Consider the following 112,620-nt stretch of genomic DNA (forward strand, 5'->3'; position numbering starts at 1 on the left):
GTTGAAGCAACTCAAAAAAGCTGAGCTTCACTTTTGCCAAACATGCAACAGAGATCAGGAGTCTTTGTGTCAGGTGTGAAGGTTGGAAAGGATTAGTATTCTTTTTACTCAATGAGAAGCATTCTATTCATCACATGGTAGTCTGATGTTTCTCTGACTGCTTTCTGGATCAGGGGAATGCTGAGTATCATAATACACAATGGTTAAAATTTGGTGGATACCTCTTTAATAATGAGTAGTGGCCCTCTAAAGGTAGGGCAGTTTAGTACTATGGACTATGGGTGTGGTATAACAGCAGCAGCTTGTCAGGGTATATTGTTGCTCTAGGGATGGCAGTGTTGGTCTATTGGTCAGTCCACCACTTCTCAGTAACAACTGTATGGCTTGCCATGAAATTTTGCACAGACAGTGATGGTTTTAGAGGATGAACCCAACTGACTTTGGCGAACTTCGTGATTATTTGTGATTTTAAATGAAATGTCTGAACAATTGGATGGATTGCCATAATATTTTCTACACACATTAATGTTCCCTTCTGGATGATGTGTAATCACATTTGTGATCCCTTAATGTTCAATCATGGCCTATCTTCTGGTCAAAATTTGGTTTGTGACCAAACACATGTAAAACTAACACTCTCGTCAGCCTTTGTTGTACTTTGTTTTTAGTCCTAATTAGCAAATGTTAGCATACCAACACTCTAAAGTGAGATGACGAGTATTGTAAATATTGTATGTAATTAGCATTGGCATGTTATCTTTGAAGCTGTGTGTATGTTAGGATGCTAATGTTAGCATCTAGCTCAAAGCACCATTGTGCCTTACAGTATCACTAAGCCACCAGCATGGCTTCAGACTTGCTAAATTCTGGCAAAATCAAATGGAATAGCATGATGTTCCTTCCAGTTTTTAATTTGAAATATAATATCTGTAATGTAAATTAGAAAAGAACTTGGAACTAGCCTAATTTCTTTTATCTAACCCACCCAAACAGTACAAAAGCACAATTCCCTCATGAAAAGTTTGCCTCCACATTATCCTTTCACTTATGTATTTCCAATACAAGAAATATAGAGGCCACTATATTCTTGAAGAGGAATTTTGTAATTGTAAGAGGCTGCATAACCAGACTTCTTATAGTTATACTTAATCACTTCCTGACATATTGTTGTTCGGTCTGCTGTCAAAAATTGCCATAGAGATGAATCCACATATATCTGACACAGTACTGAATATCAAAAACATCAGAAATATATCTTTTTTACAGGACATTTGTAGTATAGCTATAAGTTGTTTTTGTGTTTACCCCCGCTATGTTGACCTCCACTGACCTGCAGAGGAAACTACCTCAAACCAGCCATGTCACAGTCCAGCTCTAATTGATATGCCAATTATCGGACATTGAATCTTTGATGGGAATACTGACTGTCAGATGGAATGTTGAAGATGAAAGATGATGCCATCTTTGACATGAGCTCCATTAGCTCCCTTCTTTAACACGGTACACTCTCAAATGTCTTGCACTATTTTACCAATGCTCTGCAGCTTCTTTATACATTGTTTTAATAAAGTTTTGCCTGGAAGAATTGAAAGAAAACTGTATTGTATTAATGCAAGTTGCAGTATTGTCAGGGCTTTTGTTTTTGCTTAGGCTGATGGTTTCCACTTAAGCTGAGCTTTATTTTTGGTATTGTCATAATGCATGAATTTGTTGAGCTGAAATACTAAAGGTGATCCACAGGAACATTATCACAGGCACTGTTCCAAGAAAGGGGGCATCCCAACAAGCAACTCTGTCTGTGGGATGTCCCAGCCAACTCTGGCAGCTGACTGGTTCCCACCTGCTCTTTCCCATCCTCTGTATCATTACCACCCGCTGCCTTTACAGCCAGCACATAGAACGCTCCCCCCTCCCCAACAGATATAGCACCCAACCCTGCCGCATACTTCACTACACCTCAGACATTCTATGTCTATGCATGTATGTTCTGTAACTGTACTCATGTTGTATTCTGTTAAACTCTTTCCTCTTCTTCTGCTTTATGTGCTACCAAAGTCCTGAGATATAGGCGAGAGAAGTGTCGGCTGGTCACAGTGCCCTTGCCCTGGATTGAAACCCTGTATCCTGTTACACAGCTGTCTGCCGCCTGTTACCAAATTAGTCTGTGTGCAGGTTTCTACTATCACTCCATGTATCAATCTTTCCTTTTTCTTCATGCAGCATACAACACTCATTTTATATCAAGTACTACAAGTATATTACTGAAGTATACTGTAAATACCTGGATTTTGCATGGGAATAGATTCAATATTTTAGTAACATTTCTGGTATATATGTAAGTAATATTCACTAACCTTTATTCTCCAGAAAGACATAGTATCACCCACAAATGAGACATCAGACACTGTGGCTACCTGCTGACATTTCACCCAGAGCAATTAGATAATGCCAGTATAGAACAGTTATGCAACAGGGCAGTGATATGATGCATCTGTTCCTCACGCTTTGCAAGATGCTTAAACTCCCATAGGGCCACAGAAATATTCACCCATCACAGCTTGGACATATTTTGAATGAGGACAGGTCAATTGTATTTTTCTGATAAAATGGAAGGCGTGAAAGTTTTAAGATAGTTGTACATGTTAAAATATTTTGCGGACAGTAGAATGATTTGTTTTCAGTATGCACAGTGTCAGTACGCAATCCAGATTTTTCTGAAACCTTAGAGTGCTGAATTTGAACTGTTTCTGTCCTCTTACCCCTCTGAGTTTGTCAGAGGAAGTTAGAATTAGTTCAAGGCCTTGCGGGACACTTTTTTTTTGAAACATAAACAGCTTGACCCTTGGAAAGGAATCCATGCCAACTGCACTGACCTGTGTCAGAATAGTGTGGTGTCAAGCTGCAGCTGTGTCCAGTGGTACACTCTTGAGTATTAGGTTAAATTAAATTATGTCACATTGGTCAGGAATGGTGGAGCAATTTCAATACCTCTGCCACGAGTAATGAGACTTATCAGCAGTTCAGTCATGGAACTGTTTCAATGAAACATGGAAAAGTAACATCATGTACTTGGCAACCGAACACTGTGACGTTGCAAGCCTCTATAAATAACACCTTTGTGGCAGACTATATTTAAAGCTTCTCTCCCACATAAAATTCAACACCTGTCTGTAGAGAACATGCTGGCAGTTGCAGATCATACACACACAACATACATTTTAAGGGAAAATCCTAAAAATATGTTTTCAATGTATCAGTGTGTGTGCAAATAAAAGAATATATAAATCCCTGCATAACTGCTCCAAAGAGAACGTTTGTATGATTATTACACAGATGGTAAATTCCATAAATTGGATACTATGCAGGATCTTTTGCAGGCCTGAGACGGTGTACTTGTTGGTGGTTGGTCTTTCTCCATTGAAACTTAAACCACTAGGGTCACGTGTACATAGTATGGTCAGGGGAAGGTTATAATTATACCAGGCTTGCTGGTCCATCTGCACCCTGTCAAACAGGAGCCCCCACCCACCCAGGACCCTGATTCAATTTCATTGAGTCAGTTCTCCATCCATCTCAGACTTGACCAGATATCTCCAAGCTTTGGCTAAACCCACCACAAAAGGAGATCCCATTTATGTAACCTTGCATAATTATTACAGAAATTAATTCTGTTGTGCTTATTTGCTGCAAGGGAAGCTAAACAAATTACAAAGTTTCTTCAGCAGCATGATCACTAATTATCACAATGTGAACTTTGAATACACATTTTGAAACTTTGCATCAGACTAAAAACACCAAAACGCTTTGCTGTAAAGGAAACAGTAGGCTAAGTGAGATTAGGGATGTGGCCACCTTGTCTCTTCACCACAGTATTAACAAGTGAGTCATTCAGGTGCTGTGGCTAAACAAATAGGTATGACCCTCTCAGAGGGATTAACTGGAGCGAAATACATAAACACAATGTGCTCTAGTTAGAAAATGTTTATTTAGGTGTGACAAATATGTATCAGTGCATCTGAATGAATAAAGGGCTGGAATTCCAGAGGCTCTGAGTACAGTATGTGACCGCGGATCACTGGACATGTGATGTGACTGCAAATGACATGCTGAACTGTGCAATGTAACATGTATCCACGCCTGGCTCAGTGCCACGACCATGGGGAAAATATATATACATATAGTGTACAAGTTTCATATTTATAGGTTTGTGCTACACATGGTGTCTTTCACATTTATTATTTGATTCATTGTCTGCATGAACTCTTGAAAGTGACCTCTTAAAACTATACTCCAGCAATGTAGTTTTATACTTAAATAAAGTTGTGTGATTTAAAAAGATTTCAAAAGGGCTAATCAAAATCAAAGCAAGATATCCTGGTCTTCAGTGTCCTGTATGAGTCATGCTTCAAAAACACTGAATTCTACAGTTCTAATAATACAACTTCTTTTGGTGAACTTTGACCCATGAGTCTGTGCCATTCACGAATAGCAAGCTGTCTTGACAGTGCTGACCTTTAAGGTTGTGTTGCACCAACCTTCCTCTGTCAGATTAAATATGTGTTAAATCATTGGCCTTCTGCTTTAACCCTGCTTAAAACAGGAGACTGCTATTATTATTAGAGAGGATTCTTCTTCATCCACTAAGAGCAGAGCTAATGTCTGTATCATCCCTCCTCTGAGAGTAGATCTGTTTGTTCAACTGCTTCATTACCTGACTGGATTAACTCATGAATTATCAGGCAGCCAGAGTTCACCTCCCACACACACTGGTCAGTAAAGCCACAGTGCACTGGGGCACAAGGGTAGATGACAGGTGTCATATGATTGTGTATGAACGTCACAAGGTGGAGATGTTATCCCAGCCTACGTGTCTCTTTGTCTGAAATGGAGAGCTTCTATGTTTTTTTCAACACACATTATGATCAGTTGCCATGCATCACCTGTCTATATAGCACCACATGGTTAACAAGTGGCAGCTGTGATCATATTACTGTACTATAGTGTCTGTTACATAATGTTACAGTATGCTGCCCTGCTTTTCCAGCAAAGCTTATGGCCTTAGTCAGAGAACAAACACTTTGCATTTAAATACATTACACCCGCCACTGCTTTGTGTTCAAGAGTATATATGCATTTTGGGACTATTTTACCACAGCACAGTGTTGCCCTGCAACAGCTCTTTCCTCAGACACAGTGTCTGCTTACCGCTGTTGCCTCCCTGGCTCTCTGCCAGCTATAAACCCTGCTGGCCCTGGATCTCTCTTATGTCATCGGCAGCTGAGCTATAAATTAACCTCCATGACAGAGGAAAACATAAGTTCTATCTGCTGCTTTCAACTGATGCTCAACATCCACCTGCTTTCCTAGTGTTTAAAGAATATACAGCATTTTAGACAGTAGACAAGTGTTCACATAGGCTTATATAATTTATAGTCCTCCAAATGTGCAACATAAAAACATTATATTATATTATGAATAACCTCAATCTGGCCAAATAAAACTGCATTTTGTCTCAGTCAGGTCCAGTATGTCTAATATGTCTCAGCAGTTTTTTTGATAGTAGAGAGATTGGGAAATGAGAGAGGGTCCAACAGTGATTCAAACCAAGGATGTTGTGAGTATGTGGTAATGGTCAAGGTCCATGACTGATCAGCAGACAGTAAGAGTCAACCCTGCCAACTCTTAATGTAGTCTGCAGCCATCTTTATTTCTTACTTGTTTCAGTGCAGTAACAGTCCATGTTTTGTTTTTACAGTGAGAAGAGAGACAAAGTAATATGACCCCCTACATATACGGTACATGCACATACTCAGGAAACCATAAATATACACTGTGTAAGACAAACGCACACTGATGGAAGGTGTCTACAATCTACAATCTACATGAAGTTAACTCTATGTATTGCTTTGGTATTATTGTTTCTGAACTTTCATGCTGATAAATCTCATCAATATAATTTAACTAAAAAAGTATTAGAAGGTGAAACGTCAGCTTAGGTGTGTTTTACTTCTGTGGAAATGTACCTGTCACCATCTGCTGCAGATACATTTCATATGTACAGAAATATCTCTTTTCCAGAACTTTGTTTTTGTTTGCTTGTCTTACTATGACTCAAAACACAAATAACATCCCATCCACTTCCAGCAGAGTTCTAACAACTTCCCTCTGGTTGGAGAGGTAGATCCCCTTACATATATCAGTTTATTTGATGTCCTTTTTCTGCTAAAGTGACTAAAGTTTTTCTACGTCTTAGTCTAAGTCATCATTTTTCAGCGTTGTTGCAGTGCTGAAACCCCAAAACTTAAGGCTTAGGACCAACAGACTTAAGAACTCCTTTGTCCAACATGCCATCATGCTCTACAACTCCTCACTTGGGGGAGGAGGAGATAGGGTACAGAGGACAGAGGGAAAGGAGTGGTAGTCACTTAATGTGCCATATACAGTTCTCCATATTTATTTAACTTATTTCATTCTTATTTTATTCTATTTATATTTTGTATATTTAGCTAAGAGTTTACTGTGCATAAGAGTTTACGGTGCTATTTAAAAAAAATCCTATTAAGAGTCTACTGTTTATTGTTTTATTTTTTATCCTTCTATTCTGTCTGTATAAGCTGCTGGAAACTTAATTTCCCTGATGGAATCATCCCAAAGGGATCAATAAAGTCTAGTCTAAGTCTAAGTCTCTGAACTTTTAGAGATTGTGTTGCACACTTTCCCTTTAGGTTCCACCATTTAGCATTTACAATGACATTTAATAACTGGTTTGGAAGTGCAATACAAAACTGCTGAAATACCCTTATAATTAATCCACCAAAGATGTATTTGGACAGCTCAGAAGTATAAGTCTCTGTAGGATGATGTACAACTGAATGGAATGCCTTAAGAACTGTTAATGTCCAGAAGATTATTCTAGCATTTGCCTCTGTCACTGCTGCAACAAAAGCTTTTATGCTGAAAATGCAGAAGTCCCCAGCTCTAGAAAATGTACTGCATTTGTTCTGTCATTCAGGCCTTCAGACTTTAAATCTGCCTATATGTTTGCTGTATGAAGCTGAGTTGACTACTGTGTGCACCATTAATCCACAAGGTGGAGACATTTGTAAAGTATTTGCTGTGTATGTTGACATTGCTCTTCACTGTTGCTCTGTCACTTATACAGACATCCCATTTCCAACATGACTGTCAACTCAATGCAGATCAAATTCATAAGCAGGTGTCACCAATAAGATATCTATACTGAAAAAATATGACTAAAACAAATGCATCTGTAAGACATAAACTTTTCATACTCACTTAGGCCAGTAAAATAGCCTTCAGAAAAAGAGAGCAAATCAGGCACACATTTCCTCATGAACATTTCTGAAACTCCTTTTTGAATTGTCTCACTAATAGTTGGAATGAAATGCAAGAGTTGTGAAAAATTGTTTGTCTAAAATATGTATGTCCATAAGACAGGAGCTTTTCAGTCAGTTAGGTTAGTAAAGTAATCTCCAGTCAGTTAGACCAGTAAAATGATACAGCTGATAGAGACTGTACTGTCCATCATCTTTCCAATTCTCAATAGAAAATACTCACTGAAAAGATTTTCCACAAATACAGTATATAATAAAGTAACGGCTTCATAGACAAAGGATTCATAGAATGTATTAAACATATGGACATACTAAACATATGTATCAAAAGAAGAGAACACTGAAATATAAAAACAAATATAAGCATTTCACATGAAGTCATTATGTTTTAAGTACTGCTGTAAAAGAAAAAAGGCATAGAAAAATGATAGACTGCAATGACATTATATGACATCATAGCTGCTAAGTTTGTGGGAGTTTTCTTCTCTTGGCACACACAAGCCCTGTGGATTCAGATGTGTGTCCTCCTAGTTATACTCTAATAAATCCTGAGTTTCGTGTGCTCTGCTTGTGCCTTCATCTAAGTTAATAATGAGCTATAAACAAATTCTGGGGTCCTGTCGCTTTCATTCTGATTGATGCACTGGAGCAAATGTTCAACTGAAGAATCAGCTATTATAGTCCAACAGTCTTTCTACATGCATTGATTTAGGTTTATAGATTAAAAATAAGACACATTTCATATGAGAAATTGTTATATAGCCACATTTCCTCATCCTTTAAGTTAATGTAGTTTTATATTTGTCATTAACTTGTGAATTTCCAATAAAACATTGATTTATAGAATATATTCTACAACCAAATCACTAGTATCTTCCATGCTTAATTTGTTTGTGTAAAAAAACACCAGTTCTGTAGCTGACATTGACCTTTGACCCTTCCAGAAGAGAGGAAAAAGAAGAGCTTTGAAAAGAGTTTTAAAGAGCCGTGGTGTCATTATTAGTACTCTTAAGGATCTACTGAAGGTATTGGTCACAGTTAATCTGTCATATAAATGCAATATAAACAAAACATACAGTACTAAGGTTGATTTTTGTTGACTTTGCAAATGTCCAATGTTTTCCTGAAGACATGAGTCCTTCATTTTGATCCACATCAGAGGACCATAAGCCTAAAATCAACTCTGCCTGGTGAACATATACAGGCATCTAAGCAGTCCAAAGGTCAGACCATTAGTGTCTCTATAGTATTCCTGCTTTCCTGTAAAGGGGCAAAGGGCTTGGGAGAGGCAAGGCAAGGCAGGCTAGTCCCTGATGTCAGAGATTTATTTTGGCCCTAAACCATCAAGTGACTTACAGACAACTGACACTATTTTTTAATCAATTCTATGACCAATACAGAGACCTGAGAACTGGTGTAATATGTTGAGCTTTCCTGGCCTTTCTTTGAACTGTAGCAGCAGCATTCTGAACAAGCTGCAGCTGCCTAAATGCTTTTTGGCAAGGCCTGAGAAAAGACTATTACAGTAGTCTAACTTCTGGTAATGAAAGGTTTTTCATCTTGTTTATACATGTATCCTGTAATTCTTAATTCTCTAATCTTTAAAGGTGATAATGGGTAGACTTGATGCGACAGTTAAAATTTTGATCTGAGTTTATAATAACACCAAGATTGGTTGATTGATTTTTTTAGGTTTCAAAGAAAGAGACTTGAGATGTGCTAAAACTTTCAGCCTTCCTTCTTTAGGACCAAAGACAGTTATCTCAGATTTGTCTTTGTTTAGTTGAAGGAAATTTTGACACATCCAGTCATTGATTTGGTCAATGCACAGACACAGAGTTTAGAAATATTGTCACTTGATAAGAGAGCTATAACTGAGTTTTGTATGTATAGCTGTGATAAATGGGTTTCTTCTTTTGCATAATTAGGCCAAGTGGCAGCATACAGAGGCTCAATAAGAGAGGTCCCACAACTGAGCCCTGAGGTACCTCACATGTCATGCTAGTTTACTCAGATTTGCAGTTGCAAATGGAAATAAAATAATCTGTTATTCAAATAGGACCTGAACTAATCTAAGACAGGCGACAGTATCAAAAGCAGGACTTTTGATAGTGGACAGTTCATGCAAATTCACAGGAAAAAAACAATTAGAGCTAGCAGACAGGCTACCCCAGCTTTATTTCTCAAGGTATATTTTGCAGAATCTGAATTATCTAACTAAAAATATTATTTGTTGATGTATTCAGATATATTATAGTTTTGTCTAATAAACTTGTACTGCCTTTGTCAGTTTTGGAATTCCATAATCAGTGATTTACAAATTCCTCTTCAATTTTCTATCACTGTTACACTAAATTTAAAGACACCAACATATATTATTATTATTGTTGTTGTTGTTGTTGTTGTACATGTTATTTTTATCATGGACATCCATCCATCCGTTATCTATACCGCTATCCGTAAGGGGGGCGCTGCTGACACTGACAGAATAACAGAATAATGGTAAATGGTGAGTGACAGCACTTATAAAGCGCTTTTCTTGTCATATCGACATATTTAATTTATTATTTGTAATATTTTGTTATTATTTATATATTTCATGTTATGACATGTATCATAAAACATATAAAATCTTCTCACTGATAACTTACAGTGCTGGCCTCTCATTATTAAACTACTGTGACTTTAAGAGGCCGGGGAGCAGAGTGCACTTCCTCGCCTGCATTGCAACACCGGGGTGTGGCGGAGACTGCACAGAACTCTGTGGAGTTCCTGGATTGTTGTAGTGTGAGACTACGCAGTACCTGGAAGCACCATGTCTGCTGCTGAATGGAAGAAAAGGTGTGAGGATGAGTGGGGTCTGCAGGGCGCACCGATGCCCGACAGCCTGGACTGGAAGTCCATCTATGAAGCGAAGCCGCTCGGGAAAAATTTACTGAAGAACCCCTCCCCTCACGGTAGCACTCTGTTTTTGTAGCATGACTCATGAACTGTTTTCTTGTTAAATGTTGATCCAGACAGAGCTGTAATTTACAGTACCGATCCAGAGGAGGGTTCAGAGTTCAGTAATACAGATATACATTGGATCTGGAGTTTAATGCAGAGATGTTCAAGATTCAAGAAACTTTATTTATCCCGAGGGAAATTGCTGTGCACCAGTTGCAGTACAGAGGTGGAAAAGCAATACAGTGTGAAGAGACAGTAGGAATAAAGCTATTATAAGGAATATATAGGAATAAAGCTCATAAAATAAAGGCTAACATAAAATAAATAAACAAGTAGCTAAATGCCACAAAGATTACAGTAACGTAGGTATATACAATATGCAACAATACGAACTGTAATTTAGTAGCATAGATGGAATAAAATAAGTACAAGAACAAGAAGTAAAGTGATAAGGTGAAAGGTTAGTGTACATTTTACTCTTTCACAATAACCTAACTAGATATGGGTGTTTCCAAGTTCTGTCTTGAGTAATAAGTGTTACTCATCCTAAGTAACACTCCCTCTGCCCCGACTAATAGATGAAGTTTAAAGCAAGACTGCACAAGATGTGAAAAATCCTGATCCTCAGGAAGTTACTGTTGTCATCTCTGTTCTTGTTTTAGTTTGTATGTTCAGTATTTCTAATGATTGGCTTAATGCAGCCTTATCTGTTAAAGTAAACCACACTTCTGTGACACACACAGTGTGATGGAACATCAGCCACCTGTCTGCTTGTTATATTATCAGTATAAGAACAGTACATCCAATGGAGAATATTTCCGAGATTCAAAATGTTTACAGTAAAAAGTGACATACGATGAAGGTGACCTGATGATGATATAAGGCTTCTCAGAAACTGAAGTGATTGTTAAGGCTTTATTTATTAAATTTCTCACAAAAGCTGTAATTATACACGACCAGTCAAAAGTTTGGACACACCCTCTAATTCAGTTTTTCTTTATTTTCATTATTTTCTACATTGCAGATTAATACTGAGGACATAAACATAATATACGGAATTATGTCGTAAACAAAATAAAAAGTGTTAAACATACCAGAATATGTTTTATATTTTAGATTCTTCAAAGTAGCCACCTTTTGCTTTAATGACAGCTCAGAAAATAATAAAAATGAAGAAAAAACACTGAATGAGAAGGTGTGTCCAGATGTTTGACTGGTAGTGTACATGTATTTATTATTTTAGAAAATACTAGTTCAGTCAAATTGCAGCAAACAGTTGTTATAGAAGAAATACTGACAACTACAACTGCTATTGCTTAAGTATTGTTTCTTACCAAGGCCACTGGACTGGAACACTGTCATTTTTTCAACTATAATGATCACTGCATTTGCTTAAGAAAAAAAATGCTATTTGACAGTTGTTGATCTGTCTGTCTCAAACTGACAATGAGAGTTGCATGAGCTACTGACTAATATTTAAAGTGTGTGTTTTTTGCTCAGAGGCACACCCAGCGACCCTGTCAGAAAGATGAATTCTTTGGCTTTGAGATATTCACAGTGGGATTACGGTGGCTTCAGTAGGTGTGGCGCCTTTACAAGTCGTCCTTATGTCTTATTCCTGACACAGGACTGAGTAAGGACACCCCTCCTCCTGAACCTGACCTGCTTGAAGAGCCAGATCATGGACCTCCACGTTTTCAACCTGATGGTGAGAGACACAAGTGATCAGCAGGTTTAGCCCCAAATAAAAACAAAGAAAACAGTTGTATAGCTAATCCCTCAATTCACAGGTGACTTCACTGGCTGGACCACAAGCACAGAAATCCTCCCTTATGATACGAGTGGTATCCCAGAGGGTGTTGTGGTCTGTCATTTGCCTCAGTACAGGTGGGTGCTACTGAGGATCAAATATTTACCATACAGCTGGTTATAACAGGGATTACCAGTAAGCATATACTACCAGCTACAGAATGACAGGTTATAATTGGCACATATAAAGCCAGTACAACTTTTAAAAAGTTCACTCTGAATTCTGAGCGTGTTATAAATGTGACTCTTCTCTGTACTCTAATGTCTTCAGCTGGTTCTCCATGGAGCAGGTTGTGGACCTGAAGGCAGAGGGACTATGGGAAGAGCTGCTGGATGAATTTCAGCCTGAAATAGTCATCCAAGACTGGTGGGTTAATAAACACCCCCACACTCCTCCCACCTCTATGCCATTATAACAGACCATGTGTGATTACTTATCACAGTGGCCTTATCAGCTTGGTTGGGTCACATATAGATGACACAGTGCAAGTTTCAGTCTGTGTGTTTCTATATGTGTCATATACGTCTGTACTGTAAATGATAGTGTGCATAGACTGGTGTCACGGCATTAAGTTTGTGTTTGTAGGTATAATATCCAGAAAATAGCATTATGGTTTGGATTGTAGAAAAATGACCTGCCCTTTACTACTTTAGCTATTTTAGCTTATGCAAAGTGTTCATAGTCAGTAAAGCTGTATATAATCTAATGGGACTAGAAACACTTTTTCATGTGTAATAGAATTCCAACAAGCTGAAATGAGACAATCAGAACTTCATATAACTGTCCTCTGTGGAAACAAAGAAGTAAATATTGGCTTTTACTGGTTGTTATATATATGTGTGTATATATATATATATATAGCAGTACAACAATGCACATCACTTATAATCACTTTTTGTTAAGGCTTTATTGCACAGGCACACCTATAGATGCTATAGACTACTTATCTGTAGACAGTATCTCACATTTCTGCATGTTGGGCTGATGTGCTGATGTCCTGACTTGAAAGACTCTCAGGTCACACTAAAAAATAACTGGTATGAATCATCGGCAGCATTCAATGTGCTGCCATCTGTTCAAACTGTTCAAAGAACAGTGTTTTATAAAAATGCTGAGACACAGCACTGTGCAAAAGTTTTAGGCACTTTGATGTTTTTACTCTTATCCTTCATCAGTACCATCAGAGAGGTGTCTGATTAGTCTCAGTCCAAACACACAGTCAGCATCATAAAGAACTATCCACAGTGAAAAGAACAAGGAGTCCTGCATTAGATGGTCTGACCCCCACAGAGCCCTGATCTCAACATCACAGAGTCAGTCTGAGATGACATGAAGAGACAGAGGACACTGAGACAGCCTGAATCCACAGAGGAACTGAGGCAACTTCTCCAAGATTCTGGAAATTGTGATTTCTTGAAACATTTCTTCTCGATAAATTCAGGCCCTGTGATGGACTCCAGTCCCCCCACGACCCTTAGGGACAAGTGGTATAGATAATGGATGGATGGAAATTTTAAGTCATCTGTTTCTTTGTCAGGTATGAGGAGAGTCAGTTGCATACGTCCATCTACCAGCTGCATGTAAAGCTGCTGGGTGCAGACAAAAGCACAGTGATCTCCGAGCACACCGTCAACCCCACCGAGGACTGCAGTGTTTACTCACACACCTGGAAAGAGGTGAGTTACTGAGTCCCCTGACAAATACAGTCATCTGCTACTGTCCAGATTTTTCACTGCATGTCTCTGTGTTGGCCTATAGGTGTCGCATGTGTTCTCTAAGTATGGACCTGGGGTGAGATACGTCCACTTCCTGCACCGACTGAAGAATCAGTTCCTGATGGGATTCTACTCCACAGTGTTCACCGGCAGCTCAGTGGTCATCAGACCAGTCAAAACCAGCTCCTAGGCTGAACCCTTCTGAAAACCTGGGACGCAAGTAGTTGCTAACACACTCAATCTAATCAGCCTGATCAACATGTATTTGCTTTCACACTTATTTACAGGTTTTATTTGAATGCACTAAGGAACATAACAAAGTGTTCAGCCATTTATCTATTTCTTTTGTTTTTAATGCCTATTGTTAAGGATGCTTGAAATTAAAGTATAATTAATATCATTTTGCATTTTGCTTTAAGGGGGGGGGGGGGGTGGAATTTGGCTTTTTGTCCTAATTTTACTCTGATGTATAATAAAGCATATCATTTCCTCAATTGAGAGTTGATCATTTTTTAAGCTGTGTCTTATTTTGTGAAATAATAACATTATTCACTTCAATTCAATTCAGTTTTATTTATATAGCGCCATATCACAACAGAAGTCATCTCAAGGCACTTTTCATATAGAGCGGGTCTAGACCATACTCTTTAAAATAGAGAGAGACCCAACAACTCCCCCCATGAGCAGCACTAGGCGACAGTGGCAAAGGAATAGTGAGAGAAGAACATAGCATAACACAGGTTCCATGTAAGAAATGTAAGGTGATGCCAATAATACAGTAGTAGTAATGATAGTAGTGATAATTAAAGTATTAACTGCTAACACAGCAATACAACTAATAGCAGTATAAGTAATTTCTAATTCTAGCAGCAGGTGTTGAGTGGAGTTGTAGGAGCAGCAGGAGACTTGTCATCACAGATCAGACTCTACAGCTCCAGAGGCAGAAACACCTGCAGAAAGAGACAGAAGAGGAGAGAGAGACGGAAGAGCACAATACAAGGAGGTGGTTTTAGTGAAATTCTTCTTTATAAACTCATCTTTGACATTATACTCTTATGTGCTTTGACTCAGTGTATTTAAATGTCTCCTCAAGTAACTTTATTGATGTTTAATAAATCATTTACTTGATATTATCATTTATAATCTTCAGTTTTGGTGGCTTAATAAAAAGCAAGATACCAACAGACATTTGTTGATTACCATACTATTACTATTAGTAAGGATAAACATCAGCCAATTGGATTTTTCACCCACCAACCTAAAATATGGTCTTACTAATGGCTTAAAATGGCCACTCAATGTGTTAGAATAAATTATTCATTCACCATTAAAGCAATTATAAGTAGATCTTACAAATCATTTACTGTATAAAGGGTGTCTTATCAGAGAGTGGTACCACATTTACAAAGTATTTCACAGAAAACACTTGAGTGGGCAGATGGGAGCAAAAGGATATCTGTTACTGACTAAGATCCTCCAGGCCTCCACACAAGCCACAGTACAGTGTCAGCTCTGATGAATCCTCACTCATGTATCTCGTGGTACCAGTCTTGTAGAAGGACCCTCTGTCAAAATCTAGTTTTAAGACAATAACTGTTGGTTTATATTATGGCCATTTGTTGTAAAGTGTCTTTTCTGCTTGTCAAATAATTCACATACAGAAACCCATGGCAAGGAGGTACTGTAAATGTCTAACTATTATTTTCGTTATCAACATGTCTGACAGTTACGATGTTTAGTTAACAATCAGATGTTGAGTTAACAATCAGAAAACTGTGAAACTGAAGAATGAGAATCTGTTCCCAGTGAGTTTTTGTCAAAACAAAAAAAGCCAAATAAATGATTAATCAATTGATCAAAACTGTTGCAAATTAGTTTGCAGTTGATCAACTAATTTCAGTTTTAGATTACTGGTTGGTCTCTGGGTGCCTGCAGAAATAATGAGACTGTACAGTAGGGGTCAACGGGAGCTAATCCAGTCATGGTTTGATCATCACTTGAAGATAAGACAGTATCTTGTCTTTGACTGATGTTGAATCCTAATGTCCTAATGAGATTATTAACTTATATACAGTCTATGATATTAACGTAAAAAAGAAGTTGTCTGTAATTACTGCACAGCAATAGAAATGTAGCACAGTGACCAGACAATCCAGTCCACTGTTACCCATACTACAGCAATCAGCGTTGCAGTTGCGCACTTTACCCTGCTTGTGCTGCTTTCAAGTGCTCTCAGAGAGAATTCGGACGAGACGCACATGCATGAAATACAAAACAGACCACTCATACCTGCATCTTGTTGCTGCAACAAAAACTGGTAGTTTGAGGCTTCATCTCACATAATGCTCAATGGCTACTATCACATATTTTGTTGTTATTATTTCCGACCACAAACACTTAAATTAACGTATTTACAACTTCACAATATCTGAAGCAGAAACTTGGGAGGAGACGATAAAGGCAGCACGTCACCCCCCCCCCCTCCGACCCACCCCCACGTGAGCTCGCAGCATCACCACCTAGTTAACGGCAATGTGAGTTAACGGGAAAGTTTACTCTGTGAGTTCAGCTGTGTGTCGGGACGGGGATAGTTTTACCAGGCGTGTGTTTCCAGACTTCCAGAAGCAATGCCAGCCTTTGGTGGAGCCGTGCCATAAAGCAGAAGGTAAGAGACGAGGGGAGGGAAGCAGGGAGAAACAGGTGCGGCAGATAAACAGGCGTTTTAGGAGAGTGTTGAAGGCTACGCCCTCCTGAGCCATCTGTAGTTTTGATTGATAAAATTCTAATACTAAATAGGTATACGGTCACTAGGCTACTTTTTCATATAAACTTAATGACTGAAACAAGAGCACTATCACTCACATCAGGTTATTTCCATTTTTCGTGAAGAATTGTGGCCAGGACCCTTCAGTTGAAAAGACTCGGTGGATAATTTAAATATAAATCAGCAAAGAAATGTCTGTGGTAAGAGAAAACCTATGAGGTCAGTAAAACGAGTGAGAAATATAGCGAATAAGGGTGTGATAAAGATAAACTAATCTATAATCTAAGGAGAAGCTATTCTTCATTTTTGCATTTGGGACCCGTTGAACTTTAACTGGTTCAGGAGGCTGAAATGTAACAGAACAAACAGAAGGCGTTCTAGAATCTCCAGCATATACCTCAACAAACCTGTACAACTGGGAAAATGTCTCATGTGAATCACCTCTGGAATCTGTAAGCTTTACAACATTTGGTTAATGCTTGAAAAGCACATAGAGCCTGTTTAACAATGCTTTGCTCAGTTGTTTTGTTTGACAGCTGCATTTTCTGCCAAGTGTCCTGTGATTGAATGAAGAGATTAAAACTGGATTGCTAGTTTTAATTTGAGTATTTCTTAAGGAGAGTGTACTGGTGTGTGTTCCTGGTGGATTGATGTTATTCTGAGAGATCACACTGCTTGGTCTCCTGACATTTTCTGATAAGGGCTGAACTTCAGAGCTGACATTTAACTGACATAAAAGTGTCTCATTCATTTAGCAGATTGGCAGCAATGCATACAGTTCCACAGTCGCCCATCTCTTGTGTCCACCACAGTGCTGTCTGCCCACTGCTGTGTTAAGAGTTGGTGATGTGTGAGACAGGAGGCGTTGAATGCAGATACACCCCCACTGCAAGTCCATTATATTTGATTAAATACATGATATCACTTGTATCACTTTTCACATAAGCATCCCAAAAAACCCCACTATGCTCACTTTTTAAATTTCTGCCTTTTTTAAAGTCATGTATGCCTTTCTTATATGGCATACAGTGTACTCTGATGTTTCTCATATTTTATAAATATGTCACTTACATTTGTAGTGTTTAAGACTGGATCACAGTGAGAACAGGTCCATAACACATTAAACCAGACTGTATTTATGATAATTAAATAGAATAATAACAAAAGTAATAGACTGCAGATGTTTAAACAAATTAAGAGAGTCTTTCTTATACATTAATACGTATTTTGTCTGTTATAAGTAGATTTACATATAGGGCTGAAATGGCTAGTGATGTGATGGCAGCTATTCTGATTATTTTCTGAGTCATTTTTTGAGCTAAAATGCCAAACATTTGCTGGCACCAGCTTCTTAAATGTGAGAATTTTTCCTTTTTGAGTTTTGCACTGTTGACATTGTTGAACATGTTGTCCTGAAGCTTTTGGAAATTGTGGTGGGAATTTTTCACCTGAGCTGTCCAGGGTGTACCCGTCCTCTCGCCCAGTGTCGGCTGGGATTGGCTCCAGCCCCCTGCACCCCCTTAAGAATAAGCGGTATAGGGAATTTTCACTATTTTGTGTCATTTTATTGCAAAAAAACAGATAACTAACTAACTTATTATCAGTAGCTTTATCCTTAATGAAAATAATGGGTTGGTTGTTAGTTGGGTCAGTTGTTGTTTTCAGCATACAGTTTTGTCTTAGGACCGTCTTGTCTTTGTTGCATTTGTGCATTGGAGTTCATAAACTACATCCAGGCAGTCCACTGCAAATGCTCAATGACACTTATCCTGAAATGCAACCTCCTCAGCATGTATGTGATGCAACAAGTAAACCAACGCTGCAGCATTGTATGCAGGCACCGATATGCTCGCCAATTGCAGGTGCCACAGGACAAAGGGCTATAGTACACCTCACGTTTCTCTCACATTTCCCCTACAATCAATCAGTAAGACTGTATGGTCAATCAGACTCCCCTCTTGAAACTTTGTCATCTACTCGGTTTAGGGAAGTCAATACCTACGGATGGGTCTCCTTTACCCTGGGTGAATTAGATTACTGTACTCGTTTTGTTACTGAACATTGCTGCTTTAATGAGGGTCAAAATACTCTCCCATATACAGAGAAATGTAGTCCTGCGTCACAGCTGTCAGTCACAGTGTTGTTTCATTTTTGGACATTTTTTCTTTATACTGTATCTTGTATCTTTAGCAGTGTACATGCTGTAATGGATAGTATTTAGCAGTCTCTCTGTGAGTGTGTGTGTGTGAGTGATTGGGAGAGTTAGTGCCTGTGGGGGTCTGTTTTGTTTTCATTGACTCCCTGGTCTATTGTGTTCAGGCCTACCGGCTGCCTCTGCACATTTTGTTAACATTTTGTTGGTCCAAACTAGATTGTTGCTCTGAAGTCAAGCGGTCACGGTGAAGACTGAAAGGCGCCACTACATCTGCATCTGAAATGTTGAAAATGTTGAAAAGATGTTTGAAGGGGAAGTATTAGTTAGTGGCTTGTTGACTTTTCCATACTGTCATTTTGTGTTAATCTTTAGGTTGCTTCACCATGTGATGTCACCCAGTTAATGAACATTATAAGCAATATGTTAACTTAGACTGGGTAATGAGTAGAGGTTTTGTCCTTAATGCGTTAGTGTGTTAATGTGAAAAAACAAAAAACTCAATTTCTAAGATTAGAGATTGCACACAGGTCAAATCGTGTTTCTGCAAGTAAGAACGTAGGTAAGTACAATTTGGAGGTATTTGTACTAGGGTTGGGCAATTGGATGACTATATCAGCTCAACCTGTGCCAACTGCTAGACTGATGGTGGCTGGTTGGAAAACTTTAAAACTTTAAAAAACTGCACAGATTATTAAGTATTTCACAAAAAAGATTAGATTAAAGTCCAAAAAGAAATTATGTGTGGAAAAAGTTTTTTTTTCTTATTTCTTATCCCATCAATCATCTCACCCCCCTAGATTTATCTTATGACCTCGTGGAGGGTCCTGACCCCACAGTTAGGAACAACTGGACTAAACTGAATCACTGTATATAAAGTGGTTTAAACTACACATTGACCACCTATAACAGTAAAATTCTGCTAAAGTGTTGATGCATCATTATTAACAATTCAAAATCATAATAAATCAGTCACAGAGGACATTTTACTGCAGAACAAGTACTTCTACTTTTGATTCTTTGATTCTTTTAATGATGATACTTCTGTCACTGTACTAGATAGTAGTGCTAGTGCTTGAGAGTAACTCTTTCTGTTTTATATTGTTGTACTAGTACTTTTCCTTAAGTAAAGGATCAGAATATTTTTTGCACCACTGCATTTGATATAATCACGTCACTCCTCACAGCCAGCACGTTGTGTTTGTATATTCTAGTCTGATATTGCTGTTTCTGACAGCATCTTGAATATTGCATAACAGGTGTCCCTGTCTGGGTTCATACTGAAGTTGAGAATGCTGTTCCTTCTAAGGTGACAGGGCTGCCAGTGGCTGGGCATGGTGTCTCAGGTAATGGAAACCTCAGGAGCTGCTGTCTGTTGGCTGTCAGTCGTGTCTCTAACGACCCCTTTCTGTCCACCTCATCTCCGCCCCATGCAGCCTCTTTCTGTCCACCTGCCTCCCCCTTTACGCTGAACCTACCTGAGGCCCACACCTTCAGAAAAGGAAGTGAGTAATGTTTTTAGCAGAGGCAGAATGGCTCGAGGGGGAGAAATGAGAGATGAGAAGGGTTTAGTGATGTCAAATGGATTGTTTCCCTCAGAGTCAAACTGATTAGTGAAGAAGGGAGATGCTGAACCTTTGAGATCTCAGGGGGCCTCAGGATGTAATTCATGTTTAACCTGAACTCACCCTTGGATGTATGGAGTAGGGTTGGGTGAACACAATACAGACAATACAGTACTCTGCAAAAGGTTTAGGCACTAAGAAGAATGTGAGGATGCTTTCAAAAATATTTTCATGAATAGTTTTTATTTATCTATGAACTACATACAAAGTGCAGTAAACAGAAAATTAGCAGGTTGTGCTAAACATGTTGGAGAGCCTGCCATGGCTCTTCAGTAGATTCAGGCTGTCTCAGTATCTTCTGTCTCTTCATGTCATCTCAGACTGACTCCATGATGACCATCTTTTGCAGGATGTTCTAATTGACTCTGAAGATAGTTCTTTATGACTCTGGCTGAATGTCTGGGCTCATTGCCCTACTGCAGAATGAATATGGGACTGATCAGATGCCTCCCTAATGGTATTGATGATGGATAAGAATCTAAACATATTAAATGCCTAAAGCATTTGCACAGTACATTACCATGAGATGATATACATTTGTCAGAGATCTGAAGATTATTTTCTCAATTAGTCATTTGGTCTATTATGATACATGTGAAATGGAACCATTTAAGAAGCTGGATCCTGAGAATGTCTCCAAAAAAAAAAAAAAAAGTCATCAAAGCAGTCACTAATAATTTCAGTTCATGTAAATCTCTATCAAAGCCACAGTGTTATCATCAGAGTAGAAGCATTTGCAGTCTTCAGGAGTTATTTTCCCAATAATAAGATACTTTGTGGAATGGGATGCTTTCATTTCCTCTGATCATTTTATTCTGTGTGAGAATTTTAAATAATGGCAAGACCATAAACAGGCAATGTTCTTTCTTCCTGTCGCACACATTTTCCAGTTTTTGACATCACAGGACAGTGTGAACTCCTCATGTTTCTGCCTTTTGGAGAGTGTAGTGAATTATGTGACCAGAGGGCACAATTTTCCATGGAAAAGATATTGTATGACTACAATTACATTCACTTAGAGACTCTTTAGGATTATTGTAATAAAAGAACCAAAAATCCTGTACACTGTCAATCACATGTACTGACTGTATCAGCAATGTGTCAGACCTTCATCAGGTATAATTCTGTGTAAAACCTTTGTAGTTGTTACCTGTTAACTTCATTGCTGTTGTCTTTGAAATTTCACTTTATTGGACATAAATGGGTCAGACAACCAGAGCTGAACTGTGGTGACTGAAAGTAGATCACCATACATGAGGAGCTGAACAGCGTGGCAGCGTGCCCATCGTGCTGTAAACTAAACCTTGTGCTCAGCCAAGCTTGCACTGCTGCTGTCCAGATTGATGGTAATTTTGACCCAGTGGACACAGAGGGAACAGAGACTGTGCACGACTTGGCTTATCTTTCCCCACCGCTGCTTATACAGCACACAGACTTCTCAAAAACCAACTCATTCCTCTGGGGTACTGATTGAGCCAGTGTAGTTAATTCATACACTGAGTGACTTCACACAGTGCAGAGATATGCTGAAACTCTTTGAGAGACAGCTGCTGGTGATGAAGTCTGTCTGTAGGTCACAACTGGAAAAGTTTCAGATCTTGGTATTTAAATGTTAAGCTGTTATTTTCCAGTGGCCTTTGAAGAAATGCATAAAACTAAAACTGGAAATCATAGAAATCTTTTTAAAGTGGGCAAAGACAGAGTGCATCTGTTACAAATGTACCTCTGAATAAGTAAAATATTTTCACATCTACTTTTGTAGCCATCATTTACCTAACACTACTCAGTCTAACAACCAGTCTGGGTAGAGGAAACAATCAAAGGACACAGACAGAAGGTGTGAGGAGAATTTATAGGATTATAAAAAGTGCCAAAATGAACTTTGACTGGTCAGTTGCCCAAGAAATACAAGTATTACAGAGTTTTAGACATTAACTCTGATAATGTCTCTTCAGTGCCTGATCGTTTTTGACGATCCAATTTGTGTGTTTTACTACTTCCTTAATAAGTCGTGAAAACTGAAGCCAGGACTCTGGAGTCCTTTCTGGATCCAGTTGTTTAAGTTGTTACCGGATATGCAAACCTTCCTGACAGACTGTTGCTTCAGTCTGTCAAAATTTAAGTGCATTCTTACATTCAGTCTTGTATCCGGTGACTAACGTTACTAAACTTGTGTGCCTGTGAAATGTTTTAAACTTGTTTAAACATTTGCAGAGACCGTGCTCTGGAAAATATTATGTAATGGAAACAACTTTGTTTTGCATAATGCTTTTTCTTTAAGACCAAGATCTAGGGCAGGCATATGTAAAACTCAAAATGTTGTATTACTTCATTTGGAAAGACTGAACCAGTCATTTTAAATGTTTTGACACCAGAAAATAATTACACAAATTTAATAAGTGATTTATATTACTATTTAGTTTATCAGCAGTATAATAGAAAAAAAATCTATAGAATATTAGAAACCACACATTAGTTGAAGAAATTGTTTTTACCCTGGGATACATTCATTTAAATCAATATTTTTTTCTTTTAAACTGACAAACACCAAGTGAAGATCTGACCCAGTTCATCTCTGTGGACTCACTTAGTGTTCAGATGTGTTGACATATATACTGTATGTACATACTGTATGTTAGCACAAACCAGCAGTAAGTGAGAAAAAGTGGGAAATGTTGAATGAAACAGAGCCATGTTTGTTTTCAATGAAATCTCCACAAGATACCTTTAATGCCACATTTGTGGTTTGGCCCAGTCTTTATCTGTCTGTCTGTCTGTCTGCCTGCCCAGTGGATTATCTTACACTCTGATTCATCTGGTTCATTAACAGGCCTATAGCAGCAAGCCAAAGCCCTGTGTTACTTATTAAAGGGACGGATCCCTTTCCTTTCTTTACTTTAACTGCAAACAGAGAGACAGTCGAACAGAGACTGTCTAACTGCCTTGATTTGTGTGTAACTTGAACCAATGTCCTGTAATGGATGTATTTTATACTTTACTGCCCAAATCCGAGGCTGAATTATCTGTACGGAAGATGGTTTGGAGGTGCAATCCATGACCCAAAGGGAAAACAAATCTCTTGCATTATTCTCCTTTGTTGCAAATTCTGATTGGTCTTGCATGTATTTCCTAAGAAGTCTTTTATTCTGCACATCCAAACAGCAGTTCACTCTGAAGTGGTCTACTGGGGATTGAAATAACGGCTAAGGTTAAGGTCTGATTAGTCCTATCTGTCTCTGGAGTGGAACTAACAGAATTATTTAAAGCTGTAATAATCACTATTTTCATATTATCAGTGGATTGAATGATGAACCCTCAGAGAGTTAGGACCTGTGTTTTATTGTCTTTCAGCTCATTGTTTTGTTTTAGCCCACAACTTTACTGTTTTGGTTGACTGTCACCACTCTCATCCACCTTGTTTTCAACAGCAGCTGCTTTCAGTGGAAAAACTCTGATAAACCAACTGTACGCTACCAGTTCAGCACCAAATGGTAGACAGATAAAGTTAGTGGCTAGCTGGTCAATATAGTGGAGCATTTAGCGTCTGAAGAGCCAGATATTTCCCTCAGGAGTTAATGAAAGTAGAGCTAAAATGAGAGGGAATATTAGACTGTGGCCATAAACATGTCTCCAAATGAATGATAATGTTTCTCTATGTTTATTGGATGTATTGAGCAAATATTTGCTAACATGACCAGAGGTGTAGGCTTATGTATAGCATAATTTATAGCATTTGAAGCTAATGCATTGACGAATGACAGATTGATACGTGGGGATATATTGTCATAGATGACATCTCCTGGTAGCAGCCAGCAAGGCTGTGAATGCAAGCGAAGTCACTCATATATAAATGAAGTTTTTTGCTGCAGTAATGAAACACTGATGAGTGTGACCTTCTGCTCTTTTTAGCATGAGGTTTGCCGCATGACTGGGTGTTTAAGATTATGTCAGACACAGGTTTTGATTGGCTGGCTGTGAAACTGATACATGGTATGTTATTGGTTTACCTGTGCATACAGCTTACATCCTGGAAAGACGATCTTTGTCAATCTGCATACAGGTTAATGTTCAATGTACCTGGTCAATGCAGTTTTTTCCTTTTTGTGATGGATTGGTGATTGACGATGCGTGTGTGTGTGTTAACACAGATACCTTTCAGGTTCTCACATCTGAATGCACTGAAACTGGAACAAATTAATTAACTGACTTTATGATTCCTTTGGGAAAATTGATTGAAAGTGACAAACTATTCTTGGAAATTAAACACTGCGAGCAGTGCTTTTTGTCAAGTTTAAATAAGAGTATGTTCATCTCCTGTTAATGAATTGAATGCATTCAATGTTAGTGAATTATTCATCTCTGTCTCGTCACCTCAGTGCTCTGTCAAAAGGAGCGTCGGTCGTCTGACTGTACCCCACCATCAAGGTACAAGCAGGAAATATTAAACTGTTACAGGTGCTAACTCCCTTTTTTAGTTGCACTCCGATCAGTGTAAGATAACCTGAGGCAATCACTTATCGGTTGGTGCTGAGTGATAGTGGCCGTGTCAGAGGCAGTAAGGGGAGATGAGCTGTCACCGAGCTCGCTGTTCCTGTGCAAGAAGACCACAGACCTGTCAACACCTCTTGACCCCCTCCCACCAGGCATAAAAAAGGCTTGTAAGAGGAGAGTGTGAGATTTTTTTTTGCGCTTCATGTTGTTCACTACCCTCACCTTTTTACATTAATATGTACTTTACGGCTTTTGAAGCTTTCTAAGTTAGTGAACATCACTCTTTGAAAACAATCAAGAAGAGTTGACTTGAATCAGTGTCACTGTAGAGGAAAGCTCATTCCTCTATTTAGGTGAGGGTAGGGAGTGGCAGTAGTCTGCCAATTTATTGCCCTATTTACTCAATCTCTCAACTGGAAAGACTAAGAAGTACTCCCTTTATGTCCAGCTGATGAATCTACCAGACCTGAATGATGTTTACAGAGCTGCTTGTAGGTGACATGAAAGGAAAAGATACCCTGCTATATTTAGGTGAATGCATTAAATCAATAATGCATCCAGCTCTTCCAGCTCCTTGATTAGCTAGCACTCATATACTGTATTTCCCGCACTGGCTTTGCTGCATTCTGCAGATCATTCATCACTTACCACACAAATCTGCTTGCAAGTCAGTCTCCTGTAGCCTGGGTAGTAAAACTATGAACATGTCCTGTTTGTGTAGGTGGTATGTTGTAAGTGTATCTATGTGTATTGCATATTGTTGGCCATCATATAAGATGGCCTCTTTAAAATTGTTCTGCACACTATTGTTTTCCAAATATGAACATGGAGTTATTTTTGGTGAGCCTACCCCCCATCAGCCATTGGTGTAAGGTGGCCCTCTGTCTGAGGTCGTTGTAACCATAGCAGGCCTTGGAAAGTGAAATGTGATGCGGTGGGCCCTCTGGGCTGTGTTTCTGAATCACAACACCATAATGAGCTGGCAGAGCTCAGGCTGCATCAAAGATGCAGCACCCAAGTATCTGTTTCAACTCATGGTGCACAATAGTGCAGTGTCACCTGTGCAGGTGGAATGGAGGCGGCGAGCCCACGAGGAGTTAGAGCTGTACTCACATCCATACATCCTCAGATGAGCTCACACTGTAAACTACCTGCTACACTGTAACATGTCTGCTCCGCTGACATATCTGTGTTCTCCTTTAATCCACACATACATACATACAACACATACATCGATCACAACATGATCCTCATTTTTAAAGAATAAGATGATAATTCTCTGTAAATCTAATCATTAACACATGGTGTGTTCAGTTGACATGAACACTGTGTCTTGGCCGTGGTTAGTACTTAAGTGTTTTTCAGTTAAACACTGTATCATAGTATGAAATTATCTTAGAAAATGTTACTTTTGATAGGAAACCATGTCAGTGATGTCTTTGAAATCAGTAGAATGTGTGGTAACATTATGACTCAGTGATTAGTTATAATACCTGCAGTGGCCAATAAATAAGTTATGTTAGCACACACAAGGGTTACTCATGCAGCTTACCAGTGATGGCTGTCAAGTAGAACAGATTAATGTTAGCCTAAGGGATAATGACTGGTAAAATGAACGAAGGAGGTAATTAATGATACAACTGCTACAGATTTCTTGGTGCTCTTTGACTTTACTCTTCTCATGACGTCTCAGAAGGTTAAGGCCTAAAACTGACTTTCAACAAGCACTAACAGAGACGTTGATACAGCACTGCAGGCGGAAAGAACTGTCTGAGCCGTAAATTAGAGCTTAGTCATTCTTGCCACCAGGGTTCAGTGATTAGTGCCAGATAATGTTAACCACAGGACCTGCATGGCTTAACAACCTGGCTTTAGTTTCTCAGGGGTCCTTTTGATATGCTGTTAAGATGACTCAGTCGGGTCAGTTTACTTTTAACTTCTAATAACAAGTCTTTGTGCTGTTACCATCGCATTAGTCCCCTCAAGGCTGAGTTGTAACTCACTGTACCTGGGGATTGAGCAGTCCTCTTCATCATCGCCTGCAGCTGGTGCAGAATGCTGCAACAAAACTCTTAACTGGTACCAGAAAAGAGACAGCATTACACTGGTCCTAGCATCTCTACAGGGGCCACTTGACAAAGACAGGATCAAATTCAAGGTTGTTTTATTTGTTTTTAAAGCCAGGTTGGCACCCCTGTACATCTCAGAACTTCAGCTCTAGTCCGCGTAGATCCTCTAATCAGTTGTTTTTAACTGTTCCCCGATCGAGACGAGTGGGTAAGGGAGACCGTGCCTTGTAGTGGCAGCTCCAAACCTTTGGAATAGCTTTCTGTTTTCAATCAAACATTCCCTTTCCATTGACACTTTTAAGACAAAACTCAAGACATACATGTTTTCATTGGCCTCTGGTTGCTCTTAGTTGTCTTAGTGCTATAGTATTTTATATTTTATTTTTTCGTTGATCTTACAAGTTTCATTCTGTTTTCATTCCATTATTTGTGCCTTCACCACTGATGTCATTCTACTCGCTAAAATGTGTGCAGATTTTGGTTACAATGATAAAAAAAACAAACAACATGCATCCTGGCTGTGTGTGCAGGACATCCCTGAAACAGTATGAATGAGTGTGTACATTAGTCACCTGCTGGGTATTACTTAGGATTACCATACTTGAGGGGAAAGAGGGTTTTGGCAGGTGATAATAATGCACAGTTAAAGAACTGACAACTATACAGCAGCTTTAGTTTTAGTTTTACAGAATGAAGAGATGCTTTGAGTTGGAACTTTTTGAGCTGTTTATTTCACTTTTTCGCTCCTGTGTGCAGAGGTATTTTTCAGCCAGTGTGCTAATGTTTTAGGTGTATTTTTACCCAATAAGCTGAGGTGGTGCATTATTTAAAAATAGATCCTTTTAGGGTGGTGTCAGATCTCTCAGTTCTTGGAAAAGCCACCTTAAATGGGTCTTGTACACTTTTGAAAACATTTTTTGTAATAGTGTCTGAATCACATGATGTTCTGTAACACATTTTTGTATGTATTGCTTTTAAATGCTGTTTCATATTGCATTATGGAGCTGTTATGTTCAGTGATGAGCTAAATAACCTAAATGTTAACATCAACATGCTTGCGCTCTCAAAGTGACATTGCTAACATACTAATGTTTAACAGGTATAGTGTTTACTGTCTGTCTTAGTTTATTTTAGCGTGCTAATAATTGCTAATGAGAGCTAAATCCACAGTACAACTGAGACTGATGATAGTGTCATTAGTTTGCAGTTATTTGGACATGTATCGAACATGTTGAACTTTTGACCTGATGATGGTGCTTGATGAAAGCATCACCCTACAAGTAATCCTGAGCAGAACATTAACTGTGTACACTAAATATCAGTTCACTCAGGTCCTACTAATGTGAACTAGGGGATCATCAGAGTCAGTAAGATCAGGAAATCATGCCTTTCCATCCAATAGACATTGAGATATTTCAGTATGGACCAGAGTGGTCAACCAGCTGACAAACAATTTAAACTAATATGCTCTGCAAAGCTGTTGCACCCCGTTGTATCTCTTTATTTACAATAATGTGCCTCCCTCCATGTCTTTAGGAGAGCCTTTTGACCCAGCTGCTCCCCCAGTGACCACTGTGCTCCTCCTGTCTCGGGGATATCATGGGACCCCTCCCCGTTCACGTCTCCCCACCCCTCCTCCTCCTCTCCCTGCTCCTGCTGGTCCACCTGTGCACTTCCTTGAGGCCACAGGTTGTGGAGCGAGCATCTGGCCCTGAGCAGCCTCAGCCAATGGGCAACTCTACCGGGTCTGCGAAGCGGACGTGTTCGGGCATTGTGTTGTGTAGACCTGGTATCCTGCTGCCAGTGTGGGAACCGCTCAACCCTCCACAGGGGGAGCGGGCAGGGAGGGCTGTCATCTACTTCCTCAGTCTCATGTACATATTCCTGGGTGTGTCCATCATTGCAGACCGCTTCATGGCATCCATAGAAGTCATCACCTCTCAGGTATTATTGAACTTAATGCTGTGGTCCCATTCTACTCCTTAGATTGTTACTGACTCAAGAATCTGGAAATTCAATGCGCCATTATTTCACAGTGTTTGCTGTTCAGGAGGAGTTACAAAGTTAAGACTGACATTTTTAATCACATATCCAAGTAAACTACATCCTCCATATCCAGTCTTATTGGAGTATATTGATAATTAAATATTGGACAAAAACACCATGATCTCAAAAAGTTCTTGATAAAATAAAAATGCAAACAAACCAAGTATACAAGCACTGTAAGACCCCATATGAATATTACAGGAATGGTCCAGTGCATTCAGTAGAAAGGGTTTAAAATTCTGAAAGATTGGTCACACCCAGCACTCAGTCGTCTCTCTTCAGGTAAAAGACTCTGCAGTATTTAGACCAGACACTTCACTTTCTCAATAGCACCTGAAGCACTCAGCATCCTAAATGCTTCATTGGTTGTATAAGCAAGTACATGCACTTTAATGTAGCACTTTAAGGGCATGAGCCACGTTGCTGCACTGTAGGACAATCAATACAATAAACTGTATTTATTGTATTGATTGTCCTAGAGTGAAGTTGTCAGTCAAGGACAAATACATTAGTAAAGTTACACTGAGATAAGCCCACTGCAGTTTATAAAAAAAATGTAATTATGTAATATACATTTAAAAGTTCAGTCTTGATGTAAATTTATAAACCAGTATATTGAATCTTATCATAATGTGACATTGACATTGACTACTAGTAATGGATAATGTATGTACTTGAGTTCAGCATCACTGACATGTTCTTCAAATGTCTGTCTCTATAGGAGAAGGAGGTGACCATTACCAAACCAAATGGTGAAACTACAGTAACTACAGTGCGAATCTGGAATGAGACTGTGTCCAACCTGACACTCATGGCCCTGGGATCCTCTGCACCTGAGATCCTGCTTTCTGTTATTGAGGTACACAAGGCAGCTCAGATGCTTTTAACATGTACCATCACAGAACAATAGTTTTTGATGGTGAATGTGGTGTTCAAGCCCACGTGGTGTTTTGTGGTGTTAAACATAGCTGTACTTCTCAGAATGTCACCAAAAGCTATGACTTAGAGATGTGTGGGTTAAACTAATTAAATGAACAATTAAATAAATGAATTATCAAATAAGAGGAAACTGTGGGCTTCACAAACCTGCAAATTGTACTTGTATTTGCATGTTTATTTTAGCCTGAAACAGATAAACTCTATCTTTTTTGTCCTTTGACAGGTGTGTGGGCACAACTTTGATGCAGGGGAGCTCGGCCCAGGCACCATAGTGGGCAGTGCCGCCTTCAATATGTTTGTGATAATTGGCCTGTGTGTGTCCGTGATCCCTGATGGAGAGTCTCGAAAGATCAAACACCTGCGTGTGTTTTTTATTACGGCTTTCTGGAGTATTTTTGCCTACGTTTGGCTCTACCTCATACTGGCTGTCATCTCACCTGGGATTGTAGAGGTGTGTCTCTGATGACTGTATATGTTTAGTTGTATTCTGTAATACATCAAGTGTGTAAATCATGTTATACTCATACAACCTGTATTACCAGGTGTGGGAGGCCGTAGTGACGCTGCTTTACTTTCCGGTGTGTGTGATCTTGGCTTGGATCGCCGACCGCCGCCTGCTCTTCTACAAATACATGCACAAGCGTTACCGTGCGGACAAGCGGCATGGCATTGTGGTGGAAATGGAAGGTGACCTTGCGCCCAAAGGCATTGACTTGATCATGGATGGAAAGTTGTCCGATGGCGGTGCGCGTCCTGAAAACTCCTCCAGTGTGACCGTCTCTGTGCAGACAGGCAGTGAACTAGACCAGAACAAAGATGAGGTAAAACACACATTGCAAGACTGAAGATTGAGTGATATGAAATCATTACATTTTTTTCCTTTGATGTAAGGTTTGATGTCTATTTTCTTTTAGTAATTAGAGCCCTTTACATTAATAAATGATTGTTTTTTCATTTGGGCAGTTTTTCTTTTGAAAAGGAAAGAATACTTCTGTAGAATAAAAAAAAAAAAAAAAACATGAGGAAAAGTAGAAAGCTTCAAGCAGGGAAACATCCTCTTTCCTGTTGGGACCACTGGTGGTTCTAATGTTTTTATAACTTTGAAGGTACTTAATGGGAATTTAAGGGGGATATCAAGTTTCCTAAGGTTAGTAGGATTCAATCCCAGCAGGAATCTGAATGGCAGTAGTGCAGACAGCAGGAGTCTTAACAGCAGGACGTTTATCAGTAGGAGACTGAGCAGTAAGAGCTCCCAAAGTTTTTTCTTGATAAAGCATGCACGCATCAATCTGCAAAGTTTTGTCCCAAGAAACACCAGTACTTTTTCACTTTAAACTTTTTGTTCTCAATTCTGCTGTGAACTCCCACCAAACCCTCTGCAGAACCCTACTGCATACTCTACCACTAATGTCTTGTTTGTTGAAAAGATTTCTACACAGCATTTGATAACAAGTACATCTCTGTGTATACAGTGTGTTACTTCACAACCAGTGTCCTCTCTTGGATAGGTGGTCCGCATCCTTAAAGACCTGAAGGAGAAACATCCAGACAAAGACCTGGACCAGCTGATTGAGATGGCCAACTACTCTGCCCTGGTCCATCAGAAGAAGAGCCGCGCTTTCTACCGCGTCCAGGCGACACGCATGATGATCGGTGCCGGTAACATATTAAAGAAACATGCTGCTGAGCACTCACGCCGCTCAGGAGGCCAGGAGACTGACAAGGCCACATGCTCACACATTTGTTTCGAAAGTGCCCAGTACCAGTGCACCGAGAACTGTGGCTCTCTGAGCCTTGGGGTGATCCTTGATGGGGGCACAGGTCAGAACACTTTCTATGTGGACTACTGTACAGAAAATGGCTCTGCCAATGCTGGGGCAGACTATGAATTCACTGAGGGAACCCTGGTGTTTAAGCCAGGGGAGACCCGCAAAGAGATCAAGGTAAGCAAGTAGCTTAGCTGACACAGAGGGATTTTGTCTATGTAACAAAATTTACTGCTGTTATATTTCACTTCCTGTGGTTCTCTCTACTGTCAACTGTCAAAACATGAAAGAATGCCTAATATACACCAAATGACATTTGATATTAATGGGATAGCAGATTCAGTCATTTTGAAAGCTGTGTTGAAGCGAGTTTCAAGAATCTACATTGACACTGTTATGGTTCTCTGCATCCATGAGGAGAGTGACTGTACCATACTTTGCACTCTCCAGGTTGGTATCTTGGATGATGACATCTTTGAGGAGGATGAGCATTTCTTTGTGCGTCTTCAAAAACTGAGGTTAGAAGAAGGTGGAGATGAGGGGACAGGAACTCCACCCAAGGGTAGACTAGTGGAGCCGCTGATTGCCACCATCACTATCTTGGATGATGACCATGCTGGTATCTTCACCTTTGGTCAGCGGGTGCTGCGGGTGAGTGAGAGCACAGGCACGCTGACAGTGACAGTGGTGAGGAACTCAGGCTCCAGGGGCACTGTTGCTGTGCCATATCATACAGAGGATGGCAGTGCCAAGGCCGGAGTGGACTACGAGGAGACCAGAGGCGAGCTGGAATTCACCAATGAACAGACCAGGTGAGGCAATGACTGGCAGAAACAGTAAGAATGTAGGAGCCACAGAGTCTGATGGATGATGTGTGAAAGTCGATCTGTTCTTTTTCAGGAAGGAGACAGTGGCAGACTGTGTCTCCCCTGTTCCTTACCATACAATAAAATCCTCAAACTGGGCTTCATCATTATCAAGAGCCCTCAAGCAAATGTGTTTCTAAAAGTCAAGGCTTGAAAAGACTAAAACAACTGTGTGTTAGTCCATCTTTCATTACTTTCAGACCTTCAAAGCCTGTATTTAGTACTCAACCCCAAGCCCTTTGTTCCTACCAAAGACATAAATCTTTTAAAATGGGCCACAGATATGTATTTTCATTTTCATTTTTAGCCACAGATTTGGTGTGCTAGTGATGTTAATGTGGAATCAACTGAAACTAAAGTGCAGTCAATGTGTTATAATGATGGTAATTAAGAGACATGCAGTGTAGCTTATTTTTGTGTTGTTAATGATTTTAAAACAGCTGTCCCAGGTCTCCCTTACACACAGACATTGTCAACCATTATCAACTCTACCTACCTCCACTGCCAGCTTTAATGTGGGCCAACAATGTCCCCACCCCCCATTCCACCTTCGAACCTTTTGTACAGAACAGCTACATTCACGCAGCATTCCTTCCTTAAACAAGCTGTATTAAAGGAGCTAGAATTAGGATCAGTTTATCGTTGGTTTTGGTCCTTTTGAAGGTTGATAACAAGAGAAATATAAAATATGATGAAACTTATCCTTTAATATAGAGAAGATTTTGAAAGTAGATGAAAATCTGAATTAAACTGTAACTGCAGTGTATGTACTGTAGGCCTTCAGAACAGACATTTTTCTACACTTTCTCACCCTATGGTAAAAGCTAAATAACTGACAAAACTGAAACATGGTATGATGGTTTCTAAATCACTATAAACACATAGACAATAATCAGAAAGACTGCTGTCCTCTCTGTCAAACCAGTAGTTCTGAAACACAGCACCCAAAGTGCTTACATATATACTCTACTGTGGCTCATTAGTGCTTCTAGGAAAAGGGCACCTGAACCTCACTGAAAGATTACTACCTGGAGTGGAGGAGGTCCTTTTAGACAGTATTACCTGACGACTTGACACCCAAAGATAATCCCATCTCCGATCAGGTGTGGGAACCTCCAGTCACCCCATGTAAGCTGACAGATCCTTTTCCCATTAAATTTTCAGGTTATATAAGCTGTGTTTGCACGTGGACTAATTGTACACTTAGTGAAAGACCATGTTATGTAACATGGCCCATCAATACATGCTACACAGCAGAGTATAAGAATTTGTAAATCATAGATAATGGGGAAATGTAGGGATGGCTTGATTTATTATTTATTTTTTTCCTCTGCAATCATCATGTAGTGTTTATCTGAATTCTCAGCAGGCCATGAAAGTATTCCACAAATTTACTACACAGACGCTGATTAAGCAGAGTATCCAGGCTGTGTTACAAGTCATTTAGCACTATTTCTTTGGCAAACTGAAGAGCAAGAGCACACTATGTTTAGACCTGAATTATTTAGGTCACTTGTGATTAATTATTTAGGTCACTTCAATTTGTGATGTGATTTAGATGGTGCAGGAAATGTTTAAGATGTGGAGGTCTTGTATTTTTATCCACCTTATGGTTCATTGAATTTAATAGTACTTAATTCCTTTGTTATAGAGATAAAAATGTGTTTGTGTGTGTGTGTGTGTGTGTGTGTGTGTGTGTGTGTGTGTGTGTGTGGTGCGTGTGCATCTACTTGCACTTGCTTGCGTATCTACAGTCAGACCTTACAAGTGCGCATTGTAAATGTGGAAGAATATGAGAAGCAGGAAAACTTCTTCATTGTGCTCGAGGACCCCAAATGGCTGAAGCGAGGACTCTCTGGTGAGTGTGTAAGCATTGTAAATTTTATCATTGATATCTGAGTGACTTGTGTTTTCTTAATTCTGGCAATAAAGTAATGCAGTATGAAATGATAGTTAAAGATAGTCTTTCTCATTTACATTCACTTAAAAAGATACACAGCAAGTAGATGGCAGCAATAACCAAGATCAAGTATCAAAACAATAACAACAGCAGTACAGGCGGCTGAATGCTGGGCACCTGCGTCAGAGCCAGTAACCGAAGATTATACGCTGCCATTCACTGCTGTCTCTGTTTCACTGTAGCACAGACACTGTAGCCAATTATGAATTTAGTATCCTTTAGTTGGCTGTTCCCTGTAACCTCAATGTGTCAATAGGATGATGCAGAAATCGGATATGTGCTTCTTAGTGGAGGCCAAAAGAATCAATTACATCAGTTTGTAATCAACATTAGTTTATTTCATTAGGTAAAAGTGAAAATGGAAGCTAACAGTGTGGACATGCTCTGCGTGCCAACCTCAGTGTACAGTGTGTTTTTGCATTTTGTATTTTAGATTCCTTCAAGCCTGTCTAATGAGTCAAGTCCTGGAAGTAGTATTATTGTAGGGTATTGAATCATTGTCTGTCTGTCTTCACAGCATTGCTGCTAAACCAAGGTAAGCTTAGTGTTAAAGGTGCAATGTGCAGCATTTTTAAATTAAATTAAAAAGTTAAGGTGTGGAAACACCCATAAAAACCCCATTGCTTCTTTGAGATGAGTGGGTCTCTTTCCCATTTCCTTCCTGTTGCAAAAAGGGTTTGTCTGCTTGACATTGGCAGAAGCTTGCTACCTACTGTTTTGTGCTGTAATGTCAGCATATTATTACTTTTACTGTCTTGTGGAAGACTGCAAATCTTTATTGGTTAATTGTGCTAGTTGAGGGTTTGGGCAGTTACTGCATGTCACCCTGGATGTCACAGCATGGGAGAAAAATAATGCATGAGAGCAGGGCCAGCTGTCAGCATTGGGGGCAAAGACTTGGTCTATGCTGGGCCCAATGTGGATAGTAGGTGCCATTACCTGGGGTATGGCGGAGGGTGTAGGCTAGGCTCTCTGCAGACGTCTGGGCACCCACCAATTTAGTTATGTCTTTGCGGATTTATTTGTGTAGGGTCCACCGACTGAGAAGACATAAACGAGCCAACCAAGCGGGCCAATCACAATTGTTGTGGTTGCGGTCTGTGTTGACATGACACGTAGTTACATTTATTGGGAGGTGCACACCAGGCCACAATATAGGCTACAGTGTAGGTACAGAGTAGCTGCATATCATCAATTCAATGCATTAGTATCAACTGACCTTAAGGCTGCCTCATGGGGCAGGGCCAGTAGTAGACCGTGGCTTGCTGGCTGGGGGTAAGGCCACAGGGGACTGGGGACCACCACTAGGGGCAAGATGTGCCACCACTCATTAATTTAGTTTGATGGCAGCATCAAATCCACGGGAGACGTGTAGTTGTTCTGGGGGAAGGCCAGCACCACCACTCGGACAGAAATGGCCACCACCCCTCAGTAGTCCTTCTACCTCAGCTGGTGGCTACTGCTGCTTCTCAGTGCTGATAATCACATCATCATTTATTAGGGAGCAAAAATTACAACCAATAACATGCATACAGATTTCTTAACATCCCTGCTGCCCATGACTGGGGATTGATTCTAAAAAACAGTGCCTGGGATATTCAACTCCACCCCATCAACCTGTTTTAGCAAGAAGTACATTAAGTTATGGATTCTACACACAGCACCTTTGAACATTTTGTGCTTTGAAAGTGTGTGCAGAGTGTGGAATGTTTTTTTCATCTTTATGCTTCAGGTTTGGGCCTGTACCCTTGGCTGAGGTTAAGGACGTGTGTGTGTGTGTTGTAAATGAGACGATAAATTACAGACAGGATAATTAAATGTCTTCACTCTCCTGACAGGAAACCCCACCCCTGAGGAGGAAGAGGCCAGGAGGATCTCTGAGATGGGTAAACCCATTCTCGGGGAGCACAGCAAGCTGGAGGTCATCATAGAGGAGTCCTGTGAGTTCAAGGTATGTGAGTGACTTACAAAATTCATTAAACCACCAGTCTTTGTACTTTGTACAAATAAATCCTTGATTACAAGGAACAGACATGTACAGTTTATTTGTTAATATTATTTATATATTTTGTTAGAAGATGAGTTTTTTCATTGGTTAATAATAATAATGAGTGAACATGCAGCTTAAAGGATTACAAGTGGGTGAGAGGAGTAGTTTCTTAATTTGAGAGGTATTTTCTTTAAATTGCTTTCACAAAAAAGCACCACAGACGTTTGGGTTGTTGCAGTGTGGAAAAGTTGTATGAGTATGTGTTTTTTTTTGTTCATTATCCACCTGGTGCCCTCTCACACAACAGACTCCCAATGGAGTACTAGACCAGGTACAGTTACTGCCAGCATGTTATGTGTTTATGGGATTGACCTTTCACCTCTTATTTCCTCATTAAATTGTCATCATACCTATGTGATCACAAAAACATTCACCTCTACCTTTTTTCAATTCTCAACTTTGCTCATGTATTACATGCATTTTGATTTGAGATACACTGAGGCAATGTGTGTGTGTGTCAGTGTGTGCTGTGTGAACGTGTTAGGATCAGTTCATTCTAAATTTCATTCAAATTCTGCAGCAGAACAGTGAAGCCAGTGGTTTTGTGGGTATAAATATGTGCCATGCTCATATCTGCCATATTTGTTGTGGATATTACACTGGACCAGGCCGTGGAAAATGCTTACAATAATTCAGTTCTTCAAGTTTGAAGAACAAATTCAGTGTTTGAGGGTGAAGTGACAGAAATATGAACCCATATGGTCTGTGTACATCCATGAGAGTTACAATTACATCTGCCTATTTACTGACCTGTTTAACATGTTCTAACAGAACACTGTGGACAAACTCCTGAAGGACACAAATCTGGCTGCAGTGATTGGCACTCATTCGTGGAGAGAGCAGTTCATTGAAGCAGTGACAGTCAGTGCAGGTCAGTGATTATTATAGATTTGTTTCTTTGTGTAAGACTTCTGTGTTCTTTTTGCAGAATATTTCAGATATCAGATTAAATGATTTGATATTGGTTATCCTGTTAAGGACAGTGGCTAAGGATGACACACAGTACATCTGTTTCAGTTTGTTAACGTGGAACATACTGTAACTCAGACTGTGAACAGGATTCATTTTCACAATATGGCTAATGTTACTGACAGTGAATAGACAAAGTATTTTTTTATTTTGCTGCTAGCTGTGTTAGCCTGGCATTCAGTATGTGCATTCCAATTTAAATGAATAGTTCATCATTTCGGCATAAAAAAAATGTAAAAATGACAATTTGGGGGTTCATTGCAGTGAGAGAGAGTGGTATTGATCCTCTCATTTAACTCATTGCCAAAAAGTGAACAAGCATATTTCTAAAAACTGTTGAGCCATTATGAAAATGGTTATCCACATCAGATTAAGATTAGTAACTGAAAAACAGCATTGTTAAAATGGGACAGCCTGCCCCAGGTGTATCATCATCTTTGCATAATCCTCGACCTGTCAGTCACTTGCTAGGTTAGCCTATTAGCATAAAGACCACACCCCATTTCAAAACAAGTTCAAGATGTAGAGTGAGAAGACAGGAACTGAGAACTGAGAGTGATAGTTTAAGGAAATATAAAAGCAATGAATCTACTCAATAAAACAGCTGATTATATGACTGCACCTGCTTAAAATATTCTTGTTTCTTGTTTGCAGCTTAATTATGACACTATAAGCTGATTGCCCCAAAATATCAATGCATCATTTGTGTTGGATGGCATGCCTTTTGTTGTTTAGTTCGATTTATCCTCACCATGTCTTCTGTAAACAGGTGATGGAGATGAAGAAGAGGGACAGGAGCAGCGAACGCCGAACTGCTTCGACTATTTCATGCACATATTGTGCATTTTTTGGAAGGTTCTGTTTGCTTGTGTCCCGCCAACGGAGTATTGGAATGGCTGGGCATGCTTCATAGTGTCAATCTCTGTCATTGGTATCTTAACAGCCATTATTGGAGACCTAGCCTCCCATTTTGGCTGCACTGTAGGCCTGAGAGATGCTGTCACTGCAGTGGTCTTTGTAGCACTGGGAACTTCACTTCCTGGTGAGTGATTCTATCAGTGAGACCACAGTGCACACACAGTACACTTAATGTAAGTTTTAGCCAGGCAGATAGGCACTGAAACTCCACTAATTCTCATTTATTTTTCCAGATACCTTTGCCAGTAAAGTGGCTGCCACTCAGGATCAGTATGCTGATGCAAGTGTGGGAAATGTGACAGGAAGCAATGCCGTTAATGTGTTTCTGGGCATTGGTGTAGCCTGGTCTGTGGCTGCTGTATATTGGAAAGTCAAAGGTAAGGTCTTCCGTGTGGACCCTGGCTCGCTGGCCTTCTCCGTCACACTCTTTACCATTTTTGCCCTGTTCGCTATGGGAGTGTTGATGCTACGCCGGAGGCCGTCCATAGGCGGTGAACTGGGAGGCCCTCGGATCCCCAAAGTCCTCACATCACTGCTTTTCTTTGGACTCTGGTTTCTCTACATCCTCTTCTCCAGCTTGGAGGCCTATTGCCATATACAAGGCTTCTGAGAGAGCACAGCTTTGGAGAGTAAGGACTGCTAAATCACAAATACACACATGACCAGGTCATTGACCTGGCCAGTACTATTACAATAACCACTGAAAAGACCTGTCACCACTTGACAACTGCTGCCATGGTTCATCAAAATGTATTCACACTACAGACTTGCACATGCATCACATCCACCCCAGGACAGTTCCGGTCAGTAAAATTGATTGTGACTGAATTACTCATTTTCACATTAGTGGACTAAATAACATGCAGTGACTATTTGTGATAAAGGAGAGCAAATAGTCAGCATGCACTCTGTGAAGTCACTGGATTTTGCTTGGCACTGGTTGTGCTCGATGGATCATAATCTGGATTTCAATGTTGGTCTTGTTTCTTCTCTCACTTACAGAGGCTGGATCTATAGATTAGACACTCAAACCTAGTAAGTAAATAAGAAAAGTAATGACAGCTTCTTTTACAGGGATGAGCCAATGTTAAGTGATAATACATGACAAGCTGCTCTGATATATGAAAATCATGCTTGAACACAGTGGAGTCTGATATTTTTGTGTATCAGGACACCTCTGAGTGTATCGTCAGGTTTACATGCCCATTTGTCACAGTCAAAAAATGGCTGTGTTCAAACTGTCATCAAGTTTGTTGTTTGTAAACATGAACCTGAGCATGATTAACCCATAAGTAAGTCTGTTTGACCAGTTACAGTTAATTGGTAACATAACTGTTGCTAGGGCTACCTCCAGTTTTTGTGCAACTTATTTAGAACAATGTTGATGGGAACTATTTGAGTTGTCCTGTTGTACGATTTTGAATGGAGCCCTGCCAGCCAATCTGAAACAAATATCTTCTGTAGCCATGGTATGAAAAACTGAGCACAGTTTGGTTACACTCAACAGTTAGATGATATAGATAAGATGTTGTGAAATATCTCTAACTGCTAAATTGTGTTTCTGTGTTGAATTATGTGACTCAAGGCATGTTTAGTGTAATGTGCTGCACCTATCTCACTGTGATTATTGATAATAGTAATGATCAGAAATGCACTACATGGACCCAGTATTGAAAATGTATAATTGAAGAAGAATTACACAATGAATTTCTAATAAGCTGTGGAATGAAAAAAAATGTACCCAGTATCTGCCATTTAGTGTGACTGTTTGAAAGTGATGATTCATTCACCCCTGAAGTCTTATCTGTTTATTTATCAATGGCGTCATTTAATGTCTTTATAATTTAATATATTTGAGCTGATATGAACGAAAATATATTGTAATTTATTGTAAGTTGTCAATTATATTGAAATTTTAACCAAGTGTGTCTGCACTGGATCCATCACCCACCCTGGCTGTACTATATTACTTCTTCATTTGTGCACAAGAGGACAATATTTTTCAGAGGGAATGTGGCATCTGGGGAACACTGATTATAAATACATATAATATTATGTTTTAAATTCTGTGATCCATGTTAAACAGTATCCTTGTGTTAGATTTGCAAATGCAAAAAGCAGGCAGATAGCATCAATATTGTTAAAAGAGAAAAGAGGTACTTTTAGAGGGTTTTAACCCTAACCCTGAAAAAAAGGCAGAACTGAAAAACATGACCTTAAAACAAACATCTGAGATACAATGTGGAGGAGAACCACAACACCTGTCATGCAGGTAAGGTATAAAAGCAGTTATAATCACCACCTGAGATACCAGTCCACTTTACATGGCATTTAAGCAGGATAAGATGATGGTGGTATCCAGAACCGTGCTATAATCCAAAATAAATAGAGCTCGGAATTCCCTTGTGTCAATGGCTAAAACAAATCAGTCCTTACTTTGAGCAGAGCTGGACGTTGTGCTAAAATGGGCCATTAAATCGTGAAAAACACAAGGAAAATAGTGAATCAGTAAACTGTAAACTTGGATAAAATAATTCTTCCTTGAATGTCTGATTGGGGAATTTATGAATTTCAAAGTAACGCAAGAGGGGAAAAAAGACAATTCGGCATGCAGGTAAACATCAGACCAGCTTATGTAAATCCTTTCATGGAAATTTGGTATTAACGCAATGAGTCAAGTAAAAGTAGGGCTGTTAAGGTTAGTGCTTGTATGAGAGACACATGGGTTTGTTGTACGTTTTCAGAGTCTCTCTGTGTTTGTATTGTTCAAAATGTTCAACCAACGCTTAAACCCCACCGCCTCTCCTGGAGGACACGATAATATCAATGATCGACAGGGTAAAGTGACCAATAACACGTGTAGTGTTCATAACTCACCACTGAAAATAAAACTTTTGAGAACTCCAGTCTAGATAAATCACATTGATTGCCAAGTCGCAATTTTACGAGCTGTTTTTCAAAAAAAGACATGCCGTGATCACAATGTTTAAGGATAAGATGAATTAATCTGTAGAAAATGCATCATTAGAATGTTTGTCCTATATGCATAATAAAATGTTACTGTAGGAACAGCGGGACAGCGGGAGTCTCCAGGTTAAATAAGGTTAAATAGAGATGTCTTTACGGCTTCAAACACCTTGTTGTGGACATAGAGAGAGAAGAGAATAAGAACACAAGAGAAAAACGGAAGCGTTGCTTTTAGCTGTCAAAGCAGTATCCCATTTTTCCCCACACATCATGAATGCAGCAGTAGCCCGGCAGACAGGACAACATGGCTGCTGCTGCGGGCCGATACTACGGAGAAGGTGGCAGAGCGACGAAAAGACAGAAAACTGAGGACGGAGGAATGACAACGGTGAGGGTTCACGTCTTACCTTGGTAGTCCGTGCTTTATTGTGTTAAAATGTGCTAGCTTTTGCTTTTTCTACGAGAGAAATTCAGCTTCACAAAGTAGTGCTTTACTCACCACTAGCTAAAATGAAGAAGCTAACTAGCCAGGTTAGTTAACCAAAGCAAACCCGTTCGCGTTAACGCTAGTTTGGTCAGGTTTAGATAGAAAAACGTTAAAGCGGCGAAGGAGTTGATGTAATTGTCTAATTAAATCTCGACACGTAATTGCCTTTGTGTGTACTGATAGAAAACACATTGTAGGTAATCATAAGCTGTTCAAATGAATATACAGAATTTCTCGGTTTTTCAGGTCAGCGTTTTAACGTCCATGACAACGTTAGTTATTAACGTTAACCTTCAATGCAGTGTATTTTTAAAAGACTCTGGGACTACTGTTTGTTCATCTCTTGCGGTTTGCTGCTCCATCCCCTATTCACCAGCGGTGGAAGCATTTCATGACCCTACAAGCATCATCTTGTGTGTTTCATTTGCAGGAGAGCTATGATGACCCTCATAAACCGCTACCCTCCCCGGTGGTGCACATCAGGGGCTTGGTGGACGGTATAATGGAGGCTGACCTGGTGGAGGCCCTGCAGGAGTTTGGGGCCATCAGGTAACATCAGATCACCTGAGACCCTGTATGTTCAACGTACTCAACATCTTCACTGTGATTCTCATGCTGCCGGTTCCATGGCCCATGTTGTGATGTTGTGTGACCTTTCATATTAACCTCATAAACGTACTGACAGGCAGCACCATCCCAACCCACAGTCATCTTGTCATACTGTTCTGACTTTTATGTTGTCATTTCACTTGGCAATGCAAGAGCTCCGCACTGTTAGAAGCCAATATTCACTCTCTTGTCAGATGTTAGTTATCTCTTTTTTTTCCACCAACCACTTTTTTACTTATCTGTGCTGCTCCATGCTGGGCACGTAGCTTAAGGCTTATCTGAGCTTGTCTGTTGGAAACAACTGCCTGTTGTTTTATAAGGGGACTTTAGCAAGTACAATGAAACACAAATCCTAATCGGTGGTTTAAAAAAGGTGTAGAGCTACAAATTTGAATTCTTTTTAACTCCTTGATCTTATTGGGAATTCCTCGTTTCAGTACTAATAAGAAAAAAATCCCCTAATTCTGGTGTAAATGTATTTAGTTTAGCACTAAGTCTGTTCTAAGTAAGTTCAGCCAAATCACCAGTGAAAATGTTTTTTTTTGCTTTTATTAATGAAATATGGTGCTGTGACTTATAGGTTCTGAAATTTTCCTTTTGCAATTTTTATTGACAGTTATGTGGTTATGATGCCCAAGAAGCGCCAGGCCCTGGTGGAGTATGAGGACATGAATGGCTCCTGCAATGCTGTTACGTATGCTGCGGAGAACCAGGTTTACATTGCTGGCCACCCTGCCTTCATCAATTACTCCACCAGCCAAAAGATCTCCCGGCCAGGAGACTCAGACGACACCCGGAGCGTCAATAACGTGTTGCTGCTCACAATCATAAACCCCATCTATCCTATAACTACGGTAATGTGATTATAAAAACAAGTGTCCGTGTCACAGCGTCACATCAGTTTATGTAGAAATGTGTAAAACTGTATACATTACTGTATGATGACAAATCCAGGCAGAATATTATGAATCAGTAATTAAAAAGAAAATTGATTATTGGCCTTTGTGAATTGGTTAAGACTTTTAGAAGATAAAAATCACAATACTTGCCTGAATTAATTTTTTCACCTACCTCTAATACAGAGATGTATTAGTCTGTGTTAGCATGCTTTTAAAATGCAAATGATGTGTACTTTTTTTGTTTGTTTTTTCCATAAAATATTCTTTTCACACTTAATTTCCTTTCCATCTTGATATTACTGATTTATAGAAATGGCATCAATGTACCAATTTAAATTTGGATAACAGTTAACAAGTGTGATGACTACTACATAAATGTATCCATGTGCTTCTACAGGATGTGCTCTACACCATTTGTAACAACTGTGGTCCTGTACAGAGGATTGTCATCTTCAGAAAGAATGGTGTTCAGGCCATGGTTGAATATCCTTTTTAAGAACTACCTTTTAAATTGGCCATGTTGCTCTACATTTGGACATATAACAAACGGATTTTTAATTATACAGACCTCCCCTTAACTCATTGCTGCCACATTTGATTCGGTCCAAAGTGCTCAGAGGGCTAAAGCCTCTCTGAATGGAGCAGACATCTATTCTGGCTGTTGCACTCTAAAGATCGAGTATGCCAAGGTGAGTGTATGGCAATATCTAATCTGCCTATATACGTGTAGAATTAAAATCAAGACGTCAGTGAGTGGAGACTAGTTTTTAATTTTTTGTAATGTAATCCTGTCTACAGCCAGCGCGCCTTAATGTCTTCAAGAACGACCAAGACACGTGGGACTACACAAACCCCAACCTAAGTGGCCAAGGTAACATGCAGTCTACAGCCCTTCCTTCCCCTATATTTCTTCCTCTTTTCCTCTCATGCCACTGTACGGGATGGTTAGGGTTCTCTGCCTCCGGGGGTATTGCCTTTGATCACAGATGAATGGTTTCTTCACCACTCATGCTGCACAACTCAGTGTTCATAGGCAGTATTCCTGTGACGCCTTCACAATCTTCATGCATTTTCTCGCCACACAGCAGGCACAAAGTAAGGGCATGAGGAGCAACCTCAAGGGCAGCCAACCTCAATTACAGGCTCATGCATGCAAAAAGCCCAACGCACATGTCACTGTAGCATATGCGGGTGCACCATTCCTCACATAGGTTCACGTTCCCTATAGAGCATGCCACAGCTGCACAACCTCACATCCCCGCCTAATCTAATCCGGTAAACACTAGAACTATCACACCTGTCAGCATTTTTTCAAACATAGTGGAGATTTTATCATAGCTTAAAGTAGACATTGCACTAGCCAGCTGAGTTGACTTGAGAGACAGCTAGGCACACCTCATGTTAAAGGTCCCATGAAATGACTCCTGAGATCTGAAATGTCTCCTAGGCTTTGATGTGCAGTACACCTATTTCTGCATGAAGGCTGGACTTAACAGTGGGTGGGACTGGGTTTGTGGATAGGTGGAGCATAAACAGCAGTATGAATGCTGTCAGTAGTTGCCATTGTGACAAGGATTGAACTCCCAACTGTAGGTTTGGGTGTTTGCATTACAGTCAGCAGACAGAAGCTGCCGAGGTTGGATGGCATTCTTAGTCTGTGATAACATTGTTAATGGGTGGATGATCCTGCATATACCTCTTGTTCATGATGAGTTACTAAAAATGACAGTTAACAGTTAGGAAAAGCGTTTGGATTTGGTATAAAAATGGGTAAAATGCATTACATATTATGCATATAACCATTGATGATAGAACCAAAGATATGGGAATGAGAACATTCTGCAGTTCATGGGACCTTTAATGTAAAATTAAAGGTAAAATTATATATAGATATATGTCTGTATAATATGTATTGTTTTGAGCCTGACTAATGAACTTTGTAGAACACTGGAGTGGAATTAGGTTTAGGTTGGGATTACATCATGTGTTTTGTTGGTATAATCAGTCATAGTGTTCCTGAAAAACTCCAGGATTTTTTTTTTTTTTTTTTTTTTTAATTCTTTTGCCAGACACTGTACAGGATGTAATCGTTTGTGTTTTACACAACCAGTACGGAAACATGTACATTGCAAGTTTCATACAGGTGTTTGACATCTTGTCCTCTCGAGACATTTCATGATATTCTAGTTTGTGCTGCCTTATGAACCAGAGGTACTCCTTGTGTCCTCACTGTGCATACTCATACAGGCTTACCTCAGCCTCCAAGCAGACACATGCTGCAAAGATGCAGTGGCTTCTACAGCTACAGTATAACAGCACCCACAGCCACAACCATATAAATCAGCTCTGTGGCATACATCGGACACAGTGGGGCAACAAACACCGGAACACAACCTCAACTCAGTACTTCCTTATTCCAAGTCCATCATCACCCCTATCTCCACCACCTGACATGGGAATCCATTTTATTTTTGGTGGTGGACAGTAGCCACCATTTCAGTTTGAGGGACAGAAATACTCCAAGGCCACGCGAACAGACACCTCGCATATCCATCACAGACTGACGATAGATTGATAAGCATCTACCACCACCTCTTTACCAGTACAGCACATCTGCAGAGCCACGAGGAGTCACCACTTTTGACACAACACACTGATGATGGGGGCGGGAGTCAGGTGTGTGGTCGTTGCGGCCACGCCTCCTAGCCCTTGGGATGTGCCTGCCATAACACAACCACAGGGAGCAACAGAGGAGTTTTCAGACACACTCAGCCCGACCAGGGAACAGACGACACCACATACTGGGGCAGTAAACAAAAAAGAGGCCATTCTCTTTCTCAGATGCTAATACCGCTTGTCTCTACCGTTCTGTGCCGAACACAACATGACAACACAACGAGCTGAATATCGGCAACACACAGAACTGAACCGCCATGACAGCACATCATCACGCAGATATTCCAGATGACTTATTGTCAAGCACTAGATGCCTTTTCACTTTGCAAGTGGCTGACAACTATTACACCAAATAAGTGAGCATCACGTGAACGCCCATTTTTACATGAGAAGAAATATCCACGGGGGGGCCTATGAAGACACAAGCATCAAACACCTATCAAGCATATAAGCACAGAGGCAAACAGATTACAGATCCTTTCCCAAAGCTTTCTATTTATGGACTCTGGTGTTCTGTTTTTTCCCCTGTGCCTTCCTCCCCATTTCCCTCCTTCTCTCTGTGCTGTTCTTGTGTTGTTTCATTTACCCTTTTTTTGCACTGGCCCATAGTGATGCCTTTAACGCCTCCCGTGTGATGCAGGTTTGGCTCAGTGTGTCTGTGGACTGACAGCCCACTCTCAAAGGGTGCAAATGTCCTGCTTTGTGGTCAGAGCACGGTAAGATGGAAATGAGCCTCTGATAGCAACTTTAAAAACAAACTGGCAGCAAGTCAGAATCAAGCATGGACCTGTGGATGTACTTTTCTCTCTGGTGGTGGGGATGCAAAGAAGGAAAGAAGAAAGGAAAGACTGAAGAGGGAGAATGAGTTGAGGCTGGAGTCAGAGGTTGGCGGGTAGCATCCTTGATGAAGACTGCCCCCTACCTGCCCACTGTGTCCCATGCTCCATGTGTGGTGCTGTAAGTACTTGAAAGAAATGAATGAATAATCTGACTTTATGGTTAAAAGTTGAAAGTTATTGTGAAACTAAACCAACTTGACTGTTTTTGTCTTAAATTTGTGAGCCACCATGTTAATACTACATCATCATAGTAGTAGAGCCATAGTAACACCAGCAAACAGACATTAGTAATGTAACGGACCAGGTCTGAATTCAAGTGGCAGCTTTTTAATTCAAAATTATAATTAAAATATTCTAAGATATTTATTAATGTCTGATTATACGACCTTAAATTAAATCACCAAGCACCTTAGTATCAGGGGGAATGAGTGGGGCCTGTCAGTGGGGCAAACTTTGATATCTAACTTGATCCTGTTAGGGGATGTTTGGAAAGCTGTACATGGATTTTACTCTTGGAGCAACATAAGTATCTGTTAATATGGATTTTACAATAGTTGGTTTTAATGTTTACAGATGTGGATTTTGGTTTTGGTGCTGTTCTTAGGTTGTTGTCACACCTGGTAGTGACACATTATAGTGAAATATAGTAATGTAACCATAGAAGGTATTGTTTGCTCAGGTATAATGGAACAAAGATAAATAAGAGTTTTATTTCTGTTCACTTTGTGTTGGACAAAAAAATTGAATTTAATTGGAATCAGTTTGTATGTTTAACACAAAATCCTATGTGGAGTTGGTTGTTGAAGTGGTGCTTTTAAGTCCCCACATGGTGACTACTCCCAGTAGCCCACTCGTATTGCATATCGGTTTGTGTTTCAAGTAACACATTCAATTAACAATCTGAGATTCAGGACAAATTTAAAGCAGCCACTGACGTAGTGTGATTAATTCCACCTGTATTATAGCCTTATTTTAACTTTCACTGCAGATTATAGTCAACAATATAGTATGTATACAGTGTTCATAACCAGAATCAGATGTATATTGACAAATAACCAAATTTTAAAATAGAATATTAAATCCTGTTCTCACAGTTAATTGCTAAGAGTAGTTGTTGATCTGTTAGACTTAAAGGGTCCACACAAAAACAGATGGATGTTGATGCAGAGAATTCACTTTGGGATTTGTTGAATGGAGCTTGTGGGAAAGCTTTTTTGCTATAACAAAATAGACTCTTATGGATAATGTTAGCACTTACTTTTTGAAGTGAATTTAAGCCAGTCTACACTTCTGTTTTCATTTTTGCTTTTCATCTAGTCCAAATACTTGATGTCTTTTCACCTCCTATGTTATACTCGTGTCTTATCCTGGTTTGTATAAACTGCTTAGTTCTCATCACTTTCAATAAAACATGCCCAGACTGCAGGTGCTGCTCATAGCACTGATGCTTATGTTAATCTCTGATCTTCTATCTGAATGTTTCTGTTTCATATAATTTTCTAGCATATAAAGAAATGTATTAATACAGTGTTGCCAGATTTTTTTCTTTTTTAATGTTAATTTGGATTTGACATGTGTATATGTGTACCTGCACAGATGCTGATGGTGAAGGCAATTGGAACAGTTCACAAGGTGTGTGTGTTTATACTAGGATGGCAGATATAGGAGGTCTTTAAAAATGCTTAAAAGCTATCTTTCAAAATCATTGTAAAAAAATCTCCATTATGTCACATATTGGATTAGAAAAATAGAGCCTGCAGACTTTGTTTTAACACTTAAGATGTCAGTACCCTCTGTTGCATGTCAATCACAGCCTTGTCCCTTAGCACATAGTAGCTCATAATGTAACTGTTTGATAGGCAACTTTTATTTTACCTTTACCTTTTAGATCCCAATGCCAATCCCAACAAGCGCCAGAGGCAGCCTGCTCTTCTGGGAGACCACCCACCTGATTATGGTAAATATTCAACAGAGTGGTCTTACATTAAGAATAATGAATCACATTCCAATTCTATATCTATAACTAATTATATTATTTTATCCTGTAATGAAGGTGGCCCTCAAGGTGGGTATCATGGCTACAATGACGACAGCTACGGTCCCCCTCCTCCCCACCGTATGGGGCCAGGGATGGGTGGGCGTGGTCGGGGTAGCCAGCGCTATGGTCCTGGATACGGACCGCCACCCCCTGAGTACGGACCACACGCTGACTCCCCAGTTCTTATGGTGTATGGCCTTGAGCCCTCCAAGATTAATGCTGACAAGGTCTTCAACATCTTCTGCCTCTATGGCAATGTAGAGAGGGTGAGTAAGATGAAGCTAAACACCCTTCCATTACTCATCTCTTTGCTGTTAGACACCAAACACTGGTTGCTGCAAGCTCCTTACTGTTAATTTCAGTGGAATTTAACAAATGTATTAAACTGATAATGATTACTGAAGATGGAATGGTAACAAATTGCTCAAGTGATGAGTGTAGTTAGTATAGGATGAAAGTTGATGCTTCCAACCATTGTCCATCAACAATATCGTATGATCTGGTCTGTGTGTAGTCAGCTGGATGCCTCTCTTCTTCAGGTTAAGTTCATGAAGAGTAAGCCTGGCGCAGCAATGGTGGAAATGGGAGACTGCTACTCTGTGGACAGGGCCATCACTCACCTCAACAATAACTTCCTTTTTGGACAGAAACTTAATGTTTGGTAAGAAGAGCTGTCCAAAGCATTAGCACGGACTTAAAAAAAAAAAAAGAAAAGAAAAGAAACGACAAGCAAAGAAGATGCAGAGTGTAGAGCTAGATACACAAATGTATGACCTCTGGCTATCTTTCCTTGGCAGTGTGTCCAAGCAGCAGGCCATTGTGCCAGGACAGTGTTACCAGTTAGAGGACAACACCAGCAGCTTCAAAGATTTCCATGGATCACGCAACAACCGCTTCACCTCCCCAGAGCAGGCAGCCAAAAACCGAATCCAGCACCCCAGCAATGTCCTCCACTTCTTTAATGCACAGCCTGACATATCTGCAGAGATCTTTAACCAGGTAACGAAAGCTTCCAGGCCCTCTGTGAAAAGTAGATTTTCTAGAAACCACACTCTCAGTGAAACTGATCTCTCTTTCTAGGTCTGTGATGAACTTGGAATTAAGAGCCCCACAAGTGTGAAACTGTTCACTGGAAAGAGTGAGTAATGACTTACAGCCAGGCCAATAGTACAAACTGGTTTTGTTGAAGTGCATGTTGAATGTTATTAATGATTCTGTCCTCTTGATTTCAAAAAAGTTATTCAATGAGTGGGTAGACAGATGTGTGTAGGAATGTACTATGCACTTATGCAGAGTACAGGGATGAGGATAGTTGTTTGGGAAGGTTTACACTGGCACCATCTGTAGGCATTTGTATGTACACCTTTTCAGATATATTAGTGAGTGATCTTGAAACCCATATAGATATCTTATATAGAACATATGTAGTTCAGTGCATCAGAGCACAGTTGAGTATTATTTATCATGGTAATTTAATCAGTTCCCTTTTATGTGGCACAAAAGGTGAGCGAAGTTCATCTGGCCTGCTGGAGTGGGAATCCATCAATGATGCCATGGAAGCCCTAGCTATGATGAACCATTACCAGATGAAAAACCCTAGTAAGTGGTCATCTTGTTACATTAACATACCAAAGTGTTTTTTAAAGGTTAGCCTTGTAAGTTTTACATTATGCTGTACATTTTAAAGCCTTCATAATGTCTTTTACCTATTTTGTTTTTTTATGTATTTTTTTTTTCTTTATCTCTTACAGGTGGGCCTTACCCTTACACATTGAAGCTGTGTTTCTCAACCACACACCATGCCAACTAAATACTCTTCCCTTAAACTATTTGTAATGTTTTGTCTTTACATAGTATACCACATTTCTGTTGTTATGTCCCATTAAACATTCAGTCAGTACTGACAAAAACTAGGATGGATGTGCTTGAGAGTATGTTACTTTAACTATGGTTTTGTATGATTTATTTTAGTTTTACCATGTTTTTCAATCAGTTGTTTATTTTGTATTTCACAACATTAGATTTAAATAAGTCCCCACTACCCTGAAATAACATTAAAGTGTGGACCTCTGTTTTTGGTTTTTAAATAAAGTGAAAGTAATCATTATGTGAATATTGATTTAACCAGTGTTCATGTCTTCAGAGATGGTTTGTATTCTTTCTCTCATCATTTCTTCCCTCTTGACAGAGAAACATTAAGTCCATTCATGGAGAAAACAAAAATCCATTGGTTGTCCAGTTCTTACAAAGAGAAGCAGCTGTAGTTTTCTGGATCACAGTCACACTTATGTATTTTAATAGTCAGAGTATAGAGGATAATGACTTCCCACCACACCACAAAAACTATTTAGAAATGTCTTGAGGAACACGACAAAGACCTCAAAATGTTGACCTGGCCTCCAGTCTTCCCAGATCCCAGTCTGATCCAGCATCTGTGGGATGATCTGGAACAAGCCAGATACATGGAGGCCCCACCTCACAACCCACAGTACCCAAAGGACCTGCTACCAGTGTCCCGGTGTCAGACACCACAGCACACCCCCAGAGGTCCTGTGTTCATGCCATGTCAGGTCAGGAGGACCTACACAGTGTTAGGCAGGTCCCACAGATGCTGGATTAGACTGGGAACTCAGTTCTTGTTATTAGCCAGTGATCATTTCATTTCCATCTTTACTACGTCCACATGGATTCTAGAGACAGAGTACTTTTCTCCTCAAAGAGGTGAAAGTTTTCTTATGGATACACTCCTCAACAAATTTAAGGAACATATGATCATCACAGTATATCATCAACTCAGTTAGATCTCAGGGATATCAATCTTTTCATTTAGGAAGACCAAGTGATTGTGAATCAATTCCTCCTACTTTGGTGCAAATCTAAGTGACAAGTGCGATGGGGAAACAAAAGCAAGACAACCCCCAACACAGGAAGTGGGGTTTCCATGTTGTGGTCACAGACAATTGCTCTCTCCTTATCATTGTCTCTACTGGTAGCATGAGGTGGTACCTGCAGCCCAATCAGGTTGCACAGGTACAATTCCTCCTTGGAGGAGGATGGAGGAGACACCAGAAAGTCCGGCCGTTACATGGAGAGAGCTGGACAATGCGCAGAAGGGCATCATCCTAGCAGCAGGACTGGTATCTGCTCCCTCCATAATGTTTTGAGCAGTGTATTTAAACATCAGGCATAAGCATAGGTCAGCCACATTGCTCAGTGTACGCTGACATCAAAGCATTTACAATCAGTTTTCCCGAAGTAGTAGTCAGTAATTTGCACCAGAACATTTTCCTGCTCGAGTGAAATATCTAACACACACGTCACACGTGATATTTTGTGCGATAAGTTGTGCGGATTCCAGCGTCTTCCGTAATTAAGAGTTCAAGATCCCTCAATGTTCCTGTGTAATCACTAGTCACACAACCTGTCTCGTTTTACATCTCCTGTGTACCTGTGGTCCCTGGTTGTTCACTAGAAAACCCACAATATTAGAGAAGACGGAGTAAACTGCGAGCAAGACAAGAACTACAACTCCCATATTTCCCCAAATCCCAGTCGCGTAGGTGTTTCCGGTGTCTTATAACATTTTACTTCCTTCCACACAGACCGACACGAACAAATCGAGAAAGAAGGCGTCGCAAACTTTCAAATACTGTGCTCAATAGTCGCACTTCGAGCGTAGTGTTTGTTTAATTTTCATCGTAAAATCCGCGGAATGTGGTGGGTCCTGTCTGAGAACTGAAGAATTATTGAAAAACGTTGACCATAACGTGTAGGCCTCCGAAGAAAGTTTGGTCGAGGGCCTGTAAACAACATGTCCTCCGCCTCGCAGTCTTCCTCTAGACGGCAATGGTGCTACCTCTGCGATCTGCCCAAGATGCCCTGGGCCATGCTGTGGGAGTTCAGCGAAGCTGTGTGCCGGGGATGTGTCAACTACGACGGGGCAGACCGAATAGAGCTTCTCATTGAAACTGCCAGGCAACTGAAGAGCACGCACGGAGTTTTAGACGGCAGGTCCCCCGGTCCACAGCAGAGTAAACCCAGCTCGGCTGGGCCCATTGAAGCAGGGCGGCAGCATGGAGAGCGTATAGACAGGGGGAGGGGTGAGTATGGGGTGTCTTCTCGCCTCCCAAATGGCCTGCACAGAGCTGAAGATGTGGCCTTGTCAGAGGGCAGCCGACAGAGCCCAAATACTCGTCGGGCTATAGCTGGTGCAGTTCCTAGTCTTCATGGCACCATATCCCATGCCTTGATAGCTCAGGGGTTAGTAGCAGCTCCTCATGGGCTTTTAGCCCCATTATCAGGCTCCAGGGCTGGAGCTACACCTATTGCTGTCTCAGCTGGCCCCATAATGGGTGATGCTGGCAGAAGACAGGCTGTGTCCCTTGGTGTGGGAGCTAGCACCTCTACTCTGGTGGGTATAGATCCTGCAGTGTGGAGGAACAATGAAGTGATGAGTGAACTAAATGAGATTTCTCGTAGTAGGGTTGAAGGCTGGCCAAACCGTCCTAAAGCAGTCCGGGATGTGCTTGTAGCTCTCAGCAGCTGCGTCCCCTTTAACGTGCGCTTCAGGAAAGACCATAACCTGATGGGTCGTGTTCTGGCCTTCGATGCCAGCACAACCCCAGAGTTTGAGCTTAAGGTGTTTGTGGAGTATCCTGCTGGGTCTGGAATGATCCTCTCAGGAGTCCCAGACCTGGTCAGGCAGATGTTTCGCGACTCGGCCAAAGATGCAGGTAAAGCAGTGAACTCTGGGCTACGTTATGTGGAGTATGAGAAACGGCAAGGCACGGGAGACTGGCGTGGGCTGTCAGAGCTGTTGAATGATGGCGTGCGTATGTTTAAAGAGCCCCCAATCCCAGAAGTTCTGCCACAGCCAGATGCAGTGTTGCCCATGGCAGCCGCTGGACGCCCTGTACCAGCAAAGAGCACAACGCGGCGCCGCAAGGCTTCTCCTGGCTCTGAGAATGGAGAGAGCGAAGGGAGGCCTGATCATCCAGCAAGAGAGCCCTGGCCCCGAGGTGCTTACTCTAGGCATGGAACCTCTCCCTGGCATGGCTGCACCCCAAGAGGGCCCACCCCGTTTACACAGCCAACCCTCACCCATCTCAGCACTCATGGGAGTTGCAGACAGTCTGAGCTCCAACCAGATGGCCCGAGATAGCCCCAGCATGTCCACAGCCCACTCCTCCTCAGCCGGTCGTCCCACCAGCAGCAGCCCCTCCACTGCCTCCACCTCAGTCTCCCAGGCATCCATGGGCCAGGGCTTAAGTGCTGGAGGGCCAAGCAGCAACACCAGTGCTGGGGAGTCTTCAAGCAGCGCTCAGGGCACCCTGCTCTGCTGCACCCTCTGCAGAGAGCGCTTAGAGGACACTCACTTTGTCCAGTGTCCCTCTGTCCCGCACCACAAGTTCTGCTTCCCCTGTACCCGAGGATTCATCCGCAGCCAAGGTCAAGGAGGGGAGGTGTACTGCCCCAGTGGTGAGCGCTGTCCCCTGGCTGGGTCTACTGTGCCTTGGGCCTTCATGCAGGGAGAGATCTCAACCATCCTGGCCGGAGATGGAGATGTGACGGTAAAGAAGGAGAGTGACCCTTGACGTCTCCACCCTGTTGTAGTGAATGGTAAGACATTGAGAAAACCTTGTTAAATTCGAGGGATGCAGAGTACTAAGTACTGAGTGGGTTAGTTACAATGTCACTATTTTGTAATGGTCCCTCATCAGAATGATTTCAAAAATTTGAGTTGCAGATTGTAGATGATGCATAATGGGTGTAATGAACAGTGGGTATGTTGTTTGGACAGTGTTTTTCATTTTTCAGCTGTTTATTGTTGATTATTACATTACATATTTTATTCAGAAATCAACATTAATAATCCAAGTGATATTCTCTACCAAATATACAGCACAATATAAAAAATGACAGTTGGAGTGAAGTGGAAATTACAGTTACAGAACAGTACAAGTAGTCACTGAGATAATGTAGGTAAAAATAACAACAAATTATCATGTTTATTTTTGTACAAAATGCACTGAGCCACATAGACTCCTGCAGGCGAAATGTGCCTTTTGGTGGCACTGCACTGTTGGATAAGGGAAACTCAATCTCATTGTGGCTGTTGTGCAAAATTACAGAGGAGAATCAGCAGTGTAAATAAATATTGAAACTTTTAAAAATTGTTTTAATTATGTAAAGAAAAATTCTCATTTACCGTGCATTTTAACACACAGACTACAGTGAAATACTGCAGTAATGCCACACAAATTTACATTATTGGTAAACTGCAGGTTGGAATCTGCCATATATAAAATTGTACTTGTATTAATCGATGGACAGGAACTTTCAGTTGTTAATTAAATAATTAATTATTAATTCAAGCATTTTTCTAAGCAAAATACTAGACATTACTAAGTTCCTGCTTCTTAAATGTCAGAATTTTCAGTTTTCTGTCATTTCACAGACCAAATGATTAATTGAGATGATAACAGCAGATTAATCAGTAATCATACAGCCCTAGTTGGAATAGAAGCCAGAATTTTAAGTGAGTAGTTTGTAATGGTGTCATGACACCTCAGTAGTTTGGTGGATGCTGATTTAGAGCTCAGATTGAAGCAGGAAAATGTAACATCTGACATTAACAGCTGTTAGATTCAAGAATTGGAGTGTTGCTTGAACAAAACAGGATCTATAGGAAGAATAAAAATTGTTAGCTGCAGCCTGTAATGGATGTTGGAGACACTTCTTTAATTAAAGACCACATTGTCTACTCTTCTAAAAAGAAATAGATGCTATTTACAGTCAAATGTGACAGACTTGATATGCAGGACTATAGGAAATTCTAGGCAACTAAACTAAATGCAACAAAAATCAATAATGATTTCACTGCTCCGTTATCATTATCACTCTGCTGTTGTGATGTTCCTAAACGTATTTCTTTTTTTTCCACAGTGGATCAAACACTTTGAAAGCACTTCCCTATTATCTCAAGCAGAGGTCCTCTTTGGCTGCAGTTCATCATTTGTGCCTCTGAGAACAGAATAACTCTGAACCCCAGGAGGACAGCGACACATACACAAACATACACGCATACCCAAACACACATACTCACACACACTCACACACCCGTTAACTAAAGACACAACAAGACTCACTCACGAGAGGCGGGACACGTCTGTCTGTCAGGGCTGGGCTCACCTGTGAGGGCTGAGCTACAACATCACAACCGAATGTTGAATCCTGACCACATTTTTCCTCCTCTCCTCTGTCCAGTGCAGCAGAGGCCACCTGGCCTCGTGTCAAAGCCCAGGATTGAAAGCACATGCTTGTTTTAAGAATGACAATCTCTTTTGTCTTTCATTTGTGTTTTGTTATATATGTTGCATACTGTCCTATACAGATGGGTGACAGCGATGTTGATAGATGGTTTAACAGAATCATGCAATTCTTTAAAAAACAAATGAATGTTTAAAATGTGGCAAAACCATTGGGTCCTTAAAGCCAAGGATTGAAAAAATGTAATCCCACAATATGTCTCTTAGGTATTCTCCTTATATTGTATGTCAAAAATGTGAATTTGCTTTCAATATGGCTATGTAATTTCTATTTTTGATACAATACAAATTTATATGTATTTGTTTATAGTGATAAGAAGACCAAAGATGGCTTCATGCGCAATGTAATTTTATTGTATTGTAGCTGTGTATGCTGTATTCACAGATAACCTTGGCATCAGTCACTAATTTGTTCATCTATCACAGAAGTAAGCTTGTTTTGTCTATTTACTTTATGAATTGTATGTATGGTAAGATAATTAGCACCACAATCTTTAATGGTTAACCCACATACTCGTGATCTTAACAGGTCAATTCTACAATAAATTACAAAATAGTTATTGGTTGTAGCTGTGTTTTTTTTTTTTAAATCTACTGGTTGAAATCTTTGAATCTCAAGTATGCAGGACATTACTGAAACACTTCCATTTAAATAAACCTTTAATTGATAAATATTTTGAAAAAAAAGAACAAACCCACACCTGTTATCATACAAGCTTAAAATGTAAATGTGTCAATATGAAATGAATTATTGTCTATGCCTTAAACCACAGTTAAACCAGCTTTGTAAACACACTGCAGGTGATCGCGGAAAGTGCAGAATTAATTTGAAAATCATCACAGATCTTAATATAACACACATGACTTAGTTAAGAAAATTATAGTAACACTGTAAACACCACAAGCACCACAGTTACCTAAGTAGACCTGAAACAGACAATAAATGCTCTGTAAACACATTATTTATACATAAGATAGTGGTATAAATCCTCAGGCTCTTTACATATGGTTACATTTATCATCTTATTCACACTGCTTATACACTGCTTGAATATAAGATACCAAGATGGGCAGTGGTAAGTGATTATCTATCAACGTCTCCTGCCACATCACGATGGCTCAGATGGGGCACCCGTTATGTCCCAGGGCCTCCTTAGCTCCCTTCAGAGTCTCCTGCTTCACACACTTCCAGTAGCCAGAGAAGCCGTTCTGAGGCTGCACCTGGGGGCAGGACGGAGGTAATCATAACTAACAACACTGGAATTCATTACTTCAGATCAACATTTTTGTAGACATATTTGTAAATTTTAAAAAGGTCCAGGTGGATGAACTCACCTTCAGCCCTCGCAGTACTCTGTCTTTCATCACACCAATGAATTCCTTATGGCTCAGACAGTTGTCTCCATCCATATCAAAGAGTTTAAACACAGTGTCCAGCACATTCTCTGAGAGGTCATGGCCTGTGGCGATCCGCACAGCTCGCTTAAACTGGGCTGCAATTAGAAGAAGGGAAAATGTTATCTACTGTCTGTAGTGTTACAAGGAAACTATCTTAACAAGAAGAGAGGTGTTACCCATTCCAACAGGACGGTTGGCCTCAGTGACCATTTTCATTGAAAAGGCAAAGTCCTCCAGGTTGTTGGTGAACAGACAGAAGGCTTTGAACTCATCAAATGTGATACTCTGCAAGACAAAATAATGTCAGTTCAGTTTTCACAGCAGTTCTGTCTTATCTGACAGCAACAGAAGAGTCTTTGTACTTGGCCAGCTGGGATCTTCTTCCTCATGTTTTCCCAGTAGACTTCATTGTCTTCTTCGTTGGTGTAGTGTAGCAGCCACTCTGCAAAGTCTTCCCTTCGCATAGTGTCCATACCTTTGGAGAACTGCAGGAACTCCATCTCCTGGACTTCAGCCTGAAGGTCCTCCATGAACCTGAGGAGCAGCCATTGTTTAATAGAAATGTAAAGCTTTGAGAACCAGCAGTCCTGCTGAGGTTTGTGATGAAAAATGGTCACAACAATATCACCTAATCAACTGAGGAGAGAACATTACAAATGTATCAGACCATAAATCCATGTGTTGTTTCATGTCAAATCGAACAGAATCCAGGAAAGTGGTTCTAGCACAGTCACAGATTTTGTTCAAAGTTTGTCTCTATAATGTTTGGGTCCCAAAACTAAGGTGTGTAAAATATTTTTACATTGTAATATTTCTGTTAAGCAATGTTAGGGCATTAATATCCTGAAAAGTATTATTTCTAGCTTCACCAAACTTTGTAAGATAGAAGACAAACATATTCTCAGTTTGACTGAACCAAGTTTGTTCTACATATCTATTGATTTTCTAAAATAGATAGGCCCTAGATTTGGAAATTGGAGGGACTTTTTGCACCCATATCATATCAATTATTATTTTTTCTTCAAATACAATCTTGGATTAATTTTGTGCTGGTATTTGAGGTCTCTACCACCAGTGGTCACAAAGATATTAAGGATAAAATTAGGAATGGTAGCATTTTCATTGGACCAAAATGGTATGTGGGGTAGCTAGTAGGAACACAAAAATGTATGTAGAAATAGCCTGATAATTCTTGAAATGTGAAAAATATCCATATTCCAGTTATCCAAAATGTAGAATGATGACTGACAGCTGCAGCTGAGTGTCTGACTGTAGAGGCCATTTTCTTACCTGTGGAACTCGCGATACTGCAGCTTGTTTTCTCCTTTCTTCCCAAAGAAGTAGGCCTGTAGTGTTGTGTTCACACCTTTCCCTTCATCTGCTGGTTTCTGTAAAGACGTATCATGTGTTGTTACCATTAAAACAGAATGGCCAGACTTTACACAACAAATTAGTGATGCTGAAAAGTGACAGAACTGTCTTTTTAAGAGAATGTGAAGAATACCCACCTCTATGCTGTCCTTAGGAACTGTCATTTTACTCTTCCCAATGATTTTCTTGAGCTTTGGTGCAAAAAAATACAATTATTGTTAACAAAAAAAACCAAAAAAAAAAAAAAAAAAAAAAAAAAACACAAAAAAAAAAAAACACTGAGTGTTTCAGTGATCAAACCAAAGACATGACTTTTCATCTAACTCACACACAACAGAAAATGGAGCAAATGAGAATCCATGCACGCCTTATCTTTTGCTGAACGCTTTAGGCCTGTGCACCAAGTCACAACATGAAAATACGACACAAGGTGCATAACGTGCCAACATGCAGTCTACTAGTCTAGACCTGATCTAGACTAATCACACCAAGGTCTTGTCATCACAGAGGACAAGTCTGGTTGGAAGAAAGACAGAAACTACAAATGACCTTAAATAAATGGACTAAACCGAGGAGTTGACTCAGGCTGCAAACACATAACAGATAAAAAAACAGAGTGGAGCAGCAGTGCAGCTGTCCCTCACCTTCACATGGTTCCATGTCTCCATACTTACAACTTTGGTAGCATCAGTGCTTGAGGCAGCATTAAAGGTGGTAATATTTTGAAATTTAAGTGCACACACAGACATGTGAACAAACAGAATCACAATTCTCTCTGTATAATACATCCTCCCATGATTAAGGAGGATAAAATATGAAACCATCTCTGTTATGATCAACATTTCTTCTACTGTTTCTGCAAAAACAGTTCTGATATCTCAAAGGTCTTACCTTGAGAAATTCCTTTTTGTCCACATGCTCATTGCCGTCAACATCTAGCATTTTGAAAGCTATATGAAATCCTGTGCGTGGCTCTGCAACAGCAATGCTTTGTCAGTTATCGGAACTCTATCTGAATGCAGAAAACTTCAAATGATTTAATAAACGTGGTTAGTGGGGTAACACTTGATAAAAAAAAAAACAGCATCATCAGCTTTTGATAAATTATCTGGCTCTACTCAAATGTGCAAGACTTCAACTATAGAAAAAACAACCACACAAGATCACATGCAAATCCATTCAGCACATTATTACTGATAGTCTAGAGAACATTATAAGGTCCAGCAGCTCATGCAAGGTTCAGGAATCTACAAGCTACTTACTGGTGAGGATAGTCAGCAGGAACAGGTACTCTGTGTAGGATATCAAACCTGAAACACACAAAGATATGTCTGTTAAATGACATTTTGGAAATAAGATCACCAGCAAATGTACTGGCTGACACTGAAAAGAAATAATGTGCCAACATACAGATGTGTATCCCCCACCCCAAAAAGCATGTGAGACACATTTTGATGTCGAGTGTGACCTGTAGTCAGTCACAGCTGAATCTAGACACAGTGTGTGAACAGATCTGGATACAGATTAGGTTTGAAGCTCCTGTGTATTATACTCCTCTGATGACAGATTAATAACTTACCATCGTCTCCTAAGGACCTGAACAGATCATTACCAGACCGAGCTTTGGAGGCAGCCACCAACATTTTATTCACTTCCTGCATAGAAACAGATAGGACACAGATGACAGCATTATTAGCTCGCACTAAAAGCTGTGCTCTACATGTGCCAGTCTGAACTTGTTCTCACATTGTGAAAGGGAGATGTAAACACACCTCTGTTGTTAGAATTCTCTTCTGCAGCTTTCCTACATGAGAGGAAACAGGAAAGATTTGTTAAGGAAAAGAGATCACCATGATTATGCATTTGTGAGGCTAACAGGATTGCACTGTTTACAAACCTCACTAGATTTCCACTGATTTGAATAATTCCCTCAAGTGGCAAAGAAGCTAGCTGTAGTTATTAGCTCATGTTATCTGCTGACACGATGGCTGATCTGATCACAGATCTATAAAATAATATTTACAGTCCACTGTAATAAGTATCATTGTATAAATTTGGTTTACATTCGTAAGTGATGTTTGATGGACTCCAGCTATGGACGCCAGTTATGTTATTTTTTGCAATCCCAGTCTCTTTTAATTTAAAATGCACCTTGTTATGATCCATCTATTTTCTGCCTTTTCTTTGTTCCTCTCGTATTACTTGTTTACAATGAAAAAGGTGTGTCAGGGTGAACATTAGCAATCTGAGCCTACATGCTGACTGCATACTGTCAGTATATGGATAGCGTCAGTGCAGCTTACGGTCCACATTCTCCAGCATGACAGAGAACAGGAAGTCTCTCGGGGTCATGTAGAGCTCCTGTTCGTAGACCACAGAGGCGAACTGGTTGAAACGCATCTTTCTGGCGGACCGCTGAGGAACTGTAGCTTCCTGGAACAGCACAGGGGGACACAAACATTACTGTAAACACCTGTAGAATCTCAATGGCCATTAGTTTGGTTTAAGACAAACGGCACTGCGCACTTCATGTTGTGTCGGGTGAGTGACAGCTGGGGGCGTTATTGTTAATACAATCATCAAACGGCAAAAGGGAGTATTCACGCCCTTTTTGCGTTGTTTGTCGCTATTAACAGCATTTAGCAAACCATAGTGTTCTAGGTAAACACGTGAAACATACAGAGTTCACACTTGTCTGTCTGTTGCGACGACAGAAACTTGACGTATACTCACTTTCTGTTCCTCAGCGTGAACGGCGAACGGCAGAGTCCTGTTGTTGGCATGAAACTGATAATAACAGAAAACCCCGGTTCCTATTACAGAGCCCACAACACCAGGGCCGACAGCACGGCGCACTGCTAAACTCTTCAGAGCCCGGGAGCTCTTCAAACCGTTCCTCAACACAGCAAGCGACCTTTCCCCAGCTAGCCATTTTCAGGAAGCCTGCTCGCTAGCTGAGTAAACTGCGAGGCTTCCGTTGCAGAGCTCCACCCCCAGGTGTACGCTGAGCCACAGGTCACGTGACGTGGCCTCGGTTTCACAAGCACCGTGAGTACAGACACACCGCAGGACACCACAGTTCCCCTGCACCCGGCTTTCTCTCACTTGCGTCCGTTCCTCGACTCCCCACCACCGGGGACGTGAGGTGAGATGCAGGAAACGGACGCCACACGTCTTTTGCGTCCTTCCCCTGATCTAAAGTGAGGTCCGTTTCTGATGACGGCTGCACAGCTGGATCTGGACCAGCGGTCAGACAGATGTTGGCGCTCTGTGGACGCTTTTGGTTGTTTGGCGCTTGTATTTATTCACCCTGTCCAAGTAATAAGGAATCATTGTTATAAGTCTGTGTTTAAAATGTATATTAAACACCTGCACGTGAAACATCTCTACAGGCCGCAGCTCTTTTCATTCGTTAGCCTGTCTGCGTCATGTTAAATTAATGATTGAATAATTCAGGTTACTATATGTATAGAGAAATTTGTTTTTGGTTGTTTTATAAATCAGAGCCACAGATCCACTGTTTTTGACTTAATGCAGAATATGAAAAGCAAATAACATTTAAATCCACTTTAGTGGTGTGATGTTTTGAAGTGGTTTTAGATCAGTCTGACCAGCTGCGGTCACGAACAGATTTCTGATGAAGGGCTGTGTCTGTTTGATGGAATAAGAAGGATGGTCTGGTGTACCCTCTGTCATGGCTCCTCAGAGCAGAAGACTGGGGTCGGCCTCTAAGATGGAGGAACGAGACTATTTCAGGATCGGCCTGTATCGAGGAAGGATCAAATAAGAGACCTGGGATGTTCCCCACCCTGATATTGTTAATAAATCCATGATACATGTGAAACACTGTGGCGTAGCGCAAAAATGAGAATGGAGACTAATCTTACACTTTGGAGGAATATTGATGACCACATTCAATAATGATCCCTCCAGACAGTCTTAAACATCTGCTTTAAATGTATTTATTTATTTCAATAGAGGACAATCACCTCTTGGGATATTGAAGTCAGTATAAGCTGGGTCATTGTCCATGAATGACATAGTGGAAGGACTGTCTTTCCAAACAGGTCAGTAAAGAAAAGGAGAGGAGCTGATCAGTGCAGAGAAGTGAAAAGAACATACTTAGTGTGCTCATGCTGTGTACAGATGCAGACTCAGTGGTACAATGAAGAAAAACAAGAAGGCTTGAGCAGGCAGCATCCGCCATCTTTTTTCTGTGTCATCCCACTGTCTCATATATCACAGCAACTTCTCCCTCAGTACAGAGTGTCCAAGGACTGAGGGCTGCCAGCTGAAGGCCGGTCTCTGTGAACTCTCCTCCTCCTGCAACAGCATGAATGTCACCCAGCACCTGCAGGCTCACCTGCAGAGCAGCCACACACAGGACAAGACTACAGTTTTTGTCAAGATGGACAGTGAGGGAGGCAGCTGAAGTTCAAATTCATCTGCTTTGTCTTAATGAGCTCAGCGAGTCACTGAGTCAAGAATGTCATTTACAATTTAGACTGCCCTAAAACAAAATAAGGGGAATAAGGGGTCTTCAGTTAGTCCTCAATCCTGAACATTTCTCTGCAGTGTGACACTCACACATATAATTTCAAATGATTCATTGATTTGACAACACTTAATAATATTTATTAGTTGTCTTAGAACAGGAGCTGTTCTTATGGCTCACAATTCTCAAACTGATGCAGTTTTGTTTTTGTTTTTTTTTTACTTTCTTAAACCAGAAAGAAAGTCACCAGACCTCTGTCAGGGGAGCTGCAGTAAATTGCATGTAAGATTACTTTATATTTATAGTTGTAGAACCCCTTTGGATAATGATTTACACAGTGTTATTGCAAAAGCCAGAATACAGAGGTTTATATAAAAGCTGCATGGCAATGATTATTCAATCACTACAATTCATTGGAAGCATCATCATGTAGAGTAAACAGAAAATATTTTACATAGAATAACTCTGACTGTAACATAATAAAGTGTCCATCATTAGCTTGTGCTATAAATCTACAGAGAGGAAAAAAGACAATGGCAAAATTAAGGAATTAAGAGATTTTATCGGACAATACCATATTTCATATTTCCACAGACAGATATTGGCAGATGTTATTCAATTCAATAAACAAATCATAATTAAAATGTACATTCTTAAAACATACATCAAGTTGTGCAGAATTTGTGCAATACTGTTTACATGTATGTATGTTTTTTTTTAGATTTTTTATTATAGAACAGACCCTGCATCACCACTACTGTTTCACACTGTGCATGGGGCTGTACTTCAGTGCAAAACAAAAGTTGCATGTACCTTTTATTTTTACTCACATAAATATTTCACATGTCCACTCACATTTTATTTAAAACTGCACGCACATACGTAGCCTGGATGAGACTCAGCATTTTCATTGGTTGCTATAAGAAAGCCATAAATACAGCATAAAAATGTTAGCGTTGTACCAGTTATTGTATGTACAGAAGCAAGCAGGATGGATCTGAAGCATTTAGATAACCCCTTGACATGGACACAGTTTGGAAAATACCAGCCCTTCAGTTGATTTCCACCAATAATTCAGTCCTTCAGAAGAGTGTCAGTATAAAGGCTAGTTCAGCTCTATATCCACAGGGTGCTTAACACTTTAAGATGACACACACACACACACACAGAGAGAGAGAGAGAGAGAGAGAGAGAGAGAGAGAGAGACTCTGATGTTTCTAAAAAATACAATTTCAACATTTTAGTCTATTAGTTGAGTGTGTGTCGATGTCATACCAACATACTTTGCAGTATTATATCCTATGTATGACCCCAGAATTTGTTCCATTAGGTTGGAAGCACCAATGCGTTAGCATAGAGTAAATGGAGTTGATCATGTTCAGTCAATGCTAATCAGTGTTGCTGCTGCCTCATGATGATAATGTTGTGTCCCTTCAGCTGAAGTCTTCACCTTCAAATTCATGGCTACTGAGACAGTTGCAGTAAGAGCTGACTGAGTTTCAGGAAAGAGGGACTGAGTAGAGAACCACACTGCTCAAAGTCGAAATCAATGTGATGAACAAACTTTTGCATCAGCAAGGTTGGAGGTTTATTTAACGTCATAGCAGCAAGTTGTAATGTAAAGTAACAAAGACATACACACTTGTAAGACCATCAATGAAGGAAACAGAGTCTGCACAATATTTTTTTCTTCAGTCACGGTTTATGCTGCCTATTTAATTTTGACTGTTACTTTTATAACATAGTGGAGAAAAAAAATCCTCTGTGTTTCATAAAAGTGATGGGCTGCAAACACTTAAAACGCACATGGTGATGCGGGCTAAATATCTGCCATGAGCAATGAATCAGAACAATTACAGCTACATGAAAATACTATAGCTCCTATTTCAATGATAAAAATATGTATTGCAATGACAGGCTCACTGTCAGACGAGTGTCGAGTCAGATGAAACGTTATTCATGTTTAAATAACCGATTGCTTTCTCCTCTGAACCACTCTTTCAGCAAACTGCATAACATGGCACATGTGACAGACAAACAATGACTTACAAAATGAAAATAACATTTACATCATGACATAGCTTATCTGTTCTCATTCAGCTGATCTGACTGTCACTGAAATCCACATGTCAGTGAATTCAAACATCTGAGATACGCTTTTGGTGTTTTCATAGAAAGAAGACTGTTAAGAAGATTTTAAAACAGGTTTGACAATTTGCAATTTGACAGAATGGAAAGTGGAAAAACACTCTAACAGCCAAATCTGAAGGAGGTCTGCCTGTGTTTCACTGCACACTAGATGTGTCTTCCCTCCTTTTTCTGTGATGAAAATACAATGTCAAAATGACCACATTTCAATGACATTAAGGGAAATTTAACTGGACTTATATATGTAAAAATAACTGACATACATGATAAACAGTAAGTGGACTAATAGCAGTTCATCTCTGTGATCACAGCATACTGTACTTAAGTCACCAATAATTCAATTATCCAGAGGAGCATGTAAGTGAACTGCCCAGGTTAGTTGATTTTTTCTTGTTGGTAATACATAAATTTAGCACACCTCTCACAGACACACTGACTACCCAATCAGCTATTATTACAAGTTCTTACTGGGGCTGCGGGGCAACTCCTGAATCTGAATAAATATAGGCATATAAAAATACAACAAGCATACCTACAGTATGTCCTGCTGCTCTTCCCTGGTAAAAGGCGTTTAATACAGCAAGATACTGGTGTACTTATATACACTATGATAGTTAATAGTGACTCCTAATTTGCATATTTTTCGTTTAAATGTAATAAACATTAATATATTTGAGTGATGATTGTTTTTATTTGTGGATTAATACAAATATTTTAATTTTACCCATTTCAGTTCAGAGTATTGTTTTATTAGAGCACAGGATTTATTGGTATACATACAAAGATAGATATATACAATTCATGAGTTGAATCATGACAGTTTTACATTTAACTTGCCTTTGGTGGAGAGATTCCAATCAGTTTGAACTTGAAATGAAAGACACAGGGTACAGAGAGGTTTAACTCTCAGTGAACTGCTTCAGGGTTTTTACAATTTTGGGCACCACAGACTCAGTGGTGATTGAACATTTCACAGCTGAAATCAGTACATTCTGAGGAAAATAAATTGCAGTAATACAGTACAAACAGCAGAGGGGTCATTTTGGCTTCTTCATTTATGTTACAGATCAAAGAGTAGTCAATTCTCTGGTATACCCCCACTTCTTCTCATGCTTACTGTGGATAGAAGACAACCCTACTTTATCAAACTTACCTCTGGATTTAGAGAAGTGGCCCGTGATAGCAAAATACGTTTCCCCCCACTCACATTGAATTATTGCAATTCCAATAACTGCCCAACTTATTTCAAGAACAGAAAAATAAAGGCAAGTTTAACAGGTGCACTAACAGACTATTTCATGCAATGTTCTGATTTTTGTCATGTATACAAAGGCATTGTGTCATATAGGCTTAGTGTTACTTTGAGCATTGCCACTTTGAACCACACACCTGGTTAATGGATAAGAATTTGATGGAAAGCTCTTTTCTTGACATGGATCATTGTGGACAAATAATAAGAATAATAATAATAATAATAACTGAAAAGAAACTGTAGAAATGTGTGTTCATTGACACCAGTGAAGTCAGGTGGGTAACACCAGCATTCCATTATACTAACATGATTGAAAGCTAGCCATGTGATGGGATTAAATGTCATCATGATTAGTATACAGATGTGTCAAGTGTCTAAGGTGCACAACTGCCTGGAGGAAGCTTACATGGAAGTGACAAATCATAGAGTTGCAACTATTTCTCGTTTCCTTTTCCCTTTTTCTCTCTCTAACAAAGAGAAGAAATAAAAAAGTATATTGCTTCAAAAAAATTTTTTTTCTTTTTTAATATTGTGAAACATTTCATTCACCACTTCTTGGGTTTGTCTAGATAGACAGAGCATTACATTATCAGTCAAAGATACATACAGAAGGATGCTGTGAATCCAAGAGATTAAACGATCAATGATGGGACATGACAGTGACTAATTCCTGGGACCACTTGTTGGAGTCAGTCTGTCTGTCCGTCGGTCGGTCTGTCTGTCTGGGCCAACCTCCTATCTACCAGCAGGTGGCACGATGCAAGCACTGATGTATTGCCTGGGTGAAGGGGAGGGGCTGAGAGATTAGTCTGTCACAGTTACAGTAGTCAGTCCAAGGACCATGGCCTCAGTGTGTTCCAGCTCTGTGACTGAGGATCTGCAAACCTAACTGCACATGCTCTCCATCCGTCCCTCCCACCCACCGCCTCCTACACCTTTTGTCAATGAGTAACACTAAAAACACAAAGGGGCTCCTCATTTGCTTTTTCCAGACGTGCTGGAGCCCCCTGCCCCACCCTCAATCTTGTCGGCAATTTCTGATGTGTCTAGCTTCTCAGAGCCATCCCCTTTCTCTGACCTCTCCTTCTCAGACCTCTCTTCCCCTTCGGCGAGCTCAGACCTCTCTGACCTTGCGTCTGCGTCCCCCTCCGACTTCTCCTTCCTCTCCGAGCGGTCAGGGTCCATGGACGAGGTGCCAGGCTTGTCCCACTTGGCCATGGCCTCATGCTCAGATATACAGGTGGTGATATTTGAAGTCCAAGCCTTCAGGTCCTCCTATAGGAACCAGCAAGTGACACACAGCTTATGTAAGGAACGTTTTTCTCATGTATTAATATTCTCTTTTGCATGTTTTCTATATTGTGTTTTGGGATTTAGACCATCTTGTTTTTGTAGGAAACATGTAGCTGAGCCTACAACAGAGAGGAGCAACTGACACTGTGTAAATTCCCCTTATTTGAACAAACGTATTTCAGGTGTTAGTTCAAAGAAGTGGGAAATGTTTCCGGTTCATGGAAAACAACAACTGAATTGAATCTGACCTCGACAGACTGTTGTTCTTTTCCTTTATCACATTAGTCTTGTTTGGTTTTGGGCTCAGTGTCTTGGTTCACTTTCCCAGATCACCCACACAAGTTACTGAGTGAGAGGATGAATCTAACAAATAAATGTAGTGCAGTAAAATACAATATTTGCCTCTGAAATGTGGAACAAAAATATTAAGTAGCATAAGATGTCAATACTCATGAATTATCTGAGTTACGTGGTGCACCATATATTCAGTTTGTCACTCAATGCTTCCTGACTACCATTACCTCTCTGTGGCTCTCAGTTCCAGTTGGTTCCTACTGGAGATTTAAATTCTAAATTCTTCATTTAAAACATGGTTTTGTAATTTCCTAAAAAACAGGACTGTGAATGTGGGATTGAGGAAAGACTATATATATATATATATATATATATAATATATATATATATATATATATATATATATATATATAAACATTCCTTAATATATATATGTGGGTAGGTATACTAGGTGGTGCACAGAAGGCTTAAAGTAAAGAAGGTGGATTATTTCTTAATGTCTGCTTCTCTTAAACTCTTGCTTGTCTTAAATATAAATGTTCTTACCTCATCTTTTGCATGGAATACAAAGTTGTTTCCATCGTTTATCCTGTTGTAAGGAAAATCAACAGGGACTGTCAGTTTCTCATACACAGTCTTTTACAGCAACCTAGCTAATAAACAGTCTATAACATGGTGCTTATTTAATTTTCTGTGTTTTGATGCCTATTGAGAAATAGGTTATATGATCTAACATTACACTGAAAATTACTATTAATATATCCGTTCACAATGTCTGTCTTAACATGCAACAATGAAATGCTTACTGAAGAATGAAAACGTTTTTCTTCTTCTTGTATCCCATTGAAGGATCAAATGAGCAGTTACTAAGGTCAACGGGAGGCTCTCCATTGTATGTTGTGGTGTGGTTCCTAGCATCCTTGTAGAAGGTCAGCTTTCCCTCTTTCAGCACACAATATACATTCACCCAGGACTTACTGTAACATCAAATAAAACACATTAAGTAACAGAATAAGACTGAATACATTTCTGAAGATAACTTTAGCCAGTTGGATTGAACGTTTTTCCAAATTAATTTTCTTTTTTTCTATCGCTACAAATTTTTAGATAGACATATAATACCTAACAATAATAAAGAAATTTGCATGTGTCTTAAAGGTAAAATTATGTGACACAGAAAAGGTACAACAGCAAACCAGATTTATGAATTAATTGAATTTGATTAAACTGACTGGTCTGAACCCTACCCCATTAGTTTGTGCTGTTATGCCTGTCAAATCCCCATTTTAGCACAGTGCATATGCAAATGATAACCATGACAGATTTACCATTTGAAATGAACTTAAAGTTAGATTTGCAGAAAGTGGAAGACAAAAGCAGGTTATTTGTTCTAACATAACCCTGTTGCTTAGCTTATAGTTATCTGTCCTAGTCTTTGATTGGAGCAGATAAACACACATTAATTCCATTTATTAAACTTCCGCTTCTGTGTTTCTGGTTTTGGAAAAGCTTGTAAAAAAGACAAGACCTTCCAAACTCTTTAAATGCAGAGTACTACTCTTGTTAGAGTCCAGTGCACAGCACTTGAACATGTGGAGAAATCCAATGCTTCATTGACCTGTTGTGCCTTACACTTGCAAAGCTACAAATGACATTCCCTGCTTGGAGGAAGGCTTTAGCTAATAGTCAGTTATTTATTGTGATTTATCAGTGATAGCTGTACCTGTTGGGGCTCCTCTGCTGAGCCTCCAGATCAGAGCTAGTGGCCTTTTTGCGGTAGAGGAAGCCTTCGTTATGGGCAGTGTGTGAAGGCGGCTGGGGTGTCGTTGGGGCTCCAGTTGCTGGGGCAGAGCGAGAACGTCGTGTCTCCTCTGGTTCTTTCGGACGGGGCCTCCTCCTTGGTTTCGGACGGTCTCGGGCGCGAGGACGTCCGTCAAAACGAGTCACTGGTGCTGAGAGGCTGCTAGGAGGCCGATAAGGTTCTCCTCGTGCCTGAGAAAGCAAAAAAATTAATGTGAAACAAAGACTCCCTGAAAAAAATGAACATACAAAACACCATATTTAAGTTAACTCACATGTGCTGCCTCTCTCTCCTGGACCTGTTCTACAATCTCTGCCATGGTAGATCTCTTCTCCCTGCAGCGACAACAGACATGAGTCACCCAAACAGCAAACGCAGTCATTATGCAACCTTAAAAATCATTAGGATCACACTAGACAGTGCTGACTAGGCACAAACTGTAAAGCCAAATTTTGTAAAGATCATTTGTATTTCACTGTCACCAGCAAGACTCATTCACATACCCTGAGCGTTTGTCAGAGCCCTCCTTAACGGAGCCCTCCAGGTCACTTGAGTCCTGTCTCTGCAGTCTCTGCTTGCCGCTCCCTTCCTGTTCACTGGACGACTGCCTCTCCAGGCGCCTCCGGTAGCGCTCTTGACGGACAATCATTGGCAGCTCGTTCAGCCGGGCCTGTATCTCCTGTTCGCTGGAGGTCTGTCTACCGAGTTTGTACTCCCTCTCTCGCCTCAGATGGTCCATCTGAGGGTCAGAGCGGCTACCACGGGGATCCCTCTGGAGACGGCCATGGAGGAGCTCCAGCCCGGACTCTGGCCCCACCATGTCTGCCATCGGGATGTCCCCGAACTGTTCCCGCTGCACTCTGCTGGCTTCTAGGAGGGGGTTTATGGCCTTGTGGATGTGATTGATTCTGGGCTGCATGAAGTCAGCTTTTAGGTGCTGCCATGCATATGCCATTTTAGGGTCCATGATGCCACCACTCTGAGCTAGGTACCCAGAACTGCCCAGACTTCCACTGCTGTAATGATTTTGTGCCAGAATGCCTGAGCTACCCAACCCCCCACTACTCTGATAATTCTGTGCTAGGTATCCAGAACTCCCCATATTAGGCTGTTGTGCCAAATACCCAGAACTCCCCATATTAGGCTGTTGTGCCAAATACCCAGAACTCCCCATATTAGGCTGTTGTGCCAAATACCCAGAACTCCCCATAGGCTGCTGTGCCAAATATCCTGAACTCCCTAAATTAGGCTGTTGTCCCAAGTATCCAGGACTTCCCAAATTTTGTGTTTGGGCCAAATATCCAGAACTGCCCATACTCTGCTGAGGGAGAAAGCCAGGGCTTCCCATACCTCCACTGCTTGGCTGCTGAGCTAGGTTACCCGAACTTCCTAATCTGCCAGTGCCAAGATGGTTTTGCATACCACCCACACACCCAGTAGTCAGTCCAAAGTACCCAGAGCTTTCTGCACTGCCAGCAGTTTGATGGTTTATCCCAAGGTAAGTACAAGTGTCTGCTCCACCACTCTGGGAGGTCAACGCTGAGAAACCGGAATCATTTCCACCTCCGACTGCCTGGTGGTTCATCCCAAGGTATGAGGAGCTCACTAACTTCCCACTGCTCTGCTGTTCCAGTCCGTGGTAACCTGATCCATTTAAAACTGGGTTGTAGCTGGCTAGCGTTGAGGACAATCTCTGGGTTGCAGTGGAGGCACCCAGATCCAGACTGGTTTGTAAGGGTTTGGGTTCCATATGCGCCTGTACTGTCTGCCTCAAGAAAGATGAGGTAGCACTGGTTGAGGGAACGTTTGGAGTCAGACAAGACAATGGGAACATCCTTCGGCTGGAGAGTGGGGTTGTCTTTTTCTCCTCCTCTTTTTTCTTCTCAGCCTGAAAGAAAGTTTGAATAAATAATACCACTATATAAACCCAATTACAACCAGAAATCAAAGGCAGGATGGATCCAGTAATCCAGGATCCAGTGTTTTATTGGCTACTAAACAATGCTGCAGGAAAATCAGATGGGGTGCAGTGGGTGAGGGTACACAACATGCAGTAACTGTCATGAGACAGGTTTAAGGTCATAACAAAGCATGTGCCCATGCCTGCTTAGCAAAACACAACAAGGTCACATTTTTTCCTATAGTAGCATTAAATTGTGACTCCAACAAACTGATTAAACATTTATCTAGAGTCAAGCTTACTGCAGAAAGCTGGCGGAGGGAGCTGAAGCGTTCTTTCCAGGTTACAGCAGCTTTGCGGAAGGCCTCATGGCGAAGGATGAGCTGCTCAGCCTCATCTGTTTGGGCCTGGGCCTCTCCTCCTTCTGGCTCCTTGGAGGTGATCAGTGGCTCCTTGGCTTTCAGCCAGGCTTCCGCTTTTACCGTCTCCTGGGCAAACTGGAACTTTTCCTGCTCTGGAGGTGACAGCAGACCAACAACACCTTAACATTTACACCACATTTTAATGTATTCTCCAGTAGAAATATGTTCTGTTATGTGTTAAATCATAGCTTGGATGTTTATCTTCTCACTGAAGTCATGTTCAGACTGAATGTGTAATGTGCAAACAAGAACAATAAGATTCATACATGATTCATTATACATTAACTGCACCTAACAGGATGAAGTGGAAAAAGCGTTTGAGTCTGCTCAACATTTAACATTGTGCTGCGTTAAGTGCTGCCTCTGCTCTGATGTAGACATCTAGTGAGTTACTCACTGTGCTGTAACTTTTCCTGGTGTTTGTCCCATTTCTCAACAAGATCCTTCTGCTTAGACAGAAGGCTGTCCAGCTTCTCTTTTATCTGTGGTGACAGACAAATTGCAATCATGACCACACCAACATACTGCTTCATCTCAGTGAAGTATTGCATGAATTTTATTAATTTTCTTGTGGCATTATAGTAATTTATATGTACTGTATAGTTTGTTAGCCTGACCTCTTCGGATGCCGGGTTGCCTGCAGCTATCAGGATCTTGCCGAGATCTGCACACTGCTGTATGGTCTTGCTGCGGCCGTCTATTTTGGCTTTCAGCTCTTGGTGTTGTTTCATCATCACCTCCAAAGCTGTCAAATCCCTTAGGAAGGATTGATCAGATTATGTATATTAATATTTAGCAACAAATACCATAAGGGAACCCTAGCCTTTTCTGACATGTACTAGATTAAACAGTTAATTAATAAATAAGCCACAGACTTCCATTTTAACTTGCAGCCCTATTTTCAGTAATGGAAGCAGGGCTGCAACTAACAATCATTTTCATTACTGATCACTGTCAAATATTGTTTCAATCAGTTACTTGTTTTAGTCTATGAAATACAGGAAAATATCCATCACAATTTCCTTATGTCAAGGGTGATGCTGAAGATGTCTTGTTTTGTTTTCATCAGTCCAAAACCTAAAGATGATTCATTTTTAGATTAGATTGTTTTTCTAGTGATCAACTGATTTATTAACTGACATTTCAGCTCTAAATTGATGAAAATGTTACTTGCCACTTTACCAGTCTTATAAAGTTGTATGTTCATGCATATGTTGATATATTGACATCTCCTAAAAGATTTCAAGCCAAGCTGGAAGTGTTGAAAGCTTATTGCACAGTTAAACTGGGGAAAAAAATGAAATAATGGCAGTGATTACAGAGTATAATTTATAGCCTTCAGCTACATCATATGAAAAATTGAATAACAGATGTCATTTGAAATTAGGTCAAGGTGGCACAGCAGCTTAATTTGACCCTGCACAGTAATGAAATTCTGTCTACAGGGACTGCACAAGACCAGAGTCTTTCAGTTTAACTCAACACTGAACTCAACACAAAATGTGGCTACTAAATCTGGAACACATACTGTATATAATATTTTTTTGTTTGTTTGTTTGTTTGCACATCTCAAGACAGAGGAGTAAACAGTGCATAGTTGAGTGAAAATATGGCAGATATTTTACCTGGGGTCATCCCATCCTATCTGGCCCATGATGCCTTCCATCCACATCAGGTTTTCACGCACCACTGAGAAGAACTGCACCTTGTCGGTTACTGAGGTGACCTGGACACGACTGGCCTCACAGGAGCTCAGCAGCTCCTTCCATGCCTCCATCACTTCCTGCTCTTTGACCATGATGGCCTCAGCCTTCTCACCAGCATAGATGGTCCTCAGCTGGGCAGCATTCTCCTGCAGCTGCCTCACCTGCACCAAAACAGGATGAAGGAAGTTAGTTGATCACACTTAAATCAATCTAAATACACTCAGTGTGGAAGGATGGTCATATTTGTATAAAATAAATTGAACTAAACTGTTTTATGTTGCGTTTCAATTTCAAACAGACACACAAACAAAAATGTTTAGGTTAAAATATATCTATATAGCCTAGTGGTTGGGTTAGGGTTAGGGATACAGTTTTTTTTTGTCAAAAATAAGTTTGATGAAATATGTATCCATTCATCCTTGGACTCATGAACAGCAAGTACACTGTGTGACTGATAATTGCGGAAAGAAGTTATATCACTTGCCTGTGCGACCAGCAGTTGAAGGGCATGCTCAAAGGAGTGCATGAGTCTCTGCAGGGTGGCTGGATTGGTGATGTTGGCTTGGCATGCCCTCACCTCTGGCAGCTGCTTCATCTTCCCTGCGATCTGAGCCAAGACCTACAACACAGGACAACATCGTCATCATGAGCACTTTAAAAATAGAAGGCGCATGTCATGACCAGACAGCCTACCTGTGAAATGGTGATAAAGAATGCAGTACACTTACAGTAAACCAGAGGCTGATAATTATTTTGACTGTACCTCTTTGCAGTCAGTGAAGAACTTGTGCAGCTGGTGTGATGCTGCCAGCATCTGTCTGCGGGTCTCTATTAGCTCCAGGAGGTCAGCCCATGACTCATTCAGTCCGTCCTTCCACTCAGCAATGGTGGCTGCGTCCGAATGGCCACAGTCAATCATCTCGTTAACCATTTTGTTCACCTGCTCCATGCGCTGCTGGCCAATGTTGTTGGTTTCTGAGGCAAACTTGGTGAACCTCTCCTGAAGCACCTGAAACACAAAAACTACACAACACTACAGGGACTGGACAGAATAACATCAACTAATTAATTCTGATACAACAGCCCTGCAGTAAATTCTACCTTCTCATAATATTAAGATTTTTTTTTCAGACAATGGGTACTTCCATTATGCTAATTACATTTCCTCCCATCCTTGCTTCTCTCTCTCTCTCTCTCTCTCTCTCTCTCTATATATATATATATATAATATTGTTTTGTTGCATATAATATACAACTATACAGATACACAAATTCCTTCATCCTCACATCTTCCTTACATCTTACTCTTGTACCCCTGCTGGGAGGAGCTATGAGGTGAGCAAGAGAGTGAAGGAAGCGAAGAACATTAGCCAAGTGGCAAGCACCCACCATCAAGAGTCCTTTCTCCCACCATCATATGGTTTTTATTAAAATCGTTAAATTAAATAACTAAAAACAAACAAACAAACAAAAAAACACTATTAGTACTTAATATGTTATGCCTGAGTCAAGCCAACAAAACATAGAAAAGTCATATTTTGCATGCACACGGGTGAACAGCAATTGTTGTTGTTAATTAATTAAAAGGCCAATAAAATAAATCTTGTTGACTGTTATCTTGGCATTATGCTGAAAAACTAAATACTACTTATATATTACTATCTAGAGATCAGATCAGAAGAAAAAAACAAACAAACAAACAAAAAAAAAAAAAACCAAATTAAATACTGTAAAGTTGGTTTATTTTTAAAAGTACAGTATATCTTTAAAAAGACAAATACACATCCCAGAAATAAAACTGATATCTGGCGATTTTTAAGGTGAATTGTCTTACAGTGTAGTGGATTCTCAAGTCTACAGTTTTAAAATAATTGTTATGTGTTGATGATTACACATCATTACACATACACTACTGAAGATATCTAAATATATCTCTTTTCCCTTTTACTGTGAATGTGACAGGCCTCTAATTAAGTGTGAAAGCCAGCAACTTTTTAATAAAAATGAAATTATTTGTTTCAATTACTAAATCAAAAACATAATTTGGTTCTCATGTGAAAATATATTATTATATGATCATGGTTCTTGGTGTGTGCTCATAAATTATTCTACTTTAAAATATCTCTGTCCTGTAGTTAGAGTAGTGTAGCAGCTAAAACTGTGTTGATGGACTGACCGTGACATCCTCGAGATCTTGGCCCAGCTCGGTGGAACTGGCCACCGCCTCGCGCTCCGTGATCCACTTCTCTAACTCCTCCACCTCCTTGTTGAGCTGATAGAGCCAGTACTGTTGCTCCAGCTTGGTCTTCCTGTGTTCCACCATGTCCTTCAGTGACACATACAGCCGATCTATGTGGGACTGCTGCTTGGTGATCTGCTCACTGTTGAAAATGTTACAGCAACCAACAAGATAATTATTGACAATGCTATCCTTATATCATTTTACAGAGAAGATAGAGAATGTAGAAATAAAAAATCGTATGTAATATGTATGCTGCTTTCTGACTGCATGTGTGAGGGTGGGTCATGCTGCACCTTTCTGGGTGTCCCAGTTCTAGTAGACGTTGGCATTGCTGGGATAACATGCCAACTGTCTCTGCATATGTTTCCACTGTTTGCTCCAGAGCCAGGTGGGCCTTCAGCAGCTGCAGGGTGCTTGACTCATCCTGAAAATGATCAGGATAAAGTCAGGATGCTGGCGTCAGATGTTCACTTAGAATTTACACCATCAAACAACTGTATGAATATCTGGGCTGTCCGTACCGTGCCTTTTTCTTCACTGACGAGATGGAGCTTCTGACCTGACAGCCAGGATTCCACTTTAGCTGCCTCACTGTAGTACTGCTGAGCCTGCAGGGCAGCATCCAGCAGCACGGACCTCCTCTCTGTCTCCAGCTGTAAAACCTCCCACAGCTGGCGCACATGCCCCGCCCCTTCACGTACAAACTCCACCTCAGGGGTCCTCAGCGAAGCGATAATTCCCGCCCGGTCTAGAACCTCCTCAACACGAGCCCGCCTTCCTGTCAGCTCCCTCTGGAGTGTCTGAAAGACCGATCAGAGGTAAGTTTCCAGCCTTAGAGGTTATGTCCCATTTCAGCTGACCATGACCAAATGTCATTTTTAACACTTACCTGGTTCTTTTTTACATGCTGCTGTACACTCTGGAGATTATTCCCATAATCCTTACAGGAGGCCAAGGGAAGCCTCTCCTGAATCCACAGCTATCAAGTAACCAAAGTCAGGTCATTACATTTGTAATGTAAGGATCTAGCTACAGTATCAAACATGGAAGTCATGGGGAAGACATGTGATGCATTCATTCTTCTAAATTCTGATTCCTACAATACATGGACCATAATACCACATAACATAATATAACAAGAGGAAATATGTGAAATGGAAGCATAGGGAAAAGAGGTGTGCCACTTACTATCTCATCCTCCAGGTCTTGGGCGACTTGGTGCATCTCTTTGGAAGCCAGCAGGATGCGGCGTCTCTCCTTCAGGGGCTCAATGAGGCGGACGATGCGTGTCTCCACCATGCCTGAGTGCTCGCCGCCCTCCCTGTCACCTGCCATCATCCCTCGCTGGGGTAGGCAGACCCCCTGCAAACTCCCCAGCTCTCCCACATCCTTGTAAAAGTCCCCTATCTGAGACTCCATAGCCTGTACAGAGGGAAAAGGAAGGTCATGTTACAGGCATGGACAAACACAGCACATCAGCTTTTTCCTATTAGAACATTTCAGGGTTATGTAATGGGCATCACTTGAAGAAAAAAAAGCATATGGTGCATTTTTTAATGCCACTGAACTTTTGTGTTTAAAAATGCCACAGCAGTGGACACATGTCAGTGCTGGGAGAAATTACATAAACTACAATGAGCTGAACTACACAGTCTGTCAAAAACATTGGCGATATCGGGGCTGATTAGAGACTTTGAGTTATACAAACATTTCTCATGGGCAAAGGTGCTATGGAAGGAGAAATAATCTTGTTGGGTGGAGAAGCAGAATTGTTGTCTTTTTGTTTGTTTGATTTTTCTTGACAAAACTGAAGCCCAATAGTGAAATGTAACTAATACATTCATTCTAAATAAATTCTAATGACTCAAATACAGTTTTGATGTACTTGAACTCAACTACTATTTCCATTTTATGGTACCTCATACTTTATACACGACATTTAAGAGAGAATATTGCACTCTTTACTCCACTATACATTTATTTCACAGCTAGTTACTTTTGAGATAAAGACTGTTACTTTTAAATTATAAGATCAGTTTATAAATTATGAGGTTGTTCTAGATGAATGAGCAATGAGCATTTAATACTTTGAATGGAGCCATTCTTCATGATGAGTACTTTTATTTTGATAATTTTTGGTATTTTTTACTAAATTAAAAATGTTTATTTGAAAATTGTGAATGCATGATCCATTTTCTGGTAATGGAATATTTTATGGTTACTTCTACCTAAATAAAATACCTCATTGCTGCTACCACTGCTGAAGACCAGTGAAAAATATAGCAGTAAAAAACGCTAGCTAGATAGTTAACCTTACTTTTGATATTCACAAACGTACATTGGGTGATGCATACTAAGCTACAAAAACATGAACCTTAGACATTAAGAAACAAACATACAAAAAATTCTTATTATTCTAAACTAGGCTTGACTTTTTCACTCCATATTGCTAACCTCCAAGTGCATTTTTATTTTTCAAGGTGTGCAGTGAAATACAGGGTGGCAACCTCTTGATGCTGTGCTGAAAGACTAGAACGCAACAAAGAAAAATGGGAATAAGAGTAGAAATAACAATTAGCAAAAGAAATATAATAGATAAAATGAAAAAAAAAAAAGAAAATTAAAAATATATGTAATAACATTATTGGTCTGTGCATTTTTTTCCATTGTACACAAATGTCAAATGTACATAACTAACAGAATAAAAGTTTGTAGACACTTCAGTGCAAACATACAATTAAGCAGGGCACAGCAAAGGATGAGAATCTGCTAGACAAGGTCAAAGATATGCAGAGGTCAGATGATGACCAGTTGCTGGTCAATTTAATAATTTCTGACCTTAGAGCAGCTCTAAGTAAAGTGCCTCATATATGAAAGAACCTTCTCAGAGGAACCCCGGGGTGCCTTGAGACTTACCTGGAATTTCTGGAGCTGCTCGTTGAATGTGGGCAGATGGTGCGCCTGTTCCAGCTGCGGGGGCTGCTGCTCCAGGTGGGAGAGCTGGTTATCGAGGTCCGAGTAGCTCTTTACCGCCGGCTCGGGCTTGTTGTTTTCAAAGAGCTGGCGGGCCTTGGCCTTGGTTGTGCTCTCCAGGTCGGACCAGCACTCTCTGATCTCCTCCAGCTTCTGCTGAACGACTGAACGCAGTTCTGGCTTCTCCTGGATCAGCTCCTGACCCTCCTGGTGATGAAAAGTTATAACTATTAAAGGCCAGTTGCTAAACTGATTGTTAAACTGCTGAATAACACAGTTCAGACTGTGAATGGTAATCATGATCATCACATCAATTTAATGTAACTTACTATGTATGTGAAACCTGTCCTATTTAAAAATTACATTACATGTTGGACTGTCATTTCCTGGCTGAGTGATTTTTTGCTGCTCACTCCGTACACTCCTTTAATGTCAGCTCTTGCTTCAAGGAATGGTTCTTATGGACTGAGATGATTGTTGCCTCACTTGGGACCAGAAATCTGTGAACTGCAAAACTCCACCACTTTTACACAAATTAGATTAGATTTATGTCTAAAATGACATTTATTCATTCTAAATCCATTTCTTGTCCATGGAAATGATTTTTAGATAATTGGTAACCTTTTATCAGCTGTCTTATCAAAGGGTGATTGTGGTGGATGAAGTGATTCTAAGCCAAGAACCTGTGGATTTGGTTTTAATAGATTGTATTTGTGTCATTATTTCAGATCAGGACTGTGAGAATAACAATAGCACTCGAAAATGAGCAGCTAAGTCCAGTTTTGTCCCCAAAATAGCTCGGGACAACACAGCTCCATGCCAAGGCTCGGAGCCCCCTGCTTGCAGAGAGGCAGGTGTATGGAGCAAAGTTTGGCCTCAGGCTGACCTAAAAATCATGCATGGTAAGTCTAATAAACCCCTGTTCTGTCCTTTGCCTGTGCTCTTCTACTCTTCTTCCCTCCCCTTAATCTTGGGCTTTGTTCATGACGTGATCTGGATGAAGAGATGTGGAGAGATCAAAGCTTTTTCCTTTGTGTCAATGAAGCTCTTCCCTGAAATAGATTATTACCAGTCTCCTCCCATACCTAGACTTTGGGGAGTGGGAGGTGTTTTCCTTTTATGACAGGATTTTGGATATTTTTGCATCAGGCCTTCAAGACTTAAAAGCCCCAGATTTTTTTCACTTTTAAGATACAAACATTTCTGCTCTGATTGTTTACATTCTTCTGATGTATATGATAGTGGGTGATGTATTCATTATTTACTTGGCTTGTATTGTAATAACAACCATGCATATGATGGATTTTATTTTCTAAATCCTGCTTCTCTTCTTTATCTTTCACAGAGAACTGGACCTATATCCTATGGCTTTCATAATGCAGTGCTGCATTCCTCCTCTTGGCACAGGCTCACTGCTTAACTGCTGCTAGTGCTCACTCTCTTACATCCCTCTCTCTTGCTCCTATCTTTCCTCAGCCTCGCTCTCCTTCTCATAATGCAGAGCCAGCAGAAAGCAGGTCTCTCTCTCTCTTGTTCTCTCTCTCCTCTCTCTTGGCTTTACTGACACACAGAGTGAAGCAGAGGGAGAAGGAATCAGAGAGGGGGTGGAGAGAGGAGAAAGGCAGAGTAAAGGAAGAGGGGAAGCAAAAGGAGAAAGAATCAAAGGTTTATGGAACAGGGATGAGGCTGCGGGTGTGCTGGGCTGTGCTACAGCCTGAGCACAGTTGGATCCAAAGGGCATCTGTGAAGTGAATTTTCGAGGCAGTCATGGCTGACATAGTGTGATATTTTAATGGCTACCTCATATGATTCATGCTATCATGGCAGCATTGTCTTGCCAAATTCTGCAGGCTTTCTTGTAATGCTGATGCAGCATAATGAAATAGTGAGTGGTATTAACAGCCTTGTTTAATACTACTGGCACAAACAATAATGTATTCACACCTACTGTATTGATAAAAACACTGTGAAACTTATGTTATTATCTGCATAACACTTTTACCAATAGTGAATCCACAAAAAAGTGAAAATACCTTAACCCTGAGCAGACATCCAAATTTAAATTCGGCTAATCAAAGATTCATAATGCTGCAAAAAGATTTGTTTTTGTCTCTTCAGCCTAACCCACGATGCAACACTAACATTACCATCTATTACAGTAATATCAAACCAGTAAACCCTCAGCTTTTGCTACCAGCTGCCTCTAGTTACAATTCAGCATTTTTCTGTCTTAATATAAACAATTATCCGCTGCAATGCATTCTAAAAGCACTCATAATCGTTGATTACATTGCTGTATTTTCAAAAAAATGAGCTTTGAATTAGTATGTAAATAAATGGGTTCCACTATTAAAAGGCATATGCTAGGAAGGGTGAATGTTATTGCTATGTGAGATGATTTTAGACATCTCAGCTCACATATAATGAGAAGGCTTTGGCCTGTGCTTGTGCTTTAATTTTCTACTGTGATTTAACCATTAAAAACCATTAACTGACCAGTGAGGCATGGATGGCATGAAATGCATGTTCTTTTGAGAAGTACCATTGCCATCAGACAGAATGCATTATCCATTACAGCATTATCCATTGTTTTGATACTGTCACATGCTGTTATCAGTTTTAAAATGCATTTTTGAGGCCCAAACTCAGGCTCCTAAAAAATAACAGAATGGACATTTATCTATTGTACATGATGGGACTATGATAGGCTATGGAAACTGTTCAAACAAGATTAAAGCTTGTAGCTAAAGCTAAAGTAAAATAAGGTACATGTGATATAAAAAAACAGCAACATCCTGAAAGAGACGGTGTTGGAGAGACTTGGATGATGTATGTGTTTTTATAGAGAGAAAGAGACAGCAGGGGTATGTATACCAGCAAACCAATTAAGTAACATAGATACTAAGACAAACTAAACCACTGAAAGTTCCTATAAGATGTTAAACATTTGCAGTTAAACCAGTACAATATAATGTGTGTATTTAGTGTATTGCAAATAAATTGTAAGCTGTCTGTCTGTATTATTTCACTATATTCACTTCATTTACCAGGTTTGTAACACCATGAGACATCAAGTGAAACAGCTATTTTAGACAATATTCAACCAGGACATATTTTCATTACTTCAAATCTCACAAGCTGCAGCTACGTGGACACTGAGAGCTCATTAAAAGGTTAGGATATAGTAGTGCTTCACAATGCCAAGATAACAATATTGTCGAAGCTAGCAAACAACCTTACAAAATCCCTTAGTAGATGTGACTTAATTAATGATGCCACTATGATGGCCATGTTGAAACTGACTCAAAGCTATGACAATGCCAGGCTTTAGCAACATCTCTACTTAATGTGTTAAATGATAATACATGCAATATTCTATAGTTTTCCTATTGTAAATTCGTCTCATGACAGTAAATAACAGTAAGTTACTCTTATGTGCCATAGTTAGTGAGTTAGTTAGGGACTTCATTGTCCACATAACTAAAAATGACACAACAACAATTAATAAAGACAGACATGGAAACATAGCATCAGATGACATGAATTTAAAAAGATATTAGTACTGTCAATAAGAGATTTTAAAAAAGAAAAAAAGTAGAGAGGGGCTAGATGTATGATTTACTGTAGTGTGTATGCAAGACTTAAGTTTGATCTACTATTGTCCAAACACTATTAAAAACCCACCAAAGAGTCACACTGTGTTGAAAAATAACATCCATGAGAGGTAAACTCATCGTAAGGAATCTGGAATCCATTTACTCTTCATTTAAGATACAGGGATGGTGGGAATCTCCTCATGGATTTAGCAGTGGGTCATATTGATGAATGTGAAAGTAATGCTATACCTTAGAAGAGTGAGAGTGACATGTTCTTTCACTAATGTGAACACAGTAATTCCATATACATTACATCCTGCTAAATACTGTTCTCAGCAGAGCACCAAATGTGTTGATCCACCACTGAAAATAATCCCCAACCAATGCATAATAACTATCTACACCTGTTTGAGTAATGTTTATTAGAAACTACAGTGCCCAGATGTTTCAGGAAATTACTTAAAATATACTGTACTACATCTGCAATCTATGTTAAGGATGGACTTGGAGTTGAGTGTCACAGACTGGGTAGGGATGTTAGAAAGTGTAGGCCTTTGTCACAGTAGACATTGACTTGTCATAGCAGGAAACACATAGGTATCGCTGATAACATGAATGAGTCCCAGTAAGCCATGACAGCATGACAGTGAGCCGGCATGAATAATACCAGAATCCTGAAACTGAAGCAGCTAAATGGAATACAGCCATTATTATTCTAATGAGAGATCAACTAATGCAAAATATAGAATAATGTCAGCCAAACTGACATTAAGATGTGAAGCCATCATTCCTGGATGATCATTAACTACTCCTTTACTAAAGTCCTACCAATCACATACAAAGGAGGAGGTGATGAGCGAGAGTAAATGATTATTCTGTCTCAAGGGGCTAACAACCAAACAGAAATAGAGAATAGACAGTCATGTTGATTCCAGATGATTGTAAAATGTATTAGGGCCAGCCTCTAGTAAGACAGAGGTGAACAGCTGATGACTGATGACTTATGTCCATATTTAAACATGTATGTGGTGTAGGTGCATTAGTTTCTCACTGATCTATGTGGTCTAGCTAGATAGGCCCATGGTTTGTCTGCGTGTTTACAGAGCATTGACCCCTGAGCCCATGGTGAGCCCTGACACAAGGTCAGCAGTGAGTCCTCTCTGCTGTAACAGAGAAGCACCCACAGATCCTCCACATACACAAGGCAGCCTGGAGCTTCATGTGCTGAGTAAGTACTGAGAGAGAACAGAGGTAAGGGGCCGAGGCAGGAACCCTTCCAAAAGGACGCAGAGTTCTCTGATCACGGCAGGACGCAGCGTCATCTTTTCTCTCTGTCTCTCAGGTAACGACAGGGAGAACGGTGGGGGTAGATTAAGTAATGTTAGCAGGGCTATGAAGACACGAGGGTCTCTGTAATTGTGTGTATGGAGCTATGTACACAGGAACTTTAGGAAATTATGCCAGACAGCACAGAAGAGACAAACTCTATGGAACAGCCATCTTCTGCACTCAATGTGTCAATCCTTTCAGCTTATTTCTCTGGTATTTGGCATAAAGGTTATACAAATACGCTGATGATTCAGAAGTAAAGCAGTATCCTGTTTCAGTCCATTTTCATTTCAAGCTGAGATGTCATTCTAGGTAGAGGGCCTCTCCATTGCTCTGAGTGGAGTCACATGACATGAACTGTATTCTTTTAACTTGAAACTTGAAATATAAATATTTGCTGTTCACATCTATTAAAGGCAGCTGGTTATGGTTTTATAAGATATCTTGGTGGCATGAGTGGTATAAGATGCAAGCCAATATCTGTTATGTCAATGGTTCGATTCTAGTCCAGGACCTTTGTTGTATGTTGGACCCTCCCTCTTTCTGCATGCTTCCTGTCTGTATGTCTGCTGTAAATCATACAATAACTATCCAATAAAGGTAAACTACCAAAAAAGAATAATGGGTTACACTGCACTTTGACATGTCCAGTAGTGAAAGGATTTCAAATATACCCAGTCATGTATCCTATACAATGTATATCTTATAGTACTGTAGTCATAAAATCATTTGCTGAGCAGATGCATGTGCATGAAGTGTCCTCAGCTACAGTAAAACATGTTGCCATCATTTCACCTTTCAGCTGTCAAGCATTATAATTTTTGCTGATATCACTACTCCTCTATCTGTTATTCTTCAAAGAAAATGGGGGATGTAATATGTGAAAAAGTCAGTGTTTGAAATGGACATCTAAAAACAAAAAATGGTATCTACTTCACAATAAATACATTTTATATGTAGGCAACAATTTTCATTATTAATTAGTAATCAGCTGATTATTTCTTTGATTAATTGCTTGCTCAATAAAATGTCCGGTATAAGTAATAAATGCTCATCTCAATTTGTAGCTTTTTCTCTGACCAACAGTCCAAAATCCAAAGATATTCAGTAAGATAAGCAGTAAATCCCTGTATCTGAAAAGCTAGAACAAGAGAATGTTTGGAGTTTTGCTTTAAAAATGACTTATCCTACCAACCAACCAACCATTTTGTCTGTCATCCACTGTCTTGTAAACTGGATATTTAGAATGTATAGAACTTATAGTACATATTATAACAAATTGCCATTATTGTTTAATTTGAAATAAGTGAAAAATGAGTGTCACAAGTACTATGATGCACCCATAATGTACTTAAAACCTTAAAATCTGTTTGACAATATTAAATCCTTTACAGTTCTTTTTCCAGTTCTATTTGACATTGTAAAAGTAGCATCTTCAGGTATTTCCACCATGAATTAAAAAAGAACAAATGTAGTGCATTGTTCAACTGGCAATACTTGAACAAACATAATATGTTGCACTACTAAGTTACAAGACATCACAAATGAATATGGGTGCACAGATCCAGTGAGTAAATCTGGGAATTTAGAAATAATTGTCTATAGCTTAGAAAAAATAAATGAAACATCATCTACTATAAGCACAAACATATGTGCACACATTGATTGGTATGCAACAGTCATATCAGAAGTCATCTTTTAGCTCTTTGCATCGTGACTGAACTAGACTGTGTCTGCTGGCTCAATGGGAGGGTCTACACTACAGTATGATAAGCCTAAATTTTACACATGGACAACCAAGATGGCTCATGAGGTTTCTCCATTAGGTAACATATAGCAGTGGTGCTTGTCTTCAACAGGCATTGTAATAATTAATTACATAGCTATCTTATGAATAGTTAATAATTCTGTATGTACCACAAAAATAATCTGTATAATCTATACAGTTGCATGAATTTCTAAATGTATTCAATAAAATGAATAATTAAAAAAAAAAAAAAAAAAAGAAATTCAACAAAACCTCACAGGATATTATCAGAGATGTAAATACATTTTAGCAAGGTCAAGGATAAATGTCGCCAACACTGTTTAAAATGTGTCTCTGAGGCATATATTTTAGTCACAGCTTTTGCTATATATATAGTTTAGTATACTGGATTGATAGGAGCCACTCAATTGCTATTACTTTAAGTAAGAAAATGAAGTATCAAATAATTAAAAATCATTTGTTCTGGTGCAACCTTTAGCCAGATTTACTCACTACATGAAGAAAAATGAGTAATGATTAATAATGATTGAAATATTTATAAAAATGGAAGAATTATAGGATTCTAGCTACAAAAATGGTTTCTGCCTGACATTCTGCTAATGTTCTTATGATGCTTGGGGGCTTAATTCAAAAGAGCACTTCCTGGTTTAACCACATCACAGTGTTTTTTCTGTTCTCAAGATCTCATCAATCTGAATCAATTATTATACATCATTACACATTTACAGTGCACACCTAATGTCAGCAATTCTATTTAAATAGTTTAACAGCTTATGATGCCAAAATATCAAAGGATGTTACACTGGGCTGAACAAAACAGATAAACTGCACACTACATTATAAAAAATTACAGTTTACACAAACTTCACCCAACGTCAGCAGCAGCTTGAAATGTGACTGAGCTGAAAATCACATTTTTCTGAAAACGAGCAGCAATTTATTGTGACTTAAAGCAGCCACATGCAATGTGCCATTAGCAGAAATGGAGTCTCATTGACTAATTTACATCTCAAGAGCCCACCTGAGCTTCACTGAGGGCATGGACATTCTGTGTGTATTGGATGTAGCTCTGTCAGAGTAGCAAAGCATGATGGGAATACAGGGCAAAAAAAGAGCAAAATTGAGAATGTTTTCCTGATGTGAACTGACTTTACATCAGATGTGTGTTCCAACCAGATACCCTCTGTAAATTAAGGGAAATGAAAAAAATGTGCACCCCCTGTTTGCTATGCCTTCACTGCTGCAAAGGTTTAGGTGTCCTCTATATGATTCACTGTAACCTCCATAACTAAGCAATGAAATTCAGATGCTCTATTCTCATTGCAAAAGACCAAAGAACCATAGGGATGACACCACCTGTGAACCTGAAAACAACACAGCCACTATAACAATATAACCTTGAGAATGTAATTCAGGATGTCCCCAAGCAAAGTGATGAAATGAAAACTGGTGATGACATCTCTCCCACTTTCACCTCTCGCATTTCACTGCCACCACACCCACCATCAACACTGTTTCTTAGTCATGTGCTCTCTTTGACATGGTACGTTCCCCCAAACTCACCTTCTCTGCTATCTGTCCTCTCCATCCAACCCTCCCTCCATCATCATGCCCCAGTCCCCTCCACTCACCTGTTCTATCTTGGCCAGCCATTCTTTATTGCGGGCCAGTTCTGCCATAAAGGCCTGGTGCTTCAGCCACTTCCTGTGTAGCTTTTGAGCCTCGTCCCGCGCCGTGTCTCGGGCCATAAGCATCTTCTCTTCCACCCGCTGTCCCAATCACTCAGCTATGGGAGACAAAAATAGCCACCATCAGGAGCCCAATGCTCGAGCCAGCCCTTCTTCCCCCCTTTCCCACAGGACGTCCTGCCTGCCTCCTCTACGCAAGAGCCACCCGCTCTGCTCTGCAGGGGCCTGGGTACCTGTGCTGTCACCACCCTCCCCAACCCCCACCAGACACCCTTTTCTGGAGAAAAAAAAATCAAGATAAGCACCTCAGCAGCAGTGGTAGCAATGGAAGCACTCAAGCCCTTCCGCTGGGTCGCCCCTGGGTCCTCATGCCCTACCGCTTCATGGGTCTTGCGGTCCTGATGCTGCAGTGCCTGCTAGCCAGTCTCAGAGAAGGCAAAAACAACCAGCGAAATAGAGGAAATGCGCCAATGACAACACTGGTAAAGAATGACACACATCCAAGATTCCTTGTGGATTGTGGGTTATCTTGTCGATTACAATCCAGCCATCATTGGAGGTGTAGATGTAGCATAGCCACAGAAGAATCTTTCAGCCAGGGCAAAACCTGACCATCCACCACTCTCCAGTCCCGGTCAATCTGTAGTCCTGTCTAACGATGCTTTAGACAGGAGGAGGAGGAAGAGTTGGAGTGGGAGGAGCAGGGTGAATGGGATGCAGAGGCAGTGCAGAGGAGGCCGGATAACATAAGCTATCTGCTCTTGAAATACATCGTCCCCACCGCTGAAAAGATGCACACGCAGGCTGGTGTGAAGATAGCACACTATTTTCTCTCCTCAGTTCCCCTTCCTCGTGTCCCTGAACAGCTCAGCCGCGGTTGGTGCATGCTGCTGCAGTCCTTGCCTCTCAGCTACGCTCCTGTGTGTGTGTGTGTGTGTGTGTGTGTGTGTGTGTGCTTGTGTGCGTGTGTGAGTGTGTGTGCAATCACAATCAGCACTGCAGTGCCGGAGCAGAGAGAGAGAGAGAGAGAGAGAGTGAGAGAGAGCGAGAAGGAGGGGAGAGAGGAGGGAGACAGCAATAGGAGAGGGGGAGAGGGAGACAGGGAGAGGAAATGGAGAAAGGGGGAGCGCCAGAGCAAAAAAAGAAGGGGAGAGCAAGTCAAAAGAGGGAAAAGATGGTGAGGGTAGGGGGGTAGTGAAACAGAGAAAGGAAGAGAGAGCCTGCGTCATCCCTCAGTGTCACCAGGGACATTTCTCTGCACTAGAAATGACTGCACTCGGAGCGGGAGCAGGATTTGGGAAGGGGTGGGGGGTGTCGTTTTAAAACAGCTGAATGAGAGGGAAGGAGGACGCATGCACACATGGTCTACAGTGCAGCTGACTGATTCTGATCACTGTTCACTACCATCTTTAAGGGGACCTGCATGTGATTCTCTTACAGCAAATATGTAATTTGGGTACAAAGCATACTGACATCTTAATCTGTTCTTTGGTTAATATCTGAATTAGAGATAGACAAGACAATTTTATGTCATCAAAAAATTTGGCTCCAAGTTTGGCTCTAATTTTCAGTCTGCATTTGTGCTGCACCATCAAAAACATTTTTCATTTATACTATTTAAAAAAAAAATATTTAAATCAAATTCAATCATCATAGCATCCAGAGATGATTAAAGTTTCATGAGAAGAGGCTGAAGTGGAGCACAACCCTAAACTTACCAAGTTCTTTTGTTCAGGCTGGTTGTGTATTGTCTTTTCTTTTGGAGTTAGTTATAGTTACTATACTCTAGTTACTATAGATATTATAGTTACTCACACACACACACACATACACACACCCACACACCCACACACACACACAATAATTGTTATTGTCAATTATTTCTCAGAGTCATATTATCAATTCTATATAGTCTGGATGCAATCCATGCACAATGTATATATAGGTGAGAGTGAGAAAAGGTATAATAACGAGCCAAAGAAATGACATGTTCAAAATCGCATCTCAAAATGATGTTTAAATGCTAGAGAGTAGTCTAAACACACAAACATGTAGAAACATCCATGTAGACAAATGGATCATCATATTTGCTGCCGTGGTTTGTCCAGTATTTCCAGGTCTCCTCACATAACCCAATCAAACATGTCAGATAGCTGATGATACTAGGAGGGGCCCAAGGCTGTCTGAGTAAAACGAGACTATAAGTTTACAGCCATGCTAACAGCTCTGTGAGGTAGTACTTTACTACAAAGGTGCTTAGAGCAAAATGCTAATGTCTGCAAACTAACACATGCACAATGACAGTGCTAACATGGCAATATTTAGCAGGTTATATTTACCATGTTTACCATCTTAGTTTATGGCAGGCAAAAATATTTAGCAATAAACACAAAGTGGAACTGAGGCTGATGTGAAAGACTTTAATTTTGTATTTTGCATCTTTTTGCACCAAATTAAAATTTTGACCTGTTGATGGCGCTGGATGAAAATTTAAGAGATCAGTAAAGTTATATCAATGCATCCTGAGAAAAATTACACCAAATTCCATAGCAATCAAAAGAGCACTTCCATAGCAATCTATTCAGCAGTTGTCAGGACAGATCACTCAAAAACACTTTTGTCACCCTCACAGTGGAGCTAGATGAAAAGTAAGAAGATGACTAAAGTCAGTAAGATTCATCCTCAGAGAACAATGAGTGAAGGTACAAAGGGCCATGATCCATGCAGTCCCACAGTTGTTGAGTTCTTTCACTCTGAAGCAAAGTGGTGGACTGACTGACAATAAACAACACACTGACAATGAGTACACTGGTTTCAGAAACTTGGATAATCCCGATCCTGATTTTGAGACACCTGGATATGTTAGCTGGAGTACTCCAATAGATTATAATCTGCCATGTTCTCGTAATTGTCTTAATGTGTAATGGTAAATGATGATTACCACACTGAAATAACTGGGAAACCTGATTTCAACTATGTCAATTATAAATGATGTTGTTGCTTTTGTTTTATATTACAGTGATCAGGAGGAGTGGCTAAAACAGCACAATTTGAAATGTATTGGGAGTTCAGACAGCCAGAAGCCAAACACAAAGGTTGAGGTAACTCAGTCAGTGAAATGAATGACTGAGATCTATACACATCTGCACATAAATAACTGCACATATCATAAATCCGGATGTGGTTATGATCATGTACAGAAGGGTTCAAAGATCTGACCCACTTAACAACTTCTTCATGTATTACAACAATATAGCAGAAAGCAAATGCAGCCTACTCACACCACCTACAGGGGAGAGAGAGCATTTTTCTCCTGTCCTCACACGGTATGACAATATTTTTCAACCTTTTCTGGCCTGTCACTCAATTTTTACTTCCTCTAAATGCCACCAGTAATTGTTATAGGTGTACTCCATTTTCAAATGCACAAGTGGAGCTCCAAAAGGGTAATGGGAATGGTGATCTTTCATCTCTGTTGAAAATACTTCACAGTAATATCAGATCAATATATCACTCTTGGAATCTTTTCAAACCTGACAGCATAACAAGTGGCCCCACAAGAGGCCTTGACTTCACTGGTGAGAACCTGCACTGAGACTATGTATTTCCATCAGCTTTCCTGTTTCTGTCTCTATCACCAAACCCTAAACTGTTAATTGCAGGGGTTGGTCTGAATCTCACTGTCTGTTGTCCTCCTGTATCCCTTCCCTCATATTAAGGAAAACAAACACAACCAGGGAGCTGTTACTTTAACATCACAAGGCTGAACAAATCTTTCAAAGCATGTACATCAACTTAACTATGTCTTAGGTGAGACCCCACTGAAATGTCACTGCATAAAGATAATCTTATGACATAAGTAACAATATGCACTAGATGTGTACTTCAGTTGATTGTGGTCTAAATGCAACAGAACTGCAAGCTGTTAACTGATGGGCACGAAAATGAAATAAAGCAAAATACATCAGAAATCACAGGGTCAAGTAGACTTGTAACAGTAGTTACAAAGCTGCAAAGATGTAACAAATAATCAGTGAATGAATGAAAAGGGGCGGCATGGTGGTGCAGTGGTTAGCACTGTCGCCTCACAGTAAGAGGCGAGTGATGTCTTGCAGCTCTTGCAAAATGTTGTCTGATCAAATAACTTGTTAAAGTTAAACTAAGGTCATTCATTGGTCTAGGGGTTAGGACACAAAGTAAGGTAAGGCAACATTCCCCATTTGATACTGTCACTATCAAATACAGGCAAGTGCCAAAAAAAAAAAGAAAAACAACCACACACACACACTCTCTCTCTCTCTCTCTCTCTCTCTCTCTCTCTCTCTATTCTTATGTACATCACAAATATCTGACTGACACACTTCATGGACATGTATTAGATCTTACATTACTTGCTCATATAATATCATGAGATAGTGACTAATAAAATAAAAGCTACTAGTCTTAGTAAACTTACATGATGTTATGTTATGAAACACGCTGGGCATGCTGAAAATCTACAGGATATCCACACACTTTTATGTTGTATGATGGCCAACATCAACAAATTCAACACTACTCTGGCCTTATTTCATTGTACTGAGATCACAGTGAAGGTCTGTAGTAGAGATAGACTGTAGATGGCTTTTTCTGGGCCGATACCGATACAGATTATTAGTAGTCAAGGAGACCGATAACTGATATTTGGAGCTGATATTCATTTGCAGTAAAAGTGAAAATATTGGCATCAAAATTTTGAATAATACAAACTCCAACACTTAACTTTGTTTAGATGCCTTTAAGCTAATGTTTATTAAACAGCTTTTCAGATTTGCAACATGTTAAAGGTTTTTTTTTTTTATCTTAGACAATAGACATCTTTGTTTTAAAATTCTAACAAAAAGTGCAGGGAGCTCTCAGGGTCAGCAGCATCTCTTAGCTTGGAGCTTCTCCATCCAGCAAAACTTTTTCTCCTCTCTGACGTGTGTGAGAGCACTGTGTATGCACAGCTTTCACTGCTGATTGGCTGTTGCTGTGGCTCTGCATGTAACCAATCAGATGGTGCTGTGGGTGGGACAATCCTGGAGACAGAGTAGTGACTGTAGACAGAGAGGTGCGGCTGCATCAGAGCCAAAATAACCCAGTTTTAAATCGATCTCTTATCGGCCGTCGGATTAAAAAAAGAAAAAAGAAAAAGGCAGCTGCTAATGTGTGTCAAAATACCGAATATCAGCGCAGATAATCGGCCCGGCTGATATTATATCTATCCCTAGTCTGTAGTCTTGTGTTGCTGGTTTTGGTCACCCTGCAATCATTCCACTATAGTGCCTCCACCAGGCAAGACTTTCAGCTTTAAAATGAGCACATTTCCTGAACTATACCTCAAACAGATGCAAAACATTTCTGTACATTTCCATGCTTCCTGGAGAGACAGACACATGGTGATTTTGGTGTCCCAGTGTACTATCATCCCAGTGTGCTATCATTAGGTTGAACTTTGGTTTCCCCTATAGTAATTATGTTATTTGCCATGTACTGTGTTGTCAAAGTCATAAAGTCATGCCTAATTGGCATATATATATATATATATATATATATATATATATATATATATAGTGTGTGTGTGTGTGTTTTGCAATACAGCACAAAATGGACTGTATTGGACAGTATGTCAGTCTGCTAGTGTGCTGTTTGTCCTGTTTTTATGTCTCCACCATGTCACTGTCTGCTGTTGTGCTGACTGTTCAGTGAACCACCAGCTTTTTTCTGCAAAACAAACAAAGACAGCTATAGCTTGGCTTGTGCTTGTGGCATTTTACTGTTTCACACCTGAACTATAGTTTAGCAAAAAAGAAAAGAATTTGTGCCGTTTCTGTTCTATTTAAATGACCTTATCATTTTTTGTTGAAAATCCTGAATCAACTGGATTCATAAAACTAATCAAAGGCAGCCAAGGCTAATACTGTGACACTTCAACCATAGTACTTGTGTGCGATCTTTTGCCACTAGAGGGCAACATTTCTGCAAATGTTGTCTTTCCCTGCATCTCAGTAATAGGACAACTATAAAGGAGGCCTGTCAATAAGCGGCACTGATGTATAAGACTATTGCCTCTAAGGTGGAGGTGGAGCTTTCCTCAGTTACCTACCACACATAACTCTGTATATTCTATAATATAAAGATAGTAAAAAGACAATTATCCAGAAACCAAGAGAGACAAATTCTGTCTTGTTATAGGCAGAAGAGTGTAGTCACTCATTTGAGCAATAATATTTGACAGATTACTTAGCTGTCTTTTCTACTTTGTCAGATAATTAATCAATTGGAGGGATTTTGTTTAATCCATAGTTTGATACAACATTGTATTTAAAACAAACAAATTGTGTTAAAATTAATTTGTAACATGCAACAATTCTAATGCATTATTGCTTAGATAAAGTATTCAATATGATTTAATGAAAAGACCTACATTGTGGTGCAAATGAATTTAATGATAGGTTCCCATTTTTTCAACCCTGTCTTAAAACAACTGTGCAAACATCCAAAACCAACAGAGGTGCTAATATGAACACTGAAACAGGTTTTTCTTGGTCTAATCATTCCAGTCATTCCCCCTGTTCATACTGGCCAGTAAAGGATCCCTTCTTAACACTCATACAATAAGTTATTGGGGACAAAATACACAGTCTCATTTCAAAGTGTCATTTTAGCTTCAGAAGCACCTCTGAAGGCATTTTACACAAAACTGGGGCTGTGAATTTTGCCACATATCAATGTCCATGAAGGTGCAAAACATCATTTAATGTCCATTTTGACTGAATGATTACAGCAAGCAAAACATGTTTCAATGATCATATAGGCCCCTGACTGTGGTAAACTATTGGTGGAAGAATTTCTCTAAATAAGCTGATCTTTAGGATTACAGATAATATTTAAAATACCCCTGTGGTCTTAATTTGTTGGAATGAGGTCAAAGTCAAATCTGTCTTTTCTAACTATAAACTTGTAGCACTTTGAGCATCATTTTCCATTGAGAGAGGTTAATGGCCAGCCCAGAGGCAAGGCAAGGTTACGACCTCCACCGGACTGACCTGAAAGGCACAGCTGCAATTATCAACCATGTAATGCCAAAACTCCTAAATTTGATTATAACTTTCATTTGTTCTAAAACAAATATACTCACTGTCAAAAAGATTTTTGTTTAGATTTGTATGTAAATTAACAGACTTCTAACAACTGTCAATCAGTCTCTATCTCTAGGAGGATACATGTCACGCACATCAATTTAAAAGAGAGCTGTAAACTTATTAGACTCATTTAATCATAGTATTGGTGTGATGCTATGTTGCCACTTCTGTGGTCAGGGGGCATCACTTTAAGTGCTGTGGGTTGTGTGGGAACTAGCCTACAGACAGTTAACCTTGACCACATGTTCCAACACTCCAAATGGACCCTTTAATGATAACCCAGAGTAATGACTGACTTCTCTCTGGAAGGAATGCACTATGAACATAGAGCACTGCCTTTCTGGATTTTTTTTCTTAACTATGCACATTTTGCTGTGTGCAGAAAATTGCATACATCAATCTCAGCATTTGCATGGCACAGAATAAAATATGATCAAAGTGAAGAGCTTCATGTGTGTCCACTGCTCCATGCAATGAACACATGTCTTTCTCATGCCTTTCAATGCCTCAAGTTTCAGCACTGATGATCCTACAGTGAATGCTATCCTGTTAAAAGAGTGATTCATATCATGATTCAAGTATTTAGGGCAGGGGAGGAAGTGTACTGACATTCCTAAGTCAAGGAAACTGTTAGACATGTCATGACATCAGTACTGACAGATTTGCATGGTTTTGTTACAAGGTATAAATCACTAAGAGCAGAGGTTATAGTAATGATCTGCTTATGGCTAAATTAGAGAGTACAGGATTTTTAGTGACCCAAACATTAAGAGTGCTGTTTTTCTCTACATGGCAACCAGCATGCCTTTATGATCTGACCGAAACAAAAATGTCTCATTCATCAATTGGTTACTATTACTGTAAAGGCAGGCTTAACATTAAGTAAACCTGTAGACTTAAAAGTAAATCCCATATTTACATGCCAATAAATAGGAACTGATTAGTAACTAAATCAATCTGAATTTAAAAAACAGAATTAAAGATGTTCAAGTGTTTTTTTCCCAGGCAGAATGTATCCTGGTATGATTAACTGCTTGATGAAAGATGATGACAACATTCATAGATTTTAATCAGGATATCTTTTTCTTTATAAGCAACCATCTAATTTACTATTTGTTTTCCCACACAAGTCAACAACACTTTTCATTTCTCAGAGTGGTAAACCACTGGAAACATCTCTAATGCTGCAGAATAAACTTCAACACACCTCTATGATTAATAGCCAACACTGTGACAGATATTCTGTGAATAACACTTTCAACATCGAGCTGTGCGTGCTCAAATACCCAGGGCATTGTTTCAACCCGACAACTGAGATTTTATAGCTGCCGTGCACTCTGAAAGGGATTACAGCAGCCAACTACACGTAATTGCCAGTAATTTCAGACAGAATGATTCACAATTGTTGTGTCAGTACGTTTGCTGCTATCATGTTTTGTTTTTAACATGCTGAACAACATCTCTGATGCAGACACTCTCTCACCATGTCACCAAAACTTAAGAAGTGTGTTTCATTCAAGTATGTTTCTGCAGTACATGCTGACAGATGATTACAGCTCATACTAAGCCTGACTATAACTCACATTGATGTGACAGCTAGATTTTTTTTTTTTAAATGTTCAAATGGTTCTTCACGACTCCATGTCTCACTTTGTTTGTTCGCCACAAAGGAGAGTGTGACTCAGGGAGGCCTGATAATCTCCTTCACCGGTGGTTCTCTGATACAATTGGCCGTGACAGGCTCCATTTGGTTCTGACAGCAAAGATTGAAAATGACAGATTGACAGAAATCTGCTGAGCAGTTCACTGTCCTAGGATGAGAAAAGCAAGGGCCCGCTGGTGGAGTCCCTGTATTTCTAAAGGCCTAAAAGAGCATATTTGCACAGAGAATACATGCTAATGCCAGCTGATCATCTGTCTGTTAGTAATCTAAAGTTACAGTAAAAAAGTTGTCTATTGTTACTTTAAGTAAAAAATATATTTCCTCCAACATTGCTTTTGATGAGTTATCAGTGCACCAAGAAACAAAAGTTAATAATTCTAATTTATCAAGTAAAATTTGAGTAGCATATTATTCAGAACCAGATTCAAGAACCAGAAGTGATAGGGTGCTGCTGTGATATACTGTGAAAACAGAATTTTCATTCAATAATAAAGATTGTGATAAGTTTTTCTATAAATTCCTCTCTTGACTGAAGCAATGCAGTATTTTTGTAATAAAAGAGATTAGAGTATGACAAATAACATAACTGCCATGAAATGACCACAGATTGGCAGTGTACAGCTGATAACACTGATTTTTACAGACATTAACTATTCCTAAGGGATTGTGGTGTGACAAATAGTGGAGGGGCAGAGATAACCGCAGCCCTTTCTTTTTTTTTTGACTGGAGGCTTTTTATTGAGGTGAGAAAATTCCATGGCAGACACCAAAAACATGCATTAACATACCACTGCAAAGCCAAGGTTAGCGAACCCGGACCTTACTCACTTATTACCCCTAACTACCCCTTTGGAAATATACATCTATAATGTTTGGCACACAGACCTCTAATAACAAACGGCTAACAACCAGTCATTATGGGGGCTTGAGCAGGAGATTTACAAATCTAAGGTTCAGCGGCATTGGACAGGTTCCCCTTGCTTGAAAATGGTTATTCCATCAAGGGCATGGTGAGCTGCGTGATAAAATCTTGTGATTTATTCCCGGCGGCTGATAATTACTGGTGTCTTGTCACCTGTCAAAAATGAATGGACGGGGAGAGTCCGAGGCTGTAGTCTTCATGCTCTTTACACCACAGCAGTAAATCTGACATGTTTGTGAAGCCATAAATCACAGCTTGTGATAAAGCCTACGCACTCCTTGGAGCTAAGCAGTGTGGGCAGAACATTTCAAACTGTTTTAACTAAAAAAGTATGCAGGAGATCAGCAGGATTATTTAAAAGGTGTGGTAAATAATGTGGTTTAAGTGGTGAACCATCAATTGAATGCAAAAAAAGAAAGACAAAAATGAGTGAAATGAAAACATCACCACTGTGGAGCTTGTGAACATCAACTGCCATTGAAAACTAGCTTTTTAATTAACAAAAGCTCATAACAAATCTTGAATTTAATGGTGCTGGTAAGTTTTAAATTCAGAAAATAGGAACATTGTGTGGTAAGCAAGTTTGACTTATGAATGGCTTTGGGGTCTGGGCCTTCAAGGTTCACAAAAAGAATTTTTGTTTTCTATTTACCCAATTAAAATTGCACAGGGTTATTTAAAGTGTAATAGAGTAATCTCAGAAATAATTAAACCATGTTGATTTTGCACAAGATTTGTATGAATATATACCTTTAGTAATATCTAAACATTTGCACTAATTTTCAATGACTATATATGTGGGAATTTACAGAAAAAACTTTATAATTACTGAGAAATCCAAGTCTATGCTGATCTCTTCGACACAACAGTAAAAAAACTAGACTGAATGTTCCCACCTCAAATCAATAGCTGTGCTTTTAGAACTGAAACTCTGGGCTGTAATTGTTTTAAAGGTTGGCATCTCAGAGCCACAACACATATAATAAAAAGAAGAGGGCAGGAAGGAAGCAATGCTTTTCAACGACCCCCCAGTTCAGTGTCTGAGGCCCTACCCTTTAGTTATCTGACCCGTTGCACTTGGCTAGAAGCCTAGCTAAAGGTAAGTGCAATCACCTTTCACTGTCCACTACAATATCATGCACATAGATCTTTCATGTGAATGTATGTCTTTTGCCTGCTCCAGTGTTAAATTCCAGACCATTTTGTCTCAAGAAGTCTAAGAAGTATAAATAAAGCATGAGTTTCTGCATATTTATGCTCTCTATATAGTATGCATTTGTTAAAAAAATACATGCAACTCATCATCTCACAGGGTAATTAATAAAAACTATTTTTATTTTGAATGCATTTAAGTATTGAAAAACATCACAATTTTATAAAAATGGAACCACATCTTGACTAGCAAAAGACTATGAAAGATCGATAGCCTAGGCCAGCAGCAATTGTAGGTTCTAATTGTAAAATATTTGCCCTTGTTTTTTCCCTCTCTTTGAAGTCTAAGGCTCATTCTGCTCTTGTCCTCAGGTGCTGCCCAGGCCTGATTTATGGGAATGGGTTCCAGGGAAGCTACTCTAAATTACATGGCCCTTAAACCTGAGCACAGAGAGACAGAGAGAGAGAAAGAGACTCAAGAGACAGCTAATTGCAAGGACAAATCTAACCTAAGGTAGATAAGACGGTTCTTCTCCTCTCAGACCTGAGAAAAGGGGAAATGTCTCTAACAGATTACGCCACTTGGATAAATGTGCAATTTGTCACAAATGTCCCTGAGACTAACATTCATGCTTTTCTTTCTAATGATGGTAAACAGAAACAATGTTTATTCAGTCTGAGTGACATGATGTTCTTTGTAAAGGAAGGAATTACAATGACTACAAATGGAATAAGTGACTAGCGGTAACTTAATCTCGCTTTTTAAAACTCTGCAGATTACAGTTACTCTCCAGTAAGTAGCAAAACACCTAACTGGAGTTATAATAATATATAAGTTATATAATATGAGCATTAAGGAGTGAAAAACAGTTGAATCAAATCCATTTAAAGGTGTTAAAGGAAGTGTAAAGTTAGCTGCTTTTTCCAAACAATTAGTATGTTTTGCTTGTGTTTTTACATTGAAATGAAGTGTTGAAACTCTTCTGTAAGATCATGTCAGGGGATGTGAGGGAGAGTCAGAGTAGGAGGAGGAGGTGACAGTGCCATTTGCCTGGAGGGCACCCATAAACCTGCAGAGGGAGAGAGAGTGCACCATTCCTTACAGGTGACTGTACCATGTGACTTCAAGAGCTTTTAAAAGCAGGCCAACCTGTCTTGTTGAGGCACAAGTAATCACAAGGCACTAGAGGAGTCAGAGGAGGAGAATACCTGGGCTGTCGGCACAGCAGCAAATACCGACAGCCCCACGAAAACAAATACTCGGGGAGTGTTTGCAGTCTGCAGGCGCAGCAGACCAACTTTAGACAACACAGATTCTTTGCTACAACTACATTACAAGTACCAAGATTTTACTGAGACTCGTCAAGTCTCCACAGTAATTGACAGAATGAGCTGCAGCAGTGTTACAGGTTCAGAATTCTCTGAGGAGGAGCTGGAGCTTGGTGTGCTGGGACAAGGTGAGGACATCAGAAGTCCTAAAACATCTTTCCAAGACAGTGAGAGCTCAACCAGCAGCCCAAGTGACCCAGAGGAGGGCCAAACCAAGAAGCGCAACCGACCAGTCCGCTCAAAAGCTCGACGAATGGCTGCCAATGTCCGTGAGCGAAAACGCATCATGGACTACAACCAGGCTTTCAATGCCCTGCGTGTTGCACTGAACCACGACCTCAGTGGCAAACGGCTCTCCAAGATTGCCACGCTGCAGAGGGCCATAAACCGCATCTCTGCTCTCTCAGTATTCCTGAGCTCCAACCCTCCTAGCAAGCCCTGCACCCACCGAGAGTGCAACAGGGCATCTGCTGGGTCAGCTGCGATGGGAGCATCTCGACTTGAGCAGACCAGGGTAACAGCTCCTCGTCTGGAGCATCAGAGTTACATCCCCTGGCACACGTCCATCTCTCACCAGATGCAGCCACAACAAGGGCCTCATGTGCACAGGCTTCCCACGGAGCCGCACGTCTACATGGATAACACTGTGTCATCATGTCCCCCATCACCACACTATCCTTGTTATCCCACTGAGGGACAACTTTATGCCTCACATGGACACTGCAGCAGCCCCCACAACCATCCACCCAGTCCTCTACGATACCCTCAGGCGGGTGAGGGATTGGGGTACCAGCCAGCGATGTGGGCCTCCTGTACGCAGGGATACATGGACACTTTTGTGGAGCCTCCTCCAGCTCTGGGGCTTCCATGGCAGGTGAGCTACAAGCAGGAGCCGGAGCGCAGCTTCTCTGTGTGCTCTGACATACTGTAACAGGTACATCCACCACTGTGAGCCCTGAAGACTGCTGATAATACCAGCGGACTGTGAAATAATCTCAGGGAGAAAACTGACATGAGGTTTTTGTTTGCTTCTGCTGTTGCAATCAACTCAGTATTACAACAACACTCTCTTATTGTAGAGCAGAGTCATCTAAATGTAACAGATATAAATAAAAGTGCAATGGCAATCAAGACTGCAGAATGTTGTAAATATTGGGAAATGTATTTTGATCGTGCATTTCAAAATGTTAAATTTAAAGAATGTTCTACTGTCTGCTGTAGATAATTAACCCATACAACTGTGTTTGTCTAGTTGTTTCATTGTCATCTGTCATCTGTTTAAAAAACAATAAGTAGACTAAAACACAGATGGGACAGCCTGCATTTGCTATACTGTTATGTAACTTGTTCTCACACTTTGTTTTCTTTCAAGTCATGGAAAGTGTGTCTTAAGGAAATGTGATTAAGATTTGAACCTGAAGTTCAACATTGTTAATGTATTTATTCTCTGTACTGCATAAAAATGAATGGCTGTTTGTAAAATTGTAAAAAGTTTGTACATCATTTTCTAAAACCTAAAAATTAAATGTTAAAATGATGCCAGTCATGGCATCATTCCTTTCATGACAAACATGTTTATATGTAGTCATTTGGTTCTCAGGAATTCCATATAACGTTACACAACACATTGCTTTACAAATGTGTGTCTGAGTGTGCATGTCTACATGTTTGATTATAGCCTAAGGTCAGTGGCCTCTACCATTTCTGAGTCTGAGATGAGAGAGGTCCTTCACTCATTGGAAAAATGTCCTTACAAGTCCAATCTTGTCATTTTTCAGGGAGAAGAAAAGTCAAGGTGCTATTTACACAAAGCAAAATGAAAGCAAGGACAACACGGACAGTGTTTTTACTATGAGAGCCTAAAATCCATGAACAATGCATGTTATGCTTTTTGCACAATATGCTTTTCTAGATTTTTTACTTTCTGCACAGAAGTATATTTTGGTTTACACTAATCCTCTGTAACAACAGCAAGTGAGATCATTTCTAGTGATAGGTCAGCTGGTCTTGTGTGATCAAGAAAAGCACATTCTAACCACAAACTCTCCTCCCAGCTCAGTTCATGTTAGTCAACAACAGCTTTCCCTCCCCTGCTGAGAAGCACGTCATGGAAAACAGCTTTAATATTAGACTATAGGACGGAGCCCACCGACAGATTTATGTGGGCTCAGGAAGGAAGAGTATGCCCCGTCATCAGTGCGGTGAAATCCCCTGTCGGGCTGCACTGGCCCGCAGGTGGAATTGGGTGTGTGAGAGTTTTTTGAACATCCTGGAGGTCTCCCAACAAGGGCCTCGAGATGCTGCTGAAAAGACCTGGCCCGGGGAGAAGTACTGCAGGCTCAGTGGAGAAATAAATGGTGTGGTACAACAACAATTAGCAGGCAGGAAGGGAAGGGAATATAGACAAAGAGATGAATGGAGAGGAGGAGTGAAATAATAGGAAGAGGAGGATATGGGGGGTAAGAAAAAGGAGGAGAGAGACTACACTTTGAGCCCGTCGTTCAGTTTCTGCACAGACGTGAATCACTGGAAAACCTTGACTCACCAGCAAGAGACAAGTGTGGCTGACAGCACTCAGTGACGGCATGTCTCTTTCTCCTCCCTTTTTGGCACAAAAGCAGATCTCCTCTCACTACAGCCAGTTTATCTACTTGTCTGGGTCCTCAAGAGTGAAAGTGGGCCGATTGTAGCATGCAATTCTACTGAGACTACATTGTTTTTTTTAGTTCTTGTGGCTGGTTTATTTCATAGAGAGAAAAATCTCCACATCAAGTGCAAAAAGACTGGCCGCCTTACAAAAATGTTGTTAACAGAATGGCTGTATAGGAAAGATTTTGTAGTATTTTCCACATTGAACTTGCATTTGCTGACAAAACACAAGAAAAAGCAACCACAGAAAACATTTCAATAGAACTGTAAAACAATGATTTGATCTCAGTTTAGATCGGTGTTAAAGAAGTGATGCAGCTACACATTTGTTGTGAATACCACATAAGAAATGACTATTCACTGAGAGATAATAAATCAGTTACTCTATAAACAGATATTTAATGAGTTTATCTGGTTTCAGAATGCTTGAAATGTGAGGATTTGCTACTTGCTGATTTCTAATACAATAACGAACTGATGATCTTTCTGGTTTTGCACTGCTATTCAGTCCAACAGTCACAAGACATATTTAGATTTCACCTGGGACTGTGGGAAACTGTGATGGACACTATTAAAAAAAAAAATCATATAATCTGTAGACCAAATTGATTAATCAAGAAAATTATCATCACATTTATCAATATTAAAAATAACTGTTAGTTGCAAAAAATGTCCAAAAAAGAAAAACTGCGAACAATTTACAATCAGTTTATGACAAAGTATTTGGTGATGAGAGATTTTTCAGTGCAGACTGGATGACTGTGTCTAGTCTGTATCTAGTCTAGTGCTTTGACGATTTAACGTCTTTCTGTTCAATTGTGACTCACCTGAGGATTTACCTCACTTCTCCAACGAGCCTGTCAGTGATGCATCTTTTTTTCAGACTGGTCCGCCTCCTTGACACCCTCTGCTGCCAAGCTGATGGAAAAGAAAACAAGCAAACATGAGAGAAATGATGCCAAGACACAAGGGTGTGTTTGCGTGATATATGGGGATGAGTCAGCCTTCAGAATCAAGATGCATGTTGATGCTCTACATACTGTGCCCACCCCCTGCTCCCCAAGAAAACATACGTAAGTGCAAATACAGACACACACACACACACACACGTGCGCGCACGCACACACTAACTGTGATATGACATCATTGAAGAAGGTTAAATGAATGAAGGTGCCAGAGGACATGATGTGACAGACTTAGTTTGTTCCCATAACATGTACAAACACATAATTCCTGCATTACTTACTATGTGAAACACAGAGCTGTGACAGGAGATCAGGTCACCCACTGAGGTTTATTCTGAAAAGCTATGCCCACTTAAAAGAATATAGTTTTAATTTGAACTGGATTACAGCAGTATGCCTGTGGTAAATAAGCTCAATAATGTATTTTTTCCCCTTCTCCCCACACTGTCTATTGCTATACTGTCAACTATCAAATTAAAAAAGAACACTGTATGATCAAATGTTTCATCAGCTGAAAGTCAAAGGTTTTCTCTTTTAAACTGGATTCAACTTCAACAGATTTTTATCCTTGTTAAAAAGTCTTGCTCCACTCATTCAGGAAGTGTTATCTCTTCTTCCTTTTCTTGACAAATAGGACAAGATGCAACTTGTTTTATTGATTTGTTTGGCTCAACAGAGCAATGAGCAGTTTCACTGCAGAACACTAGATGGAGGCAGCACAACAGAGCTTTGCTGTGCCATATATTCAGCTAGTGAGAGAAGTAGGGGCCCTGTGCTCCACAGATACCCAATAAATAACAGGATTTGCAACAAGAAAAATGCTTGGATATAACCAAAAAACAAATAAAATCACAATTTATCTCATATCCTATTATAAAGATGTGGCTGTTGGACAGCAGAATTCATTGTCATAAATAGTGTACCACAACTGTAGGTACACACAGCACGAGGCTTCAGTTTTATGCAAGGTTGCAAATAAATGTCTCTCCTGGAGAGATTTAAGTGTTTTGATGTTACAATACTATCCCTGGTCATGCAACAACACTGCTGCCATGGATTGTGTTTCGTTTCAGAGATTTTAGGGGTTTGTTATCTCAGAATCCCTGTGATAGTAAACGTTGTATAATCTATTTAAATAATGAACAGTTTTTCCAATTCACAAAATGAAGAGTCTGATTTAAATTTCCTGTAAGATGATATGATATCTGATTATATAAAATCAAGAAAAAACAATGATACTGATAACACTATGTATTACCAGTGTATTAAGATTAATACAGAAAAATACATAATTCAGTCCTTGACATGGACACATTAGAATTGACTGTAAAAGACATAATTTTGTCCTTGTGCAAGGTCTGAGCAAGAGTCTGGACTATCTTAGTCACTTCCTCTGTGCTTTGAAAGGCTGCAGCGGCACCTCCCCACTACTCCTCTGCTTGTTAATAGTACAACGATTGTATATTAGAACATTGTACCATTAATCTAGAGGGTGCCAGAGACAGTTCCAATTTACAGCAGCCCTGTCTTTCCTGCCCTGTTGACAAGTACCACACTGATCATTGTCAAAATCTGACTTTCTGAAAAGTCTACATTTATATTCAGTCTAATTATGTCAAGTGGCATTATCTAATTATCATCACATCATCACTGTGGCTCAAATTCTTGAGTGAATATGAAGTTTGTTTTCAGCTGATTTTTTTGTGTTGAAAGATTAGAGTTTATTTAGCTGTAACTGCTCATTGCTCCAGCAGTGTCTTGCAGCATTCATGCAGATTCATACAGATTGCTACTCTGATGCTGAACTCCAACATCATCTAGCAGATGGACCAGGGATAGATTGAACTGGCCCTCCAACATTTCAAATGCCAACATGAAACATGCAATGGAACTGGTGAAGAGTTGGAGCCGACCAAAGGAGGAATAATCCCAATGTGGCCACAGTAGGTTCTATGTATGGGGAGTTTGCAAACACAGTTTCTCAGTTTTTTGTGTGGGTCTCCACTGGGGATCTTCCTACAGTGTAAAGATGTGCCAGTCAGTTAGATAGTTAGATAGGAGAATCTTACTTGCCTGTAGATATGAACAGGAGTGTGAGAGATTAGTGGCCTAATCTGTGACCACATTAAAAGGCTCACAGAATACACCTCTAGATCGACACAGAAATCTCACATTTGTTATATGAAGATGGACCAATTTGTACCCCAATTATAAATTACATTTGTTTAAGACGGGTTTAACTACAGCTTCAAAGAAGTTACTCTGAAATAGAGGAAGAGAACAGGATTACTACCTATTTCTATCCAGCTGTGCAGGAGATAAAATGGCAGAATAAACAAAAATCGAAAAGAGACAGAGGGCTGCATTTTTTCACACTGAGGCTGTTACTGATGAAGTGTTGGTTATTTGACTCATTACAATTTCAAGGTTCATGCAAACATACTGAATGATTAAAGTGACTTTGATGTTAACTTTTGATGTTAACATCATCCATTACTGTCCATGGTGCATTCTAATGATGTCGTGCAGACATTAAGTAAACACAAATGAAATTAAAATATGTTATCCTGTCTTAGGCAACTTGAAAATGAAAAAAAGTGAATAGGGAAAATGAACGAAACAACGAACTTGTGACCTGGCATGCCTCAGACTGTGCAGTTGAGCTTCAGCAGACTGTGGTAGGAGAGCACAAAGGTGACACTCTGACAAGATGACACATCTCCCAATCCACCGTGGATAACCTGCTTGGCTGACATTGAGGTTACCGAGATACAGGGATAAGCTGAAAATAGAGGGTGGCAGTTCTGGCTCTGGGATCAGAGGGGCTGTATTCAGCATCAAGGTGAAGAGGCCTTTGGCTTATGAATTTGAACAGTCTCAGTCCTGTGTCCTGCATCTTTGCTTTTACATTAAATTCAACCTGTCTTTATTTGCTGGTACAGTACAAGTTGTTTATCTGCTCTGAGATGGAAGAAAGCTATTCAGCCTGATATGCAGCAGGAAATAAGAAAAAGGGGCAGGGAAATTTGATGACATTTACTATTCTGGCTACTATTCCCTTCTCTCTTTCTCTCTCACACACAGAGAAAGAGACAAAGAAAAGCACAGTGTCATGTCAAGTCTATTTATTCACTGCTGGCTATGTATTTTCATACAGTATGTAAACAACTATTTTTTATTGTCATTCACTCCCTGGCTGCCTTCAGCTTGTCCATTGATTCCACTTCAGATTCAGCTCTGAGGACAGTCTGTTCCAATTAAGCCTGCATCATAAATGCAGAGAGAGAAACAAAAACACAGTCTGAAAAACATCTGGGGCATCTTTCAAAATGTCTGCATCCACACTGAAACTTCTTAGATCTCCGTGTTGAGCCCTCTCAGCAGAAGCTGTTACTGCTTACACTTTATAAGGAATGTGTTATTCATAACTGTCAGCTATAATGGACACATTGAATTGGCTGGAGTAAGAAAGAAACATTAGCAAATGAAGAAAAGAAATCTTCACCAAGTTAACTAAAACAAAAGTAGGTTTGGTTGTGCTGTTTACATTGTGTTGTCAAACAGGTGAAGATATTTTCTTCTTTGATTGTGTTCCGTCTACCTGCATGCATTTTTTTTTTTTTTTTGTGGGGGGGGGGACACACCATAAAATACAGCATCTGTGCACTATGGAGAAATGTCTGAGAAATATCTGAAGAAGACAGCGTGTGGGCCAGTGAATGGAAACCCCGCAAATTGTTTCTACTGGCTGGAAGCTGTTTTGAAAACAGGCATCAATGTGAGACAAAACACATGTGAGTTGACTTGATAGGTGAAAAAGAAATTCTCACTTATCTGACATGAAACATAAGACTCCAGTGTTGGCATTAAGCTGTGGTTTGTCCATATTGACCTGTGCACTGTTCATTAGCCTGTGATTTGTCCATATCCCTGTTGGCCTGAACTCTGTTGGCTTCAATTAGATTTAGTGCAAAGAGGCTGCTGAAGTGCTGACTGGACTTCAAAGCCTGTGGTTGTTTTTGTTTTGACATGCAGTAAATATCTTTTTCAACACTGTATTGTTCTGATATTAATGTTACATGATTGTTAATATTATGTTAGGGTTGGTTTTATTTTAAGTGTATTAAACAAGCATCAACAATTATAATTAATATTATTATTATCATCATCCTATATGGGTATGTTAACAAACAATCATCGCTTGGGTTACAGACACATGAAAACAGCCCTACTACACTAAAGAGCATGTTCAATTTTTTTTTTGCCTCACCTCAAGAATGTCAAGATGGATGTCATTTCTTCAGGTAGTCGCTGGCATCATTAGTCAAGATACAAGGGAGAATAGATGGGTAATGTCAGCTGTCAGCAACGCAGCCAGTCGTGTTTCAGGTGCCATGGATTGCAGAAACCTGCAGGAATGATTTGATTTGTCCTCTGAAACCTGTTTAAAGAACAGTTCCTTTGATGAGAGCAGTGAATATATTGAGTTGTGGTGTGTTCAGTTAATTTAATAAAATTCCCCTGTGACTACTTCTCTTCCGTCTGTGTTTTTAATGTATAGTGGTGTGCACGGTAGGATTTTACAAAGCACTTAACAATAATATAACAAACTGAGGAGAACTTCAATTTCACAAGCTGGCCTCACCCACAGACAGCTTGCACATATCTAGGTGCCCCTTTCTCACAGTCCATTGCTTATTAACTCAAAGGTCAATAAATACACTCCCATAGTGAATGGATTGTGAGATGTTGTCAGTTGCTGGCATTTTCAATGAAGTACTTTCATTTTACTCAGTCAACTAAAATGAAATCATTTGCTCTGACAGATGTGTTATATTTGTCTATTTTTTGGTTTAATTAACAGTTTAATTTATAGGGGAATTAGTGTGAAAATGTTTGCAAGAAACTTCTTACTTTTACTCATCCAATTTAAAGTTGGAGCTTATTTATTGCAAAAGGTAAGACTTTTTCCCAGTATGTCCACTTTAAGGTAAATCCATAGGCATGCTGTGTAGCCCTTAGCCTTAACAACCTAAGAAGGGTGCAAAGGCTAGATCACTTGAAGTTGGTAATTTAGTTAATAAAGTGGGTCTAAATAATTGTGAAAAGTAAATTGGTCTTTTAAAAGGTTATCTGTACTCTGACATGGGGCCACCTCTCAGGAATATAAAACGACACCTTGTTAAGTGATTGGACAGGCTCATTTCAGCAGCTATTTTCACTGCTGCACCTTAATTATTTAATTTTCCCCTCTTCTTGGATTCTACCTCTAATGGATTGATTTTTCCAGGGAAATTGGTTTATAAAACCTCTATGAGAGGAGAGGGTGGCAGGAAAGTGTCAGATGAGAGGAAAGTGAGCTGAGAAGGAGTAGAGGGATTGAAGAAAGGTGCCAGTGAAGACGTCAAGGAAGTGAGGACAGTGTCGTAAATAGGCTGAAATTCATGTTTGTGCCTTCACAGGCTTGCCAGGCAATTACAGCCTTTTGTATTCCATAGGCTCCCTCTAACCATTAGTCTGAAATCATTTCATCACAGTCACAAGAAAGAAAATTAACATTAGTGAGTGAACTTCAACATCCTGAGGTCAAATGAATATTGGACCTGAGCTGACGTCTTCTACTGCAACATAGATTTTTATACACATTTGTACAGTCTTGCTCAAATTACTGTCCTCTGGGAGGATAGCAAAGGGCTCAGTTGTAATGAGAATACCAAAGAAGTTGTGTCATTAGTCACAGATAAAGATACATTATATGCCAGACTTACTTGGCCTCTGGGACTGTATTTCTTGTCGACTGAGGTTTTCTTTTTTCCTTCTATGCAGCTGAGGCTCACAATTTAATCAATTCCCTTTTCTGAGCCTGAGAAACAGAAAGAAAAGGCAATTACTGAAGGAGAAAATATGATAAGGGATTAAAGGATTGAACCCCAACTGTCAAAAGAAGATGGATTAGTTTTGTTCGAGTAGGTAAGTCAAACAGGCTTCATATTTACTCAGTGGTTAAGGAAAATGAAACCCAAACATCATAACGTTGAGGTTTGACTTACATGTACAGAGCTGTACTCTGCAGGGAATTAATCCATGATTGTGCAAGGCAATCAGTGAATTCAATAACATAATGTAAACTTACACACAGTATGAAAGCTAATGTGAAGTCACTTGGATAACACTGAAAAACAGCTTAATAATGGATGGCATGTTTCATGAACACCACCTACTATTGGCTTTCAATGGTCTTCATGGTCTTTTGTTTATAATTATCAACAATAAGAAATTTTACTGTTCATCCTGAAAATTGCTATTTTTAACACACACACACACACACACGTTTACCTTTCATTTGCTTAATTTTGACCTGTTCTCAACCCGACTCTATTGAGTGTATTGAGTCAGACTATCATTTAAATAAATACAAGCGAACAATAGTGCAAAAAAAGAAAAAAAAATCGTATTTATCCCTAAATGTTGGCTAACTAGTTGTTATATTTTTAACATTTTTGTACACTGCACTTAAGCTAACACAGCTAGCTAGCACTAAAGGTAACAAGTGCTAATTAAAGCTGTTTTTAGGCTCCATTTGCTGTCACAAATGAATAAATGAATACGTAAAAAAAATGACCTTCCTAAAATCAAAATTGATAACTAACCAGGATTTCTCTCTAATGTCTAAGATCATCAAACAGACAACAATCAGTTCGGGATAAGATGCTTTTAAAAGTTTAGTCTCTATCAAAAATAGGCAGCACAGTACCAACACACCGCAACACAGGAAATGACCTGGGGCAGTGTGTAGTTCTGACTGATGAATTCTGTTTTCATGTTGGTGTGTAAACCAATTTGTACCAAATTCTGAAAAACGTAGCAAATTGTTGAATCAGACTTAGACAGAACCCTTTGTCCAGAACCCTCAAAAACTCCTCTATAGCCTGCTGCTGGTGTAACAGTAAATACATTCTGTCTGCTTCACACTGACATTGACTTTCTTTAACCTTCTCTTGAGAACAAGCTAGATATAGTATATAGACTTAAACATGACACGAGTGTTGATATTTATAACAGAACACAACAGCACAAACTCCATAATTATCTTAGAAAAAAATATATTTATATATAATTTAAGATCTTCTGAACAAGATGTTACCATGAGAGAATAAATTGGCATTTATGTGATCAGTACCCCGCCCTCCTTGTATACACACACACACACACACACACACACACACTCACTCAGTTTTGCACAAGCACAAATGATTTCATCAGTGAAATGACCAATTTTCACCAGAAAGGTTAAGAGGGCTTTCACACATTTAACATTATTGGGAAAAATATTGGTGTTATTATATATATATATATATATATATATAGAGGTATATATAGAGGTATATATAAGTCCTTCAAACATTCCTGAGTATTAATTGCTCTTTTTGGGTTTATTGACTTCCACTTCTATTGCATGCATAAGGAACCAGTGTACAGTATGTACTTATTTTGTAACGGTGCTACATAATTGTGTTTTTTATACTTGAATATAGTTTTATTATTATTTTCATTGTGTGTGATTATTTCTCAATAGCTTTTCTTCTCAGGTTCTAACTCTTACTCCAACTATTCTAAATGGCTTTGAGCTGGTCATCTTCTGAGACAGTTTTTCTTTGTATTTATCATGTTTTTAATTTTAACCCCTTTTCATGCAGACATTTTAAGGATTTCTTTTGCATTCAAATGTCCCAGTAAGCCATGACAGTGTGACAGAGAATCAGGATGAACAGTAGACCTTTTTCACAGCAGACATTTTCACTTGGTTTAGTGAGAATAGCACAGGTGTTACTAATAACAAAACATGACAAGTGCATTCCACTCAGGTGTCAAGTTCAAGATCCTGGTGTTGAGCATCCTGGCTCACTGAGAAGGTTTGCTAAGAGACCTGGAATGGAGTCATTTTGAATGGGATTATAAAGCCTGCAGAAGTCTACATGTCTGCTGTGAAAGAGGTCTATTCTAAGGCCCTGAAACCAAAGCAGCTAAATGAAATTCAGCCATCATCCATTTTATTCTTTATACCTGTGCTTTTCCTACTCTGACAAGTCAAATGTGTTCTGTGAAAAAGGTCTATTGTTGTGCAGGTGTTTCTGGTGTACACTTCAACTGGATGCTGATGATGATTGGCTGTCTCTGACCCAGATTATATTGTGTATTTCTCTGAGTTGCTTGTTCAATGCATCATGAAGGTCTGTTTATAGACCTCGCTCACAGTAGACATCTTGACGAGTCAAATGCATCTGCAAGTTAACATGATTAATGGCTGAATTCACCTCAGGTGTGCCAGTTTCAGGTACCTAATATTGTCTTGCTGGGACATTTAAATAGAACAGGCCCATCATTAATGTTATTAATTACACCTGTGTTTTTCATGCAATGACATTTCGAAATGTCTGCTGTGAAAATGGCCCATCGAAACAAACTAACCACCACACCACTGCTCTAACACTGTTTGCAGGGGCCTCAGGTGTTCTCTGTTGGGCTTTTTTTTTTTTTTTTTTTTTAGCTCCCATGAAATTCAAACTCTACTCTGAGATGATGTCACATAAAGTTTTGTTACTTTTTTATTATCATGTGGTGCACAGTGCATTATAATTAAAAATGCACTTTATTAACAACAAAGTAATATTTTCTCAAGTCGCTGAACAGTCAAGCTTCAACACTAATGTGCTGTATTTAACATTTCAAATGGAAAAGATTCCCTGCTCCTGACTTTACTTTTTTCACCTCTGTTGTTCTGTAATTGCCTTTGAAAGTGTACATGCTGCAGAA

The 112,620-nt window shown here is 39.9% G+C and overlaps 7 protein-coding genes across 8 annotated transcripts; 5 read left to right on the top strand and 2 right to left on the bottom strand.

Moving 5' to 3' along the window:
• The first annotated feature begins 10,066 nt into the window (after positions 1 to 10,066).
• On the top strand, positions 10,067 to 14,320 carry nccrp1 (P1, F-box associated domain containing). Its single transcript, XM_018692541.2, has 6 exons — positions 10,067 to 10,312; positions 11,929 to 12,009; positions 12,092 to 12,188; positions 12,382 to 12,477; positions 13,649 to 13,787; positions 13,870 to 14,320. Exons 1-6 carry the CDS (start codon positions 10,171 to 10,173, stop codon positions 14,014 to 14,016), a joined length of 702 nt encoding a protein of 233 aa, XP_018548057.1. The 5' UTR covers positions 10,067 to 10,170; the 3' UTR covers positions 14,017 to 14,320.
• Positions 14,321 to 16,321: 2,001 nt separating this feature from the next.
• slc8a2a (solute carrier family 8 member 2a) lies at positions 16,322 to 40,373 on the top strand. Its single transcript, XM_051078531.1, has 13 exons — positions 16,322 to 16,491; positions 28,464 to 28,871; positions 29,695 to 29,832; positions 30,136 to 30,363; positions 30,455 to 30,733; positions 31,421 to 31,855; positions 32,129 to 32,490; positions 34,299 to 34,402; positions 35,022 to 35,039; positions 36,343 to 36,455; positions 37,326 to 37,425; positions 38,293 to 38,565; positions 38,675 to 40,373. Exons 2-13 carry the CDS (start codon positions 28,527 to 28,529, stop codon positions 39,049 to 39,051), a joined length of 2,772 nt encoding a protein of 923 aa, XP_050934488.1. The 5' UTR covers positions 16,322 to 16,491; positions 28,464 to 28,526; the 3' UTR covers positions 39,052 to 40,373.
• Positions 40,374 to 41,658: 1,285 nt separating this feature from the next.
• Positions 41,659 to 51,063, top strand: hnrnpl (heterogeneous nuclear ribonucleoprotein L). 2 transcript variants are annotated; one of them, XM_018691810.2, is made up of 14 exons: positions 41,659 to 41,796; positions 42,326 to 42,444; positions 43,121 to 43,358; positions 43,801 to 43,886; positions 43,996 to 44,092; positions 44,202 to 44,274; positions 48,515 to 48,550; positions 48,807 to 48,875; positions 48,972 to 49,222; positions 49,496 to 49,617; positions 49,754 to 49,955; positions 50,037 to 50,094; positions 50,460 to 50,555; positions 50,708 to 51,063. In XM_018691810.2, the coding sequence occupies exons 1-14, from the start codon at positions 41,713 to 41,715 to the stop codon at positions 50,764 to 50,766; spliced, it is 1,590 nt and encodes a 529-aa protein (XP_018547326.1). In that variant the 5' UTR covers positions 41,659 to 41,712; the 3' UTR covers positions 50,767 to 51,063. The 2 variants fall into 2 exon arrangements, with proteins under 2 accessions (XP_018547326.1, XP_018547327.1); XM_018691811.2 differs by lacking the exon at positions 48,515 to 48,550.
• A 1,457-nt stretch (positions 51,064 to 52,520) lies between these two features.
• Positions 52,521 to 56,844, top strand: LOC108893630 (interferon regulatory factor 2-binding protein 1-like). The gene is given in 3 exon segments (XM_018691809.2): positions 52,521 to 53,985; positions 53,987 to 54,575; positions 55,902 to 56,844. Coding segments are annotated over 2 exon segments (1,782 nt in total). The 5' UTR covers positions 52,521 to 52,767; the 3' UTR covers positions 54,551 to 54,575; positions 55,902 to 56,844.
• Positions 56,845 to 56,926: 82 nt separating this feature from the next.
• On the bottom strand, positions 56,927 to 62,000 carry micu2 (mitochondrial calcium uptake 2). Its single transcript, XM_018691812.1, is given in 13 exon segments — positions 56,927 to 57,505; positions 57,620 to 57,777; positions 57,859 to 57,967; positions 58,045 to 58,216; positions 58,973 to 59,070; positions 59,191 to 59,244; positions 59,945 to 60,027; positions 60,316 to 60,363; positions 60,633 to 60,708; positions 60,826 to 60,857; positions 61,357 to 61,486; positions 61,787 to 61,960; positions 61,962 to 62,000. Coding segments are annotated over 13 exon segments (1,260 nt in total). The 5' UTR covers positions 61,986 to 62,000; the 3' UTR covers positions 56,927 to 57,403.
• Positions 62,001 to 64,090: 2,090 nt separating this feature from the next.
• On the bottom strand, positions 64,091 to 88,953 carry sptbn4a (spectrin, beta, non-erythrocytic 4a). Its single transcript, XM_018692321.2, has 20 exons — positions 88,266 to 88,953; positions 87,904 to 88,058; positions 79,523 to 79,786; positions 77,795 to 78,028; positions 77,496 to 77,585; positions 77,128 to 77,406; positions 76,900 to 77,030; positions 76,541 to 76,745; positions 75,128 to 75,373; positions 74,849 to 74,983; positions 74,284 to 74,525; positions 73,276 to 73,414; positions 73,056 to 73,140; positions 72,539 to 72,750; positions 70,840 to 72,224; positions 70,611 to 70,671; positions 70,259 to 70,527; positions 69,342 to 69,512; positions 69,082 to 69,124; positions 64,091 to 68,223 (listed from the first exon to the last, which is right to left on the bottom strand). Exons 2-20 carry the CDS (start codon positions 88,024 to 88,026, stop codon positions 67,924 to 67,926), a joined length of 4,614 nt encoding a protein of 1,537 aa, XP_018547837.1. The 5' UTR covers positions 88,027 to 88,058; positions 88,266 to 88,953; the 3' UTR covers positions 64,091 to 67,923.
• Positions 88,954 to 100,056: 11,103 nt separating this feature from the next.
• On the top strand, positions 100,057 to 101,743 carry bhlha9 (basic helix-loop-helix family, member a9). The gene has a single exon (XM_018691132.2). The coding sequence runs from the start codon at positions 100,251 to 100,253 to the stop codon at positions 101,121 to 101,123; it is 873 nt and encodes a 290-aa protein (XP_018546648.1). The 5' UTR covers positions 100,057 to 100,250; the 3' UTR covers positions 101,124 to 101,743.
• The last annotated feature ends 10,877 nt before the right edge of the window (positions 101,744 to 112,620 follow it).

This window comes from Lates calcarifer, linkage group LG20 (genome assembly GCF_001640805.2).
Source record: "Lates calcarifer isolate ASB-BC8 linkage group LG20, TLL_Latcal_v3, whole genome shotgun sequence".
Classification (NCBI taxonomy): Eukaryota; Metazoa; Chordata; class Actinopteri; family Centropomidae; genus Lates; species Lates calcarifer.

Bases quoted from the DNA above. Each gene is read 5' to 3' on its own strand.
- nccrp1 (XM_018692541.2), top strand. From the start codon at position 10,171: ATGTCTGCTGCTGAATGGAAGAAAAGGTGTGAGGATGAGTGGGGTCTG. The intron at 12,189-12,381 runs GTGGGTGCTACT...TAATGTCTTCAG, and splicing joins TGTCATTTGCCTCAGTACAG to CTGGTTCTCCATGGAGCAGG. The intron at 13,788-13,869 runs GTGAGTTACTGA...GTTGGCCTATAG, and splicing joins ACTCACACACCTGGAAAGAG to GTGTCGCATGTGTTCTCTAA.
- slc8a2a (XM_051078531.1), top strand. From the start codon at position 28,527: ATGGGACCCCTCCCCGTTCACGTCTCCCCACCCCTCCTCCTCCTCTCC. The intron at 36,456-37,325 runs GTATGTGAGTGA...ATGTTCTAACAG, and splicing joins AGGAGTCCTGTGAGTTCAAG to AACACTGTGGACAAACTCCT. The intron at 38,566-38,674 runs GTGAGTGATTCT...TTATTTTTCCAG, and splicing joins ACTGGGAACTTCACTTCCTG to ATACCTTTGCCAGTAAAGTG.
- hnrnpl (XM_018691810.2), top strand. From the start codon at position 41,713: ATGGCTGCTGCTGCGGGCCGATACTACGGAGAAGGTGGCAGAGCGACG. The intron at 48,876-48,971 runs GTAAATATTCAA...CCTGTAATGAAG, and splicing joins AGACCACCCACCTGATTATG to GTGGCCCTCAAGGTGGGTAT. The intron at 49,956-50,036 runs GTAACGAAAGCT...CTCTCTTTCTAG, and splicing joins CTGCAGAGATCTTTAACCAG to GTCTGTGATGAACTTGGAAT.
- sptbn4a (XM_018692321.2), bottom strand. From the start codon at position 88,026: ATGCTTATGGCCCGAGACACGGCGCGGGACGAGGCTCAAAAGCTACAC. The intron at 79,787-87,903 runs GTGAGTGGAGGG...TTTCATCACCAG, and splicing joins GGCTGGCCAAGATAGAACAG to GAGGGTCAGGAGCTGATCCA. The intron at 70,528-70,610 runs GTGAGTTAACTT...TTGCTTTCTCAG, and splicing joins AGGAGAGAGAGGCAGCACAT to GCACGAGGAGAACCTTATCG.
- bhlha9 (XM_018691132.2), top strand. From the start codon at position 100,251: ATGAGCTGCAGCAGTGTTACAGGTTCAGAATTCTCTGAGGAGGAGCTG.